Below are 144,179 nucleotides of genomic sequence, written 5' to 3' on the forward strand. Positions count from 1 at the left end.
CAGGCAGAATCGTTGGCTGGCTGGTTTGAAATCTCCCGCCCACACCCCCTTCCCAGGCACAATTTGGCTGCATGAAGGCGTTGTGGGCGGGCACATTGGGAGGAGGTGGGGCACACCTAGCCTACCTCCTCCTCGTATGTACGGAATATACAGCAGCTGTCGGGCAAAAGAATGATCGTGTGCAGCAGCCAATATACTGTACATATTGCCGTGGTTCGGGGAATAAGAAGCTAGCTATAGCTTATGCACACTGCCGCGAGCGCACCGGTGGGGCGGGAAATATTCTGCTAATTTACTTTGTGATGGGGGAGGGAATATTCACACTGCTGTGGGCGCGCTGGGGGGCGAGGAAAGATTATGCTGCTAATATGTACTCAGTGCCGGGGGTGGGCGGGAGGCTGCACACTCGGGACTGGCGATCAGGATACCCTGGCACTTTGGCGCCCCCCCTGGCACCGCCAGAGTGGACAGGCGTGCAGGCTCCTGCTTGGGGGCCCCAGCCCAGCTCAGGGCCCCAAGCAGTTGCTTGTTTTGCCTGTTTTGTTCCGACGGGCCTGCTCGTGTCGGTAACCTGCAGACAGATTCTGTAAGTAACTGCTCTTTTGCAGCAACCCCAGTATTTGCAGAGCGCTGTACTTAAATGGGGGAAGGGGTGGTGTGGGCTCAGTACTGGAATAGGTACAAAAATGTTTTAATATCCACAGTTAAAACAACAAGAGCAGAAGATTTAATAGGTGGAAAGTTGAAAAAATGATTGAAGGTCCGCTTTAAATAGCTGTGCAAAAACTACCCATTTTATTTTCCAAGGTGTCTACTCTCAAAAATGATATAATTGTTTAAATGCTTGCCGACCAGCCGCCGCAGTTTTACGGCGGCAGGTCGGCTCTGCTGGGCGAGATCACGTAGATCTATGTCATCTCTCCCAGCAGCCAATAGGGGCCCGCTCGCTCCTGACTCCCGCGCGCGTGCCCGGCGGTCGCGATCACCACCGGGCACCCGCGATCGCTCGTTACAGAGCAAGAACCGGGAGCTGTGTGTGTAAAGACACAGCTCCCTGTCCTGTCAGGGTGAGAAATGACTGACTGTCTGTTCAAACAATGTATGAACAGCGATCAGTCATTTCCCCTAGAGAGTCCACCCCCCCTACAGTTAGAACACACCCAGGGAACATACTTAACCCCTTCCCCGCCCCCTAGTGCTAACCCCTTCCCTGCCAGTGGCATTTTTATAGTAATCAATGCATTTTTATAGCACTGATCGCTATAAAAATGCCAATGGTCCCAAAAATGTGTCAAAAGTGTCCGAAGTGTCCGCCAAAATGTCGCAGTACCGAAAAAAGTATTGCTGATCACCGCCATTACTAGTAAAAAAAAAATATTAATAAAAATGCCATAAAACTACCCCCTATTTTGTAAACGCTATAACTTTTGCGCTAACCGATCAATAAACGCTTATTGCGATTTTCTTTTACGAAAAGTATGTAGAAGAATACGTATCGGCCTAAAGTGAGGTAAAGAAATCTTTTTTTTATATATTTTTGGGAAATATTTATTATAGCAAAAAGTAAAAAATATATATTTTTTTCAAAATTTGTCGCTCTATTTTTGTTTATAGCACAAAAACTAAAAACCGCAGAGGTGATCAAATACCACCAAAAGAAAGCTCTATTTGTGGGAAAAAAAGGACGCCAATTTTGTTTGGGAGCCACATCGCAGGACCGCGCAACTGTCAGTTAAAGTGACGCAGTGCCGAATCGCAAAAAGTGCTTTGGTCTTTGACCAGCAATATGGTCCGGGGGTTAAGTGGTTAAAGTATTTCTAGCAAAAAATGAAGATTTTAATGTGTGTAAAAAAGTAGCCCAGGTAGACAATTAATTAAAGGAACACTAAAGCCCGAATTTTTTTTTTTTTAATAACAAACATGTTATACTTACCTCCACTGTGCAGCTCGTTTTGCACAGAGTGTCCCCAAATCCCGTCTTCTGGGGTCCCTCGGCGGCTGTCTCGGCTCCTCCTCGCAAAAGCTTTCCACCTTCATGCTTTTGCGAGCGCGCTCACGTGATACAGCGGCGGGCATAGCCGCCGACTGTATCACTCGGCCCCGGCGCACCGCGTCATACGATGTGATTGACAGCAGCGCCAGCCAATGTTTTGTCTAGCTGTATTCACTTGCAACCTGTAACATCCAAGTGAAAGAGATAACACCAGCATGTCAGAAAAAATTTAAGAAATTCAAAAACAGAATCACCAAGTTAGAAAAAGGATCACCCCTTCCCAAAAATGACTTGTAAACTCAATCAGGTGTAGCTAATCACCTTCTCAATGGCACATAAAGCCATTTGACTTTCAACTATAATAACTTTGATTGGCTCAGCATGAAAAGAGCTTTACTGGAGCATTTCAGTCCCTGGTAGTGCAACTGAAGCAAACAATCAACTATGGGTGGCAAGGCACTGTCACCGGGATCTCCAGGATAAAGTTGTGGACAGGCACAAGTCAGGAGATTGATACAAAAACAATTCAAACACTTTATTAATGCCTAGGAGCACAGTGAAGTCTATTATTGTCAAGATCACTTAAATCCTCCTGCCTCCCTATTCCAGAAGTCGGGTGTTGGCTGTTGCATCCTCCCTGTCTGTGTTCACCTGTTGGTGATTGATCTGCTCAGTCATCTGATATAAGCATACCAAACACCCTATCCCTTGCTTGTGATAGAGACAGACTTACCTGCATTGTTCTAGATCAATCCTCCCATTAGTCTGCCTTGCTTGTTGTTGGATCCCTGTACGTTGCTTAGAAAATCCCGCCATGCGGGCGCGCACACACGCTCGCCACGAGCTCCATGACCGTGCCCGTGGGACCCGCAGACTCTATGTCCGCCGGTGACCCGCGATCGGGTCACGGAGCGGCAGAACGGGGAGATGTCTGTGTAAACAAGGCATTTCCCTGTTCTGCCTAGTGACAGGACACTGATCTACTGCTCCCTGTGATCGGGAGCAGTGATCAGTGTAGTGTCACTTGTAGCCCAGCCCCCTCACAGCTAGAATCACTCCCTAGAACACACTTAACCCTTTCCTCTCCCCCTACTGGTTAACCCCATTCACTGCCAGTGTCATTTACACAGTAATCAGTGCATTTTTATAGCACTGATCGCTGTATAAATGACAATGGTCCCAAAATAGTGTCAAAAGGGTTCGATGTGTCCGCCATAATGTCACAGTCACAATAAAAATCGCTGATCGCCGATATTACTAATAAAAAAATAATAATAATAAAAATGTCATAAAACTATCCCCTTTTTTGTAGACGCTATGGCCCAGATTCACAAAGCACTTACGCCGACGTATAACAAGATACGCCGACGTAAGTGCAAATGTGCGCCGTCGTATGTGTGCGCCGGACCCACAAACTAAGATGCGCCTAAAACAGGCTTCATCCCGCCAACGTAACTTGCCTACGCCGGCGTAGGGTGGGCGCACATTCAGGCTGGAAGCATGGTGGCGCTCCCATTGATTAGCCATTCAAATATGCAAATGAGTGAAATACGGCGATTCACGAACATACGTGCGCCTGACGCAGTGCGCATAAGTTGTACGCCCGGCGTAAGGAGGTGTATCCCAGCAGCAGACATGCAAAGGTCTGCACCAGGGAACACAAGCCGGCGTATTTTACGTTGGACGTGTCTGGCTGGGCGTAGGTTACGTTCACGCCGTATACAGTGATCCGGCGTAGTTTAGGCAGTTGTTCCAACGTGGTTGTGAGCATGCGCAGGGGGATGCGTCCACGTCTCGGCGCATGCGCAGTTCGTGATACGTATCTATCTGGCGCTCGGCTCATCATTTGCATGGGGTCACGCCTCATTTGTATGGCTCACGCCCACTTCCACCTACGCTGGCGTACGCCTTCGAAACCCAGCGCAGCGTTGGGAGCACTGGCTTGGTGAATTCCATGCTTGCCTCTCTGCGCTGCGTTGGCGTAGCGTACATTGTTTGCGCTACGGTGGCGTAATGTGCGCCCGCTCTCTGTGAATCTGGGCCTATAACTTTTGCGCAAACCAATCAATATACGCTTATTGCAATTTTTTTTTTACCAAAAATATGTAGAAGAATACGTATCGGCCTAAACTGAGAAAGAAATGTGTTTTTGTCAATTTCCTCTTTAATAGCACCATTTATTTGATGCGTGACTTTGTATAGATCTAACAAAACTGTAAAACATTCTAAGTCCCCCACAAGGAAGAAGACATCACCCGAGACAACAGCTAATGATGGTTGTGTTGTCCCTGGAGGGTGGCATGGCACAGTACAACATGGGGAAGATCCTGAGGGTTTCAATCAAACAGCCAGCAATACAAACCCCAGGGAATCATGGGTAGATAAATAGACCAGAGATAATACTGACATGGTCACCATGAGCTGCACTGACTCTACTCACTCCTATGCTGTGGATTTCAGTATTGATGAAAGAGGTAAATTGTAAGTATGAATGCTGCTCTGTGCACTTTGGTTCTTGCAGGAAACATATTATATTTCTTCTACATGGACATCAAAAGATGTGTCGGCTTTCCCGGTTGTATTGAATTACAATATAATTAACTATTGAGTGTCAGCTCTGCCGTCTTTGTGTGGGAAAAAACTTTTTCTAACCTGCCAACGGTACTGTGAGTATTCTTAAAAAGGGCCTGTCCCTTACAATGAGGGTCGGCGCCAGCATAAGGCTACATGTACACTAGCCTACCCTGATTATGGCCGCGGGAAAATGCAAAACACGGCAAAAATGCAAACCGTGATTTTGCTGCGTTTGCCGGCGGTCAAAGCGTTCCTGTACAGAACGCAATTCTTCCGCGTTCAGGAGTGGGAGGTTTAACCTCACTACTCAAGTTTAGTATTTGCAAGTGTACAAGAAGCCTAAAGCTGCTTAGGTAGCCACCGTAGGGTAATCTGAGCCCTGCGCTATTAAACTAAATAAATGTGCTACTACTTAGAATACAAATAATTAAACTAAAGGTGAAAAACAATGTAGTATTTAGCTACTCAACCACAGTAGTGCAAAGAACAATGAAACGTATTCAAAAGTGTCCATAATAAAAAATAAATAAAATAATGTCAATCATAAATAAATTCAAATATCAAAAAATCTAATGTGAAAGTAGTGCAACTCTTCATAAAGTGGAAAATCTGGGAAATTTTTAACACAGTAGATCCTTCACCAAAGTACACAAGTCCCAATCCACACCCTTGTAGAATGAGGCTCACCAGATTGTAGATTTCAATCACATGTGTGATCCCCTGTGATTAAATTGGAAGTGGCGAAACATGTTAGGGGCGGCAACTGAATCTTGACACTGAGAGTTTTATCTGTGAGTGCGAGCGAGGAGGGGTTGGAGACACAGCATGCAGGCACCCGGCATGTAACTTATATATACCAAAGGCGATTTGTTTTTACTTGTGATGTAAGTGCATTACTTTTTTTATTAAAATTGTTACCCTAGAGGTTTTTACACTATTGGAGGCTTTGTGTTGATTGTATCTCTACATGTGGAGAGAGCTTTCACCTATTTGAATCTGAGGAGATCTGAGTGGAGATTGGGTTGATCATCTGCATATAGCTTAAAAGTGATATAATCACACATGCGATTGAAATCTACAATCTGGTGAGCCTCATTCTATAAGGGTGTGGACTGGGGCGGACTGACAACTCATGGGGCCCCCAGGCAATAGAAGATTATGGGGCCCCTGGGCTTACAGATGGCCACCACGCCAGGAGGCAGTGCAGAGGCAGGGCAGCTAAAATCTCGGGATTTTCACATCAAAAGCATGTCGGTTTCGGACATATCAGGGACAGATGTAAAAAAAACATAGATTTTTACATACTGTCCCTGGTTTTACTGAGCCTGATGGGGCCCCCTAGTGGCATTGGGGCCCTCGGGCAGTACCCGAGTGACTCAACGGTCAGTCCGCCCCTGGGTGTGGATTGGCACTTGTGCACTTTGGTGAAGGATCTACGATGTTCAAAATTTCCAAAATGTTCCACTTTATGAAGAGTTGCATTACTTTCACAATTGATTTTTTGATAGTTGAATTTATTTATGAAGGACAATTTTTTTTTTTTTATGGACACTTTTGAATAAGTTTCATTGTTCTTTGCGCTACTGTGATTGTGTAGATAAACAATACATTATTTTTCACCCTTTTTTTAGAAAAAGAATATAGCAGAATTAGTGATAACGTATAACGTACATTGTTTCCTTCCTAAATAGCTAATTATTTTTTTAACCCAATCTTCCCAAGGGAGCTCCAGACTGCAAGCCAGTACAGCCTTGTTGCAGAAATTCCCTTCTAGAGCTGAGAGCTCTGATCGGGAGTCAGTCGGCAGACCTTTTGCAGTCATAAGCCTTCGACAGAAGCTGGCCGAACGGCTTCCATACACATGGGCTGAAAGCCAGCCACCAATCAGCCCGTGTATACTAGGCTTAAGATTCCCTGCAGATTGGATATGTCAAACTCATTCAAGTGGCCAATAAAACCAGAAATATATACACCTGAGGATATATGGAAATCCCTACTCCAGTTGCCAGGTCTCCTTGTTGATCTTTTAATGTAAGGCCTCATACAGAGGGACGGACTGTCCGCTGAAAACGGTCCGCCGGACCGTTTTCAGCGGACATGTCCGCCCGGAGATTTCTGTCTGATGGTTGTACACACCATCAGACAGAAATCCGCGCGTACACGATACGCTGTGAGGTGGCCGCGCCGTCGCCGCGACGATGACGCGGCGACGTGCGCGGCCCTGGAAGTTCAATGCTTCCACGCATGCGTCGAATCACTTCGCATGCGAGGGATGGCGGCCAATCGGACATGTACGGTGAGTCTGTACAGACGACCACGACGAATCACGACGCATGCGAGGAATGGCGGCCGATCGGACATGTACGGTGAGTCCGTACAGACGACCGAACATGTCCGACGGACAGGCTTCCAGCGGACATGTTTCTTAGCATGCTAAGAAACATTTGTCCGCCGGAAAACGGTCGGCTGGACAAATGTCCGCTGGAAACCTGTCCGGTCGGCCGTACACACGACCGAACATGTCTGCTGAAACTGGTCTGCGGACCAGTTTCAGCAGACATGTTCGGTCGTGTGTACAAGGCCAAATGGATAACCTTACAGATCTATAGGAAAACCAATCGAATTTTGACTACCTTATAACATCTTGTCTGGCTGCTCCTCTTTTGTCAATCCTCAATCCAATCCCATGGCCTCTTCTCTCTCTCCCTCCTCCGCAATCCAGTCTTGCTGCTAGGTTTGAGCAGACTAACTTCAGCAAATCTGACTTTGCTGAAAAGTTACCGTTATGCCGCGTAAACACGATCAGTTTATCCAATGAGAACGGACCGACCGACCGTTGTCATAGGTTAACCGATGAAGCTGACTGATGGTCCGTCGTGCCTACACACCATCGGTTAAAAAAACGATTGTGTCAGAACGCGGTGACGTAAAACACAACGACGTGCTTAAAAAATGAAGTTCAATGCTTCCAAGCATGCGTCGACTTGATTCTGAGCATGCGTGGATTTTTAACCGATGGTTGTGCGTACTAACGATCGGTTTTGACCTATCGGTTAGCAATCCATCGGTTAAAATTTAAGGTTAAATAACCTATGGGGCCTGCACACGATCGGTTTGGACCGATGAAAACGGCCCATCAGACCGTTATCCTCTGGTTAACCGATCATGTGTACGAGGCCTCACACTGCTGCCAAATTTTGCCAGAAGTTGAAAAACATTTTGTGTGTTGAGCTAGCTAGTGCAGCAGTCCTCAGAGAATGGGAGGAGGTCACGCATTCAAGGCTTTCTGTTTGCATGCTTTTGTCACTTTATGCAGGTTGGCAGCAGGCTCCAGGTACTGGAGCATAAAATGCTCTAGCACCCTGCAATGCACTGTAGGGGCTTTTTTTGGGCAGTGATCCCCTGCCCTCCAGTGTTTACAGTTCCAGCCATGACATCATTTTGTCAGTAGAAGGACATTTTGGTCCATAGAGCCTACACAAAGGTAAGCTGGCTAAGTGGTTAGCACTTCCACCTAGCAGTACTAAGGTCATCGGTTGGAATCCCAACCACTACCTGCCTGGAGTTTGCATTTTCTGCCTGTGTGGGTTTCCACCCACACTCCAGAAACATGCTAGTAGGTTAATTGGTTCCTGTCCAAATTGGCCCTAGTATGTGTATGTATGAATGTGAGTAAGGCCTTGTACACACGATAGGTTAACCAGAGGACAACGGTCTGAAGGACCGTTTTCATCGGTCCAAATAGGCCCCATAGGTTATTTAACCTTCGTATAAAAAAATGTCAACTTGCTTTAAAATTTAACCGATGGATTGCTAACCGATAGGTCAAAACCGATCGTTAGTACGCACAACCATCGGTTAAAACTCCACGCATGCTCAGAATCAAGTCGACGCATGCTTGGAAGCATTGAACTTCATTTTTTTCACCACGTCGTTGTGTTTTACGTCACCGCGTTCTGACACGATCGCTTTTTTAACTGATGGTGTGTAGGCACATCAGACCATCAGTCAGCTTCATAGGTTAACCTAAGACAGCGGTCCTTCAGACCATTGTCCTCTGGTTAACCTATCGTGTGTCTACGAGGCTTAAGGGACCTTTGGTTGTAAGCTCTTGAGGGCAGGGACTGATGTGAATATACAATACATATGTAAAGTGCTGCGTAAATTGATGCCACTATATTAGTACCTGGAATAAATAAAATAAATAAGTCCAACTGATCACTACTGCTGGGCAGCTTTCTGGATCCCACTGGCACCAGCGATGAGACAATATTCCTCCCACTGACACCAACGATGGGGTAATGACCTCATTCACTAAAACCAAGAATGTGACACTTTTCCTCCCATTGACACTGACATCAAGGCTGGGACTCACACTCACACTGACAATAAAAAAAAAACGATTCTTGCCACTAACACCAATTATGGAGCACTATTTCTCCAATTGACACCAATGGTTGGGCACTATTCCTCCCACTAACGTCAACACTGGGGCACTATGTTTCTCTCTGACACCAATGATGGGGCATCATTTCTTCCTTTGACACCAATGCTGGAGCACCGTTCCTCCCACTGACATCAACACACAATTTCTGCCATTGACACCAATGATGAGGCAATGAGGTTAATTTGCTAAAGTTGGAGAGTACAAAATCTTACTTCTGCAGAAAAATTAATCAGCTTCTAACATCAGCTGGTTCAATTAAAGGGTTTGTAAAGGATTTTTTTTTTTATCTTAATAGCTTCCTTTACCTTAATGCAGTGCTGTTTTCATGTCCTCATTGTTCGTTTTTGCTCTCAAGTTGCTGTAATTCTTCTCTGATCTCCACACTTCCTGGTTGTCTGTTTCCTGATGATCACAGTACTGGGAGCTTTCTCTCTGTGGTCACTATTAAAGGAGGTGTGATTATTGTGTGTCTAAAACCCCTCAGCACCAATCAGTTTCGTTTTCCAAACCATCACTGCCCTGTATTGGCTCTGTACATCACAGAAGCAGGAAACAACATGCAGAAACGAATTTAGAAACTGCAGGTACATTATATGACTGGTTTTTATCTATTTTTAATCATTCTATTATGTCTCTATACCCTGTAAACAGTCATTTCAGCAACAAAAATTTATAAATTCCTTTACAACTCCTTTAAGCTTTGGCAATAAAACCTAGAAGCTGATTGGTTTCTTTGCAGAAGTGAGACTGAATTTGAACTTTCCAGCTTTAATAAATAAGCCCTTCTTTCTTCCTCTGACACCAATGGTGGGGCACTATTTCTCCCATAGACACCAATGGGGAGGAACTATTCCTCCCACTGACACCAACAGTGGAGCACTTTTACTTCCACTAACATCAACACTGGAGCATTATTCCTACTAATGACACCAACACGGGGGCACTATTTCTTCCATTGACACCAATCATGGGTCACTGTTTCTCCCTCTGACACTATTAGGTAGATTCAGGTACGGCCGTGCAATTTTAAGACGGCGTAGCCTAGCGTGTTTACACTACGCCGCCTTAAGTATGAGAGGCAAGTACATGATTCTCAAGGCACTCACCTCCTTACTTAGGGCGGCATAGTGTAAACGCGGCGGGCGTAAGGGTTCCTAATTCAAATGTGTTGGAGGGGGGCGTGTTGTACGGTAATGAGGCTTGACCTCACGTTTTTGACGTTTTTAGTTACTGCGCATGCGCCGGGCGCCTACATTTCCCAGTGCGCATTGCGGCTAAGTACGCCGTACGGGCCTATTGATTTCGACGTAAACTACGTAACTCCCGATTTGCGGACGACTTATGCAAACGACGTAAAAATTCGAACCTCGCGGCGGGAACGGCGGCCATACTTTAACATTGTTATTCCACCTAATAGGTGGAATAACTTTAGGCCGCCTAAGGCCTTAAGGAAACAACGTAATTCGACTGCGGCGGCCAGGCATACGTTCGTGAATCGGCGTACAAACTAATTTACATAATCTACGCCGGCCGCAATGGAAGCGCCACCTAGCGACCATCCGAAAAATTGCAATCTAAGATAGGACGGCGCAAGCCGTCCTATCTTAGATATGTTTAAGCGTATCTCTGTTTGAGCATACGCTTAAACATACGGCGGTGTAGATTCAGAGTTAGGTCGGCTTATCTACTGATAAGCCGGCCTAACTCTTTCTGAATCTACCTATGTGACATTAAGGCTTCATTTCCACCGGCGTTTCTACAGCCACTTTTGTTAGCCTTTTTTACAGCTTAAAAACGCCTGTCCATGTTTATTTTGTAAAAAAAAAAAAAATATTGTTTTTATTTATTTTTTGTGAGCTGGAGCTCAAAAACGCAGCGGTAGCGTTTTTTAAGCGTTTTGAGCGTTTTTGAGCGTTTGAACATTTTTTAATGTCTGGCGTTTTTACAGCTCTACTCTGGAGCCACAGAACGCCCTGGTCCTGCGTTTTTTTACAGCTCAAAAAACGCCTATGCCATTTGCAGCTCAAAAACGCCTATGTGGGCATGATGCCATAGAATAACATGGACAGGCGTTTTTGAGCTGTAAAAAACGCTCAGAAATGTGGCTGTAAAAACGTCAGTGGAAATTAAGCCTAAAGTGTAAGCTCCTCTGAGGTACACACTGATGTGGAAACGTCTGTGTAATATTTTATTGCTAGGCAAACACTGGAAATAAAATGTATTGATTTTTATTCTTATTATGATTTTTTTTTATTTTTTATTCTTGACAGACTCTTAAATATAACTTCTTCCCTTGGAAATGTTTAACTCTACCCAGCATGCCATCTCCAACGAGAAAAACATGACATTCTATAAAATCATGCGGGGAGTTCTCTTTGTCCCCATTATCTTCCTGTTTGGCATTTTCGTTTACTTTATGAGTATCATACTGAAGGTCTTCTTCACCACTCGTTGCGTTAGAGAGAACTCCCGCTACATCTTGTTCGTTCACATGCTGGTAAATGATTTAATATACATTATTCTTGCCTTTCTCCTTTATTTTGGATCAGCACATTATTTATATTGGCCTCTACCAATCTGTTTCTTGGTCATCAGCATATGCACCTGCTCCTTTAGAGTGACTCCATACAACTTGGCGGTCATGTCCTTGGAACGTTATGCTGCCGTTTGCCACCCATTAAGGTACGCTGAACTATGTAATGTACAAAGGTCAAGAGTGGCTATGGTGGCCATGTGGGTTGTGGGCTTTGTGCCCCAAATGATCAGTTTTATTACATTTTGTTTTGCAGCAGAAAAAGAGGCATTTTCTCTCAAAGTTATCTGCGATTGGCCATCGCTAATCATCACTCAAGGACAAGCCATACAGGGAACAGTAAGCGAGGTTGTCAGCTTTCTACTCGTTTGGGGCACTATTGCCTACACGTACATCAAGGTCGTAATGGTGGCTCATAAGGTTGGTTCGGCAACATCTGCTTTCAAGGCTGGGAAAACTGTCTTGCTCCATGCGGTCCAGCTTCTCCTTTGTATGTTGGCCTTTACCCATGGATTCACAGAAAAGTTCTTCAGGCAATACTTTTATTTGCTTCCCCTGACTAACTTTTTAACATTGATGTTGCTTCCTAGACTGATCAGTCCCTTAATTTATGGCATCAGAGATGAAGTGTTTAGCAAGCACATGAACAAGTTCTTTCGGTCAAAAAAGTCCCCATCATTATAGTGAAAAGCGAACCCAGGTTTATTACAACACAAAACATATAGGCCCGGATTCACATACCTTGGCGCATAGTTATGCCGGCGTAGCGTATCGAATATACGCTACACCGACGTAGCGCAGAGCGGCGAGCACAGTATTCACAAAGCACTTGCTCCCTAATCTACGCTGGGTTCCCTCGGCGTAACTCGTCGTAAGTGGCAGTGGGCGTGAGCCATGCTAATGAGGCGTGACCCCATGTAAATGATGGCCCGAGCGCCATCAAGATACGAATAACGAATGGCGCATGCGCCGTCCCATGGACGCTTCCCAGTGTGCATGCTCAGAATCACGTCTAAACAACTGCCTAAGTTACGTCGAATCACTGCCTACGACTTGAACGTAACCTACGACTAGCCCTATTCACGTACTACGTAAACGACGTAAAAAACTACGGCTGTGTTCCCTGGTGCAGCCATTTGCATTGATGCTGCTGACTTACACCTGCTTTATGAGGCGTAACTTTAGGCTGGACTAACGACTTACGCAAACCGCGTATTTTTAATGTGCCGGGCGCAAGTACGTTCGTGAATCGGCGTATCTCACTCATTTGCATATTCGAATCATAAATCAATGGTAGCGCCCCTTGCGGCCAGCGTAAATATGCGCCCACGATATGACGGCGTATGAAACTTACGTCGGTTGGATGAAGCCTATTTACAGGCGTATCTTGCTTTCAGAGTCAGGCGCATAGATACGACGGCACATATGTGCACTTACGCGGCGTATCTCGAGATACATCGGCGTAAGTGCTACGTGAATCCGGGCCATATTTGTTAAATGTGATATTTACCTCATCATCCCTACATGATGCGAAATGTGCCATGAGTTCTTTGTTTGGAAAGCAAGTGCACACACAAATGTAATACTAGGTGTTGTTGATCACCATTAGTCACCGGCACAGCACATTGTGCACCTAATTTTGACATGCCTTTCCTTTATAAGTTTGGACCCTTCTCTGATCATCGGCTAAGGAGTTAAAACTGGTCACCAGTTATCCCGCAATCTCACTCAAACACCATTGAGTAAGCAGAAAAAAACAAAATATGGAATCAGAACTGAATGGTCCATCAACCCTCTCTTCCAATCCCTCCATTTGCTTCCGCCCACCCAAAGGATAACATTTAGGCCTCGTACACACGATAGGTTAACCAGAGGACAAAGGTCTGATGGACCGTTTTCATCGGTCCAAACCGATCGTGTGTAGGCCCCATAGGTTATTTAACCATAGGTTAAAAAAAAGCCAACTTGCTTTAAATTTAACCTATGGATTTCTAACCGATGGGAAAAAAAACGATCGTTAGTAGGCACAACCATCGGTTAAAAATCCATGCATTCTCAGAATCAAGTTGACGCATGCTTGGAAGCATTAAACTTCGTTTTTTTCAGCACGTCGTTGTGTTTTACGTCACCGCGTTCTGACCCAATCTTTTTTTTAACCGATGGTGTGTAGGCACGACGGACCATCAGTCAGCTTCATCTGTTAACCTATGACAACGGTCCTTCAGACCGTTCTCATCGGATGGACTGATCGTGTGTACGACTCTTTAAAGTACTAATAACAACATACAAAGCCGTCCACACCTCTGTCCTGAACTTTATCAGCAACCTTTTCTCAAAATATCACCCAAAGCGTCACTCCTTCCAAGTCCTCCTGCTCTCTAGCTCTAGCTCATGACCTCCTCCCATGCTCTCCTCGAGGACTTCTGAAGAGCCTCTCCCATCCACTGTAAAGCCCTGTACACACGGGCCAGAATCTCGTCAGGAAAAAAACTTTATTTTTCCTGACGACATTCTTGGCAAGAATCTATTGCCGCCCGAGTGTAAAGACACTACATTTAAAAGAACCGCCGTTCTTTTGAATGGAACAAATGCGGTAACGTCATCGACTACGACGAGCATGCCATCTTGCTACATCCTACCTATGCCTAGGAAGCTACCGTGCATGCATCAAAGTCATTTCGAGCATGTGCGGGTTTCCACGGCGTCAGGTAAGTATACACACTCTCGGATTTCTCGGCATGAAAACACTGCCGAGAATCTCACGACGAGAAAATAAAGAACTATGGGCCAGATCCACATACATTTCGATGTATCAGAGATTCACTACGCCGCCGTACCTTACCTGGCGTATATTCGAATCCTCAGCGAGTTCGCGCCTTAAGTTACGGCGGCGTAGTGTATTTCTGGCGGCGGATTTCAAATTGGGAGGGTTGGGGGCGGGTTTCATTTAAATGAAGCGCGTCCCCGCGCCGAATGAACTGCGCATGCGTCGTCCCGAAATTTCCCGCCGTGCATTGCGCTAAATGACGTCGCTAGGACGTCTTTTTTTTAACTTGGACGTGAGTTACGTCCATTCCCTATTCACGGACGACTTACGCAAAAAAAAATAAAAAAATTTTGACGCGGGAACGACAGCCATACTTAACATGGCAAGTCTATCTATACGCCGCAAAATACCAGCTTTAACTATACGCCGGAAAAAGCCGACTACAGACGACGTTAGAAAATGCGACGGCCGCGCGTACGTTCGTTGATCGTCGTAAATCGCTAATTTGCATACCCGACGCGGAAAACGACGCAAACTCCACCCAGCGGGCGCCGAAGTATTGCATCTAAGATCCGAAGGCGTACGAAGCCGTACGCCTGTCGGATCTTACCCAGATGCCGTCGTATCTTGGTTTGAGGATTCAAACTAAAGATACGACGCGGGAAATTTGAATGTACGCCGGCGTATCAGTAGATACGCCGGCGTACTTCGTCTGTGGATCTGGCCCATTTTCTCTATTTTTCTCGTCTAGATTCTGGGCAGTTTTCTTGTCGAGAAACCTGAAAGCCTCGTACACACGCTCGGTTTACTCGTCAAGAAAGCTCTGACAGCAGTTTTCTTGCTGATTCTTGCCGAGTAAACCGAGCGTGTGTACGAGGCTTAACTCCCAACCCAAATCTGTACAGCTATCTCCTAATCTGTCCGTCTTTAGGTGATCCATGAAAAGTCATCATTTCAGGGAAGCCCAGCCTGTCTCTATCCAATAATCTGAACGTTTACTTTCTCCAATAGCTCATCCCTTGTAGTTGTTACCTTTTGTATCACTTCACCCTCCCTTTTAGATTGTAAGCTCTCATGAGCAGGGTCTTCAGAACTCTCCTGTATTAAACTGTATTGTAAATGTCTCCCTTTACTTTTATATAATAAAAGATCACGCTGAGTTATTATGAATATCAGACTGCTACAAATTACAAATCCTTCAAAAATTACTACTAAATAAATTGCCTACTATAATGTACAAACGCTCTTAAACTGGCAAGTGATTATCCTGAAAAAAAAAAATAGAAAGATGGTGACTATCTACAGGGAGACCTCCCTTTCTCAAACAAGTTGACTGGCCAATAACCGTGGTATGGTGTCATGGATTCAAGCCAAAAACATCAATTGCAGCCTCACTGGGCCCATCAAATGCAGCCATTGTGCCCATCAAATGCAGGCACTGTGCACTCTAAAAGCAGCCACTGTGCCAATCAAACGCAGCCACTGTGCCCATCAAATGCAGCCGCTGTGCACTCTAAAAGCAGCCACTGTGCCATCAAACGCAGCCACTGTGCACTCTAAACGCAGCCACTGTGCACTCTAAATGCAGCCACTCCGCCATCAAATGCAGCCACTGTGCCCATCAAACGCAGCCACTTTGCCCATCAAAAAAAGCCACTGTGCACTCTAAAAGCAGCCACTGTGCCCATCAAACGCAGCCACTGTGCCCATCAAACGCAGCCACCGTGCCCATAAAACGCAGCCACCGTGCCCATAAAACGCAGCCACTGTGCCCATAAAACGCAGCCACTGTGCCCATCAAATGTAGCCACTGTGCCCATCAAGCGCAGCCACTGTGCCCTCTAAAAGCAGCTTTTTTGAGAAATACAGGCAGATACCTTGTCCATCATACCATACCATCAGGGAGGCATGGGATTGGCTCATAATTTTTTCTGCATTTTTTCTGCAGCAGGACAATGACCCTAAACATGCAGCCAATGTCATTAATAACTATATTTAGTGTAAAGAAGAATAAGGAGGCCTGGAAGTGATGGTTTGGCCCCCACAGAGCCCTGATCTCAGCACCATTGCATCTGTCTGGGAATACATGAAGAACAAAAGGATTTGAGGCAGCCTACATCCAGAAAAGACTGGTTCTCCAAGATGAACCTACCTACTGAGTTCCTTCCAAAATTGTGTGCACATGTACCTAGAAGAATTAATGCTGTTTTTCAGGCAAAGGGTGATGACGTGGTCGCACTAAATATTGATTTGATTTGGATTTATTTTCTGTACATTTACTTTCCATATGTTAATAAACAGTAATACTGTATATATATATATATGAAAATGTGAAAATGTTCCAATTGGGAACAAAGTGTCAATATTTTGTGTGACCACCATTATTTTCCAGCACTGCCTTAACCCCCTTGGGCATGGAGTTCACCAGAGCTTCATAGGTTGCCACTCTTCCCCTCCTCAATGATGACATCACAGAGCTGGTGGATTTAGAGGCCTTGCGCTGCTTCACCTTTAATTTGAGGATGCCCCACAGATGCTCAATAGAGTTTAGGTTTGAAGACATGCTTGGTCAGTCCGTCACCTTTTGTTAAGGAAAGGGTGAATTCAGCGCCAAAATATAAATTATAAATATAATTAAATTTGAGTTATAAGCTGCTCCTCTGTGGAGTATTATATACTGAGAATGGTGAAAAATGTGAAATGTGTAATGCGCTCAACTATAGGATATAACTACCACATACCATCCTATGATTGTGATACATATTAAGTGAGGGAATATATAATTTAGCGGGTGTGGAATTTTCCAACCAAGAATTAGAGGTATTACAACAAGGTTTAAAATGTGCCCCCAATAAAGATGTGGATAAGTTTGAAATATTTATCGACATTGAGAAACACATTAGAAAATTAAATATTAAAAAAATATTTTGCGGGACGTACCATTGATACAGCACCAAGTGTAACAGATCCGTATGTGCATAGTGGGTTGAGAAACCAGTCGGTGTTCAATCCTCAAAAGGGTATGAACCACCATACTGAGGTGTTTCGTAACATGGTACAAGATGAGGTTCGGGAGTTGCAATCCACCTCTAATATAAAGTTTAAGCAAGGATTAAAATCAATTTAAAATAATAAACAAATAGGGGCAGATCCACAAAGATATTACGCCGGCGTATCTCTTGATACGCCACATAATTTCAAATTTTGCGCGTCGTATCTTTGTTTTGTATCCTCAAAACAAGATACAACGGCATCTTGGCTAGATCCGACTGGCGTACGTCTTAGTACGCCGTCGGATCTAACTGCAATTTTTTGGCGGCCGCTAGGTGGCGTTTCCGTCGAATTCCGCATCGAGTATGCAAATTAGCTAGTTACGGCGATCCACGAACGTACGTCCGGCCGGCGCATTTTTGTACGTCGTTTGCGTTCGGCTTTTTCCAGCGTATAGTTAAAGCTGCTGTTATGAGGCGTACTCAATGTTAAGTATGGCCGGCGTTCCCGCGTACAATTTTGAATTTTTTACGTCGTTTGCGTAAGTCGTTCACGAATAGGGATTTGCGTAGAATGACGTCACCGTCGTGAGCATTGGCTTGTTCCGGGTTAATTTCCAGCATGCGCACTGGGATACCCCCACGGACGGCGCATGCGCAGTTAAAAAAAACGTTGTTTACGTCAGGTCACGATGTATTAACATAAAACACGCCCCATTACATCCATTTGAATTCCGCGCCATTACGCTGCCAAAGATACACTACGCCGCCGTAACTTACGGCGCAAATTCTTTGAGGATTCGAAAAAAAAAAAAAGTTACGGCGGCGTAGTGTATCTTAGATACGCTGCGCCCGGCGCAAAGGTACGTGAGTCTAAGCCCCATAGTGGTCAGACCAGCTGACAAAGGGGGGGGGGATTAGTTATACTCACAAGAGAATACTATTACAGTGAAATGCAAAAAAAAACTTGAAGACACCTATCAACTTATGAAGGGTGACCCTACCATACGACTTAAAGGTGTATTAAAGAATTGGGTGAATGAAGGTTTGGATAGGAAAATTCTTAATCCCAAGGAGGCAGAATATCTAGTCCTCCATGCACCCAAAGTCCCAGTACTTTACACAGTGCCTAAGATACATAAAAACAGAGAATGTCCATCTGGACGACCCATTATTAGTGGAATTGGATCACTCTTTTCCAGACTGGGGGAATATTTAGATGTTTTTTTTAAACAATTAGTGTCCCAAAGCCCACCCTATTTGAAAGACAGTAGAGACCTTATAGTAGCAATACAAAATCTTAAGGCCACAGAAACTACTATCATGGTCACAGTGGATAAAGAATCACTGTACACCAACATACGTCATAAAGATGCATTAGAGGCACTTCGGTGGGCCTTAACAAAATAATCTAAACTTAAAAAAACGCAAATTGGGTTCCTAATCAAAGGCCTTGAAATGGCCATGGGTAATAACTATTTTGGGCTAATAACCAGTTTTACAATAAAATGGGAGGTGTAGCTATGGGGGCACGTTATGCCCCCAGTGTAGCCAATATAGTTTTGAATAGGTGGGAGACCATTTCTCATAACAAGCATGAATAGCTCATGTTCTACAAACGCTATATCGATGATGTGATTTTGTTTTGGGAGGGGACAGAGACCAATCTTCAAATGTATCTAGCACAAATGCATAACAACAAATATGGTCTGAAGTTTTTGGCAGAGACAAGCACTATGTCTGTCAATTATTTAGATTTGACTATCAGGAAAAATGGGAGGAGGTTTGAAACCCTCACGTTCTTCAAAATAACCGACAGAAATTAGTTTGTGCCCGCGCACAGTTGCCACCATCCACAATGGATAGGGGCAGTACCAAAGGGACAATACATGCGATTGAAACGTAATTGTGCCACGGAACAAGATTTTGTGACACAAGCGAATCATCTTACGAATACATTTCTGGAAAAGTGATATCCAGCGGAGACACTTGGAAAAGTGTGTTCACAGGTTGCCTTAATGGATAGGCAATTGTTACTGGTTGCCAAACCAAAAAGAGTTTCAAGGAGAAATAGCATTTATCTCTGGGTTTCATAGGCAATATAGGCAGATTAAAGCAATATATAAAAAATATTGGCCTATTCTTATGAAAGACAAAGATTTAAAAACCTCAATTTCCAATACCCCCAAGTTTATATATAGGAGGGCCCCAGGCCTAAGAAACCAATTAGCCCGCAATGTACCAGACCCTCCGACGAGACCTTTGACATTCCTTGATGGATCGGGGTTTCATCATTGTACTAGGTGCAAAGCCTGTAGGACCACTAGACAAGCAGGGGATCCTAAAAAAGTTATACAATTTCAATCTAATGTTACTGGGGAAACATTTAAAATCAAGCCTCTAATAACATGCCACTCTGACCACGTCACTTACATCTTGGAGTGTCCATGCTCACTCCAATATGTAGGGAGAACTACCAGCCAACTCAAGACTAGGATTAATCAACATTTGGCTAATATTAAAAAAAGCTTTCTTAATCATAGTGTGTCCCGACACTTTACGAGTCACCATGCCAGTGATCCCAGATTATGCAAGTTTTATGGGATCGACAACATTTCTAGGCATTGGAGAGGAACCCATATGACTAGGAGTGTTTCTCAAAATGAGACCAAGTGGGTGCATAGATTGAGGACAATGCAGCCACTTGGACTCAATATAGAATTGGAACTGAATTGTTTCCTAGCAAACGATTAAAAATAATTATAAGTTGAGAGGAACAAACTCCCTTGATTTATTTATTCCATTGGTAATCGGGTTGAACTGGGAGGGTGGCACAGTGCCAAGTACTGAAAGGGTACGAGATACACACGAAAGCATGGGATCCTATTGGGGCACATCATGCATTATGGGGGTGTATATAGATCCTCTCCCAATTATGAAGGGGGGGAGATAATGTGTGTATAGGATGTAAAATATCTACTACTAACAAGCACGAGAGGGGGGGAGGAAATGTAGTGCCCCGCAGAATATCTCCCACTGATGCTGGAAATAGGAATACTGGCTACATTTATCAGCGTAGCCTACAAGCAAAGGGTTACCCACAGCATTATGGGTCCTATTGAATTTAGTTTCCGTGGGGAGTCTATATATTAACTAGTTAAAATATCTGTGATGCTGGGAACCATTAGAGAAACCTAATTATCATGAGATATAAGATATTGTTATTTTAATAAAATGCCGTCTATGTGATTGCTCAGCTGATCGGTACTGCGGCTGCAATTCAATTGGCTTTCAATTCCCTGTCTGAAGTCTTATGAGACTCCCAGACAGACTACAAATACCGTGATCCTCAGTGACCAGGCATGCCCCCTAAAGACGTAAACTTACGAAACGTACGTCGGCGGCGGTACCTGGTCACGTGTCTGCCTACACCATCTCCGGCACCTGAGGAGCGAGCAGAGCTGTGTGGAATGCACGCCGCAATGGGAGTGAGAGCGAGCAAGACCCAAAAGAACACACTGTTATATCTGCAGCCCCAGTGCCGGGAGGCACATTTTAATGTAAGAGGCCAATTGGCATTCTTTTTTATATTCATTTTAAATAAAACAGTATTACGCTATGGATATCTCTGTTTTTTTCATCTAACCTGAACTCCGGGAGTGAGGCACCAAAATCGTATCCAGTCAATCCAGCATGTCTGCAGGCACAATCCTGTCAACTTTATATTTGACTCTCTTTTTCAATAAAGAAGTCAAATATTTTTGGTAAGCACATCTTAATTCTGATCACTTTGGGTGAAGACAAATTAATATGTTTGGTGAAGGATCACATTTATCACCTTAGGCAAGATTATATATAATATAATAAAGTTGCTAAAGAAGACCTGTCATTGGATTTTTTCACAACTTAACCATTGGGACTTTCTATGAACTAATCACTATTGTACAACTAGCACCAGTGGATAGTGCATCAATGTCACTGTTTCTTGTATAATAATTTATTTATTTTGTTTGGCATGTATTTGGTAATTCAATATGTATCACAATCATAGGATGGTATGTGGTAGTTATATCCTATAGTTGAGCACCCACCACCTTTACATTTTTCACCAGTCCATCACCTTTACCCTCAGCTTCTTTAGAAAGGCAGTGGTCGTCTTGAAGGTATGTTTAGGGTCATTATCATGTTGGAATACTGCCCTGCGGCCCAGTCTCCAAAGGGAGAGGATCATGCTCTGCTTCAGTATGTCACAGTACATGTTGATATTCATGTTTCCCTCAATAAACTGTAGCTCCCCAGTGTCAGAATCATAGGATGGTATGTGGTAGTTATATCCTATAGTTGAGCGCCCTCCACCTTCACATTTTTCACCAGTCCATCACCTTTACCCTCAGCTTCTTTAGAAAGGCAGTGGTCGTCTTGAAGGTATGTTTAGGGTCATTATCATGTTGGAATACTGCCCTGCGGCCCAGTCTCCGAAGGGAGAGGATCATGCTCTGCTTCAGTATGTCACAGTACATGTTGGCATTCATGGTTCCCTCAATGATCTGTAGCTCCCCAGTGTCAGCAGCACTCATGCAGCCCCAGACCATGACACTCCCACCACCATGCTTGACTGTAGGCAAGACACACTTGTTTTTTGTACTCCTCAGCTGGTTGCCGCCACACACGCTTGTCACCATCTGAACCAAATAAGTTTATCTTGGTCTCATCAGACCACAGGACGTGGTTCCAGTAATCCATGTCCTTAGTCTGCTTGTCTTTGGCAAACTGTTTGCAGGCTTTCTTGTGCATCATTTTTAGAAGAGGCTTCCTTCTGGGATGACAGCCATGCAGACCAATCTTATGCAGTATGCAGCGTATGGTCTGAGCACTGACAGGCTGACCCCCCACCTCTTCAACCTCTGCAGCACTGCTGGCAGCACTAATACGTCTATTTCCCAAAGACAACCTCTGATATGACGCTCAAATTCATGGACACTCAAATTCTTTGGTCGACCATGGCGAGGCCTGTTCTGAGTGGAAACCTGTCCTGTGTATGGTCTTGGCCACTGTGCTGCAGCTCAGTTTCAGGGTTTTGGCAATCTTCTTATAGCCTAGGCCATCAAGAGTTCTTTGCCATGAGGTGCCATGAAAAGCCAATGTAACACCAATATTTAAAAAGTGCCCAAAATACATCCCTGGGAATTACAGACCGGTTAGCCTAACATCAAAAGTATGCAAGCTCTTGGAGGGGATGATAAGGGACGATATACAAGATTTTAGTAATGAGAACGGTATCATTAGCAGTAATCAGAATGGATTCATGAAGAATCGTTCTTGCCAAACCAATCTAATAACCTTCTATGAGGAGATGAGTTGTCATCTAGATAAAGGAAGGCCTGTAGATGTGGTGTATCTGGATTTTGCAAAGGCATTTGACACAGTTCCCCATAAACGTTTACTGTACAAAATAAGGTCAGTTGACATGGACCATAGGATGAATACCTGTATTGAACACTGGCTACAAGGGCTAGTTCAGTTCAGAGGGTGGTGATAAATGAGGAATACTCGGAATGGTCAGGGGTGGGTAGTGAGGTCCCACAGGGTTGTGTGTTGGGACCAATCCTGTGTAATTTGTTCATAAACGACCTGGAGGATGGGGTAAACAGTTCAACCTCTGTATTTGAGGACTATACTAAGCTAAGAAGGGCAATTACTTTTCTGCAGGATGTGGTTTAATGTAGAAAAATGTTAAATAATGCATTTAGGTGGCAGAAATATGAATGCAATCTATACATTGGGGGGGGGGGGGGTGAGGAGCTCTAGGGGAATCTAGGATGGAAAAGGACCTGGGGGTCCTAGTAGTTGATAAGCTGCTGCTAACAAAGCAAACAGAATATTGGCATGCATTAAAAAAGGGGATTAACTTCAGAAATAAAATGATAATTCTCCTACAAGACTCTGGTCCGGCCGCACCTGGAGTATGCTGTCAAGTTCTGGGCAGCAGTCCTCATGAAGGATGTACTGGAAATGGAGAGAGTACAAAGAAGGGCAACAAAGCTAATAAAGGGTCTGGAGGATATTAGTTCTGAGGAAAGGTTGCAAGCACTGAACTTATTCTCTCTGGAGAAGAGATGCTTGAGAGGGGATATGATTTACAAATACCGTACTGGTGACCCCACAATAGGGATAAAACTTTTTCGCGGAAGGGAGTTTAACCACTTGCCGCCCGCCCTATTACAAATTGACGGCGGAAAAGTGGTTTCAATATCCTGACTGGACGTCATATGACGTCCTCAGGGTGTCAGTCTGACACCCCGCAACACCGATCTAGGTAAAGAGTATTTGACGGAGACTCTTTACCACGTGATCAGCCGTGTCCGATCACGGCTAATCACGATGTAAACAAGGAGAGCCAGTTATTGGCTTTTCCTCACTCGCGTCTGTCAGATGCGAGTAGAGGAGAGCCAATCGGCTGCTCCTCTGACAGAGGGGGGGGGGGGTTTGTGCTGATCGATTATCAGCACAGCCCCCCGAGGATGCCCCACACTAGACCACCAGGGATGCCACTAGACCACCAGGGATGCCACCAGACCACCAGGGATACCCACCACCAGGTATGCCACCCTAGACCACAATGGATGCCAATCAGTACCCACAATGGATGCCAATCAGTGCCTACAATGGGCATCACTGATTGGCAGGCATTGTTGTTTGGCACTGATTGGCATCCATAAGTAAATAAATTAATATAATACAGTACATCCATGCCACCTATCAGTGCTCATCCATGCCCATCCGTGCCACCTATCAGTGCCCATCCATGCCCATCCGTGCCACCTATCAGTGCCCATCCATGCCGCCTATCTGTGCCCATCCGTGTCGCCTATCCGTGCCCATCCATGCCGCCTATCTGTGCCCATCCGTGCCGCTTATCAGTGCCCATCTGTGCCGCCTATCAGTGCCCATCCGTGCCGCCTATCAGTGCCCCATCAGTGCTGCATATGGACCGTTTGAACCGATGAAGCTGACTAATGGTCCGTCATGTCTACACACCATCGGTTAAAGAACGCGGTGACGTAAAACACACGACGTGCTGAAAAAAAAGTTCAATGCTTCCAAGCATGCGTCGACTTGATTCTGAGCATGCGTGGATTTTTAACCGATGGTTGTGCCCAGAGCTTTTTTCCTCAGAAAATAGGTGCAGGAATTCAACCACGACCCGTTCAGATTTCAAAAACAGTAGGAGGGTCTTAAAGGGGCATTAAATACTAGGATTGCATTACATACAGAGTGCAGAGTTCAGGGGGTTACACACAGAGTGCAGAGCTGTCACTTGTAAACACAAAAACCAGACTTCTGTGTTTACAAGTGATTGTGGTGAGCAGGCACCAAAGGGTCTGAGCCAGAGGAGGAGGAACTGAGTTTCCCCAAGTTCCCCCTCAAAAAAAGCCCAGGTTGTGCCTACTAACGATCGGTTTTTAACTACCGGTTAGGAATCAATTGGTTAAATTTAAAACAAGTTGCCTTTTTTTTAACCGATGGTTAAATAACCGATGGCGCCCACACACGATCGGTTTGGACCGATGAAAACGGTCCATCAGACCATTCTCATCGGTTTAAGCGATCGTGTGTACGCGGCCTAAGATTTTCCCTAAACACAGACAACAACGCGGCTGGTAGTATATATTTTTTTTTCTGAGGGGGGGGGGGGGAATAATAGGGTTCATAAGCCATTTACTATAAAAATGTAAACAATACTAGAAATTAGTTACTCAACTGTGGAGACCCCCTAGGCAGGAAAGAACCATCAAGCCAATAATGTCAACTCATCTCACAATTTCTCAGCTTATGCATTGAGCAAAGAGCCTAATTAAGTGCAATGCATCAAACCATTCGTGCGGAAACCCCTTTGGGAAGATGAACAAGTTTTACGTGAACACATCTGCCATCTCCACCCTTCAGGCCACCAAAGAATTGGTTAAAAATATCAACACGTGGGCAAATAAGGTATAAATTGGGGGTGGTTAGTAACAAGGGAAAGGCAAGCATATATATAAATACAGGGCATGCATGTATATAATAATATATATACAATTATCACCACAGAAGAGTAGCTGTTCTGAAGAGAGGTTGCCTCCTGGAGAAACAACTCTAGAGTGAGTAGACATTACTAAATACAAATATGTCAGCTGTATAGATCTAAATTGTATGTGGTCCAAATAAACAATTTAACCACTTAAGACCAGGACCTTTATGCAGGTAAAGGACCTGGCCAGTTTTTGCAATTCGGCACTGCGTCGCTTTAACTGACAATTGCGCGGTCGTGCGATGTGGCTCCCGAACAAAATTGGCATCCTTTTTTTTCCACAAATAGAGCTTTCTTTTGGTGGTATTTGATCACCTCTGGGTTTTTGTTTTTATAAACAAAAATAGAGCGACAATTTAGAAAAAAAATGCAATATTTTTTACTTTTTGCTATAATAAATATCCCCCAAAAAGATATAAAAAAACGTTTTTTTTCCTCAGTTTAGGCCGATACGTATTCTTCTACATATTTTTGGTAAAAAAAAATTGCAATAAGCGTTTATCGATTGGTTTGTGCAAAATTGATAGCGTTTACAAAATAGGGATAGTTTTATTGCATTTTTATAATTTATTTATTTTTTTTACTACTAATGGCGGCGATCAGCGATGTTTTTCGTGACTACGACATTATGGCGGACACTTCGGACAATTTTGACACATTTTTGGGACCATTGTCATTTTCACAGCAAAAAATGCATTGTTAACTGTGAAAATGACAATGGTAGTTTAGGAGTTAACCACTAGGGGGCGCTGTAGGGGTTATGTGTGACCTCATATGTTTTTCTAACTGTAGGGGGGCGGGGCTGGACGTGTGACATCATTGATCGTGTTTCCCTATATTAGTTAAATTAGTTAAATAGTTTATTTCACGATGAAAAAAAATGGCCATTACAAAGTTCGAACATGCTCACATTTTTCACGACGTTTTTAACGTTGTCGTTTTTAACTTTGTAAAAAATGATCGTGTGTGGGCTTTAACGACGTGAAAAAAACGTGCATGCTCAGAAGCAAGTTATGAGACGGGAGCGCTCGTTCTGGTAAAACTAGCGTTCGTAATGGAGTAAGCACATTCATCACGCTGTAACAGACAGAAAATCGCGAATCGTCTTTTACTAACACGGAATCAGCAAAAGCAGCCCCAAGGGTGGCGTCATCCGCATGGAACTTCCCCTTTATAGTGCCGTTGTACGTGTTGTACGTCACCGCGCTTTGCTAGAGCATTTTTTTTTTCTCGATCGTGTGAAGGCAAGGCCGTTTTAACGATCGGGTTGAAAAAAACGTCGTTTTTTCTAGACCATTAAAAACATCATTTTTTTACAACCCGAAAAACGGTCGTGTGTACGCGGCATTAGTATTTCTGGAGTTTAAGCATTAATACCATTGGGCAATAATTGAGGTATAAACAATAAAGGGTAACAAAATTTGGAATTTCCAGAGGAACAGCTAAACCTTGCCAAGGGATGCAACATTACCCATCAGTCACGTGCAATTACCAACAGAGGGGCTAGATTCAGCAAGAATTAACGTCGGCGTATCTAAGCTCACAGCATCTTTTAATGGGTTTACAGGCTCTCCTTTGACTTCCTTACCAACTTCAGCTCCGGAAGGTTTACCCCCGGCCATTTTTTGTGATACGGCACTACGTTAGTTTAACCACTTAAGGACCGGACCAATATGCTGCTAAATGACCCAAGGGGTTTTTACAATTCGGCACTGCATCGCTTTAACAGACAATTGCGCGGTCGTGCGATGTGGCTTCCAAACAAAATTTGTGTCCTTTTCTTCCCACAAATAGAGCTTTCTTTTGGTGGTATTTGATCGCCTCTGCGATTTCTATTTTTTTCGCTATATACAAAAATAGAGTGACATTTTTGAAAAAAAAAACAATATTTTTTACTTTTTGTTATAAATAAAATCAAATAAACTAAATTTTAGTCAAACATTTAGGCCAAAATGTATTCAGCCACATGTCTTTAGTAAAAAAAAATCGCAATAAAAAAAAATTAGCTACCTAGCGGCAACAGTGACACTAATACAGCGATCAGAAAAATTATCGCTTAGTGGTTCCTGAGTTTGAGGAGGAAGTGACACACGGGGGAGTGCTCGCATTGGCTGTGAGCGATCCGGAGGGGGCGGACAAAAACGTACAGCCGCCCCCTCATCCCGAATCGCTCCTGAAGCCACGGGAACCGCCGCATGTACCGGGGGGGGTCCCGATCGGACCCCCGACCCACGTCTAGGCAGGGACATACAGGTACGCCAATGTGCCTGTTTGTGCCATTCTGACGACGTAAATGTACATGCGGCGGTCCGGAAGTGGTTAACTGACAATTGCACGGTCGCGTTACACTATACCCAAATAAAATGTATGCTTTAGCATTCAAATTTTTGCCACCTAAATACATTATTTTAAATTTTTCTACATTAAACTTAATTTGCCATGTAGTTGCCCACCCCATTAATTTGTTCAGATCTTCTTGCAAGGTTTCCAGGAATTGTATAAATCTCAGAATTCTGTATTTTATCTGAATCTCATGACCGGTTGACTTTGAAATGATCTCATCAACATGTGTATCGAAACAAATGATTATAATTTATGTAGGGTTAAGCATTACAAGCTATCATTTCACATTAATCCTTTTATTCTTTTTAAGCTTGAAGGACAGAAGAAGATCTACAACCACAGAGACATGGTCAACCTCTCAACCGTTTACAGTAATGTAACTCAAGGACTTATTCTCGATAATACAACAGAAATTATAAGGGTGACCGTCTTGATCCTGATTGTGCTATCTTTCACGGTTTTCTACCACTGGTTGGCCATGATACTCCATGTCTACCTCACCTCACCAAACCTACAAGAAATGGCCCGCTATGTGCTTTTTATCCATATGCTCGTCAATGATACATTGTACCTGCTTATTTCATTTTTTATGTTTGTATCTTCTGTTTACCTTTTATACATGCCAGTGCCAGTCTGCTATGCCTTAAGTACCTTTACGACTTCCTCCTTTCGGATCACACCTTACAACCTGGCCATTATGTCCGTAGAGCGTTACATAGCCATATGTTACCCGTTAAGACATGGTGAAACTTGCAATGTCCGCTGGTGTAACTATATGATTGTTCTAATGTGGGCTTTAGGGTTAGTCCCCATTGCTGTTGACTTTATCGCTATGAATTTCTCTGTTAGCCGAGACTTTTACTCTCTCTATATGATATGCAACTGGCTCTCTTTTTCAAAGAATGAAGTACAAAGCACCATAAGATCTCTGGTCCTTATCCTCAGCTTCTCCATGGTGGGACTCATAATCGGGTACACCTACATTAAGGTCATGATGGTTGCCCTCAAAATAAGCTCCAGCAAGTCTTCTGCCTTCAAGGCTGGGAAAACAGTCTTGCTCCACGCATTTCAGCTTTTCTTGTGCATTACGTCCTTCTCCTCCACTTTCACAGACATGTACCTGAGAAAAAACTACGCATTTGTTCCATCAGTCAACTTCTTCTTCTTTATGTGTCTTCCAAGGTTCATCAGTCCTCTCATTTACGGGATAAGAGATAATGTTTTCCGTAAATACACTCAAAACATTTTCACCCCTATTTGTTTAAAGGGACCTTGATAAAATTTTGTTAGGGAAAATTAGGGCCCAGATTCTCAAAGGACTTACGACAGCGCAGCGCCATGTACGCCGTCGTAAGTCCTAATCTGACCCGTCGTATCTATGCGACTGATTCTTAGAATCAGTTACGCATAGATATCCATTAGATCCGACAGGCGTAAGTCTCTTATGCCGTCGGATCGAAACTGCTTTTTTTTTTTTGACCGCTAGGTGGCGCTTCCGTCTAAATCCACGTTGAGTTAGCAAATTAGCTGGATACGCGAATTCCCGAACGTACGCGCGGCCGACACAGTAAAGTTACATTTGGCTTTTCCCGGCGTAATGTTGCCCCTGCTATATGGTGGCATAAGTGCGGCGCAACAATGTTAAGTATGGCCGTCGTTCCCGCGTCGAAATTTTAAAAAGTTACGTTGTTTGCGTAAGTCGTCCGTGAATGGGGCTGGACGTCATTTACGTTTACGTCGAAACCAATGACGTCCTTGCGGCGTACTTTGGAGCAATGCACACTGGGAAATTCCACGGACGGCGCATACGCCGTTCCGAAAAACGTCAGTCACGTCGGGTCACAGTAGTTTAGCATAAAACACGCCCCCCTGATCCAAATTTGAATTACGCGGGCTTACGCCGGCCGAATAAGGCTACACCGCCGCAACTGACGGAGCAAGTGCTTTGAGAATACAATACTTGCCAGTCTAAGTTGCGGAGGCGTAACGTAAATCGGATACGTTACGCCGCCGCAAGGATACGTCGTTCTACAAGAATCTGGCCCTAGATGCTTATTTTATAATCATTTAGGAATGCTGGCAAAAGATTGCTTAGAAGTAATATGATTTCATAAATATGAAGAAAGTCTCCATTTTTAACCACTTCAGCCCGGACCATATTGCTGGTCAATGACCGGGCCACTTTTTGCGATTCGGCACTGCGTCGCTTTAACTGACAATTGCGCGGTCGTGCGACGTGGCTCCCAAACAAAATTGGCGTCCTTTTTTTCCCACAAATAGAGCTTTCTTTTGGTGGTATTTGATCACCTCTGCGTTTTTTTTTTTTTTGCGCTATAAACAAAAATACAGTGACAATTTTGAAAAAAAATATTATTTTTTACTTTTTGCTGTAATAAATATCCCCCAAAAATATATATATAAAAAAAAAAAATTCCCCAGTTTAGGCCGATACGTATTCTTCTACATATTTTTCGTTTGCGCAAAAGTTATAGCGTCTACAAAATAGGGGGTATTTTTATGGCATTTTTATTAATATTTTTTTTTTACTAGTAATGACGTAAAATGACGGCGGCAGGTCGGCAAGTAGTTAATGGATGTGTGGCAGAGACATAGATTGCCAAGGCTAGTTGATGTATGTGGGGAGGGATGGTATGTAGTTTGATCCAATAGAAGAGCTACTGTAGCTCATATTTCTGAAAAAGTTAATGATGGCTCCAATAGAAAGGTGTCAGAACACACAAAGCAAAGTTTTTTGTGCATGGGGATGGGGAGCCATAGACTGGTCAAGGTGCCCAAGCTGACCCGTGTCCACAGCCAAAAGTGCCTACAATGGGCATGTGAGCATCAGAACTGGATCACAGAGTAATGGGAGAAGGTGGCCTGGTCTGATGAATTCAGAAATGGTTGGAGGAACGACACAACAAGTTTGAGGTGTTGACTTGCTCTTAAAATTCTCCAAATCTTAATCCAAACGAGGATCTGTGGGATGTGCTGGAAAAACAAGTGCGTTTCATGGAGGCCCCACCGCACAGCTTACAGGACTTAAAGGAACTGCTGCTGATGGTTTGGTGCCAGATACCACAGCATACCCTCAGAGGTCTAGTGGAGTCCATGCCTTGATGGACTATGGTGGTTAGTCATAATGTTTTGGCTGATCAGTGTATATATTTATAAGACACAGTTTTTAAACATGTCCTGTGTCCAGCCATCCAACATATTTAATCAGTGTAGTAGAAGTCAGTCGGTGGGAAGATATGGTCCTCTGGGGGTCATACATATGAATGTACAGTAGAACCTTGGATTACAAGCTAGTCCGTTCCATGAGAATGTTCGTAATCCAAAGTACTCGCATATCAAAGCGAGTTTCCCCATTGCAGTCAATGGAAACGAAAATTATTTTTTTCCGCATTGACTTCAATGGGATGCAATACCGCATATGGCCAGAGGCGAGGGGGGCGACGGAGAGCTTTGGAAACGGCCGAAAAGGCCCGAGGACACTCCGGCTGACCTTGGCAAACCTCGGAAAGACTTCCTACCGAGATTTGCCGAAGTCAGCCGTGCTGTCCTCTGGCCTTTCCGCGCATTTCCGATGTTCGGCTCTGCTCGGCTCCGGCGCCCTCCACCTCAGGCCAAAAGCCATATGTTGGTTCTGTTTTTATGCTGGAGTTCCCACTGATGCTGATGTTATCTCTCACATGCTGGTGATAACTCGGGGCAGCAGGCACATGCTGGGTAAATTGGAAGGCCATCAAAACATTTTACTGAAGGCTTGGTTTCCCCGATGCACCTGTGTTGTAGCGCTGGAGTACTGTGGAACGTGATGTACTGTTGCTACTCTCATTCTTGCGCTACAGATGGAGGAGAAGATGTTGTAGGGGGCGTGGCTATAATTGTCATTGCTGATTCATAACCCTGTAGCTTGTCAATCAGCACCTGACCACACCTAGTCATGTCCACTGCTATCATGATTGATAACGCTGCCTCTGCTTCTAAAACCCTCCAATTGCAAGCTGCAGTGTCTGGGAGGGGGAGCGTGTGAGACACAAATAAAGGAGGGTTTGGTTCAGTCAAGGAAGGTTTTTGTTCACTTTATGAGGCTCATGTATCACATAGTAGCTGGATTTGGTCCTGCAGGAGCCTTTAGTTGCACTTTAAGTTGAATGGTCCCTGTGACCTGTGATACAATGATTGCCATATTTCTGACAAGCAGAGACAGGACAGGTCCACTTCATAGCTGCTCAGTCAGATAAAGGATTCTAATGGGTAGAACAAAATCGAACCCAAAAACAATCCAACAAGATGCATTCATTTCGTAGACAGACAGCTTGCGAATAAAATATTTACTTGTGTTGTGTCTACACATGGTTCAATAAAATGAAAAAATACATTTATCTTACATAATGATCTTTCCATAAAGAAGAAATTGACAAAGTTTGGGATTAGCAAACTGTGTGGGTTTCCTCCGGGTACTCTGATTTCCTCCCACCCTCCAAAGACATGCAGGTAGGTTAATTGGCTCCTGTCTAAACTGGCCCCAGTATGGCCCAGATTCACAAAGCACTTACGCCGACGTATAACAAGTTACGCCGACGTAAGTGCAAATGTGCGCCGTCGTATCTGTGCGCAAGACCCACAAACAGAGATGCGCCTAAAAACAGGCTACACCCCGCCGACGTATCTTGCTTAGAGTGGGCGCACATTTAGGCTGGGCGCATAGTGCCGCTCCCATTGATTAGTCATTCAAACATGCAAATGAGGGAAATACGGCGATTCACGAACCTGCGTGCGCCCGACGCAGGCTAAGAGAGGTGCGCGTAAGTTGTACGTCCGGCGTAAAGTTAAGCCCCATAAAGGAGGTGTAACCCAGCAGCAGACATGCAAAGGTCTGCACCAGGGAACACAAACCGGCCAAGCCGGCGTATTTTACATTGGACGTGTCTGGCTGGGCGTAGGTTACGTTCATGGCGTACGCAGTGATCCGGCCTATCTTAGGCAGTTGTTCCGACGTGGTTGTAAACATGCGCAGGGGGATGCGTCCACGTCACGGCGCATTCGCAGTTTGTTAAACGTACTTATCTGGCGCTCGGACCATCATTTGCATGGGGTCACGCCTCATTTGCATGGGTTTGCATGGGTCAAGCCCACTTCCACCTACGCCGGCCTGCGCCTTCGAAACCTACGCCACGCCGACGCAGCGTTGGGAGCACTGGCTTCCTGAATTCCATGCTTGCCTCTCTGCGCTGCGTCAGCGTGGCGTACGGCGTTTGTGTTACGGCGGCGTAATGTGCGCCCAACTCTCTGTGAATCTGGGCCTATGTGTATATGTGAATGTGAGTTAAGGAAATTCGAAAAATCGGAAGTCCGGAAATAATAAATTCGGAAATTCGAAAATTCAGAAATTCGAAAAATCTGAACTTTAGAAATGAGAAAATCTAAAAATTCTAAAATTTGGAAATTCAGAAATTAAATTTGCCTGTTAGTGAACGTAAAGAATACGAATCTACCCAAAGTTACGAATTATCCAAAATAACAAATGCCGCATTTAAACTAATGGAACGTAACGATTTAATAATAATAAATAATATTGATAAAAAGTTTTATTAATTACGTTACATTCGTTTAGATGCGGCAGTCGTTATTTTGGATAATTCATAACTTTGGATAATTGTGGATTCATTACGTTAACTAACAGCCAAATTTGAAAGGAAATTCCAATACCTTAAATTTAATAATTAGTAATAGTTATTATTAGTTGCCGGTAGTTAAAGTGGAGTTCCACCCATAAATATAACATTACATCAGTAGTTTTAAAAAAATGTCATTAGTCCTTTACGAAATTTTTTTTTTTTTTTAGATGCCTTTAAAGTGTTGTTGCTAGGCAGAATAGTTGATCTTCCCACTTCCTGCACCTAGGTGCTTAATGCTTCCTAACCTACACCGCACAGACTCCTGGGAATGTAGTGGGTGTAACTTTCCAGGAGTCTGTGCACTCCCCAGTCTCAAAGAATCATGTGACTTGGACAGCACAGGTGCTGAAACCTGATCTGACACTGCTTGTGCAGCACTGAGCATGTGCGAGATCTGCAAGGCTGAAATCCAGGAAGTCATACAGTCTGGCTTCATGATGCCCACACTTAAGATGGCCCCAGTCAATTTCTATTTTATAAAGTGTCTAAATGCTGTAACAACCTAACAAAACGGACCTTAGTTTACAGACTAACTTTACTAGAATACATTAAGCTTGTGTATTACAGGGGTATTTATATATAAAAAGTGAAATTGTGGCCGGAACTCCGCTTTAATTATTTCAGATTTTTGAATTTTCAGCTTTTCCAATTTTTGGATTTTCGTCTTTATTTTCGAGATTTTCGTTCTTTAGAATTTTCGGATTTTTTTTACATTATTTTCGGATTTTCTAATTTTCTAATTTTCGGATTCCTGAATTTCCGAATTTCCAAACTCGTCACCTGTGTGGGTTTCCTCTAGGACCTTAGATTGTAAGCTCCTCAAAGGGGCTCATGTGATTGTACAAAATGTAAAGTGCTGCGTAAGTTCTAGCTGTATGCAAGTAACTGTAATAAATAAATAAATGTATAGAACAACATATCAGACATGTCGGTGATGTATAGTTGTGTCATTCTTCACAAGGAGGAGCCCCCTGGCAGTGAGACGGAGAAGTGCATTGAGACTGGAATGTGATCCGACAGTCCGGCCAGTTGTGTGATGAACTGGAACTTGTTCACAGCCTTAAAAAATAATAATAAACATCAGATATAACCACATGTAGAACTTGGGTTTACAACATTAGGGTTGGAGAATGACATATACACTATATTGTCAAAAGTATTGGGACACCTGCATTACACACACATGAACTTTAATGGCATCCCAGTCTTAGTCCGTAGGGTTCAATATTGAGTTGGCCCACCCTTTGCAGCTATAACAGCTTCAACTCTTCTGGGAAGGCCGTCCACAAGGTTTAGGAGTGTGTCTATGGGAATGTTTGACCATCATTCCAGAAGAGCATTTGTGAGGTCAGGCACTGATGTGGACGAGAAGGCCTGGCTCTCAGTCTGCATTCTAATTCATCTCAAAGGTGTTCTATCGGGTTGAGGTCAGGACTCTGTGCAGGCCAGTCAAGTTCCTCCACCCCAAATTCGCTCATCCAAGTCTATATGGACCTTGCTTTGTGCACTAGTCCCCTTAGTTCCAATGAAGGGAACCCTTAAGGCATCAGCATACCAAGAAATTTTGGACAATTTCATGCTCCCAACTTTGTCTTGGTATGCTGACGCCTTAAGAGTTCCCTTCACTGGAACTTAAAGGTCCTGACTTCAAGCCGATAGAACACCTTTGGGATGAATTAGAGCGGAGACTGTAAGCCAGGCCTTCTCGTCCAACATCAGTGCCTGACCTCACAAATGTGCTTCTGGAAGAATGGTCAAACATTCCCATAGACACTCCTAAACCTTGTGGACGGCCTTCCCAGAAGATATATGAAGAGCTACTTGATAAGAAATAGATAATGTACCTTTGTCCTATAACTGAATAAAAAATTTGAAAATTGTGGAGGCAATATAGACTTTCATGGTACAGAATCGGGTTACAAAAATATAAATGTATTATACAAAAACATACATCATTAAAACCATGCATAAGTAGATAATAGACACCGGATACTACTAAATATACAGGGTGTGCCATTTATATGGATACACCTTAATAAAATGGGAATGGTTGGTGATATTAACTTCCTGTTTGTGGCACATTAGTATATGTAAGGGGAGAAACTTTTCAAGATGGGTGGTGACCATGGTGGCCATTTTGAAGTCGGCCATTTTGAATCCAATTTTTGTTTTTGGTGTATCCATATAAATGGCCCACCCTGTAGAGCAGTGGTCATCAACCCTGTCCTCAGGGCCCACTAACAGGCCAGGTTTTATGTATTACCTTGGGGAGATGCAAACTAGAATACTGCAATCACTGAGCAGCAAATTATAGCACTTGTGATGTATTTCAGTTATCTTGCAAACCTGGCCTGTTAGTGGGCCCTGAGGACAGGAGTTGATGACCACTGCTGTAGAGCACCCACTTCTCTGACCCAATCTGGGAGAAATAAGTATCACCCAAGTTCCATGATAGTGATGATCACAGAGACAATTCTAAGAGCCGGTTCACACTAGGGCGACACGACTTCCAGCGCGACTTTCAGAGGCGACTCCGACACGACTTGAACATGAACCACAGGGCGATCTGGGGAGATTTACAACACGACTTGAAGTCGTCTCCAGGACAGGAGACTTTCCAGTGGCCAATAAAACAACAATCAGCTCTAGGAGAGGGAGGGGGAGGGAGGGGGGCAGGAGAGATTTGCCTGGGAAATGTATGTTATCTTCCTGGAAAGTAGCTTCAGATAAGACAGTGATCCGACTTCTGAGGCGACTTCCATTGAAATCAATGGGTACAAATCGCCTACAAGTCGGATTGAAGTAGTACAGGAACCTTTTCTGAAGTCGGATCGCCTTGAGTCGTGTGTATTAACACCTCTCCCATTCACTTCCATTGTTTTTCTCTACAGCACGACTTGGGACGACTTGAGGCGACATGAAGTCGGATAGCAAGTCGCCCCAGTGTGAACCGGCTCTTACAGTTGCAAACTCTACATGTTTCGCGGTTACCCGCTTTCTCAGGAGTATACTTTGTGAGAGAATTATCTACAAAAGAAACACAAATAAGCCAAAATAAACAATAATTGTAATCAGATAAAGCCTTCTCAGAAGAGTTGACGCTGTTATAGCTGCAAAGGGTGGGCCAAGTCAATACTGAACCCTACAGACATGGGCGTCCGCTGAAATTTTTTCAGGGAGGGGCGCTTCGGCAGCGGCGATACACAGTCGCATTTAACCCTTTCTTCAAACGCTAGCGGGGGTTAAACGTGCCCCACTAGCGGCCGAATAGCGCAGCTAAAACTATGGTAAAGCGACACTTTTTAGCAGCGCTTTACCGATAGCGCGGCCAGCTGGCAGTGTGAAATAGCTTGAGATAATTCATCTTCACTCCATGCACATATAAATATAGCCTAGAGAATGTACAGACCCCCCCCTTCAGCACAGATGGACCCTCCTCCCCCACCCCATTCAGTACCTCAGATCAGCCATCAGTGCGGCACAGGCACAACAGGTTCCCTCCCCCTGTGTACACATAAACACTGGTGGGGGAGGTGGCTTCACTCTGCTCACTGTGCCTGTGTGACATCTGGCCCGGGACCGCTCAGACAGCCGGCAGCCACAAAACTCTTCAATACCTTCTCAATTTTCCGGGGGGGGGGGTCAATTGCCCCCCCTTGCCCTATGGAGCGGACGCCCATGCCTACAGACCAAGACTGGGATGCCATTAAAGTTCATGTACGTGTAAAGGCAGGTGTCCCAATACTTTTGACAATATAGTGTATATACTGAAAAAAAAGATCCTTATTCTTGTGATAAAGCTCTGTGAATTGAGCCCTGTACGTACTACTTTGATATCTTAGTTATAACAAAATGACCACAATCTCCAAATAATAGAACAGCCCTTTACAATCTCTATAAGAAAAAAATAGTCCTGTACAACCTCCATAGGATAGGGAAGCCCTATACAATCTCCATATGTTATTACAGCCCTATACAATCTCTATAGGATAGTCCTAAACAATCTCCTAAGACAGAACAGACCTCTTATTCCCCATAAGATAGGATAGACCTATACAATCCAGATAGGGCAGCCCTATACATTCTGCATAGCTGCACCTTTACGATTTCCATAAGATATGTTTATACCAGGGCTCGACAAATCCTGGGCGCCAGGTCGCCATGGCGACTAGAAATAGGGTCCTGGCGACTTGGCTTGGGAGGGGCGCCATCTGGTGGTGAGCCGTTGGTATTACAAGTTATTACCACCAGATGTGTAAGCTGGCACCATCTGGTGGTGGCCGTTGGTATTACAAGTTAAGCATTACAAGTTAAACAGCAATTCTAATTTAATTTTTCACTATTTTCACTACCATCTTCCCTCTAATTAGAACCCCCAAACATTATATATATTTTTTATCCTAACACCCTAGAGAATAAAATGGCGATCGTTGCAATACTTTCTGTCATGCCGTATTTGCACAGCGGTCTTACAAGCGCACTTTTTAGGGAAAAAATTACACTTTTTTTAATAAAAAAATAAGACAACAGTAAAGTTATTGCAATTTTTTTAAATATTATAAAAGATAATGTTACGCCGAGTAAATTGATACCCAACATGTCACCCTTCAAAATTGCGTCCGCTCGTGGAATGCCGACAAACTTTTACCCTTTAAAATCCTCATAGGCGACGTTTAAAAAAATCTACAGGTTGCATGTTTTGAGTTACAGAGGAGGACTAGGGCTAGAATTATTGCTCTCGCTCTACCAATCGCGGCGATACCTCACATGTGTGGTTTGAACACCGTTTACATATGCGGGCGCTGCTCACGTATGTGTTCACTTCTGCGCGCAAGCTCGTCGGGACGGGGCGCGTTTTCTGGCTCCTAACTTTTTTAGCTGGCTCCTAGATTCCAAGCAAATTTGTCAAACCCTGGTTTATACCATCTCCATAGGACAGGACAGACCTGTACAATCACCATAGGAAAGGATTATCCCATACATTTTCCTTAGGTTAGGTTAGGCTCATACAAGCTCCATAGGATAGATAAGCATATACCTTCTCTATAGAACAGGATACACCTATAAATTCTCAATAGGATAGTATAAAGCTTCTTACACACGATCGGACTTCCATCTGACTTTTCCGTGGATTTCTGTCCAAAGGGCGTTGTCCGTGAACTTGGTATGCAAGGCAGGACTTTTTCAGCCAACTTCCACCAAATCATGTGGTTTTTCAGATCTTTACCGCCACCCTTTGGCAACTTCTGCCATTGTTCGCGGTTCTTTAGCATTGGTTCTGAGCATGTGTGTTTGTACTTTGGACTTAACCACTTTACATCCGGCCAATTGACAAAAGACGGCCACAAGGTGGCTCTCAATTGCCGGGAGGACGTCTATGGTCGTCCTCCGCCCACTGGGGGGCGCGCGAGCATCACTTAGGCCTCGTACACACGAGGGGACATGTCCGATGAAAACGGTCCGCGGAACGTTTTCATCGGACATGTCCGCTCGGAGATTTCGGTTTGATGGTTGTACACACCATCAAACCGAAATCCGCGCCGGACAGGATACGCGGTGACGTGGCCGCGACGATGATGCGGCGACGTGCGCGACCCTGGAAGGTCAATGCTTCCACGCATGCGTCGAATCACTTTGAGGCATGCAAGGGCTTTCGGCCGAGCGGACATGTCCGGTGAGTCGTACAGACGACCGAACATGTCCGACGGACAGGCTTCCAGCGGACATGTTTCTTAGCATGCTAAGAAACATTCGTCCGCTGGAAACCTGTCCGATCCACCGGAAAATTGTCCGGTCGGCCGTACACACGACCGAACATGGTTTCAGCAGACATGTTCGGTCGTGTGTACGAGGCCTAAAGTTGCCGATGCGCGTGTCTGGCGGCCGCGATGTCCGCCAGGTGCCCATGATCGGCGGATACACAGACAAGGAAGTGGATCTCTGGGTGTAAACACACAGATCCATGTCCTGTCAGGGAGAGGAGACCGATGCTGTGTCCCTTGGGACACAGGTCGGTCACCTCCCCCAGTCAGTCCTCTCCCCCCACAGTTAGAAACACTATGCAGGGCACACATTTAACACCTTCCTCGCCCCCTAGTGTTAACCCCTTCCCTGCTAGTCACATTTATACAGTAATTAGTGCATATTTATAGCACTGGTCGCTGTATAAATGTGAATGGTCCCAAAAATTTGTCAAAAGTGTCCGATGTGTCCGCCGTAATGTCGCATTCCCAATAAAAATCGCAGATCGCAGCCATTACTAGTAAAAAATGAAATACAAAAAAAATCATAATTCTGTCCCCTATTTTGTAGGCGCTATAACTTTTGCGCAAACCAGTCGCTTATTGCGTTTTTTTTTTTTTAACAAAAATAGGTAGAAGAATACATATCGGCCTAAACTGAGAAAAAAATATATATTTTTTATTTATTATAGCAAAAAGTAAAAAATATTGTGTTTTTTTTCAAAATAGGACGTTCTTTTTTTGTTTATAGCGCAAAAAATAAAAACCGCAGAGGTGATCAAATACCACCAAAAGAAAGCTCTATTTGTGGGGAATAAAGGACGCCAATTTTGTTTGGGAGCCACGTAGCAAGACCACGCAAATGTCAGTTAAAGTGACGGAGTGCCGAAAGCTGAAATTTTGCCTGGGCAGGAAGGGGGTATATGTGCCCAGTAAGCAAGTGGTTAAGTCCGATGGACTTGTGTACACACGATCGGATTATCCTCCATCGGACATTTGTTGTCGGAAAGTTTGTCTGTTTTCAAAGCGAACATTTTTCAGATGAAAGAATGAAAACATTTGTCCGATGGAGCGTACACACGGTCGGATTGTCCGATCAAACAGGTCCGTCATTTTCAAAAAGTCTGATCGTGTGTACTATGGGCCTTAAGCCTATAAATTCGCCATAGGATAGGATAAACCTATACCATCTCCCTAGAATAGAAAACACCTATGCAATCTCCATAGTATAACCCCATAACATCTTTTTAGCATAGGACACAATCTCAGAACATGTCATATACGCCTCTCACCAAAGAAAGTAATGAATCTGATTCTCTGTACAGAATATAATCTATTCTGCGCCCGGTCCAGTGCGCACCACTCCCATTGGTCCCTTCAGGAAGAGGTGGAGCCACGTACAATTTTCGGTCAGCCTCTGAATCTAGAGTCCTACAACAGAACACAAAGTGAGATTCCAGGAAGAACATGACATGTAGGACATTCCACCGATTCCCAATAAGCCCCATCTCACCTCTTTAGATTGGCCGGAGTGTTGACAGCCTTGTGGTAGAGACAGTCCCATCTGAGGAGGGTTCCTGGGACAAACAAGAAGCCATTGTTATAGGTCTGCCTCCAGAGGACCCAATGTAAACTTCCAAACATCAACCGGCATGACTGCAATTCACCCGTCTGCCACCATAAAACTCCAAATTCAGCCATTCTCGACGTATTCACAGTTCTCTTATTTAAAATAAAATGGCCTTTTATCATCGAGAGGAAGTCAGGAACCCTTTCTAAATGAGAATATGCTAACTGAGAAGATGGCAGGCACATAACGTCCTCCTGTACCTGATCCAGATACTGTCCCATTCCCCTCCTCCCCCTATATAGTCCTTACAGAGCTAATAGCCAATACATTCTCTATCAGAGGCCCCCCATTACATCAAAGGCCCGGCCCCCCATCACATCAGAGGCCACCCATCACATCAGAGGCCCCCCATCGCATCAGAGGCCCCCCATCACATCAGAGCCCCCCCCATCACATAAGAGGCCCCCCATCACATCAGAGGCACCCCATCACATAAGAGGCCCCCCATCACATCAGAGGCCCCCCATCACATCAGAGGCCACCCATCACATCAGAGGCTCCCCATCACATCAGAGGCACCACATGGCATCAGAGGCCCCCCATCGCATCAGAGGCCCCCCATCGCATCAGAGGCCCCCCATCGCATCAGAGGCCACCCCATCACATCAGAGGCCCCCCTCATTACATCAGAGGCCACTCATCACATCAGAGGCCCCCCATCACATCAGAGGCCCCTCATCACATCAGAGGCCACCCATCACATCAGAGGCCCCCCATCACATCAGAGGCCCCCCTTCACATCAGAGGCCCCCCCATCGCATCAGAGGCCCCCCCATCGCATCAGAGGCCCCCCATCACATCAGAGGCCACCCATCACATCAGAGGCCACCCATCACATCAAAGGGCCACCCATCACATCAGAGGCCCCCCATCACATCAGAGGCCACCCATCACATCAAAGGGCCCCCCATCACATCAGAGGCCCCCCATCACATCAGAGGCCCCCCATCACATCAGAGGCCCCCATCACATCAGAGGCCACCCATCACATCAGAGACCACCCATCGCATCAGAGGCCCCTCGTTGCATCAGAGGCCCCCCATCACATCAGAGGCCCCCCATCACATCAGAGGCCCCCCATCGCATCAGAGGCCCCCCATCGCATCAGAGGCCACCCATCACATCAGAGGCCACCCATCACATCAGAGGCCCCCCCATCGCATCAGAGGCCCCCCATCACATCCGAGGCCCCCCATTACATCAGAGGCCCCCTATCACATCAGAGGCCACCCATCACATCAGAGGTTCCCCACATCGCATCAGAGGCCCCCCATCGTATCAGAGGCCCCCCATCGCATCAGAGGCCCCCCCATCACATCAGAGGCCCCCCTCATTACATCAGAGGCCACTCATCACATCAGAGGCCCCCCATCACATCAGAGGCCCCCCATCACATCAGAGGCCCCCCATCACATCAGAGGCCACCCATCACATCAGAGGCCCCCTTCACATCAGAGGTTCCCCACATCACATCAGAGTCCCCCCATCACATCAAAGGGGCCCCCCATTACATCAGAGGCCACCCATCACATCAGAGGCCCCCTATCACATCAGAGGCCACCCATCACATCAGAGGTTCCCCACATCAAATCAGAGTCCCTCTTTCATGACCCCTCTTTCCCCTATGCATGAAAGCCCCCATCATATCAAAGTACCCCCATGACAGAGTCCCCCATCACACAGTCCACTGCCCCATCACAGACAATGTATCATTCTCATGGGGTGCCTTGAGCCTTTGCATACTTTTAATACGTACCGTGATGGAGAAAATGTTGAGAGATGTTGGTTAAGACCATCTGGCATGTCTCTTTACTTACCCACTGCACCCCGTCTGTCCTGGCCAGGACAGTCTCTACATGGATCCTTATATTCAGAGAACAGCTGGTGTTTCTGCTCCATACAGTGGTCTGAAATAAGAGACAAATGGGCTGTAAACTCACACATGATCTGGGTGTCAATATTTAAATTATAAAAAAAGTTGCCAATATAAATGACCATTATTAGGTCACTATACTGTATAATCAGAGCAGATGTAACAGCATCAGTATGTGCAAGTTAACTTGATAATAAACTCTACAATAATTAAAAATTGTAAAAAAAAAAAAAAAAATTAAAATAACAAACATATACTTACTTACCTCCACTGTGCAGTTTGTTTTGCACAGAGTGGCCCCGATCCTCCTCTTCTGGGGTCCCTCTGCAGCTATCTCGGCTCCTTCCCGCAAGAGCTAACCCCCTTCATGGGAAGCGCTCTCCCAAGGGGGTTAGCTTCAGGGCCAGCCTTTGGGTTGTGCGAGCTGTGCAGCCGCACAGGGCGCCATGGGCAACAGGGGCGCCGTGCGGCCATCACAGCTCGCAGAATGTGAGTCGCAGTCAGTTACTCACATGATCATCACAGGAGTCAGACTCCTATGAGTCACAGTAGCAGGTGCTGCCTGGTCTCCCTGCACGCTGCCAGGTCCCCCTGCCCTGGGACTGGTTGAAGAGTAATGCATCGGTTGCAGCACCTGAAAAAAATGGCTGCTGCCGGCCCCGACAGGCACACTACGCATGCGCCGCCGCTGCACGGGAAAGCCAGAAAACGCTCGGCTATTCTCGGGCAGACGGCGCATGCGCAGTGGCGTCTAAGTGCCAGGCGGCGCCATTTTTAAATGCAAGGGCCCCCCGTCCACCGAAATGTAAGTCAGTTTAGGTGACCAGGGGGCGAGGGGTGAAGATGGGGGGCGCCACAGGATTAGCTCGCACAGGGCGCCTGAACACCTAAGGCCGGCCCTGGTTAGCTTGCATAGGATGCATTAAGGTGAAAAAACACAAACCTTTACAATCCCTTTATCCTGTTCCTTACCGAGTCACTGTAAAATTACGTTGGCAGGAACCTTTCATCCCTCCTGGTGGACGTCCTGGGCTTCCCGGGCGGCTAGGGGGCATGCGTGCTGCATCGCTTGGGACCGGGTGTGCGTGCCCGGCCACCGCGATGTCCGCTGGGCACCCGTGATTGCCCGTTTTAACGGCAGAACCTTGGACCTGTGCGTGTTAACACACAGATCTACGTCCTGTCAGAGGAGAGGATACCGATGTGTGTTCCCAGTACAGAGGAACACAGATCGGTCTCCTCCCCTTGTGAGTCCCCTCCCCCTACAGTTAGAATCACTACCTAGGGAACATATTTAACCCCTTTGATCGCCCACTAGTGTTAACCCCTTCCCTGCAGGTCACATTTACACAGTAATCAGTGCAGTTTTATAGCACTAATCGCTGTATAAATGTGAATGGTCCCAAAAACGTGTCAAAAGTGTCTGATATGTCTGTCGTAATGTCACGTTTACAATAAAAAAAACGCAGATCGCCGCCGTTACTAGTAAAAAAATTCAAATAAATAAAAATGCCATAAAACTATCCCGTATTTTGTAGACGTTATAACTTTCACACAAACCAATCAAAATACACTTATTATGATTTTTTTTAACCAAAAATATGTAGAATTCCATTCGGCCTAAACTGAGGAAAAAAAATGGGCTAGATTCAGAGAGAGTTACACTGCCGTATTAGTAGATACGCCGTCGTAACTCTGAATCTACGCCGTCGTAAATTTAAGCGTATTCTGGAAACCAGATACGCTTAAATTAGGCTAAGATATGAGCGGCATAAGTCTCCTACGCCGTCGTATCTTAGGGTGTATATTTACGCTGGTCGCTAGGTGGCGCTTCCGTTGTTTTCCGCGTTGAATATGCAAATGAGCTAGATACGCCGATTCTCGAACGTATGTGCGCCCGTCGCAATTAGTTACACCGTTTACGTAAGAGATACGCCGGCGTAAAGATAAAGCTGCTCCCTAGGTGGCGCAGCCCATGCAAGGTATGGACGTCGGAACAAGCCTATCTTTTTACGCCGTTTGCGTAAGTCGTACGCGAATAGGGCTGTGCGTAAGTTACATTCACATCATAGGCAGTGTTCGACGTATCTTAGGCATTCTATCCGACGCATGCGCACTGGGATACGTCCACGGACAGTGCATGCGCCGTTCGTTGATAACGTCATTTACGTGGGGTCATGCTTAATTTCCCTAAAACACGCCCACCTCTTCCTCATTTGAATTAGGTGCGCTTACGCTGGCACATTTATGCTACGCCGCCGTAACTTAGGGAGCAAGTGCTTTGTGAATACAGCACTTGCCTCTCTAACTTGCGGCGGCTTAGTGTAAATACCATATGCTACGCCCGTACAAAGTTACGCTGCCCTACCTGAATCTGGCCCATAGTGTTTTTTTTTTAAATTGCGATGGTTATCAAATCAAAAAGTAAAAAATATTGTGTTTTTTAAAATTGACGCTCTTCTTTTGTTTATAGCGCAAAAAATAAAAACCGCAGAGGTGATCAAATAACACCAAATGGAAGCTCTATTTGTGGGGAAAAAAACATAAAGATTTCATTCGGGTACAGTGTTGCATGAGCGCGCAATTGTCATCCAAAGTGCGACAGCGCTGAAAACTAAAAATTGGTCTGGGCAGGAAGGGGGTGAAAATGCCCTGTAATGAAGTGGTTAAGGACAAAATACGTTTTTTGGGGGGTACATAAATGTTTTCATTTTCTTTTTTATTATTTTTATTATTACTTATGTAGCACCCTGATACTAGGCAGGGTTGCTAACAAATTTAGTTATGCTAGGTGGTAACTAGCCTGGATAATTGGTAGTTGTATCCACTACTGGCCCGGATTCAGATACATTGGTGTATCTTTTGGCGGGCGTAACGTATCTGAGATAAGCCGGAAAATAGGGCGCAAGTTCCGTATGCAGAAAGAACTTACGCCCTAAGTTACAGCGGCGTAACGTCTGTGATCCGGCGTAAGCCCGCCTAATTCAAATGGGGATGATGTGGGCGTGTTTTATTTAAATGAATGGTGACCCCGCGCATTTTACATTTTTTACGAACGGCGCATGCGCCGTTCGTGAAAGAATCCCAGTGCGCATGCTCGAAATTACGCGGCAAATCGTCATTGCTTTAGACGTGAACGTAACTTAAGTACAGCCCTATTCGCGAACGACTTACGCAAACAACGTAAAATTTTCAAAACTCGACGCGGGAACAACGTCCATACTTAACATAGGATACCCCTCATATAGCAGGGGTAACTTTAAGCCGGAAAAAGCCTAACGTAAACGACGTAAAAAAATGCGCCGGGCGGACATACGTTTCTGAATCGGCGTATCTACCTAATTAGCATATTAATCGAGTAAATATACGGAAGCGCCACCTAGCGGCCAGCGTAAATATGCAGCCTAAGATACGACGTGTAAGACACTTACGCCGGTCGGATCTTAGGGAAATCAAATGGTACCAGCGATTGCAGCCTTGTGCGTTCAGGGGTGACACTGCACCTGTCCTTCAAAGGGCACGCTAATACGCCAGGAAGGACACACTGCTGCTTAATGGCCCTGTATGCAAAGGGACTAAATTAGAAGTCCTAATTTACCTATGGAACAATTGTCAAAGTTCAAGTCTCCACAAAGGACATCAAACGCAACCAGATCTCCATCTTCACCGTATTGTGACTGGAAGTCCACAACCCACTGCAGGATCAAAGACATCTGATCACAGCGGATGACCACATCACCTGAATACAAAGAGAGGTTTGACTGATTATCTTTATACATAGTGACGCCCGATTACAACATAGCCCTTAAATCTGAAGTTTATTCTGCAAATACCTGCTGACTCCATGCCTGCCTTCCTCCCCCACCTGCTGCTCCAGTGAGTTCTGAGGATTACAGGATTGCAGTTAGTTCTGAAATCCTGTGACCCGTTTTCAGCAGACAGCAGGTTAAAGCCCGCTGTCAGCTGACGTTACAGAGCCGGTGTATTGTCACAGTTTGCTGCCTATCCTAGAATGCCCTGGAAGTCACGTGGCGGCCAACTGCGCATTCGCGATGCGTTCCAAATGCAAATGCGATGCGTTCCAATTGATTCACGACAGTGCACACCAGTGAAACCTCGGTCGGCATCCAGGCTCTTTCCTTAACATCCCCGTGGATTGGAGGATGTTAAAAAAAGAGCCAGGAGGCCGAGCGAGCGGAGCCACGTGACTTCCGCAGCATTCTAGGATAGGCAGCAAACTGTGACACTACACCGGTCCAGGCTCTGAAAAGATCCCGAACCATATGGTCACGATCTGCTCGAAAGCCTGAACATGCAGCTGAAAGTCACCAGCTCTCTGCAGGCTGAGGTCTGAGAGCTGAGCGATCAGCATTGTTTGATCACTCAGTTATCGGTCTTAGAGGTGGCAGGGCAGGGCCAAATTAAGAACATCATGAGCCTGGTGCTGAGGATTTTGATGGGGCCTTTTATAAATAATAAATAAATGCGTGGGAATGACATGAACACAGCCCGGCCAAGGCAAGTGACCAATGGCACAGAACCCAGAAGGAAGACCGGGTGAAGATGGAAGTGCCCGGGCCCCGCCTGATTCATCACAGCGCAGCACTGGAGGGCTCAGTCTGAAAATTTAAGTGTACCCTAATGTGCTAATATGCTGTGCATACTTGTACGTTGTGGCATAACCTACCCCAGGGCCTCTAAAAAGTAGTAAAGTCAGGAAAGTTTACTACCGCTTTATTATCACAGGATCCCAGGAGCCTCTCATGGGGCCCCCTACTGACCCAGTGGTCCTTGGGCAGTGCCTAAGTGCATAGTTGCCAACATTTAAAAAATATTTTCAGGGACACTTTTTTATATAAGTGCTATATTTAGAGTAGCTGAGATCCCCCAATGTTCATCTATACATCATAGTAGTAATCACAAAATTAAAGGAGTACTAATAATGGGGCAGAACAAATATGAGAACTGATATTTCCTTTAGTTGAACTAACAAAAGTGTTTCCATTCTAGAGCTGGTAACATTGAGGATATTCAGTATAATTTTAAAGAACTGTTTTTGTGGGTAAGCGACATAGGGGAGGAGTATGGATGGTATATAAGTGGGAAGTATGTGCAGGTAAGGGAGAGGAATGTGGAGGGTCTAACAGTAGGCACTATGTACAGGAGAGGAGTGCAAAGGGTACGGCAAAAGGCACTATGTACAGGAGAGGAGTGTGAAGGGTATGACAATGGGCAGTATGTACAGGAAGAGTGTGGGGGTATGACAGAGGGTAGTACGTACCAGAGAGAAGTGTGGAGGGTATGATGGGGCAGTATGTACAGGAGAGGAGTTTGGAGGGTATGACAGTGGGCAGTATGTACAGGAGAGGAATGTAGACGGTATGATAGTGGGCACTATGTATAGGAGAGGAGTGTGGAGGGTATGACAGTGAACACTATGTATAGGAGAGGAGTGTGGAGGGTATGACAGTGGGCACTATGTATAGGAGAGGAGTGTGGAGGGTATGACAGTGAGCAGTATGCACAGGAGAGGAGTGTGGAGGGTGCGACAGTGCGCACTATGTACAGAAGAGAAGTGTATGACAGCAGGCACTATGTACAGGAGAGGAGTGTGAAGGGTATGACAATTGGCGCTCTGTATAGGAGAGGAGTGTGGAGGGTATGACAGTGGGCACTATGTACAGGAGAGGAGTGTGAAGGGTATGACAGTGGGCGCTATGTATAGGAGAGGAGTGTGGAGGGTATGACAGTGGGCACTATGTACAGGAAAGGAGTGTGTAGGGTATGACAGTGGGCACTATGTATAGGAGAGAAGTGTGGAGAGTATGACAGTGGGCACTATGTACAGGAGAGGAGTGTGGAGAGTATGACAGTGGGCACTATGTACAGGAGAGAAGTGTGAAGAGTATGACAGTGGGCACTATGTACAGGAGAGGAGTGTGGAGAGTATGACAGTGGGCACTATGTACAGGAGAGAAGTGTGAAGAGTATGAAAGTGGGCACTATGTACAGGAGAGGAGTGTGGAGAGTATGACAGTCAGCACTATGTACAGGAGTGGAAGGATATTTAGGGACTGCGTAGTGGTTAAGCGGGTCATACATGGATTGAAATTACGCCAGTTATGCAGAGACCAGCCATAGTCAATCTATGTATGGGCTAGCTGGTTTTACACAAGTCAATCTATTAATCGACTTGAGTACAACCAGCCTGTTAAGTTTTTCCCAAAACAATCAGTGCTGCCAGCTATAGTTAGCAACACTGATCATTGTACGCACTGGCAGAACACAATAACACTGCAGGAGTGATTCCCCCATCCACAGGTCAGCAGGTGAGAGGGTGTGTGGGGACAGGCTGGGGAGAGATACTAGTCAGTGGCTGGGTAGGCACTGGTAGTATCAGAGCCAGATACACACAGGTTACATACGCCACGATCGTTAGAGCGAGAACAATAATTCTAGTACTAGACCTCCTCTGTAACTCTAAACATGTAACCTAAAAAAAATTTAAAGCATCGCTTAGGATACCAAAAAACATTGTGCTTACTTAACTAACTAGTGTTTTTTTTAATGAATAAAAAAAAAGTTTTTAAAAAAAAAACGTTTGAAAAATTGCTGCGCAAATACCGTGCTAGAGCTGCACAATTAATCGTTAAAAAAATTGTGATCTCGATTCAACCCCCCTGACGATCTCCAATGCAGAGTTTGCTGATTCTTTCATATAACAAGTGGAAAGACTTTCAGCTATCAAAAGAAAATATCCGGGCAGTCTGCCAAGTTTTTAACAGGAGACATTGTAACTAACGCTTCCTTCTCAGATCAAAGGGATAAACTTCTGTGTGTAAAGAAAAAATCTGGGCAGTCTGCGAAGTTTGTAAACAAAATTAAACATTGTAACTAACTAACATTGGGCCAGATCCTCAAAAGGGATACGACAGCGTATCTACTGATACGCCGTCGTATCCCTGTTTCTATCCATGGAACTGATCCACAGAATCAGTTTCTCATAGATAGACAGAAGATCCGACATGTGTAAGGGACTTACACTGCCGGATCTTAGGATGCAGTACCGCATCCGCCGCTGGGGGCATTTTGCGTCGAAATGCCGCCTCGAGTATGCAAATTAGCACTTACGGAGATCCACGAAGCTTTTGAGCTTCGTTTTTTCTCTGTAAGTCTTAGTTTGCATGTGTAAAATTAGGGCTGCTTTTACAAAGTGTAAACTGTTTACACCTTGTAAAAACAGACCTTTCTGTCCAGCGACGCGTTTTTTTTTTTGTTTTACATTTTTTTTTTCTGCCGTATCTTTTTTTTTTACCGACGCAACTTTATTGACCCGTCGCGATCCACAAAGCTCGACGTAACGGAATTTCGTGCTATGCACGTGGGGGAAATGACGTCACGAGCATGCGCAGTACGGCCGGCGCGGGAGCGCGCCTAATTTAAATGGGAATCGCCCCCATTTGAAGAGGAACGCCTTGCGCCGGCAGAATTTAAGTTAAACAGCCGAAAATTTCTAGGTAAGTGCTTTGTGGATCGGGCACTTAGGTAGAAATTTTAAGGCAGTGTAACTTAAATGGGAATTTTTACGTTACGCCGGCTCTTTGTGGATCTGGCCCATTGTAACTAAATGTAACCACTTAAAGTCCAACACTTGTTTCTTAAATTAAAAAGCAATATTATTTGCTAGAAAATTACTTGGAACCGCCAAACATAAAGGGCCAGATTCACGTAGCGCAGCGGATCTATAGATCCGCTCGTTCTACGTGAATTAAGATCCGCTCCCGCAAGTTTAGGAGGCAAGTGGCTAATTCACAAACAACTTACCTCCAAACTTGCGACGGCGGACCCTAAATCCCCCGGCGGAATTCAAATTCCGCGGCTAGGGGAGTGTACTATTTAAATCAGGCGCGTTCCCGCGCCGATTTAAATGCGCAGGCGCCGTCCGGGGAATTTCCGGCGTGCATTGCTCCCACTGACGTCGCCTGGACGTCAGTGGTTGCGACGCTTACGTAAACGACGTCCGTCCGTATTCGAGAACGACTTACGCAAACGACGTTAAAAAATTTAAATTTGACGCGGGAACGTACGGAAACGACGTAAGTACACTGCGACGGGTCCGCGTACGTTCGTGAATTTGCGTATCTCGCTGATTTACATATTATTTATCGTAAATCAGCGGGAACGCCCCCGGCGCCATTTTTAAATTGAAAAAAAGATCCGACAGTGTAACACATTGTAACACTGTCGGATCTAGCCCTATCTATGCGTATCTGATTCTATGAATCAGGCGCATAGATAGGACCAGTTTACGTCAGAGATACGATGGTGTATCTGTAGATACACCGTCGTATCTCTTTGTGAATCTGGCCCTATATATATTTTAGCAGACTCTAGGGAATACAATGGCAATGGCTGCAATATTTTATGTCCCAGTGCATTTGCCCACTTCAATGAATAATAAAAACCATAAAAACAAAACAGTGAAGTTAGCCCATTTTTTTTTTTTGTTTGTTTGTTTTTTTGTTTTAATGTGAAAGATGATGTTACCCTGCAAGAATCGTGATCTATCTTCTAAGCAAAAGAATTGCAATTCTCATTTTAGCCAGAATCGTGCAGCTCTACACCGTGCAACATAAAAAGTGCAAAGACCACCATAGAGTCATTTTCTAGCAAAAAACAAATGATGATTTTTACATGTAGTAGAGAAGTGTCAGAATTAGCCTGGGTGGCAAGGGGTTAATTACCATGAGATATATACAAATAATTATTATAAGCACTGTGATCCTATCAGTTTGCTGTAGTGTGTCAGCTTGTATTTATATTGGCCGCTCTGAATGTAGCTTCTGACAGGCTGTGCAAGCAGGCCCGTATCTCCGGAACCATAAATGATTGCCGTCCCATATTTTGACCAGTTGTGGGGTAGGTCTTCCCATGCCTACCCCCCAAATGTGGGGTTTCTGTGACCTCTGGTCTGTGACCTCTGGAGGGTTACCATCTGGGGCCCTGGGGACCTCTTGGCCTTTTAATAAAATATATATATATATATATATATATATATATATATATATATATATATATATATATATATAAAAAAAAATAAACATTTATAAAAATAAAAACAAGGGGGGTTGCCACATGGGGCCCTGTGGACCTCTGAGCCCTTTAATAAAAAAATATATAAAAAAACTATATATATATATAGATATAAAAATAATTATTTTTTTATAAAAAAGGGGGGGGGGTTGCCATCCGGGGGCCTTGAAGACCTCTGGGCCCTTTAATAATAATAATAATAATAATAAAATGTTTATATATATATATATATATATATATATATATATATATATATATATATATATGTATGTATATATAATTATTTGTTTTATATATAAAAAAAAGGGGGGGCATTGCCATCTGGGGCCCTGGGGACCTCCGGACCCCTAAAAAAATAAAAGGGGGTTGTCATCAGGGCCCCTGGGGACCTCTAGGCCCCTTACAGGTGTACTGCCTGTACCCCCCTGATGGCGGCCCTGCCTCTGGGACCTCCAATGTCATTGGCAGCCTAGTTTCCAGCCCCCGCTGTGTCACATCGGCTGCCCAGCCCTACACAGCTTGAGCGACAGCGCCTTTGGGCCCTGCAACCTCGTCAGTAGCATATTGTTGAGTCTCTGCTGCTGACATGCCCCTGTGATTGGTGTGCGCAGCCTATTGCATTAGGGTGTGCACCCCAGAGCACAAACACACTTGTTTATATCAGCAGAGCAGTAGATGGTGTCAGTAGGGCAGTGGAGGGTGTCAGTAGTTTTTGTTGTGTTTATTAATATTATTATAATTTTTTTCACAATTTAGCTTTTTAATTTTTTTTTACAATATTATTTTTAATTATTTGTTTACATTTTATTTTTTAGGAGCCCCGTTGGGGGCTTTGGTGAAATATCAAGGGTCCCTAGTCCCTTTCTCTTCAGCCTCAGCTGCACTGGACAGTAATGGAGTGGGAAGTGCTCCGTTAAGAATGAACACAGGATCGACCGGTACAGATCACTCACTGTGTTCATTTAGAAAGTGAAGCATTTACCGGCCCCTTTGCCTGAACTCAATCGTGAAGTTACCACAACAGCAGCCAGAGGGAGAGGAGGTAAGCTGGCAGCACTGCAGGGAAGAGACAGGGGGCACCAGAAAGGAGAGGTAATCAGTGATGGTGATTAGGGTGTGCCCAGACACACCTGGCACATGCCTATGTCCCTTTCTCAGCCCTCTCTAGCATCCCTTGATTTTTTTTATGTATTAGTAACCATCTAGAATTGACTTACTCTCTGCTGCATGTAAATGCGTGCAATTTATATATCCCACAATTCTTTGCTTTTCTTTCGTCATTCCAATGTAAACCTGTATGGAAAAAGGATTCAAAAACTGGAGATTAGAGATAACCATCCCCTGTATCTCACAGAGAAGATATAACACGGGACGGACTCGCTGAGAATTATCTGAATTCTGTGTGTTGTAGCAGACTGGAATTGGCCTATGTAAAGGTATGGCCTGTGGGACCCAGAAGGATGTGGAGTACTCCTGTTTCAGCTTCACCAATGACTCTTGTGTCTAGGGTCATCCTATGTCCACTGGGGGCATAGGATGACTGAGAAATGATATCTTGAATTACATGAGATGGGACAGTAATGATAATTCACAATGTATTGCAGGATATCTTGAAATATTACAGGTGGTTAATTATGAACCCAACAGGTCAATAGGACAGTGATTCATTCATGTGGGAACATAGTCTGTCAAGGGGGTAATTAAGTCTGCTACTGTCATGTAAACTAGCCTTAGCCTGGCTTCTAAAGACCTTTTCATTGTGTGATGCTAATTAACACTGTTTTGTGTGAATTTCTATTGATGATAATGTGTGTTGTGAGTTAGCACAATCTAAAAGGTCAGATGTCTGACTTATGTTTACTAAAGGAATGTGTATTGTATTGAGGTGAAAAGAGCTTATCTCGGAGTCACCTCGTCTGGGTAAATGGTTAGTAATTAGCTCATATCCGTGCCAGAAAGTCTGACTAAAAATATGTATTGAGTTCCTTGTGTCATGTTGTGGGTGGAGTTAAGCCATTGTTATTTTATTACCGACTGTATATAAGAAGCCTGAGTTTCCCCATTAAAGAGTTATTCGTTTGGAACCAGAGAACAGAGCTGTTTGTCTCGTTTTCTGGGGGAGATCCAATGGGTCTTGTCTGCTGGATTGTGGAGTGCCGGAAGCTGTCGTGGGTTGGTGGAATGGAATATCGTAACAGTGTTAACCCCTGACTGTTACAGCCTAATTTTTCAATACCAAATATATAAACCCACACCTTTGTGTATTATGAGTTATAGGTGATTTAGAGATTCAGAACACGCTCACAACATTTCTAGATCTTCCTTTATCCAATATTCATTTATTGCTTTCACTTGGAAAAACAGATCCTCCGAGATCAGCCTTTCTCAATCTCGGAGGAACCCCTAAAGTCATTTTCAGGTCACAGGGATCCCCTTACTTTGCCCTCATGCAAGTTATACAAAAAAATTTGTTTTAATAAAAATTGGCAAATAAAAGGAGGAGAATGGCCAGGGCAGGTGCAACCACTAGGCAAACTCGGCATAGGGCGCACTGCTGCCTAGGGCGCCCAGCCACTGGTGTTTCTACTCCCCTCTCTTTGTAGCAAACAATAGTCTCAGCATCAGTAGGCAGCTGCCGCTCCATTCGCACATTGTGTGGCGCAGCGACAGAGGAGAACTGTGTCCCAACTCCCGAATGAATGGAAGTAAGCAAACATTCATTGTTGGGCACTGGTAGGCTGCATTTGATGGGCGCTGGAGAGGCTGCATTGAGGGGGGCTGGTGAGGCTGCATTGATGGGCGCCGGTGAGGCTGCATTTGATGGGCGCTGGTGAGGCTACATTGAGGGAGGCTGGTGAGGCTACATTGATTGGCACTTCATTAAAAAGGTGGGATATACATGGGCAGGGAAAAATTAGGTTTCGCCTAGGATGTCATAAATCATTGCACCAGCCCTGAGAATGGCTATACTGCTCCTTAGATGACTGGAGTGATGTTCATTCTACACTCCTGTGACCAGTTTTCAGCTGACAGTGGGCTTCAGCTTATGAAAGATGCCGGCCATGTGGTTCGGGATCCACCCAAAAGCCTTGTGCAGCACCTGGCTCAGCCTCTGAAGCGCTGGTGGGAAGAGCAGAGAGCCGGTGACTGACAGTCACAGACCTCTGCTCAGAGCGGAGAGGGAGAACTGAGCGATCAGCTGTGTTTGATCGCTCGATTCTCACTGCAGAGCTGGTAGAGGACAGATGCAGCATCTGATTGATGATGCATCCACCTAGGTGAGTATAAATGGGCTGGATTCAGGTAGATTTGCGCTTTTTTTTACGGAGGCGCAGGGCAACATTTTTGCCCTGCGCCCCCGCAAATTTACTGCGCTGCCCTTGATTCACGGAGCAGTAGCTCCGTAAATTGCGTGGGCACGCCGGAAAAATGCCCGGCGTAAGCGCGCGCAATTTAAATGATCCCGTAGGGGGCGGTAATCATTTAAATTAGGCGCGTACCCGCGCCGATCGTAGAGCGCATGCTCCGTCGGGAAACTTTCCCGACGTGCATTGCGGCAAATGACGTCGCAAGGACGTCATTTGCTTCAAAGTGAACGTGAATGGCGTCCAGCGCCATTCACGAATCACTTACGCAAAGTACGTAAATTTGACGCGGGAACGACGGGTATACGTAACATTGGCTGCCCCTGCTAATAGCAGGGGCAGCCTTACGCGAAAACCGCCGTACGCAAACGACGTAAACTGCGTACGCAGGGCTCGCGTAACGTTGTGAATCGGCGTTAGTATGCAATTTCCATACTATACGCTGAGCACAACGGGAACGCCACCTAGCGGCCATCGCAAGAATGCAGCCTAAGATATGCGGGCATAAGAGCCTTATGCCGCGCATATCTTAGGCTGCAGTCGGCGTAACGAGGTTCCTGAATCAGGAGCATTCGTTACGCCGGGGCAAGTAAGCAATTGCGCTGTGTAACTATGGTTACACAGGCGCAATTGCTTCTTGAATCCAGCCCAATGTTTATTTTATTTTTTTAATCCTGAACTTCTCTTTTAAATTAATAATAATAATAACAATTGTCAGAAAAGGAACACAGTAGAAATTATAGTGTCTCCTTACAATGTTGGTAAGTGTATTATCAATTTACATTGGCGGTCAGTGTAGTGTCTCCTTACATTGGTGGTCAGTGTAGTATCTCCTTACATTGGTGGTCAGTGTAGTATCTCCTTACATTGGTGGTCAGTGTAGTATCTCCTTACATTGGTGGTCAGTGTAGTGTCTCCTTACATTGGTGGTCAGTGTAGTATCTCCTTACATTGGTGGTCAGTGTAGTGTCTCCTTACATTGGTGGTCAGTGTAGTATCTCCTTACATTGGTGGTCAGTGTAATGTCTCCTTACATTGATGGCCAGTTTGATGTTTCCTTACATTGGTGGTCAGTTTGGTGTCCCCTTACATTCCCAGACAGTGTAGTGCTCCCTTACATTGGTGGTCAGCGTAGCTTTTCACTTCTTTGGTGGTCAGTGTATTCCCCCCTTACATTGGTCAGCGTGATGTCCCTTACACTGGGGGTCGTTCATTGTAGTGATCCCTTACATTGATGATTGGTCAGTGTAGTGACCACTTACACTGGTGGTTGGTCAGGGTGGTGGTCAGTGTATTGCTTGCTTACATTAGTGGGCAGTGTAGTGTCTCATTACATTGGTGGTCGATGTAGTGCTCCTTACATTGGAGGTCACAGTAGCACATCCCCATACCAAGGTCAGTGCAACACCACCAAGGTCAGTGCAGCATCTCCTTAAATTGGTGGTGAGTATGATGTCCCTTTACACTGGTGGTCAGTGTATTGTCTCCTTAAATTGGTGGTCAGTTTGATCCCCTTACATTGTTGGTCAGTGTAGTGCCTCTTAACATCGGTGATTGGTCACTGTAGTGACCCCTTACACTGTTGGTGGGTCAGAGTAGTGACCACTTACATCGGTGGTTCGTTAGTGTAGTGACCCCTTACACCAGGGGTCTTCAAACTTTTCAAACAAAGGGCCACGTTATTGTCCTTCAGACTTTAGGAGGGCCGTATTGTGGCCAGCAGGGGCAGAAAATGTCACGGGGCCCAGCATCAGTGAGAATAAATGTGACCTCAGGGTTGGTGGTCAATAGGAGGAGGAGTATTCCCCCTATTAGTAGGAGGAATAGTATCCCATCATTGGTATTCGTGGAAGATATATTGTCCCATTGTTGGTGTCAGTGGGAGAAATGGTGCCTCATATCAGTGGAAGGAATTGTGTCCCAAGGGCCGGATTAAGGCTAGCAAAGGGCCACATCTGGCCCTCGGGCCACAGTTTGGAGACCCCTGCCTTACACTGTTGGTTGGTCAGTGTAGAGACCCCTTACATTGTTGGTTGGTCAGTGTAGCGACCCCTTACACTGGTGGTTGGTCAGTGTGGTGGCCCCTTACATTGTTGGTTGGTCAGTGTAGTGACCCCTTACATTGGTGGTTGGTCAGTGTAGTGACCCCTTACATTGGTGGTTGGTCAGTGTAGTGGCCCCTTACAGTGTTGGTTGGTCAGTGTAGTGACCCCTTACATTGGTGGTTGGTCAGTGTAGTGGCCCCTTACAGTGTTGGTTGTTCAGTGTAGTGACCCCTTACATTGGTGGTTGGTCAGTGTAGTGGCCCCTTACAGTGTTGGTTGGTCAGTGTAGTGACCCCTTACATTGGTGGTTGGTCAGTGTAGTGACCCCTTACATTGGTGGTTGGTCTGTGTAGTGACCCCTTACATTGGGTGTTGGTCAGTGTAGTGACCCCTTACACTGGTGGTTGGTCAGTGTAGTGACCCCTTACATTGGTGATTGGTCAGTGTAGTGACCCCTTACACTGGTGGTTGGTCAGTGTAGTGACCCCTTACATTGGTGGTTGGTCAGTGTAGTGGCCCCTTACAGTGTTGGTTGGTCAGTGTAGTGACCCCTTACATTGGTGGTTGGTCAGTGTAGTGGCCCCTTACATTAATGGTTGGTCAGTGTAGTGACCCCTTACACTGGTGGTTGGTCAGTGTAGTGACCCCTTACATTGGTGATTGGTCAGTGTAGTGACCCCTTACACTGGTGGTTGGTCAGTGTAGTGACCCCTTACATTGGTGGTTGGTCTGTGTAGTGACCCCTTACACTGGTGGTTGGTCTGTGTAGTGACACCTTACATTGGTGGTTGGTCAGTGTAGCGGCCCCTTACATTGGTGATTGGTCAGTGTAGTGACCCCTTACACTGGTGGTTGGTCAGTGTAGTGACCCCTTACATTGGTGGTTGGTCAGTGTAGTGGCCCCTTACATTGGTGATTGGTCAGTGTAGTGACCCCTTACACTGGTGGTTGGTCAGTGTAGTGACCCCTTACATTGGTGGTTGGTCTGTGTAGTGACCCCTTACACTGGTGGTTGGTCTGTGTAGTGGTCCCTTACATTGGTGGTTGGTCAGTGTAGTGACTCCTTACGCTACTACTAAAAGTTTCTAAAAAATAATTTGGGAAATGTGTACAGACTACAAAGAAAATATTCCAAAGTTAAACAGTAAGAAAAACAATAATTTATCTCTGACTTTAGAGCTACTCTACCTGGTCTATAAAAGGCCTCATGACTCTGAAGCCTCGTACACACGACCGAGAAACTCGACGGGCGAAACACATCGTTTTGCTCGTCGAGTTCCTTGTTAGGCTGTCGAGGATCTCGGCGAGCCAAATTTCTCCATTCCCGTCGAGGAAAAAGAAGACATGCTCTCTTTTTGGCTCGACGAGATCCTCGACAGTTTCCTCGTCGAAAAATGTACACACGACCGGTTTCCTTGGCAAAAAATAACCCAGCAAGTTTCTTGCTGGTTTTTGCAGAGAAACTCGGTCATGTGTACGAGGCCTAAGGAACACTTTACTTGACTTTTAATTCCATTTTAGGTTCTACTATGTGAGTTCACCTTGACACAGAGGAGACCTTTGGAAGACAAGGCATCCTCCCCACGCCCATTCGGGTAGAAGTAATATTTGGCCGCCATGATTGGGTGCCGACTGGCCAGGAATAATCCACTATTGAAGAACCAAAATCCACAACCATGAGGTCCTGAGAGTCCAACATCATACAAAATGTGAGGAAAGGTTGACCCAAGGCAACGGCGTAGGCTGCGTGAAGCTCGTCCATCAAACACTTCCTGCAGGCACACAAAGTCGGCATTTTGGGGGAAAATGATGGACACTTCAAATGGCTCATCTCCTTCTGCGCTGGAATCATTCTCTGTCTTATAAGGTATCTCCATCATCGGCAGGGCATTCCCTGTGCTACACATTGGCACCATGTCTTCACAGTTATTCTTGGCAGGCTCTGAAGAGGAACACAGGAGGCGGGAAATGGCAGCACTGCGCCGCTGCGTGCGGTTCAGGTTATTGAAACGTGCCAAGCCATTGGGCAGAAGGCAGAGGTTGGCACTGATTAAGATGAAGGAGCAGTCACCGCTAAGTATATTGTCTGGAAGAGTGCGAGTCTTTGCGGAATTCTGATAGGAGAAGGGACGGCGAAGCCTCTGCAGAGGAGCCCAAAACAGGAAACCCAGAAAACCTAGCGGGAGAGAGAGAAGGAAGAGAAGCAAGAACAAAGGGACCCCAAGGAGTAAGCAGAAGATTCTCAGGCCTGGGCGGCGGGAGCGCTCTACACTGGTGAAAACCGCACAGGACAAAAGGTGATCGATACACCAGTAAGAAGGGAAAACCAGAGCTGAACTCAGAGATGAAAGGAAATTAAGACAAGAGCAACTGAACGGGGACTCGGGCAGAAACATCGAGACTGGACACGGCTTTTCTGGAACAGGAAGTGGGGGAAGAAAAAGAAACACACAGGAAACCATTAACATCATTTCAGCAACAATAAAACTGTTTTTTTTTTTTTTCATTTTGAATAGAATAAAGGGGTTGTAAAGGTTTGTTTTTTATTTCCTAAATAGGTTCCTCTAAGCTACTGCATTGTTGGTTCACTTACCTTTTCCATCAATTTCTAAATGTTTTTTTTCTTTGTTTTCTTTGTCTGAATTTCTCACTTCCTGTTCCTCCCCAGCAAGCTGTTCAGTAAGCTGTTCTAAATGACTTTCCACCACTCGGATGATGGGGGCAAGCTTACTGAGGAGGAAGGAACAGGAGGTGAGAAATTCAAACAAAGAAAAAAAACATTTAGAAGGGAAATGGAAGGAAAAGGTAAGTGAACCAACAATGCACAAGCTTAAAGGAACCTATTTAGAAAATAAAAGACAAACCTTTACAACCCCTTTAAGCCAGGGTCCCCTTTTCCCCATTTATTTATCCCGGAGAGCATCCTGTAGTGTAGTAATGTCACCTCCCGAGCGACCTTACACACACACACAGCCCTGGTATTATGCCATCCTCCGGCATATGATGCCACCTACTGACCCCCTGCCATAATCCTTCTCCTCATCATCCCTTGTTCCTGGCATACCACCACCCTACTTCCTGTCATCATACTTCCCACTGTCAGCTTCCTTCCAACTTACCCCCTGTCATCATCTCTATCCTCATCATAAACCCCGGTGCCTAGTATCCTACTACCCCACCCCCTGTCATCTTCATCCCCCCCTGCACCGCCAGCTCCTTCCACCCACCCCCTGTCATCTTCATCCCCCCGCACCGCCAGCTCCTTCCACCCACTCCCTGTCATCTTCATCCCCCCTGCACCACCAGCTCCTTCCACCCACCCCCTGTCATCTTCATCCCCCCGCACCGCCAGCTCCTTCCACCCACTCCCTGTCATCTTCATCCCCCTGCACCAACAGCTCCTTCCACCCACTCCCTGTCATCTTCATCCCCCCTCACCGCCAGCTCCTTCCACCCACCCCCCGTCATCTTCACCCCCCCCTGCACCGCTAGCTCCTTCCACCCACCCCCTGTTATCTTCATCCCCCGCACTGCCAGCTCCTTCCACCCACCCCCTGTCATCTTCATCCCCCGCACTGCCAGCTCCATCCGCCCACCCCCTGTTATCTTCATCCTCCGCACAGCCAGCTCCTTCCACCTACCCCCTGTCATCTTTATCCCCCGCACTGCCAGCTCCTTCCACCCACCCCCTGCCATCTTCATCCCCCCCTGCACCACCAGCTCCTTCCACCCACCCCCTCTCATCTTCATCCCCCCCTGCACCGCCAGCTCCTTCCACCCACCCTCTGTTATCTTCATCCCCCTGCACTGCCAGCTCCTTCCTCCCACCCCCTGTCATCTTCATCCCCCCCTGCACCGCCAGCTCCTTTCACCCACCCCCTGTTATCTTCATCCCCCGCACTGCCAGCTCCTTCCACCCACCCTCTGTCATCTTCATCCCCCGCACTGCCAGCTCCATCCACCCACCCCCTGTCATCTTCATCCCCCCTGCACTGCAAGCTCCTTTCACCCACCCCCTATCATCTTCATCCCCCCTGCACCGCCAGCTCCTTCCACCCACCCCCTGTCATCTTCATCCCCCCGCACCGCCAGCTCCTTCCACCCACTCCCTGTCATCTTCATCCCCCCTGCACCACCAGCTCCTTCCACCCACTCCCTGTCATCTTCATCCCCCCTCACCGCCAGCTCCTTCCACCCACCCCCTGTCATCTTCATCCCCCCGCACCGCCAGCTCCTTCCACCCACTCCCTGTCATCTTCATCCCCCCTGCACCACCAGCTCCTTCCACCCACCCCCTGTTATCTTCATCCCCCGCACTGCCAGCTCCTTCCACCCACCCCCCGTCATCTTCATACCCCCCTGCACCGCTAGCTCCTTCCACCCACCCCCTGTTATCTTCATCCCCCGCACTGCCAGCTCCTTCCACCCACCCCCTGTCATCTTCATCCCCCGCACTGCCAGCTCCATCCGCCCACCCCCTGTTATCTTCATCCCCCCCTGCACCGCCAGCTCCTTTCACCCACCCCCTGTTATCTTCATCCCCCGCACTGCCAGCTCCTTCCTCCCACCCTCTGTCATCTTCATCCCCCGCACTGCCAGCTCCATCCACCCACCCCCTGTCATCTTCATCCCCCCTGCACCGCAAGCTCCTTCCACCCACCCCCTATCATCTTCATCCCCCCTGCACCGCCAGCTCCTTTCACCCACCCCCTGTTATCTTCATCCCCCACACTGCCAGCTCCTTCCACCCACCCCCTGTCATCTTCATCCCCCGCACCGCCAGCTCCTTCCACCCACTCCTTGTCATCTTCATCCCCCCTGCACCACCAGCTCCTTTCACCCACCCCCTGTCATCTTCACCCCCCCGCACCGCCAGCTCCTTCCACCCACCCCCTGTTATCTTCATCCCCCGCACTGCCAGCTCCTTCCACCCACCCCCTGTCATCTTCATCCCCCGCACCGCCAGCTCCTTCCACCCACTCCTTGTCATCTTCATCCCCCCTGCACCACCAGCTCCTTTCACCCACCCCCTGTCATCTTCACCCCCCCGCACCGCCAGCTCCTTCCACCCACCCCCTGTTATCTTCATCCCCCGCACCACCAGCTCCTTCCACCCACCCCCTGTTATCTTCATCCCCCGCACTGCCAGCTCCTTCCACCCACCCCCTGTTACCGGACCAAGTTATTAAATGGGTAAGTATACAGTCCCCTTAACCACTTAAGGACCCATTCACGCCAATATACGTTGTCAGAATGGCACGGCTGGACACAATCACGTACCTGTACGTGTCTCTTTAAGCCCAGCTGTGGGGTCGCAAGCACGCCGCCGGCGGCATGCTCGCGACCTGGTCCAAAGCTCTGTGACCGCGCCTGCGGACCCGATTCCACGATCGGTCACCGGAGCTGAAGAACGGGGAGAGGTGAGTGTAAACACACCTTCCCCGTTCTTCACTGTGGCAATGTCAGTGATCGTCTGTTCCCTGATATAGGGAAAGACGATCACTGATGTCACACGTCCAGCCCCGCCCCCTACAGTTAGAAACACAAATGAGGTCACACATAACCCCTTCGGCGCCCCTAGTGGTTAACTCCTAAACTGCAATTGTCATTTTCATAGTAATCAGTGCATTTTTATAGCACTTTTCGCTGTGAAAATGACAATGGTCCCAAAAATGTGTCTAAATTGTCCGATGTGTCCGCCATAATGTCGCAGTCACGAAAAAAACCGCTGATTGCCACCATTAGTAGTAAAAAAAAAATCTTAATAAAAATGCAATAAAACTATCCCCTATTTTGTAAACGCTATAAATTTTGTGCAAACCAATCGATAAACGCTTATTGCGATTTTTTTTACCAAAAATAGGTAGAAGAATACGTATCGGCCTAAACTGAGAAAAAAATAATGTTCTTTTATATCCTTTTTTGGGGATATTTATTATAGCATTATTTATTATTGGTTTATAGCGCAAAAACTAAAAACCGCAGAGGTGATCATATACCACCAAAAGAAAGCTCTATTTGTGGGAAAAAAAGGACGTAAATTTTGTTTGGGAGCCACATCGCACGACCGCGCAATTGTCAAAAACTGACCAGGTCCTTTACCTGCATAATGGTCCGGGTCTTAAGGGCCAGATTCACAACCAGCGGCGCAAATTAAGTTAGTCAAAACTTATGTAATTTAAGTTACGGCGCTAATTTTTTCTCGTAAGTGCCGTATCCACAGCGCATTTGCGGCCCAATTTGCGCAAGCGTAACTTAAATCCCGAGGCGTAAGGCGGGGTTATTGCAAGTGGGAAGGAAGTGGGCGTGCTCCATTGTAATGAAGGGCCGGTCGTACTGCGCATGTGCGCACGAATCTGCACCTCACTGGGCATGCTCAGAACTTGGCTCGGCGCAATCAGTGAGATAGGTAAAAGGCCAAGCGTACTTAGTTTGAGAATCGCCCTGTGTATAAATAGCCCCAGACAAACACACTTCCCTTGCAAAAGTACATTCCTGTGTTCCCCTTTCCTAGAGCAAGTTGCTTCTGCTCTGTCGTTTGTTGGTGTGTGTTGGTGAGTTGAGTGTTAGAGTAAAGTTGTGTAGGAGTAGTAGAGTATATTAGCTGTGTTTTTTCTGTTTGTTTTTTCTGATTGTTTTTTTTCTGAGTGTATTTTCTGTTTGTTTTTCCCGTGTTTGTTTTTGAATTTGTAGTAGCTGTCTGCTTGTGTGGTTTGCTTTTTGTGTTTGTTTGTTGTGTGAGTATTTTTGTTTGTTTGTTGTGTGAGTATTTTTGTTTGTTTGTTGTGTGAGTATTTTTGTTTGTTTGTTGTGTGAGTATTTTTGTTGTTGCTGAGTGGTGGGTAGTATGGCTCCTAAGCGCAGGAAGCTGAACTTTTCTACTATAGAGAAGCAGATTCTTGCTTGGTGCATCACCCAAATATGGGCGTAATTTACATGGCCCTGAGAGCCGGAACACCCCCCCGGCCAGGAGGAAGGCGATAATACAGAAAATAACGGATCAGATCAATGTGGGGGGGGGGGGGGGGAGACGAGGACCCCCGGTGGGATACAAAAGAAGATAAATGATCTTAAGAGCCTGGTGCGTGAGAAGATGGCAAAGATCAATACCCATGCCAGGGGCACTGGAGGAGGCGCACCCTGCCCCATCAGGCTGAGTGAGGAGGAATGGGCAGTGGCCCGGTGTTTCCACCCACAGCAGGTGGTGGGCCTGCCTGGCTATCAATCTGATTCTCCTGTGAGGACAGGTAAGTTTTGGGCTTTTCCATCTGGTGATTAGCATGTGTGGGAAGGGAATATGTGCCAAGTGTGTGGATCCTCCAACCTGTGAATGTTTTGTGTCCTCCACAGATGGCCAGGAGGTTGCTGGGCCATCTGGCCAGGCTGCTGCACCATCCCCAGGACAAGAGGCTGCTGAGGAGTCCCAAGAAGGGCAGGAGTCCCCAGGGGAGGGAAGTGGCCAGACCTCCCCTCATGAGGAGGTTGAGGGGAGGAGGATCAGGGGGTGGAGGATGAAGATATGGACATTGCCAGGCATGTCCTTTTGGCATCGGATTTGTTTACCCCTGAGGCTACCCCTGAGGCTGGCAGCAGTCAGGCCACCATCAGGGGTAGCCCCTCCCACTCCTCTCCCAACAGGCCTCAACCCACAAGGGTCTCTCTCTCCCCTCCTCCCAGGCCACAAGACACGGCTGCAGGCAGGATGGCGACCCATGAGACCAGGGGGGTGGCCGAGCGTCTGTCGGCCAGTCTGCAGAGGGACAATGCCCGGCAGACGCGCCAGCTGGGTCAGATCAAGCAGACTCTGACCCAGATGCAGGACAGCCTGGGTGCAATTAAGAAATCACTCTCTGATGTGGCCACAAACTCCTTGGCGGTCATCACATGCTTGTGTGACCTGCAGACCGCCACAACAGGCGTGGCCCAGGAGGTGAGTGACCTGACCCAGGCTGTGCAGGCCAATACCCGGGCTGGCCAGGCCAATACGGCTGCCCTCACAATGTGTCTCACCAGGATAGCAGTGGCCTTGGAGGGCAGGCCATCAAGAGGACAGTCATCAGGGGAGGCTCCTCCTACCCCTGCTGACCCCCCCCCATGAGTCTCCTCCTACCCCTGCTGACCCCCCCCCCCATGAGTCTCCTCCTACCCCTGCTCACCCCCCCCAGGAGGATCCTCCTTCCCCTGCTCACCCCCCCCCCCAGGAGGCTCCTCTGGTTGGTCGTGCCCGTGGGCGGCCCAGGCGTAGCTTACGCCGCCGCAGATAATTTATGGGGGTACTTTTTATTTTTTATTTTTATAATTTTTTTGGTATACTGTACTTATGATTTGTTTTATGTGTGTGAATGATGTATGAATGTGGGGGTGGCATTCCTGATTAAATAAGGGTGTCACCCTCAGTTTTGGTGGAGGGTCCCCAGGACCAGGGAGAAGTAATCCCAGGTCCGTGTGAAAGGTGTATGAATGCACAGTGACATAATTGGAGCCGTGGCGGGGCGTTACTGCTCCCAAGTACCATTGGGGGGGTACTTGGATCTAATCCAATTAGATGTGCATGTGATGTGTCTGTGCTAGGGACCACAGTGGGTGTGCATTCATGCATTCTCATTGTGACATAATTAATGTGTGTGTTTACTGTGCAAAGATGCATTCTGCGAGGCGTCTCCTGACTGCTGTTCCCTCAGAAGAGGGGGTACCCTCGGTCACTAAAGTCACTAGTCTAGCTATGCGCATGGATGCCCCTGGCATGTTGGCATACAGATTGTTGTCCTGCAAGTGTGTGTGCTCAGCTCTTCCTTAATGGTGTTGCTTTAGCTGACATTTACACGGCAGGTGTAAAGTTAGGGCTGCTTTTATAAAGTGTAATTTTACACCATGAAACTAACAGAAGCGCACAGGGCGTAATCTACGCCGCACACACTTAATTTTGTGGATCGCCTTATCTCCCTCATTTGCATCTTTGCCTATCGAAACAGCAGTGTGTCTAGCGTATTTTGCGCTCGAAGAAGCGCCGGTGTAATTTTTTTAGGTAGGACGGAAAAAAATGGATTTCAGGCGTAACTCGTTTTGAGAATGAGGCGCAAAAATACGCGCGGCGCATCTTTCAATTACGCCATGTATCTCGAGTTAAGTCGGCGCAAGTGCTTTGTGAATCTGGCCCTAAGTGGTTAAGTCAGTAAAGTGAACAAAGTCCTTCTCTACAGCCTAGAACACACAGTACAGTCTGGGTGCAAAATACAGACTTAGCTGCATCCGTCTCGCTGTTTACTTTTCCCAGAGCCGGCTCTTCTATAGGCATGCTGGAAATACATAGCAGATCGTATAATGAGCTCAGATTCTGGGTGGAGCAGATCCTCAGATCAGTTATAGATGTTCATACTTTGGCAGTGCTGTATCATCTGTTCATCTTGTTTAACCACATTCCGGCCACCCAGCAATCTCCCATCACAGCCTGACCAATCATGACCAAGAAGACAGCCAATGACTACAATACTCCAACTGCCATTTTCCATCATCCATGTTTTAGCAAATAATCTTCACAATCATTAACCACTTGCCCTCCGGAAGGTTTTACCCCCTTGATGAGCAGTCCATTTTTTTTTTGCTATTCAGCACTGCACTACTTTAACTGGTAATTGCGCGGTCATGCAATGCTTTACCCAAATTTAATTGATGTTCTTTTTTTTCGGCACAAATAGAGCTTTGTTTTGGTGGTATTTAATCACCACTCAGATTTATTTTTATTTATTTTTTACTATGAACACAAAAAAGACCAACATTTTGAAAAAAAATAAATATATATATTTTCTACTTTCTGTTATAAACATATCCAATGAAATCTAATTTCTTCATGAATATAGGCCAAATGTATTTTGCTACATGTCTTTAGTAAAGAAAAATTGAGTTGGCTTTACTTGAACCTATGGGCCAGATTCATAAAGAGATACGACGGTGTATCTACAGATACACCATCGTATCTCTGACTTACACTGATCCTATCTATGCGCCTGATTCATAGAATCAGTTACGCATAGATAGGGCTAGATCCGACAGTGTTACAATGTGTTACACTGTCGGATCTTTTTTTCCATTTAAAAATGGCGCCGGGGGCGTTCCCGCTGATTTACGATAAATATGTAAATCAGCGAGATACGCAAATTCACGAACGTACGCGGACCCGACGCAGTCTTCTTACGACGTTTCCGTAGCGGCTTTCCCGGCGTATACTTACCCCTTCTTTCATCAGGCGCAGCCAATGTTAAGTATAGCCGGCGTTCCCGCGTCGAATTTGAATTTTTTAACGTCGTTTGCGTAAGTCGTTCTCGAATACGGACGGACGTCGTTTACGTAAGCATCGAAACCACTGACGTCCTAGCGACGTCAGTGGGAGCAATGCACGCCGGGAAATTTCGCGGACGGCGCATGCGCATTTAAATCGGTGCGGGAACGCGCCTGATTTAAATAGTACACTCCCCCTAGCCGCGGAATTTGAATTCCGCCGGGGGATTTAGGATCCGCCGCCGCAAGTTTGGAGGTAAGTGGTTTGTGAATTAGCCACTTTCCTCTCAAACTTACGGGAGCGGATCTTAAATCACGTAGATCGAGCGGATCTATAGATCCGCTGATCTACGTGAATCTGGCCCATGGTCTATAAACTGCAAAAATTTAGTTAGCTTTACTTGAACCTATGGGGCCAGATTCAGATAGGAGATACGACGGCGTATCTCCTGATACGCCGTCGTATCTCTAAGGCCGGTCGGTCGTATCTATGCGACTGATTCATAGAATCAGGTTACGCATAGATCTCCCTAAGATCCAACAGGTGTAAGTGACTTACACCGTCGGATCTTAGGCTGCAATTCCAGGCCGCGGCCGCTAGGTGGCGCTTCCGTGTCTTTTACATGTCGAATATCCAAATGAGCATTTACGCCGATTCAGAAACGAACGACCGCCCGACGCTTTTTTTTTACGTCGTTTGCGTTCGGCTTTTTCCGGCGGAAAGTTACCCCTGCTATGTATCCTATGTTAAGTATGGCCGTCGTTCCCGCGCCGACTTTTGAATTTTTTACGTCGTTTGCGTAAGTCGTTCGCGAATACGGCCGGACGTAATTTACGTTAACGTCGAAAACAATGACGTCCTTGCGACGTCATTTGGAGCATGCGCACTGGGAAATTTAGCCGGCGGCGCATGCATAGTTAAATCGGCGCGGGGACGCGCCTGATTTAAATAGTACACTCCCCCTAGCTGCGGAATTTGAATTCCGCCGGGGGATTTACGATACGCCGCCGCAAGTTTTGAGGTAAGTGCTTTCTGAATTAGGCACTCGCCTCAAAAACTTGCGGCGGCGGATCGTAAATCAGATAGGTTACGCTGTTCTAAAGATCCGCTAACCTATCTGAATCTGGCCCTGTGTCTATAAACTGGAAAACTGGAGTTGGCTTTACTTAACCCTATGGTCTATAAACTGGAAACATTTATAGCCAGATTCTTAAAGACTTACGACGGCGGATCAGTAGATACGCCGTCGTAAGTCCGAATCCGCGCCATCGTATCTTTAAGCGCATTCTCAAACTGAGATACGCTTCTCTGTTGCTAAGATACGACCGGCGTTAGTCTCCTACGCTGTCATATCTTAGCTGCATATTTACGCTGGCCGCTAGGGGTGTGTACGTTGATTTACGCCTAGAATATGTAAATGAGAAAGATACGCCTATTCGCAAACGTACTTGCGCCCAATACGCTGTTTACGTAAGGCGTTTTTCAGGCGTAAAGATAGACCACCAAAAAGATGGCGCAGCCCATGCAAGGTATGGACGTCGGAACAGCCGTCGAATTGTACGTCGTTTACGTAAGCGGACGTGAATGGGGCTGGGCGTAGGTTACGTTCACGTCGAAAGCAAGGAGTATTTGCGACGTGATTCTGAGCATGCGCGCGCATGCGCCATACCAACGGCTCTCATTTACATGGGGTCACGGGTAATTTAAATGGATCATGCCCCCTACCTGCCTATTTTGAATTAGGCGGGGTTACGCCGGGCCATTTGCGCTACGCCGACGTAACTTAGGAGGCAAGTGCTTTGTGAATACAGTACTTCCCTCACTATGTTACGTCTGCGTAGTGCAAATGGGATGCGCTACGCCGGCCTACAGATACACCACAATACGTGAATCTGGCTAATAGTTGCAGACAAGTTAAGGTATGTATTCTTAACTTAAAAAAATTGAGTTGGCTTTACTTAAAACAACAAAGTTAAAAACATGAAGGGCCAGATTCACAGACCTGCGCTCCGGCGTAACGTAACTCATTTACGTTACACCGCCGCAAATTTTCAGCGCAAGTGCTTGATTCACAAAGCACTTGCCTGTAAACTTGCGGCGCCGTAACGTAAATCCGTCCGGCACAAGCCCGCCTAATTCAAATGGGGCGTGTACCATTTAAATTAGGCGCGTTCCCACGCCGAACGTTCTGCGCATGCTCCGTTAGGAAATTTACCGCCGTGCTTTGCGCGAAATTACGGCGCCCCAACGTGTTTTTTGAACGGCGACGTGCGTTACGTCCTTTCGTATTCCCGGACGTCTTACGGCAAAAAAAAAAAAAATGTAATTTGACGTGGGAACGACGGCCATACTTTAACATGGGACGTCTAAAGATAGGCCAACAAATAGCAGCTTTAACTTTACGCCGGAAAAAGCCGACTAGCGACGACGTAAGCGAAAGCGACGAACGCCTTTGTGGATCGCTGTAAACAGCTAATTAGCATACCCGACGCGGAAAACGACGAGGACTCCACCCAGCGGGCGCCGAAGAATTACACCTACGATCCGAAGGCGTACAAAGTCGTACTCCTGTCGGATCGAAGCCTAAAGCCGTCGTAACTTGTTTTGAGGATTTAAAACAACGCTACGACGCGGCAAATTTGAAAATACGCCGGAGTATCTGTAGATACGCCGGCGTATTTCGACTGTGAATCTGGCCCGAAAAGTTAATTGAGTCAGACAAAAATAAGTTTAGTTGACAATACTTAAAAAGCTGATGCAAATAATTGCCTCCATTTTTTTGAGTAGACACAGCACAATATTTTTTACAGTGTACACACACAATACTCTCTATACTCCATGGAATATAGAATATACCCACACAATACAATCTATAATATTATATATCATATCTATACATACACACACAGGTGTCAGCTCACCTCACTTTCCAGCTCAGCAATGCAGGAATTTCTACTTTGAAAGTCACATAAATGGCTGGGCGGGGCCACGACAACTCATAAATTTTCCTTTTTTAGACTCTTCTGTCATTATAGCTGTTGATTTTATTCCTCCCTGTCCCAGATAACAGAATTATTCTTGTATTAATATGCTGGAACGCCTCCCTGGCTGGAACATTTCCAGAATGAAGCAATGTTTTATAAGCTGAAGGGAACTCCGAATAATACACAAGATCGGAGGAAACAAACCAGGCATTGCAAACAGTGTAACCCCATTCATCTTCACATCCCCCACAACAACACAGTACATTTAAATAACTCTGACATATACTGCAGTGCTGTACAGAGAACACTGAGCCAGTCACATCAGTCTCTGCACCAGAGGAGCTTACACTCTAACTCCCCCCACAGACACACACTAGTATAAATTTATATAGATCTGTGCCATGCCATCAATTGTCCCCACTGTGCCCACATCAATTGTCCCCACTGTGCCCACATCAATTGTCCCCACTGTGCCCACATCAATTGTCCCCACTGTGCCCACATCAATTGTCGCCACTGTGCCCACATCAATTGTCACCACTGTGCCCACATCAATTGTCCCCCACTGTGCCCACATCAATTGTCCCCACATAAATTGTCCCCACTGTGCCCACATCAATTGTCCCCACATCAATTGTCCCCACATCAATTGTCCCCACATCAATTGTCCCCACTGTGCCCTGTAAAATGCTGCCAGTCAGATTGCCTAATATAGTCCTCTTTTTTTCTCCCCCTGTTTGTATCTGTGTCTCACTTCCATTTATGTTTTTTTATATAGGTAGTAAATGCTGCCTCTGAACCAGTGAACCGGTAACTTTGCTTCACGTGGCTGTTTAATATCTCACACTCACTAGTAAACGCTTTGTGCGTTCTCATCTTACGGGACTACCAGTCCTGGGACCCCTACTTTATTACCTTGATACACTCTTTTGGGTAACCAGGTAACAGCTGATTACTTAATTTCACCATCCTATCACTCTAAACCCCTCCCTTCACATCCCCCCTCCTTATGCTTTGCATTTTTCACCCCGGGTCACTTTCTTTCTTTTTGGTTGCACCTATCAGGCTACATAATCTGCCTTACCCATCCTGTCTCTCAATCACAACTTTCCACCCCCTCTCCCCCCTTTTTTTCCCTCTCCTTTCTCGTCCCTTTTTCTCTTCCTCCCCATTTTCCCCTTTTCTTTTCTTCTCCTTTTCCCCCCCTCCCCTTCCCCCCCCTCTTTTTCAGTTTTTCCATACCCCTCGCCCCCCCCCCCTCTTATCCCTAATATCCCTTTTTTTCTTTTTTCCCCCTTTCCTTCTTTCCCTCAGTCCCTCTTCATTATATACTCCCTTTTACCACACTTTTCCTTTTTCGTTTATTTGTTTGAGAGTACCCTTCCTCTCTTCTTTCCTTCACTCAAACCCCTTTCCTTTTCCCTCCTTCCTCTCCCCATCTTTCCTTCTGTCCCCCTACCCTTTCTCCCTCTGCACAATCCTGCCCATATCTCAGGCACTGCATGTTTGTTCTCAACTCACATCCATCACCTGCAAGCCCAGTTAACCCTCCTTTGACATATACCTCTATCAATAGGTCTTTTCTAGGATTTTCCTTTTGTGAACCCCCAATTGTTGGTCGCTCTAGGACTTTGCTGGGAGACCCGGACGCTGTGCCCATAAGTAGGCGACATGATCCTTAATCCCCTTGCTTACTATGTTTTGGCCTACAGAGATGGTTCACCCGACAAATCTCCACTGGCCATAGTTATAATTATATGTGTTTCTTGTTAATGATCTTTTTTCTCTGTACTCCATCTTGTAGATCGTCTCCTGATGATGCGATTAATAAATCGCGAAACTAGTCGAGACCCGAGATTGTTTGTCTCATGGCGCTTCTGGTTCACCCGTACCCCCTCCTCATTTCTGAAGGGATTGCACATCTGGTGACCTAATCGCTGTATATGTATTGTATTTTAAATGTATTGTCTGTTCTTTTTAAAATATATTTTTTATGTATATTTTGTGAATAAATCTTTTTAAAAATTACTCTTTTGTATCACTCTGGTTGAGTATAAACACTTTACCCCGTACCGGTATAGTCCTCCCCGCCCACTCATTGTCTGTCAGCTTTCAGGGTTTCTGGGGATTCCCTGAACCCGTCAACTTCATCCTTGTTTTACTACTGTGACTAAGAAGCCATCACAGCCATGCCTACTAATGGCATGGCTGCGATTGGCCAGTGCAGCATGTGACCCAGCATGTGACCCAGACTCTATATAAGCTAGAGGGACAGATCACAGCTCGTCACTCTGCATTAGATAGGGTAGGGAAAGGCTGCTGCTGATCTGATCTGAGGGAGAGATTTAGATAGGAGTCAGACTGTCCTGCTACAGAAATCATATTACACCAGTGGTGCATAGGTTCCTGTGAGATACTCTGCATTAGATAGTTTAGGGAAAGGTTCCAGATTGTTCTTATAGGGAGAGAAATATATAGGAGTCAGTCCTGCTTCACAAATCAAATTGCAGCAGCATTGCATATTTTCCTGTGAGATACTGTGCATATTACACCAGCACTGCATAGGTCCCTGTGAGATACTCTGCATATTACACCAGCACTGCATAGGTTCCTGTGAGATACTCTGCATATTGCACCAGCACTGCATATGTTCCTGTGAGATACTCTGCATATTGCACCATCACTGCATATATCTGTGAGATACTCTGCATTAGATAGTTTAGGGAAAGGTTCCAGATTGTTCTTATAGGGAGAGAAATATATAGGAGTCAGTCCTGCTTCACAAATCAAATTGCAGCAGCATTGCATATGTTCCTGTGAGATACTCTGCATATTACACCAGCACTGCATAGGTTCCTGTGAGATACTCTGCATATTACACCAGCACTGCATAGGTTCCTGTGAGTTACTCTGCATATTGCACCAGCACTGCATATGTTCCTCTGAGATACTCTGCATATTGCACCAGCACTGCATATGTTCCTCTGAGATACTCTGCATATTACACCAGCACTGCATATGTTACTGTGAGATACACCATTTATATACTTTTCTTCTATTGTGCTATTCAAAAAACATCCATTTAGGGGGAAAACATTTTTGCAGGGTTTCCTCTAGTTTATGCAGTCTTGCCTACATATCTGTACGTGTGAGATACACACTTTACATACAGTTTTCTATTGTTCTATTCAAGAAATACCCATTTAGGGCAAAAAATAATATTTTACAGCCACATCCACCGCCACCTCAACCTCCTACTCCATATGGACCTTGTCCTCCTAGGTCAAGATTATTTTTTTGTTTTGTTTTCTTATGTTATTTTAAGTTATTTCCACATCCACATTTATTTTCAGAGTACTTGACATGCTCTTACCGACATTTTGCTGCCATTTGCAGCCCTCTAGCCCTTTCCCTTAGTGTTTTAGAGACATTTTTGTACTGAAAAGTTCGGGTCCCCATTGACTTCAATGGGGTTCGGGTCCGGGGTCAAGTTCGGGTCCCGAACCCGGACTTTTTTCCGAAGTTCGGCCGAACCCGTCGAACCCGAACATCCAGGTGTCCGCTCAACTCTAATTATGACCTCCAAGATCTTTGGCACTCCGACCTGAGCTAGCTTGTCTTTGAGAGCTTCAGAGAGGCCTAGGCGAAACTGATGTTGCAGAGCTGCATCATTCCACTTTGTATCTGTGCTCCAGGGTCTAAATTCTGTAACATAGTCCTTGGCCACTCTGCGGCCTTGCTGGAGCGCATGGAGAGCAGCTTCTGCTGTGATAGTTCTTTACAGATCGTCATATAACTGGGCCATAGCACCAAAGAAGGCGCTATAAGGTTGAAGACCGCGCTGAACTGACTTGCTCGGTTGGGGGGTCTATGGGTGATGATCGGGGTGAGTTGGGTGAGAATGCTCCTGCTAAATGTGGCCCAACTTAACAAAAGTGTGGCAGAGGGGCTTGGGCTGCTACCTCTGGGTAAAGCCTTAAGGTTGTTTCCACAGGTACTTTTGAGGATAGGTCAAAGGAGCACCCATCCACTGCTCGAGGAGAACGATGCATGGATTCATGCTATGTCATCTTTCTTTGATCCTATTCAAGATAGGTCAAAGGAGCGCCCGATATCCCGTAGGAAGCGAAATGACGGTGAATAAGTGGTTGTTGTATTGACTTTCAATAAAAAACACTTATTCACTGTCATTTTGCTTACTGTCGTGGAAATTCCACTATACGCTGCACGTAATCCATGTCCCCTGCGCTAATTTGCGCCCTTTCAGCCTATTGGTATAATGCATCTTAATTTACCCCTGTCTCCCGCATTTCCCCATGTAAAACAGACATAGTCACTGTCCTCACATTCTTAGCTCCATCGCTCGACTCCCCCCTCCCAAGCACAGCCATTTGGGGCCAGATTCTCGTAGGAGTGCTCATCTTTGTGCGGGCGTAACGTATCCTATTTACGTTACGCCTCCGCAACTTAGACGGGCAAGTGCAGTATTCTCAAAGCACTTGCTCCGTAAGTTGCGGCGGCGTAGCAAAAATAGGCCGGCGTAAGCCCGCCTAATTCAAATGTGGAAGATGTGGGCGTATCTGTACTGCGTCAGCCGGGCGTACGTTCGTGAATTTGCGTATCTAGCTGGTTTACATATTTCTAGGCGGAAATCAGCGTACACGCCCCTAGCGGCCAGCGTAAATATGCAGTTAAGATCCCACGGCGTAAGAGACTTACGCCGGTCGGATCTAATAGAAATCTATGCGTAACTGATTCTAAGAATCAGGCGCATAGATACGACGGCTCAGACTCAGAGATACGCCGTCGTATCTCCTTTGAGAATCTGGGCCAGAGTTTTTATTTATGGACAACAAAAGGAATGTCAAACAGGAAGTCATGGCCCCAACAGCCAATCTATGGGAAATGACATCACAGGAAATGACAACACAGGAAATGACAACAGCATGGAGCCCACTCAATACTGCTCAGAGTAACCAGTATCTAGTAAGATCTTTCTACGTGTTCTTACAGGCTCGAGAACATCTGCATTGACATTGCTACTGCTGTTGTCAATATACTATACGAGTATACCAACAAGGCAGATATCAATGTTTTTTTGTTTTTGTATGTGGACTTTGCTTCTCTAATGTGCATAGCCATTTGAAGGCAAGAAGCCCAGCGCATTGTGCTTGATACTTACACACCGTCAAACGCCCACACACACAGAGAACATGTCTCCAAGCCCATGAGAAGGTTTTCATACTGACAGTTTTACCGCTGGTCCCGATTCAACCCAAGTACGCTCTGCTAGAGCGCTCCTCGATTAACCACTTAAGGACCGCCTCCTGCACATTACCGTCCTGTGCTAGTACCCAGCCGTGGGTCGCGCGCGCGCCCGCGACCCGGTCCGAAGCTCCATGACTGGGACCGTGGGACCCGCGGACCCGATTGCCGCTGGAGTCCCGCGATCGGTCCCCGGAGCTGAAGTACGAGGAGAGCTGTGTGTAAACACAGCTTCCCCGTTCTTCACTGTGGCGGCGTCATCGATCGTGTGATCCCTTTTATAGGGATACACAATCGATGACGTCACACCTACAGCCACACCCCCCTACAGTTAGAATTACATATTAGGTCATACATAACTCCTTCAGCGCCCCCTTGTGGTTAACTCCTAAACTGCAATTGTAATTTTCTCAATAAACGCTGCATTTTAAATGCATTAATTGCTGTGAAAATGACAATGGTCCCAAAAATGTGTCAAAATTGTACGAAGTGTCCGCCATAATGTCGCAGTCACGAAAAAATCGCTCATCGCCGCCATTAGTAGTAAAAAAAAATAAAAAAAATGCAATAAAACTATCCCCTATTTTGTAAACGCTATACATTTTGCGCAAACCAACCGATAAACGCTTATTGCGATTCGACGGAGCAGCTAAACTGTACAATGCCGCAATCGTACATTTCCAGGTCGAATGTTCCGCCTACAAGCTAAAGAAGAATTCTAATGTTGTATGACACTACTAATAATTATATTCATAAATTATTATTACTAGTCAACCAACGAATTTGAATTCTGTGTCAATTCGAATTCTGGGGGCGAGCATTTGACCGGATATGTATGATTGCGGCGTCGTACTGTTTAGCTGCTCGTCTAATCTTCTTAGAACTTTCAACAGACACCATAAGCCTTCAATGACAGATTCAACGTTTATATGTTTTTCGCTGCTTCGTCAAATCTTTGTTGTTCATGTCGAATGGTCTACCCCAACACTGTGGCCTCGTACACACGACAGAGAAACTCGACGTGCCAAGCCCGTCGAGTTCCTTGTCGAGTTCCTTGTTGAACTTGTCGAGAAGCTCGGCAGGCTTGCTTTGCGTACACACGTAACATACCAAAATCTGGTCGTTCTCCGGCGCGATGACGCTCACGACGTATGACACGACTATAAAGGGGAGGTTTGATTTTGTTGGCGCCACCCTTGGGGCTCCTTTTGCTGATTCCGTGTTTACGCGTGGTAGTAAAAGTTTGGTGAGTGACGATTCGTGCTTTTCAGTCTTTGTGCTTTCAGATTGATCTCTGCCGTTCAGTTTGTACTTGTGGGGGTCGTATCTAGGCAATCGAGACGTGCGGTCAGGTAGTATTGTTTTACATTGCGGTCCTGTCCCCGCGTTTTTCATTGTCAGGGTCGTTCTTCATAGGTCTTGCTGTTCTTCACTGCGGTCTGTTTAGTGCAATTCTGATTTGTCGTTCGTAACTAGCCTTGTAGCCATGTTGCAGGCACCTAGTCGTCGCCGACTTCGTGCTAAGCATCTTCTGTGTATAGGTCTGTTTGTTTATGACCTAGACGATGAGGAGTTCATGAACAGGAGGAGGACGCGTTCATGGACCAAGAATTGGTTGCTCCGTAGGAACCAATTCTCTCACATGCCTTTGCTGCGGGAGCTTCAGGAAAATAATCCTGTTGATTACAGGAATTTCCTGAGGATGTCTGATCCCGTCTTTCAGCACCTGTTGGCTTTGGTGTCCCCCTATATTACCAGGTAGGACACCGTTATGCGGGAAGCCATCAGTGCTGAGCAGAGGCTAGTTGCCACCCTCCGTTATCTGGCAACTGGGAGAAGCCTTCAGGACTTAAAGTTCTCGACGGGCATCTCCCCCCAGGCTCTGGGCCTCATCATTCCTGACACCTGCTCTGCCATCATCCAGGTTCTGCAGGAGGAATATATGAGGGTAAGTTTTCTCCTTTAATATCACATTTTATGTCTATAATGTATGCTAATGTCTTGTAGTTATCTCCTCCTTCCCTAATTACCATGTCTGGAATATGCTGTGAATGTCCCCTTTGCCCCCATGCATGCTGTAAACTTTGATGCCCCTTTTTTGGCCTACATGCATATTTCCCATCACTTACCTCCCCAGCATGCTATCCTGGGCCCCAACCTACCTAGTCTAGTCACTTCCCAATGTATTGTGTTATATCCATTGTAATGTCCCCCCCCTCCCCTCCAAAATGTGTTGTAAAGTCTATGTTCACCAATAATCCAAATTATATTTTTTTAGTACTCCCAAACTCATCTAGCCCTCCCCTCCAAAATGTGTTGTAAAGTCTATGTTCACCAATAATCATAATTTTTATTTTTTTGTACTCCCAAACTCATCTAGCCCTCCCCTCCAAAATGTGTTGTAAAGTCTATGTTCACCAATAATCATAATTTTTTATTTTGTGTACTCCCAAACTCATCTAGCCCTCCCCCAAACTTGGGCACTGGCCCATCAGAGGGGGTGTTTAATGTGTTAATTGTCTAAATATATTTAGATATAATATGCTAGTTCCCAGAAATGTTAGAATGCTTATAATGTCTTTGTATAATCTGCTTGCAAGGTTATGTGGCTAATTTTTGCATTTTTTCTTCCCCAGCTTCCGTCCACACCACAGGAGTGGCAGTCTGTGGCTTTGGACTTCCAGACCCGATGGAACTTCCCCAACTGCGGGGGAGCCATCGACGGGAAGCACGTCCGCATCGTGCCTCCACCCCGTTCAGGATCCCAGTTCTTTAATTATAAGGGGTTCAACAGTATTGTGCTGATGGCGGTGGTGTCAGCACAGTATGAATTCCTTTTTGTGGATGTCGGGATGAATGGACGGGTATCGGATGGGGGAGCCTTCAGGCAGACGGAGTTTGCGCTTCGCCTTCAGGATGATGATCTGTCATTGCCACCGGATGACCAGAATGTAGAAGGCCTGCCATTTGTTTTCCTGGCTGATGAAGCGTTTGCCCTGGGACCCCATCTTATGAGGCCATACCCTCAGCGCACCCTCACCCCAGAGAGGAGTGTCTTTAATTTCCGGCTGGGCCGAGCACGTAGAGTGGTTGAGAACGCTTTCGGCATCATGGCCAGCCGGTTCCGCCTTTTCCTCACCTCTCTCCACATGGCGGAATATAAGTGGAATACTATTATTTTTGCATGCTGCATTCTCCATAATTTTTTGCGGAGACAATCTCCAAATTATATGGCCCTGGTTGGGCCTGAGGCACAACTTTTGGCTCCATCAGAAACTTTGGCGGGCCTTGAAGCTGGCCACACAGGACTGCCCCCCCAGAGTGCCCGTGAAGTCCGGGACAAATACATGGACTATTTCATGGGTAGGGGGGCAATACCATCTCAAGCAAATTTGCCATAATTTTAGCTTTCACCAAAATAAATCATAATCTTTTTTATAAACTTGTTATGTCTTGCTTGTGTTGCTTGGAGTTCTTTACTAAGTGTAACTAAGTGTATTTTCATTATCAACTAGCAAACATTTCCCAGGTGACCCCCAAACCAAACACATAGAAAATTTAACGTATTTTAGGAAAAACACCACACACTTTTTTGATGTTCAAAAGCTCTTTATTTTACTAATTTTTTTTTTGTTTTTTTTTCCAAAATACCCTACAAAAATATTTTTTATATTTTTCTCATACAATATACAATCATTTTTGTATTTTTTCTGGTCATTTTTCTCATACAATATACAATCATTTTTTTTATTTTTTTGGTCATTTTTCTCATACAATATACAATCATTTTTGTATTTTTTTGGTCATTTTTCTCATACAATATACAATCATTTTTGTATTTTTTTTGGTCATTTTTCTCATACAATATACAATCATTTCTGTATTTTTTTTGGTCATTTTTCTCATACAATATACAATCATTTTTGTATTTTTTTTGGTCATTTTTCTCATACAATATACAATCATTTTTGTATTTTTTTTGGTCATTTTTCTCATACAATATACAATCATTTTTGTATTTTTTTTGGTCATTTTTCTCATACAATATACAATCATTTTTGTATTTTTTTTGGTCATTTTTCTCATACAATATACAATCATTTTTGTATTTTTTTTGGTCTTTTTTATCTTAATAAACATTAAAATCTGGTTATTTTATTTTTTTTTTTTTTTTTTTTATTAAAGAAACTGTCAAATTTGGTTATATTATTTTTTTGTTTTTTTTTTATTAAATAAAGTCTAAAATTTGGTTATATTATTTTTTTTTTTTTTTTTTATTAAAGAAACTGTCAAATCTGGTTATATTATTATTATTTTTTTTTTTTTATTAAATAAAGTCTAAAATCTGGTTATATTATTTTTTTGTTTTTTTTTTATTAAAGAAACTGTCAAATCTGGTTATATTATTTTTTTGGTATTTTTTTAATTACATAAACAGCAAAATCTGGTATTTTAAATTTTTTTTTTTTTTTTTCTGATTCAGACTCTCCCCAAAACATCTAGTAAATTTTTTAATTTATTTTCCACCCTCCTTGTTCTTTCGTTTATTTTTCTGTTGGCCAGATGTATCTCCTCCACCTCTTCTCTGCAGGCCCATATTTCGGAGATCAGCATCTGTTTAGTATGCCTGTCCAAGCCACCACCTGATCCTGAAATGTGGGACAAAACAATTTATTTAAATTAGGCAGGCCTACATCTACATTACCTGAAGCTGGGTTAGTTATATGTTACTTTACCTGATGTGGTGGCAGGCTGCGCATCATCACCATCCCTCGGGGGTGTGGCTTGCTGGACTTCTTGCTCCCGTGTTGAAGCTTCATGACGCCCTACGAGAATGAAGAAAATGGAAACAGGATTTTTATAGCTTATAGGCCTGAAAGAGGAATATGATTCACTTTATACAATTTCTGGGACTATTGATGTTTTGAAAAACCCCTCAGGGCAAAACACAGGATTGAAGGCATTCACAAAGATCATGACAAATCTTTGAGCTTTGGTCTACTTTTAAACATGTAAGCCAACCAAGTATACACTGGATCACCTCACCTCTGTGTGAACCCCAAAATGGGTTATTAAAGGGGACAACAATTATGCAAATGAGTCCACATGTGTCACCGACTGCTGAGCAGACTCTCCTTTTACTGTATATTTAAATATTTAAAAAAGTTTTATGGTTTTAATAGCACATCTACATAAATTTCACGATTGATCTCACCACAATTTTAGAAAAATGTCATAATTTCTAGGATTTTAAACACAATATTTTCTCGTTCCGAATGGACGTCCAGTTTGACGATAAATTCTTGTGCATAAAAAAATAATACAGTACAACCTGAAATAAAAAACACATGGCGCGGAACAAATCTTACAAAATATATAACAAACTTACTTCTTCTAATGACTCTCCTGATCCTCTTCATTTGTTCCGGCTCACGTTTTTTAAGGTCACACCACCTTTTCCGGATCTGCTCCTTGGACCTTTTCACCCCAAATTTCTGATGGAGACTCCTCCTCACCTTCTCCATTATTTGGGCCTTGACCTTGTTCGGGTACTTATATGGCCCATGCCTCCCATCGTAGTCCTCTGCTTTGAGGATGATGACCATCTCCACCATTTCCTCAAAGGTCATGTTGGAGGCCTTAAAACGGAATCACCGTGCTGCCATATTCTCCATGTGCTTCCAACAAAAAAAAGATGGAAAAGGGGCGGGGAAAATACGACACCATGAACGTCAGGGGCGGGGAGACGTGCGTAAAGTCCCACATGCGCGTGTATAAAGGGCTACCACGTGAGTAAAAGGGGCGTTCACAGTTTGTGGAAGACGGCGGAGATAACGATCGGGTCAAAGACCGGTATGTAACTACATTTTACATGTTATTCTTGATTGAATGATTTTGTGGCCTACATCTTAGGTTCATAAATTAAAACATAGCTAGTTTGAAATTTTAAGGTAATGGTCCGCTATAGTGCCGTCGTACGTAAACATCGCTTTGATTATGCATTTTGATCCAACTACTGTTGTGTGGGCAATCTCGGTTCTCATCAGGATGTCTTCTAAAAACAAGTCGGTTTAAACATGATGCAAATGGTCGCTTTTATGTCTTGACCAAACTATATCGGAGTGCTTTTCTCTAACTAACGTTTCATACACAAATGAGGATGAGATCTGGCTTATTAATTCGACACAACTGGTCATCTGTTTCCTAGGAACTGACCCAACATGATCTGCTGCCAATTCCTCCTTGTCGTTTTTGCGACGGAAGATAAGGGGCGGGGGGGAAACATCATTTTTTTGTAAGCATGGGCGGATGTCGTGTGCGGAGTGTATATAAGGCTCGAACACATGTAGCGTCCATACGACCGGGTTGCGTAAGAAAGACGTTTGAACGACAAGCGTGTAGGTATGCTTCGAACTTGGGACAGCAGTGGCATATTCAGGAAAGACAGACATTTAAAGGAGCAATAAGCCAAAATTGTTTGGGGCAGAAATAACTAACTTTACATTATATCAGTCTTGATTTCATGTCCTCATTGTCCCTTTTTGCTTTTAAGCAGCTGTAATCCTTTGCATAAATCATCACTTCCTGGTTCTCTGGCTCCCTCTCAAATTTATCAGGGGAGCTTGTCACTGTGGTCTAAGCTGTGTGTCTAAAAATCCACCAAAACAATGCTAATAATTTTAGAACTAAAAATATGCCCTGGTTTTTTGTTTTTTGGTTCTGTGTGTCTCTTTACTTCACAGAAACATTAAATAAATTTAAAACCAAAAGTGAAACTAGAGGCACATTATATGTATGCACTTGTATGTCTCTAGACACTGTAAACAGTCATTTCCTCCAAAAATATAGTTATCCATTAGTGACCCTTTAAGGGCTAGCTTGTGAGAAAGAGTAATTGACTTTATAGACTGTGTATTGACCTTATTTTTTTATCCTTGGTTTTGGACAGGAAAAGATGAATCTCTTTAACAGACCAGAATTCTTGGAGATATTCATTGATCGGTGGCAAGAACTTCCTGTTCTGTGGGCCACCAAAGACCCCATATCTAGAAATAGAGAGTTGCGCAAAACTGCACTGGAGAGCCTGCTCCCACTTGTGCGGAGACAGGTGGGGTTTGATGTGACAACTGACCAGTTGGAGGTCAAAATTGGGACCTTGAGAGGCACCTACAGGAAGGCACGCAACAAGGTCTTGGCTTCGATGAGGTCTGGAGCTGGAGCAGGGCGGGTATTTAAACCCAAGTTGTGGTACTACAGCAAACTGAGCTTCCTGGATGAACACCTGGAGGTAAGGGAGTCACTTTCTAGCCTTCCCCCCAGAAGGCACAGAAGGTCCAGCCTTCCCTCCAGCCAACCTGCTGCTCCCTCTGCAGATGAACCCTCTCAGCAGCCTTCCATCCTGGATGAAGATCCGGATTTGCCCAGCTGGAGCCAGGTATATAGTACTTTCAATGTGCAAATGTGTGGTGTTTAAATGTTGTTAAAGAGATGTAAATTAAGATGTTAAAGGTAAAAAAAAATTAGATCTAAAAGTGTTATACAGAAAATTTGTCAGTATTGGCCATGAATTTTTGTGGTGTGATTGACCATAAAACATGGGTCTCAATGATTGGCTTAGCTAAGTCGTGACTAAAAAAAATGCAACAGTCAGGAGCTTAAAAAAAAAAAAATTAAAATTTTTGAAATAGTAAAACTGTACTTTTTTTCCAAACACAGGACGAGACCAGGCAGCAGGAGGATCAGGAAAATGCCAGGCAGGAGGAGGACAGGGTGAGTGGCTTGGAGGAGGCTGCAGGCCCAAGTATCTATAACGTGGTGGCAGGCCCAAGTGGAGCGGATGAGGTGGCAGGCCCAAGTGGAGCGGATGAGGTGGCAGGCCCAAGTGGGTTGCACGAGGTTGCTGGGCCAAGCACAAGATGTCAGGTGTCTCCTCTTCGCCTGCGTCCGAGAAGGCAGGTGAGGGATACAAGGGTGCGTGACGCCTCACTAGCCCTCATTCGGGACGCCCATGCAACCCTTCAACAGCCTCCCACTGCTCAGGAGGGATTTGTAACAGTGGTTTTGGCCAAAATGTCAGAAATGACATTAGACCAACGCCTCCTCTTTGAGGGACTCCTCATCACCCTCGCAAATCAGGGGGTGAGGGGTCTTCTCACGGAGGACACTGTGATTTGCCGCCATCCCCATCCTCACACACCACATAACTCCCAAGCTCCCCCACCTTCTTCTTCTTCTTCTCATGCTCCTTCTCAAGCTCCCCCACCTTCTTCTTCTTCTTCTCATGCTCCTTCTCAAGCTCCCCCACCTTCTTCTTCTTCTTCTTCTCATGCTCCTTCTCAAGCTCCCCCACCTTCTTCTTCTTCTTCTCATGCTCCTTCTCAAGCTCCCCCACCTTCTTCTTCTTCTCATGCTCCATCTGAACATTCTTCTTCCTCTTCTTCTCCTGCTCCTTCTGAACATTCTTCTTCCTCTTCTTCTCCTGCTCCTTCTGAACATTCTTCTTCCTCTTCTTCTTCTACTACTCCTCCTCCTTCTACTCCTCCTCCTTCTACTCCTCCTCCTTCTACTGCTCCTCCTCCTTCTAGTGCTCCTTCTACTGCTCCTCCTCCTTCTACTCCTCCTCCTTCTACTGCTCCTCCTCCTTCTAGTGCTCCTTCTACTGCTCCTCCTCCTTCTACTCCTCCTCCTTCTACTGCTCCTCCTCCTTCTAGTGCTCCTTCTACTGCTCCTCCTCCTTCTACTCCTCCTCCTTCTACTCCTCCTCCTTCTACTGCTCCTCCTCCTTCTAGTGCTCCTTCTACTGCTCCTCCTCCTTCTACTCCTCCTCCTTCTACTCCTCATCCTTCTACTACTCCTCCTCCTTCTACTACTCCTCCTCCTTCTACTGCTCCTCCTCCTCCACCTCCTCCTCCACCACCGTCGGCTACTCATCCTCCACCACCTTCGTCTACTCCTCCTCCTGGCATGAGTACTACCCCTGTGGCACCACCTCCAGCCAGGCAGAAGAGGAAGGCTGCTGAGAAGGCTGCAGAGAAGGTGAAAGAGCAGGCTGCAGGGAAGCCACCAAGGAAGGCCTTGAAGAAATCCAGAAAGTGACTCCCTTACTTCCATGTGGTGTACCAGAGTTCAGGCTGCTAACCACAACCTGGTGACATCTGCCTGCCCTGCTCCAGTTTCTGACCTCGGGGAGTCCAAGACCTTGATGCGTGACTTCCTGAATGAACCTCTCAAGTCCCCATTTTGGCCTCCAACTGCTCACCAGTCACATCAGGCCACACCTGGCTGTGCACAAATGGCAGCAAGCTCTCCAGTGCTGACTTTTGCATAGTTAATTTATTTTTATAACCAAAATAAATGGTAATTTTTTTTTTTACAGTTCATACTTGTCCTTGTATTTTTTTACATTTCAATTTTGCAAGTGAGAAGGCAGGTTATTATTTTTAAAAAATTGGATATAAGGTGTAATTTGAAAGGGACACATGAGATAAGACAAAGCAATAAGGTTTCTATGGGGGGAACTTGACATTACAAAAAAAAAAAGGATTTGCATTTTTTTGAAATTTAAAATTAAGGTGAATATTAAAAGCAGGATTTAAAACACACGACCAAAATAAGGTGACAATAAGAAAAATAACAAATATTGAGACCAGTAAGAAAAAGGTTCCACCTAATTTTAAGGAACTCTGTGTGAATATGTTAAAAAAAAAAATATATATTGCTGTTTTGTGCCCTTACAAAAAATTGTGTAAAGCGCTGCAAATAAACGATTAAATAATGTTGGAAGCGACACGAATGTGCTATCTCCATTCCAAACGCTAGTTTTACCTATGTTGGTCTCCAGTGTCTAAGTTTTTGACAGGTTTCTTAGCATACACACGACCGAGTTTCTCGTTTAAAAAACAGCCCGATGAAGAACTCGTCGAGCCAAAATCCACTGCCATCGAGAAAATAGAGAACCTGCTCTCTATTTGCTCGACGAGTTCCTCGGCGGCTCCATCGAGCCGAAAATGTACACACGACAGAGTTTCTCGACAGAATCCGGCTCTTCACCGAGATTCTCTACGAATTCTGCCGAGAAACTCTGTCGTGTGTACGAGGCCTGTCTCTATAATGTTGAATCTTTCCTCTCTATGTAGAATAATCTTGGACTAATAGAGTTAAGGTTAGGCACATTCGACCACAGGTTCGATAGACACAGATTGCTATTGTCAGCGTCATGTCGAATCTCCTATCTCCAGGGTGGGCCATTTATATGGATACACCTTAATAAAATGGGAGTGGTTGGTGATATTAACTTCCTGTTTGTGGCACATTAGTATATGTGAGGGGGGGAACTTTTCAAGATGGGTGGTGACCATGGCGGCCATTTTGAAGTCGGCCATTTTGAATCCAACTTTTGTTTTTTCAATAGGAAGAGGGTCATGTGACACATCAAACTTATTGGGAATTTCACAAGAAAAACAATGGTGTGCTTGGTTTTAACGTAACTTTATTCTTTCATGAGTTATTCACAAGTTTCTGACCACTTATAAAATGTGTTCAATGTGCTCTCCAGTGACATGAGGCGAGTGCTACGCTGTGGGCTCTTGCTGAATGAAGCTAGGACCCCTTTCACACTGGATACGCCTATAGCGGAGCGGAAAAATAGCGGTAAAATCGCAGTAAAATAGCTGTGTTTTACCGCGATTTTAACGTTCCGCTATAGGCATATCCAGTGTGAAAGGGGTATAATGAAGAAACATCAGTGGCTGTCCAAGCTTCATTCAGCAAGAGCCCACAGCGTAGCACTCACCGCATGTCACTGGAGAGCACATCGAACACATTTTATAAGTGATTGATTGATTTATTAGATTTATAATGCGCCAAATACTGACCCGTCAGGGCAGTGTCTAAGCGCAGAAAACATAACTGGAAATAGGTAAATCAAGTCAGGAAGGGAAAGAAATAGAAGGAAGAGAAAAAAGGAGAGCAAGAAAAACTAAGAAACAGATTACCAGGGAACAACAGGGAGAACTAACATGACTCTGCCTGCTTTTTCTCAAAAAAACACGTTTTTAGCCTTTTACGAAAGGCCATAATAGAGGGGAGAGACCGAATGGAAGCAGGGAGACTATTCCATAGAGCTGGTGCTCTCACAGAAAAGCGTCTGTCCCCAAAGGTAAGCAAACGGGCAGATGGGCAAGTGACAAGACCAGCTGTTAGTGATCTGAGTGCTCGTGCAGGGGCATATTGCGTTATCAAGGAATTCAGATATTGCGGGCCCGTCCCATGATAAGCACGATAGGCGAGACAAAGAGCCTTAAACTCAACGCGATCTACCACAGTGAGCCAGTGCAGTGATCGCAGGGTAGGGGTAATATGCTCCCGCCTATTTAGGCCGGAGATTAGTCTAGCAGGCCTGGTTCTGGACGAGCTGGATTTTCCTCAGCGACTTTAGAGGCATACCTAAATACACAATGTTGTTAAAGTGGTCAGAAACTTGTAAATAGCTCATGAAAGAATAAAGTTACGTTAAAACCAAGCACACCATTGTTTTTCTTGTGAAATTCCCAATAAGTTTGATGTGTCACATGACCCTCTTCCTATTAAAAAAACAAAAGTTGGATTCAAAATGGCCAACTTCAAAATGGCCGCCATGGTCACCACCCATCTTGAAAAGTTTCCCCCCTCACATATACTAATGTGCCACAAACAGGAAGTTAATATCACCAACCACTCCCATTTTATTAAGGCGTATCCATATAAATGGCCCACCCTGTATATCGAACTGTTGTAGCAATGAAAACGAAAATAAAGCAGTTTTATACGTCGGATCTTTCGGATTTCTGATTCTGCGCGTTTGTTTTCATTTTTTAAAACGATAACGAAAATAGCCTAAATTCGGACAAAAATGCATTCGGACGAAAAACAAAAAGAACATGTCTAGTGGATGGGCCCAGGTCTAAGGTTCACCTTGGAGCAGTGAAATAATGAACCCCACTTTAGTGGCGTCTGAAGAAATGCATTAAATCTCAAGTGTGAATCCAGCCTTACTTGGTTAATAATTTATTTGTATGTATTTTTAAAGGAAATCTGCAAACAAGTGTGATGAAATCCTTGCAATTTACTGTATGTCGTTTATCAGGAGAAGATTGTTTATTTCTTGACAAAACTAGAATTTTTCTCTAATGACTACAGATTCTTTTGAACATCAAATTGTACTCCGGAGACTCATTATTACATAACATAACTGGTGCAAACACATGAAATCCAGATGGTAAACCTCTTGGGATCTGCTTAGTGCCCTCTCATGACAATGTCAACACAGTTTTTAATTGTTTAAATATTTTTAAATAGAATGTACTGCTTCCACTACAGTAAATGTATTATAAAAAAGGACAATAACATAAAATCTTTAGGGAACCAGGGAGGAAATAAATACCTCCTTACAGAGACTGTGTTCTTATATGTGCCAATATGCAAACCTAAATGCTAACGCTGCTTTTGTAAGTATTTATTTAGTTTTATTTTGAAAATGCAATCACACAGATATATAGAAAATAAAATCACCAGAAAATTATACAAAATCATTTTTATTTGAAATATACGGTTCACTTTTTTCACAGTAGATAAAAAAAGTTACATAGTAACATATAAAAGTGACGTCAGAAAAAGACTTAGTAGTCTGCCCATTTTTTTATTTATTTTTTTTTTATGTTTTTTGCTTTTTGGGTTTTTTCTTTGCTCTTTTTTTTTTTGGTTAACGTTATTGTTTGAGTATAGATCTATGTTTGTCCATGTTTTAAGCCATTTACTGTTGACTGTCTCACTACCTCTACCTACTGTTGGTTGTTTATTCCAATCATCAACTACCCTTTCAGTAAAATAATACTAGTTTTGACCTTTCCTCCAGCTAGTTTGTCCCCATGTTCGTGATTTTGGTTTCATATTGAAAAAACTGCCCTGCTGAACCTTATTCACCCCCTTGATGTATTTATAGGTTTCAATCATGTCTCCCCTTTCCACCTCTTTCCTCCAGACTGTACACATTATGGGCCAGATTCACAAAAGAGATACGACGGCGTATCTCCTGGTACGCTGTCGGATCTCTGTGTTAGGGCCGTCCAAACTATGTGACTGATTCATAGAATCAGTTACGCATAGCTAGCCCTAAGATCCGACAGGTGTAATTGAATTACACTGTCGGATCTTAAGGATGCAATTCTAGGCCGGCCGCTAGGTGGCGAGGCCATTGCGGTCAGCGTAGAATATGCAAATGACTAGTTACGGCGATCCCCGAACGTCCGCGCTGCCCGTCGTTCTAACTTTATGTCGTTTCCGTCGAGTTACACCGCGTACAATTAGGGCTAAGCCATTAAAGCGGGGGTTCTCCCTAAACATTTTTTTTTTCTAGCATCTCATTCAGCATAGTAGCGTGAGCTACAGTATGCCTTTATATATTTTTGTTGGCGCCGTACTCACTGTGTAATCGCCTATGAAAGTTTCCGGGGAATGGGCGTTCCTATTCAGAGGGCTCGTGATTGACGGCCGGCTATGGCGCGTCACGCTTCACGGAAATAGCCGAAATAGGTGTTTGCTCTTCACGGCGCCTGCGCAGTCAGCTCCGATGTCTGTGCGCAGGCGCCGTATAGCGCCTGGAAGAGCCGAGACCTACTCCGACTATTTTCGTGAAGCGTGATGCGCCATAGCCGGCCGTCAATCACGAGCCCTCTGAATAGGAACGCCCATTCCCCGCGGGGAGTCTGGAATTTTACTACGCGATATAACAGTGAGTACCGCGCCAAAAAAAAATATGAATGAATGAATGAATGAATGAATGAATGAATATAAAGGCATACTGTAGCTCGCGCTACTATGCTGAATGAGATGCTAGAAAGTTGTTTTTAGGGTGAAACACCGCTTTAAGTATGGCCGTCGTTCCCGCGTCGAAATTTTAAAAACAACGTCGTTTGCGTAAGTCGTCCGTGAATGGCGCTGGACGCCATTTACGTTAACGTCAAAACAAATGATGTCCGTGCGACGTCATTTAGCGCAATGCACGTCGGGTAATTTACCCGACGGAGCATGCGCAGTACGTTCGGCGCGGGAACGCGCCTAATTTAAATGGTGCCCGCCCCATTTGAATAGGGCGGGCTTGTGCCGAGCACATTTACGTTACACCACCGCAAGTTTACAGGTAAGAGTTCTGAGAATCAGGCACTTACGCTGTAAACCTGCGGCGGTGTAACGTAAATCACATACGTTACGCTGCCCAGGAGCAACATAATTCTATGTGAATCTGGCCCATAGTTCCTGAAGTCACTCTCAATATGTTTTATTCCCCAAACCTTTCACCATTTTTGTTCCTATAAGGAAACTATGGGTCGGGTTGGAATAATTTGATTTATTTTTTAAGTTGAAGATAAAAATGTTTTATACTTTCTTATACCTTTTTATTTTTGCTATTTACTGTATTTATTGGCGTATAACACTCCCTTTTTTACCTGAAAATAGAGGGTAAACTGTGCCTGCGTGTTATACGCAGGGGGCTGTGGAAAGTTTTTTTTCCTGAAACTTCCCTCTTAAAGTTAGGGTGCGTTTTATACCCCTGTTTGTGTTATACGCCGATAAATACGGTATATAAAATATGTGTTTAAAAAATATATGAATTTAACATTGGGTGCAGAGTTACATAGTTACACAGTTAGCCAGGTTGAAAAAAAGACACAAGTCCATCCAGTTCAACCATAAAAATAAATAAAATAAAAAACATTGTACAATCCCATATACCCAATTCTATACCCACAGTTGATCCAGAGGAAGGCAAAAACCCCAGCAGAGCATGATCCAATTTGCTACAGCAGGGGAAAAAATCGTATTTTCCCTGGATCAACTTTACCTATAAATGTCAGTACTCAGTTATATTCTGTACATTTAGGAAAGTATTCAGACCTTTCTTAAAGCAATCTACTGAGCTGGCCAGAACCACCTCTGGAGGGAGTCTGTTCCACATTTTCACAGCTCTTACTGTGAAGAAACCTTTCTGTATTTGGAGATAAAATCTTTTTTCCTCTAGATGTAAAGAGTGCCCCCTTGTCCTCAGTGTTGACCGTAAAGTGAATAACTCAACACCAAGTTCACTATATGGACCCCTTATATATTTGTACATGTTGATCATATCCCCCCTTATTCTCCTCTTCTCAAGAGTGAATAAATTCAGTTCCTCTAATCTTTCCTCATAGCTGAGCTCCTCCATACCTCTTATCAGTTTGGTTGCCCTTCTCTGCACTTTCTCCAGTTCCCAGATATCCTTTTTGAGAACTGGGGCCCAAAACGGCATATTCCAGATGAGGTCTTACTAATGATTTGTACAGGGGGGCAAAATGATATCTCTCTCTCTGTAGTCCATACCTCTCCTAATACAAAAAAGGACTTTGCTCGCTTTGGAAACCGTAGTTTGACATTGCATGTTATTATTGAGCAAAGAGTTTTCTAATGGAAAAAGCACAACAGAAACTGATCGCTTTTAGACTGTCTCTAATTGCCCGCTAGTATAAAGTAGTACGAGGATGAGTCATTTTTTCAATATATTTTAGCTGTGTGTGTAACTTGAGGTTCAGCTAGAAAGCTTGGTAGACAACAGGTTTTTATTTGTAGCAAAATAGTCAGTTGGTCTGATAAACGTAAAAATTAGCCCATAGATCTTTCTGGCAGCAAATATGATTCATATTTATCTTACTAGGGGATAAATACTATTTTATAAATTGTATGTTTTTAGCAGTATTTATTTTATTTTTTACAAATTTCTGACTATTTTCATTGGTTGTTGACAGTTGTGTTGAGAATTTTTTGACACAACTTATTATAGCAGGGAAACTCAAAATTACTTTTCTCTTTCTTTTTCTTTTTTTGCCCCAGTCTGTATTTTTTCCCCCCTTCTGTCTAGTGTTCATCATTTTTATACTCGACAACTTAAAAGGAAACCACAAAGGCCTAGTCATACCCATTGGTTGCAGTATGTTAATGCTCTACTGTGCATTCTGGGGTTCGGCACCGGAAAACATTACACTTGCCTATTTTTTTGGTTCTACTTGGTGCATAATGGAATGGGCTGTCTTATTGTAATGCACATTAACACCCAACATAACATACAGGAACATCAGAATGAGAGAGTAAGAGAGAGAGAGAGAGAGTTTGTGTTCATAAAAAGTCATTTAGGGCCAGATCCACAAAAGGGATACGCCGTCGTATCTCTGTTTCTATCTATGCGACTGATTCACAGAATCAGTTACGCATAGATATTCCTAAGATCCGGCAGGTGTAATAGTTTTACACTGTCGGATCTTAGGATGCAGTACCTCGGCCGCCGCTGGGGCCATTTCTCGTTGAAATTCCGTGCCGGGTATGCAAATTAGTACTTACGGAGATCCACGAAGCGGTTTCCCTTCGTGAAGTCTCCGTAAGTTGTTAGTTTGCAAACGCAAAATTAGGGCTACTTTTACAAAGTGGAAAGTTAGTACACCATGCAAAAGTAGACCCTTCTTTCCCACGACGCTGTCAATTTTTTTTTTTACATTTTATTTTTTTCCCGCCGCATCTCTTTTTTTTCCCGACGCAACTTTTTTTACCCGGCGCGATTCACAAAACTCGGCGTAACGTAATTTCGCGCAAAGCACGTCGGGAAAATCGCGTCGGGAGCATGCACAGTACGTCCGGCGCGGGAGCGCACCTAATTTAAATGGGACTCGCCCCATTAGATTGGGCACGCCTTGCGCCGGACAGATTTAAGTTACACAGCCGAAAATTTCTAGGTAAGTGCTTTGTGGATCGGGCACTTAGGTAGAAATTTTGCGGCGGTGTAACTTAAATAGCAACATTTAAGTTAAGCCCGTTGGCTGTGGATCTGGCCCTTAATGAATGATACATGATTCCCATAGCACTGCAGGTTAGCTAAAGAGCAGTCATCATTTCCTGGTGGACGCTGGAACCTTTAGAATATCTCATAAGGGATTTATTGCAACAACATATAATTCAACCTGTAATGTTCCCTTTGTGCTATTGATCTCTGTGAAAAACAGCACCTGTTAGCTGTATAAAATTCTACATAACATGCACATGCAATATTTCAGATGAACCTGACTATATGAAGTATATTTTTAATTTAAAATAAACCAATTCCCTACAGTTCACCTTTAAAGGAGGTAAGAGAGCTGCCGCTCCAGGTGAGCTCACTAGGGTAATTGATGTCCACTCAGAAGCAGATGGGTGCTGGCAATGCACAGGATGTGCAAAAACAATAAGGATATGGACAGCCGCACTCCAGTAACTTGAAAAAGACGTGCCCTTTATTGGGTACAGGAAAAAATGCACTACAGATATCAGCACACAGTGGGATAAACAGCTGACGCGTTTCGCATTGAGTGTCAATGCTTGAATTAACCTAATTCAAATGGGGCGTGTACCATTTAAATTAGGCGCACTCCCGCGCCGAACGTTCTGCGCATGCTCCGTTAGTAAATTTTCCGACGTGCTTTGCGCGAAATTACGGCGTCCCGGCATGTTTGTGAATGGCGACGTGCGTAACGTACTTACGCCGAAAAAAAAAATTAAAATTCGACGCGGGAACGACGGCCATACTTTAACATGGCTGGTGTAAAGTTAAGCCATAAAAAAGCAGGCTTAACTTTGCGACGGGAAAAAACGACTTGCGACGACGTAACGCACGCGAGTAGCTTCGTGGATCGCCGTAAAAGCTAATTTGCATACCCGACGCTGGAAAACGACGCAAACTCCACCCAGCGGCGGCCGAAGTATTGCAGCCTAAGATCCGAAGGCGTACGAAGCCTGTCGGATCTTAGCCAAATGCCGTTGTATCTTTGTTTGTGAATCACAAATTAAGATACGACGCGGCAAATTTGAAAATACGCCGGAGTATCAGTAGATACTCCGGCGTATTTCTTCTGTGAATCCGGCACACGGTAATCACACCTCCTTGATTAGTGACCACAGAGAGAAAGCTCCCATGACTTTTTTCATCAGGAAACAGACAACCAGGAAGTGTTCAGAACAGAGAAGGATTACAGCAACATCAGAGCAAAAACGAACAATGAGGACATGAAACCAGGACTGCAGTAAGGTAAAGGAAGCTATTTAGCTAAAAAAAAATCCTTTAGTGACCCTTTAGGGGGCATTAAACCCCAAAACCAAAAATGGATTATATTGCATCTTACGAATCGGTAGATATGGTGGTTGCATCAGTTTTATTCTTTGGCTTTTTCCCCTCTCTGTTTTCACATGGTGATCTGGCCAGTAACACACCTTCTGTACTGGGGTATTATTTGGACTAGAAAATTTAAATACACTAACAAGTTGAAGCCAAACTCCAGCTAACATTCTATAAGCATTTACAGCAACCTTTTTTTTTCTGTTTGAGATAAAGGTTTTATATGAATACATAAAAGCTGATCACTTTAAGCACCCTTGCCAGTGTTAAATGGTTTGTTCACTGATACATTCTGCTGGCGAGCTTGTGCTTTTTAGAAAACAGCAGACTTGCTGGCTGGATCGCCAGATGAAAATAAAAGAAGAAAGAAAACGTAAAAAAAGACTATGAATGCAGCCATCACATCTAAGGTAAGCTATAATATAATAAATGTTTGCTTTTGGGTTTAAAGTTTAAAAACAGTACACATCAAGCATATATAGCCTATAGGAAACAGCAATGGTTTTCCCTGAAAATAAGCCCGGGTCTTATATTAATTTTGGCAACAAAAGACACAGTAGGGCTTATTTTCGGGGTAGGTCTTACCATGTGCGGTCTTCTCTCCCTTCCTGCCTGTCAGGAATCCCCAGTGTGAACTGAGTTAAAATGCTTGTAAAATCCTATAATCCACTCTATTACAGTATTATATAATGTACAATGTGTGCGTTTCTGTAATATAATTGTGCCAAATACATTTTGTTATAGAGCCGCTCTGTGCTTCTGTTACCCGCCGGAGCTCTCTTCCCCGCAATTATATTACAGAAACACACACATTGTACATTATACACTACTGTAATAGAGTGGATTATAGTATTTTACAAACATTTTTAACTAGGGCTTATTTTCGGGGTAGGGCTTATATTGCAGCCCTCCTGAAAAATAATGCTAGGTCTTATTTTCAGGGTAGGCCTTATTTTTGGGGAAACAGGGTAGCTGCACAATACCTATAGTTAGGTGGTTGTAATACAGAAAGCAGGTTTGCAATAGCTAAGGGTAAGTTTATAATTAAGCAGGGGATGGTCCACAGTTAGATGTGTAGGCCCGGATTCAGAGAGATCGGCGCATCTTTAGATAGGCGTAGCGCATCTCATATAACATTGAGAGGCAAGCTGAGTATTCACAAAGCACTTGCTCCCATATGTACGCTGGTGTAAAGTAAATGGGCCGGCGTAAGCCCGCGTAATTCAAAGTAGCAAGGCAGTGGGCGTGTAGTATTATAATGAAGCGTGACCCCATGTGAATGCATGGCCGAACGAACGGCGCATGTGCGCGCATGCTCAGAATCACGTTGCAAATACTCCCTAAGATACGACGGCTCAATGCGTACGACGTGAACCTAACTTACGCCCAGCCCCATTCACGTACGACTTACGTAAACAACGTAAAATCCGACGGCACTTCCGACGTCCATACCCTAAACGACTTAGACCAGCTTTTTGGTTTTTTAACTTTACGCCGGAAAAACGCCTTACGTAAACGACGTAGATTACAGCGACGGGTGCAAGTACGTTCGTGAATCGGCGTATATAGCTCATTTACATATTCAATGCGTAAATCAACAGAAGTGCCCCTTGCGGCCAGCGTAAATATGAACCCAAGATACGACGGCGTAGGAGACTTACGCCGGTCGTATCATGGCAAAATTCAGGCGTACAGTATCTCATTTAAAGAATCCGCGCATAGATACGACGGCGCAGATTTGAACTTACGACGGCGTATCTGTAGATACGTCGGCGTAAGTCTTTCTGAATATGGCTAGTAGTATCTAAGCTACAAATACAAAACCATTTATTTGGTTAGATATAAGCACATTCCTACAACCTGATAAAACTGGTGGCACTGAACTCAGGAAGTGAAGGCTTACTATTTTATAGGATGATTGTAGCCGTATTACAAATTGACTACTGTCCATGATTTTTTTTCTTTTTCAATTCGCACGAACCATAACATTTTCAGGTCAAGCTTTAAGGCCCCGTACACACGTCCGAGAAACTCGACGAGCAAAACACATCGTTTTGCTCGTCCAGTTCCTTGTGAAGCCGCCGAGGATCTCGGCGAGCCAAGTTTTCCCATTGACTAACGAGGAAATAGAGAACATGTTCTCTATTTGGCCCGACGAGATCCTCGTCGGTTTCCTCGGTGAAAAGTGTACACACGACCGGGTTTCTCGGCAGAATACGGCTCCGATCGAGTTTCTGGCTGAATTCTGCCGAGAAACTCGGTCTTGTGTACGGGGCCTCAGAGTGTACTCCCTTTATTCTAAGGTCCAAGCAGTACTGGTACGCGAAGTCTTAGCTACTTAAAGCGGGGGTTCACCCTATCAACGAAAAAAAAATGTTTTTTTTTCCTTTTACCATAAAATCAGGCATTGTAGCGCGAGCTACAGTATGCCTGTCCCGATTTTTTTACCCCCGTACTCACCTTGTAATCGTACATCGAAGATACCGGGGAATGGGCGTGCCTATGGAGACGGAGGATGATTGACGGCCGGCTCTGGCGCGTCACGCTTCTCCGGAAATAGCCGAAATAGGCTTGGCTCTTCACGGCGCCTGCGCATAGCCTGTGCGCAGGCGCCGTGAAGAGCCGAGACCTACTCCGGCTGTCTTCGGGGAGAGTGACGTGCCAGGGCCGGCCGTCAATCATCCTCCCTCTCCATAGGCACGCCCATTCCCCGCGGGAGCCGAAATCTACAATGTACGATTACAAGGTGAGTCCGGGGTTAAAAAAATCGGGACAGGCATACTGTAGCTCGCGCTACAATGCCTGTCTCGATGATAAAATCAAGTCAGTGAGGGTGAACTACCGCTTTAACATTCTGCTAAAACTTATTTTGAGTAATGCACACTGAAATATTTTGTTTCAGAATCTCGTTTTCGTCCGAAAAATAAATGTATTTAGTTACTCCCGAAATTTGTTTTTTATTTATTTTGTTTTCGTAAAAAAAATGCATTCGTCCGAAAATCTGAATTAAGGTTGAATCTGCAAATTGAAGGCTTATGGCAGGGGTCTTCAAACTATGGCCCTCCAGTTGTTCAGGAACTACAATTCCCATCATGCCTAGTCATGTCTGAATGTCCGAGTTTTCCAATGCCTCGTGGGACACATACCGTATTTATCGCGGTATAACGCGCTCCCGCGTATACCGTGCACCCCTAAAGTGGCCCCCAATCCTGTGGAAAAAAAAAAAAATTTTGTTTTTTTTGTACTTACAGTTTTGGTGTCTTGCGCGGCGTCCATCGGCGGCCTCGTCGGGTCCGGCGTCCTTCTGCGGCTTCGGGTGTCCTCTTCGGCGGGTCCGGCGTCCGTCTTCGGCGGGTCGGGTGTCCTCTTCGGTGGGTCGGTGTCCTCTTCGGTGGGTCGGGTGTCCTCTTCGGCGGGTCCGGCGTCCTTCTGCGGCGTCCTCGCGTCCTCCCCGCTCATTTCCCGCGCCGAGTTTAAATACTGCGCCGACATATACAGAGCGCAGTACACTCGTGTATTGTCGGCAATGCTCGGCTACCCGCGCTGACGTCCTGTACGTCCAGGACGTGAGTGCGGAAGGAGCCGAGACTGCCCGACTATACCCGAGTGTACTGCGCTCGGTATATGTCGGCGCAGTATTCAAAACTCGGCGCGGGAAAGCGGGTATCGGCGTATACCGTGCACCCACGATTTTGCCCTGATTTTCAGGGCAAAAAAGTGTGCGGTATACGCCGATAAATACGGTAGTTTTGCAACAGCTGGAGGGCCGTAGTTTGAAAATCCCTGTTTTATGGCGTCTGTCAAATGTTCTAAGAAGATTTGACGAAGCAGCTAAATTGTACAACGCCGCAACTGTACATTTCTGGTCGGATGTTCCGCCCACAAGCTCATAGCTCCCAACTGTCCCTGATTTCGAGGGACTGTCCCTGATTTGGAGCAATGTCCCTCTGTCCCTCGTTCCTCCTCACTTGTCCCTCATTTTGGTCTGATCTCTATAGAGTTGTATATAAAATTCACTTTTTATCTATCAAAAAGTGTTTTCCCAGTGCTAAACCTTTCATCTGATATCTAAATTGCTGCATTTATAAAATCCAAAAGCCAATATAAAGGAATAGTAGTGGTAAAAAAAAAGCACTTGTGGGTTTAACCAATCTTGTTTTTTTTTGTTGTACAATTTTCAATTAAGGGGGCGTGGTAAGGGGTGTGTCCTATGCCTGCTTACTTTTGCTAATAGGTGTCCCTCATTCCCATCTTAAAAAGTTGGGATATATACACAAGCTATAGTAGAATTCTAAAGTTGTATGACTAGTAATAATTATATTTATTAATTATTATTACTAGTCAACCAACATTAGAATTCTACTATAGCCTATGGGTGGAACATTTGACCATAAATGTTCGCGGTGACCGCTTCGTCGAATCTTCTCTCTCTATGTCGAAAAATCTTGGACTAATAGATTTAGGTTAGGCACATTCAACCGCAGGCTCGATAGACACAGATCACTATTGTCACCGTCATGTAGAATTTTCTATCTATATTGAACTGTTGTGCGCATACATTATCTGATGGGAACTATTTTTCGATAGAACACCATCTAACAGGCGCTGCCATGATGGATCTGAAATGACAGGTGCTCTTTAAATGTAAAGACTCAGGCCCCGTACACACGACCGAGTTTCTCGGCAGAATTCAGCCAGAAACTCGGTCGGGAGCTGAATTCCGCCGAGAAACCCGGCCGTGTGTACACTTTCGGCCGAGGAAGCCGACGAGGACCTCGGCGAGGAAATAGAGAACATGTTCTCTATTTCCTCGTTGTTCTATGGGAGAACTCGGCCCGCCGAGGTCCTCGGCGGCTCCAGGACTGAACACGCCAAGGAACTCAATGTGTTTGGCACGTCGAGTTCCTCGGCCGTGTGTACGGGGCCTCATTCTTGCTGGTAGGTAGAATCTTTAATATTTGCAAACAAAATGAAGGTTTCCTATTTAGAATAATAAGCTGTCAGGTTAGTAAAACAGTGATATCACATCCGATTTTAGGTTAATAGGTTAATCACACATAGTTGGAGAACTACTCAAATTCTGTTATTGAAATAAAACAATAACATTATCAGTGCATGTTATCTCAGGGGAGAGGAGAGAGACCGTGTGTTCCAACTAAGAAGGAACAACAATCTCTCTCCTCCTCTAGTCATCCACATTCCCCCCACAGTTAGAAACAGACATAGGGAACAAATTTAACCCCTTGATCACCCCTAGTGTTAACCCCTTTCCTTGCCAGTGACATTTATACAGTAATCAGTGGCTATTTTTAGCTCTGATCGCTGTATAAATGTCACTGGTCCCAAAAAAGTGTCAAAAGTGTCCGATGTGTCCATCACAATGTTGCAGTCCTGATAAAAATTGGAGATCACCAATAAAAAAATAGTAAAAAAATAATAATAATAAAAATGCCATAAATCTATCCTCTATTTTGAAGACACTATGGGGTAGATTCAGGTAGAATGGCGCTTCTTTGTGCGGGCGTAACGTATCCTATTTACGTTACGCAGCCGCAACTTTTACAGGCAAGTGCCGTATTCTTAAAAGAAAGTTGCGGCGGCGTAGCGTAAATAGCCCGGCGTAAGCCCGCCTAATTCAAATTCTGAAGAGGTGGGCGTGTGTTATTTAAATCAGGCTTGACCTGACGTGATTGACATTTTTCCCGAGCGGTGCATGCGCCGTCCGTGGAATTTCCCAGTGTGCATTGCTCCGCAAGGACGTCATTGGATTCGACGTGAACGTAAATGACGTCCAGCCCCATTCACGGACGACTTACGCAAACGACGTAACTTTTTAAAATTCGACGCGGGAACGACGGCCATACTTAAAGCGGGAGTTCACCCGAAAAACAATTTTTAACATTAGATTGAGGCTCGTTTTGTCAAGGGGAATCGGGTGTTTTTTTTTAAATCGATCTTCTCCGCCACTTCCGGGTACGGTCTTCGGGAGGTGGGAGAATGGATGGACAGCCGCACTCCAAAAATTCTTGTTGAAAAAAGACGTGCTCTTTATTGTAAAAAGGAAAAAATGCACAGCACACAACAGCATACAGTGGGATAGACAGCTGACGCGTTTCGCATTAACAACTAATGCTTAGTCACTTGGCGTTCCTATTTGATTGACAGGCTTCTGACAGGCTTCCGACGGTCGAATACATCGCGTCACGAGTAGCCGAAAGGCTCTATACGGCACCTGCGCACCGACGTTCGGGTACTATTTGAAAAATCGTGACGCGCTGTATGCGACCGTCGGAAGCCTGTCAATCAAATAGGAAAACTCAGTCCCGCAGCCCATACCCAGAAGCGGCGGAGAACCTCGCTCTCTAAAACGGTAAGTACGGCTTCGATTTAAAAAAAAAACACCCGATTCCCCTTCACAAAACGAGCCTCAACCTAATGTTAAAAATTGTGTTTTTGGGTGAACCTCCACTTTAACATAGGATACGCCTCATATAGCAGGGGTAACTATACGCCGGGAAAAGCCTTACGGAAACGTCGTAAATGTACTGCGTCAGCCGGGCGTACGTTTGTGAATTCGCGTATCTAGCTGATTTAAATTTTCTAGGCGTAAATCAGCGTACACGCCCCAAGAGGCCAGCGTAAATATGCAGTTAAGATCCGATGGCGTAAGAGACTTACGTCGGTCGGATCTTAGTCAAATCTAGGCGTATTTGATTCTATGAATCAGGCGCATAGATACGACTGGCCGGACTCAAAGATACGACGGCGTATCAGTAGATACGCCGTCGTATCTTCTCTCTGAATCTACCCCTATAACTTTTGTGCAAACCAGTCAATATACGCTTATTTTTTACCCAAATTATGTAGAAGAATACATATCGGCCTAAACTGATGAAGAAATTTGTTTTTTAATCTTGGGGTTATTTATTAAAGCAAAAACTACAAAATATTGGGGGTTATTTACTAAAGGAAAATCCACTTTGCACTACAATTGCAAACTAGGGCCCGGATTCAGAAAGACCGTTCGTTCGGCCCATCTTTTGCATGGGGTCAAGCTTCATTTAAATGGATCACGCCCACTTCCTTCCTACTTTTAATTAGGCGGGCTTACGCCGCACAATTTACGTTACGCCGGCGCAACGTTGGGAGCGAGTGCTTTGTGAATACTGTTCTTGCCTCTCAATGTTACGTTGGCGTATCGCATATGAGATGCGCTACACCCGCACAAATGTACGCCGTTCTACGTGAATCCGGGCCTACATGTGCAAAGTGCACTTGAAATTGCTCTGAAAGTGCAACTGGAAGTGCAGTCACTGTAAATCTGAGGGGTAAATCTGAAATGAGGGGAAGCTCTGCTGATTTTATCATCCAATCACATGCAAGCTAAAATGCTGTTCTTTATTTTCCTTGCATGTCCCCCTCCGATCTACAGCGACTGCACTTTCAAGTGCACTTTTAGTACAATTTCAAGTGCACTTTGCACTTGTAGGGGCAGATCCACAGAGCGAGTACGCCGGCGTATCTACTGATACGCCGGCGTACTTTCAAATTACCCGCATCGTATCTTTGGTTTGAATCCTCAAACCAAGATACGACGGCTTCTGGGTTAGATCCGACAGGTATACATCCTCGTACGCCTTCGGGATCTAAGATGCAATACTTCGGCATCCGCTGGATGGCGTTCACGTCGTTTTCCGCGTCGGGTATGCAAATTAGCTATTTCCGTCGATCCACGAACGTACGAGAGGCCGGCGCATTTTTTTACGGTGTCTCTAGCCGGCTTTTTCCGGCGTATAGTTAAAGCTGGTATTTCGCCGCGTATAGTTAGACCTGCCATGTTAAGTATGGCCGTCGTTCCCGCGTTTATTTTGAATTTTTTTTTTTTTTTGCGTAAGTCGTTCGTGAATCGGGATGGACGTAATTCACGTCTAAGTTAAAAAAAATGACGTTGTTGCAACGTCATTTAGCGCAATGCACGGCGGGAAATTTAGAAACAGAGCATGCGCAGTTCATTTGGCGCGGGGACGCGCTTCATTTAAATGAAACACGCCTCCTAATTTTTTTTTGTTTGAAAAAATCATTGATTTTTATCCACCCTTGGTAGCGGCATTCATAATTGACTGAAGAAGATATAGGCCCGGATTCAGATACAATAGTGTATCTATCTATCTCAGATACGTTACGCCGCCATAAATTAGGGCGCAAGTTTCGTATTCAGAAAGAACTTGCGCCCTAAGTTACGGCGGCGTAACGTATGTGGTCCGGCATAAGCCCGCCTAATTCAAATGTGGATGATGTGGGCGTGTTTTATTTAAATTAATTGTGACCCCGCGCCGTCCGTGAACGTTTCCAAGTGCGCATGCTCCAAATTACGACGCAAACTGTCAATTCTTTCGACGTGAACGTAATTTATGTACGGCCGTATTCGCGAATGACTTACGTAAACAACGTAAAATACGATGCTGTTCGGTCGTTTCCGACGTCCATACTTAACATGACATACCCCTGCTTTATGAGGGGCAACTTTACGCCGGAAAAAGCGTTACGCAAACGACGTAAAAAAATGCGCCGGGCGGACGTACGTTTCTGAATCGGCGTATCTACTTAATTTGCATATTCGACGCGGAAGTCTAGAGAAGCGCCCCTAGCGGTCAGCGTAAATATTGCACCCTAAGATACGACGGCGTAGGAGACTTACGCCGTTCGTATCTAGGCAACATTGAGGCGTATCTGATTCTATGAATCAGACGCCGAGATGCGACGGCCCGCACTCAGAGTTACGATGGCGTATCTGGAGATACGCCGTCGTAACTGCTTTCTGAATCCGGGCCATAGCCTATGGAGAGGTAGGCTTATGAGAAGGGAGTTGCAATAGTCAAGGCGAGAGATAACAAGGGAGTGAATGAGGAGCTTGGTGGTTTCATTGATTAACTACTTGCTTACTGGGCACATATACCCCCCTCCTGCCCAGGTGAAATTTCAGCTTCCGGCACTGCGTCGCTTTAACTGACAATTGCGCTGTCGTGCGACATGGCTCCCAAACAAAATTGGCGTCCTTTTTTCCCCACAAATAGAGCTTTCTTTTGGTGGTATTTGATCGCCTGTGCGGATTTTATTTTTTGCGCTATAAACAAAAAAGAGCGACAATTTTGAAAAAAAATACAATATTTTTTACTTGTTGCTATAATAAATATCCCAGTTTTTAAAAAAAAAACACATTTTTTTTCTCAGTTTAGGGCGATACGTATTCTTCTACATATTTTTGGTAAAAAAAAAAAAAAAATCGCAATAAGCGACTGGTTTGCGCAAAAGTTATAGCGCCTACAATATAGGGGACAGAATTATTATTTTTTTATTTTATTTTTTTTACTAGAAATGGCGGTCAATCTGCGATTTTTATTGCGACTGCGACGTTATGGCGGACACATCGGACACTTTTGAAACATTTTTGGTGCCATTCACATTTATACAGCGACCAGTGCTATAAATATGCACTAATTACTGTATAAATGTGACTGGCAGGGAAGGGGTTAACACTAGGGGGTGAGGAAGGGGTTAAATGTGTATACTGCTTAGTGTTCTAACTGTGGGGGAGGGGGGGTGACTGGGGGGGGTGACCGATCTGTGTCCCTATGTACAAGAGACACAGATCGGTCTCCTCTCCAGAGACAGCACCGCTGTCTCTGTGTGAGCCGGCAATGAGAAATGATCTCATATGTTTACATATGAGATCATCTCTCATTGGCCGCACAGATCGCATCGCAAACAGCCACTCTGATTGGCCGTTCGCGGCGATCTGTGATTGGCTGTGTCCAAGTGACACGGCCAACACAGACTTTCCCCGCAGCGCGCTCTGGAGCGCGTGCGGGGAACGCCCAAAGGGGCGGCCGTCAATTGACGGCCTGTTGGATATTCAGATCCGCGCTGAAGCCGTCATTCGGCTATAGCGCGGGTCTGAAGTGGTTAAAAAGGAGCGAATTTTAGAGATGTTACAGAGGTGATCTCTACAAGCTTTTGACAACAATTGGATTTGGAGCTGAAAGGACAGGTCAAAGTCTAGGATTACACCTAGAACCCTGGCATGATAGGAGGGGTTGATGGTTGCATTATTGATTTTGATGGAAAAGTCATGGAGGGGGTCACGGACAAGGGGAAATATTATCAGCTCAAACATGAATATCAAATATGATGTATCATTCTAGGAACTGATTCATGTCTTTTCAATTTTGTCGCTTGTATCAGTTACCATCACTTCTCCACAGATCAGTCAAATTGTTTTGTTTATGTTCGATCTTCTTTAACCACTTGCCATCCGGCCGCCGACTATTTACGGTCACAAGGTGGCTCTAATATGCCGGGAGGCATAGGTGCCGATGCGCGTGCCTGGCGGCCGCGATGTCCGCCAGGCACCCGCGATTGGCAGTCACAGAGCCAGGGACGTTGATCTCTGTGTGTCCTGTTAGGGAGAGGAGACCAATGGTGTGTCCCTTGTACATAGGGACAATCATCGGTCACCTCCCCCAGTTAATCCCCTCCCCCCACAGTAAGAATCACCTAGCAGGGAACATATCTAACCCCTTGATCGCCCCCTAGTGTTAACCCGTTCCCTGCCAGTCACATTTATACAGTAATCAGTGTATTTTTATAGCACTGTTCGCTGTATAAATGTAAATGGTCCCAAAAATGTGTCAAAGTGTCCGATGTGTCCGCCGTAATGTCGCAGTCCTAATAAAAATCGCAGATCGCCGCTATTACTGGTAAAAAAAAAAATTATAAAAAAAAGTAATAATTCTATCCCCTATTTTGTAGGCGTTATAACGTTTGCGCAAACCAATCACTATACGCTTATTGCTCATTGCGTAAAAAAATGGGATATTTATTATAGCAAAAAGTAAAAAATATTGTGTTTTTTTTCAAAATTTACGCTTTATTTTTGTTTATAGCGCAAAAAATAAAATCCGCACAGGTGGATCAAATACCACCAAAAGAAAGCTCTATTTGTGGGAAAAAAAGGACGTCAATTTTGTTTGGGAGCCACGTCACACGACTGCGCAATTGTCATTCAAAGCGTGACAGTGCCGAAAGCTGAAATTTCGCCTGGGCAGGAAGGGAGTATATGTGCCCAGTAAGCAAGTGGTCAGAATTTGAGAATTTATAGGAACTTTGATCACAGAGATGAAGCTGACAATTGTTCAGTGGAATGTGACACAAATGTTACCCCAGTCGGAGGAGTATGATGTGATATCCCGTACGATTCTCATGATTGTGTCTCTTTTTTGCTTCTTCCTCTTCATTTTCTTCGTTGGAGCTCTTCTCAGCGTTTTCTTCACCACTCCTTACATCCAGGAGAACGCTCGCTACATTCTCTTCGCTCATATGCTCATCAATGACACGTTATATCTTACCTTGGGATTTTTATTCCTGTTTACCAATCTAAGCAATGTATACTTCCCCACGCCCCTTTGCTGCTTTACTCTTGCCGTTATTGCAGCTGCCTTTAGAGTTACGCCGTATAACTTGGCTGTCATGTCTCTGGAACGATACATTGCCATATGTTTCCCATTGAGACACTTGGAATTCTGTACGCCGAGAAGAGTTAAATCAGCGATAGCAGTAATTTGGATCATAGGATTTTCCCCAAGCATTGCAGACTTTGTAACCATCGTGTACTCGGTGGAAGGAAGTTTCTTTTCCATTGCTGTGATCTGCGGCCCTCCAATGTTAACCATCAGCCCCTTACAAAAAGAGATACGTTCATTTGCCCATTTTTTTAGTTTCAGCCTTGTGGCCTTAATCATTTTATTTACCTATGTGAAAGTCATGCTGGTAGCCAGGAGATTGGGTTCACGGCAATCATCTGCCCTCAAGGCTGCAAGGACAGTCTTGCTTCATGTGTTCCAGCTAATGCTTTGCATGGTATCCTTCATCTCTACTGTTCTAGAAACAACCATTCCTGGTTATAATTCTGACCTACGCATTGCTGGTTTTCTAATATTTACTTGTTTGCCCAGATTCCTTAGTCCCTTGATTTATGGAATAAGAGATGAAGTGTTTCGTAAATACATAGGAAAGTTGTACCATACTGTAGTTTCTCCCTTCCTCGCTTAATTTATGAAATAAAACATGCAGTGTTATATAAATGCATAAGAAAACAATACCATACTTTGAATTAGAAAATTTTGTTCAGTCTTGATCACCATAATTGTTCCCTTTTGACAGGTAAAATATTCACAGTTCTGTTCAGTTGTACACTATATTGTCAAAAGTTTCAGGCGCCTGTCTTTACACACACTTGAACTTTATTGGCATGCCAGTCCTAGTCCGTAGGGTTGAATATTGAGTTGGCCCACCATTTGCAGCTATAACAGCTTCAACTCTTCTGGGAAGGCTGTCCACAAGGTTTAGGCGTGTGTCTATGGTGTGGAGAGGCGACTAGGGATAAGCCGAACACCCTCCCGTTCGGTTCGCACCAGAACCTTCGAACGGACCGACCGTTCGCACGAACATTTAGAACCCCATTGACGTCTATAGGACTCGAACGTTCAAATTCAAAAGTGCTAATTTTAAAGCCTAATATGCAAGTTATTGTCGTAAAAGGTCTTTGAGAACCTGGGTCTTGCCCCAGGGAACATGTATCAATGGAAAAAAAGTTTTAAAAACTGACGTTTTCTTTGGAGCAGTGATTTTAATGATGCTTAAATGAAAAAAAAAATGAAAAATTCCTTTAAATATTGTACCTGCTGGGTGTCTATAGTATGCCTGTGAAGTGGCACCTGTTTAGAACTGTCCCTGCACAAAATGAGATTACTATAAGAAAAAAGTAATTTAAAATTGCTTGCGGCTTCAATGTAATGTCTGGTCCCTGCAATATGGATGAAAATCATTGAGAAAAATAGCACAGACACAGACAATACACACACCATGTAGCTTTAGGTGCACACTGCAGAGGACACGAGCAGTACACACTACGTAGCTTTAGGTGCAATCTGCAGAGGACACGGGCAGTACACACCAAGTAGCTTTAGGTGCAAACTACAGAGGACAAAGGCAGTACACACACCACGTAGCTTTATGGTGCACACTGCAGAGGACACAGGCAATACACCACGTGAGACTACTGCAGCTAGCACAATCACCTGCCTGCCAGTAAATTAGAAAGAGCTGATCTAGCTAAACTATACAGTGTATAAATATATATACAACACCTGGGATGCATATATATCCTCTACACACTGTAATTTTAACTGACTAGCCTGCCTGCCTGCCTGCTCTATCTACCTACTAAAAATGACACTCTCTCTCTCTGTCTTCTCTCTTTTAACCACCGCAACACATTACACAAGGCCGACCTGCAGGCGGCTTTTTATAGTGTGGGGAGTGTACTAAACCCCCTGAGCCATAATTGGCCAATGCCACCCTGGCTTTGGCCAATTATGGCTCTCCATTTTTGGGGGGTTGTGATTGGCCAAGCATGCGGGTCATAGTGCATGCTTGGCCAATCATCAGCCAGCAATGCTGCAGTGAATTATGGGCCGTGACGCGCCACTCGAATTTGGCGCGAACGGCCCGTAACGTTCGTATTTCGACGAACGGTCGAACATACGATGTTCGAGTCGAACATGGGTTTGACTCGAACACAAAGCTCATCCCTAGTGGGGACCATCTTAATCTCATGCCCCGTACACACGGTCTGGATTTCCAATGGGAAAAAGTCCATCGGGAATCCAGACGGGAGAAAAGAGAGCTAGTTCTCTTTTTTTTGCCAGCGGTTTTTGGCAGTTTTCCCATCGGAAAAACTGCGAGGGAGCATACACACGGCCGGGATTTCCAGCCAAAAGCTCTCATCGCAGTTTTCCTGTTGGAAATCCTGACCGTGTGTACGAGGCATCACTCGACTTCCTGACCATCGCTCCAGAGGATCGGATCAGTGGGAGTGCCCCCTCCCACTTCCGCTGCTTGCTGGTCGTTTCCACGCTTACCGGAGCCGTCGGTAAAGGGGGAAACAATGCGATCCTCTGGAGTGATGGACAGGAAGTCGAGCCCATGGGCAGGAAGTTGGCACCTCCCCCACTGCCTATAAAAGTGATCCTCTGGAAAATCTCCAGAAAAACTTTACAGTATATCATTATAAAGATAACTGTTATCGCATGGAAAAAACATCACTATGAAAATGTCATGTAATAGGTCTATTTATCTGTGCCCAAATCCTTTGTATTTGGTCTATAAAATGGTGACTGGACTGGTTCATCATGTATGCCCACAATAGTCGTGTCTTTACTTGTTTAACCTGTAGAAAAAAATGACTTTTGCTCACTTGTACTCCTTTGGGAAACCATTACTGCTTACCAGTGACCTTGTTATTTTAACGAGAGGATTATCTAATGTGCCGTGACATTTTCCGAGGCCTATTGAGGCCATTAGAGACTATAAGAAGGAATCTGCAACTTCACCCTAAACACAGTGTTAAAGATGGCAAAGTCTGCACCAGAACTTCCACCCAACATCTAGAAAGAGAACTTCAAATCCCATCAACCTGTTTGCTGGACTGTGGAATTTACAACAACATCCCTGTAAGTACAAAATATGATAGAACCTCATTCATACACATAGTTGTAGTAAAGCCCAACTGAGCTTGTACTTTAATTCAGCTAAATACATTCCAGGTGCCTCAAAACAAAAGGAGAGTAACATCTTAAGCCTCGTACACACGGCCGAGGAACTCGACGTGCCAAACACATCGAGTTCCTCGGCCAGTTCAGCACTGAAGCCGCCGAGGAGCTCGGCGGGGCGAGAGCTCCCATAGAACAACGAGGAAATAGAGAACATGTTCTCTATTTCCTCGCCGAGCTCCTCGTCGGCTTCCTCGGCCGAAAGTGTACACACGGCCGGGTTTCTCGGCAGAATTCAGACAGAAACTCGGTCGGAAGCTGAATTCTGCCGAGGAAACTGGTCGTGTGTACGGGCCTTTACAGTTAATTTTCTTTAGAAAGCAGCCACAGAGTAGATAAGCCTGTCCCCTGCCTGGAGCTTCAGAGAAGGACCCATGCTCTCTGTCTTTAAGCAATGGCTTCTCTGCAGGGGTCTGGCGTGCCCCCTGCTAAGTTAAAGCTGGAGCTCTACAACCAACAGAGCTTATGCTTCTTGCACACCTTTTGTTTTAAAGCATTTGGAATGTATTTAACTTATTTAAACTCAAAGATCAGTTGGACTTTTTGACAAACTTTGGGTCTGATTAAGCTTATGCTGTTTCCAGGTTTTATTGTAAAAGGTTAAATAGTTAAAGGAACACTCATTTTTTATTTGATCAATTGATTGCTGTAAGCTAGAGAATTTAAATATCACTTACCTCATTTTTCCGTTAGACCTCCAAAATACAGTAATCCAGGTTTGAAAATGCCATTTCCTGTCTCTCCTCTTCTTGCTTTCCACCAGCATCTGAGCCGTTTTGCATGGTGGAAAGCAGAATGTGCTCACCCCCTCCCTATGACTACAGCCCTGCGTGAAGATGCTCTCTTATCCCTCACAGGCATGGAGGCTAAGCCTAATGGGAACTGTAGTTCCCATTAGGCCGTGATGTAGCAAGAATGAATGCGCACCGCAAACCAGGAAGTCAGTGAGAATAACGATTCAGGAGTGACGGAGGTGAATAAAACAGCTCGATTTCAACAGGTATCAAACTAGTTATAATGCAAAACATTACTTTTTACTTTATCAGCTACTGTCAGACTTTAATTTAAGAGGAAAATATTTTTGTCTTTACAACCCTTTTAAGAACCCCCTATAGTAGATTTACTGCTACAAGGCTGCCCCCTGTGCAGAATCATGTAAATACAGTGAGGAAAACAATTCTTTGATCCCCTGCAGATCTTGTAAGTTTGCCCACTTACAAAGAAATTAAGGGTCTATAATTTGTTATCATAGGTGTAGTATAAATGATAGAGTGTTAGGTCCTGACTCTGGAGTGTTAGGTCCTGTAGTGACTCTGCTTGCTGAGCCACCTGGACTGCTGGACATTTCTTCGGATAGTTCCTTGAATGATCTTGTCTTGAATCTTGTTTGCCTTGAACCTTGAACCCTTTGCTCCTCCCATGAACTTCCTATAAAAGCCATGTCCCTGCACTTCCTGGTTTCCAGAATATTGTGCCTTCACCAGCCAATATCTTGTTCCTGTCTCCCTTGCTGCCGACCGATCTTTGCTACCATTCGCTACCTACTTTTGGCTCGTCCCCCGACTACGCTTCTGCTGAATCCCAACCTGCAACTACAGGTGGTTCTCAAAAAATTAGCATATTGTGATAAAGTTCATTATTTTCTGTAATGTACTGATAAACATTAGACTTTCATATATTTTAGATTCATTACACACAACTGAAGTAGTTCAAGCATTTTTATTGTTTTAATATTGATGATTTTGGCATACAGCTCATGAAAACCCAAAATTCCTATCTCAAAAAAATTGCATATTTCATCTGACCAATAAAAGAAAAGTGTTTTTAATAAAAAAAAGTCAACCTTCAAATAATTCTGTTCAGTTATGCACTCAATACTTGGTCAGGAATCCTTTTGCAGAAATGACTGCTTCAATGCGGCGTGGCATGGAGGCAATCAGCCTGTGGCACTGCTGAAGTGTTATGGAGGCCCAGGATGCTTCGGTAACGGCCTTAAGCTCATCCAGAGTGTTGGGTCTTGCGTCTCTCAACTTTATCTTCCCAATATCCCACAGATTCTCTATGGGGTTCAGGTCAGGAGAGTTGGCAGGCCAATTGAGCACAGTAATACCATGGTCAGTAAACCATTTACCAGTGGTTTTGGCACTGTGAGCAGGTGCCAGGTCGTGCTGAAAAATGAAATCTTCATGCCGAGGAGGCGGGGTCTAGCTGCACAGTCATGCTGCACTAGAGCTCCGCTCTGTGGGGAAAGAAAACCGCAAATAATTGATTTTAATAGAGCTGCAAACGAACAGAAAACGACGGGTCGAGTTCCCAGGAGGTGAGGAGAACCATTTTATTGAAATATGGTGCTGGGGGGTGCCAGAAATAAGGGTAAATCCAACCCTAATATCACGGCCCAGCAGATGAAGGGCTCTGTAAAAAAGGCGGCATTCTCCTCAGCCACCTCAGCTACCTCAGAGTCTAATACTGAGGGGAAAGGCAAGCAATGCTTGTTAAAGGGAATGAAATCCGCAGATTCTCTGAGGAACATGGACACGGACAGTGAGGAGGAGGACTTGTCTAATACCCCACAAATAGCTACATTAAGTAAGACAGTCCCCTCAGAGCTCCTAAGTCAATTCAAGAAAATGCTGAATAAAGCGCTAAAGCGCACCTCAGAGCAAATCACTACTAGTCTAACTAAGGAAATAAGAGACTTGGGCTGCCGCACAGAGACTTTAGAGGCAAAAATGGACGAAATTGAAATTTATACTCAAGATTGCCAATCAGAACTAGATGCGCTTAAAGAGGAGAACTTGGTACTTCAAACTAGAAGATTTTGAGAACCGCGCCAGGAGATCGAATTTGAGATTCAGGGGAATTCCTGAGACGGTCCTGGACCTTTCAGGTACCATTCTAGCACTGTGTCAGGAGCTAGTGCCGGGACTGCCTGTAGAACGCCTGGAATTTGATAGAATACATAGGGCATTAGCCCCCAAAAAATCTGAGGGACCCCCCAGGGATATCATTGCAAAATTCCACTACTACAGAACAAAAGAGCAGGTTCTGGAAGCAGCCAGAGAGAAGAGCAGTTTAACATTCCAGGGAAACAATTTCCAGATATTCGCCGATCTATCGCAACTGACAATTACCAAACGGCGTGCAATGAAACCCCTTTTAGTGGAATTACAACAGCGAAACATAAAGTACCAATGGGGATTTCCCTTCTCCCTCAGATTTACATTCCAGGGCTCAAAGATAGTGTGCAGATCACCTGATCAATTACACCAAGCTTTAATTGATCTGAAGCTCATTGATCACAGTATCACACACAACTCCTCCCGCAGAAGATCAGCATCAACATCTTCCCGCAATGGCATCATTCAACCTGAAAAGAACAATGGAACTCATCACACAAACAAGCGAGGAAGATTTGTGTCTCAACCCCAAGACCAAGAGGATACCATGGACTGACCACCTTCCAGAGGACCTCATGAATTTCTTCTTCCCCTGGTCACAAGAACACTTCACAAGAAAAGATGTACAGATTGCATGGATTGAGAACTTGATGTTTTTTATTTTTATTTTTATTTTTTTTACTCTTATTTTTTATTTCTACTTTTAAATTTTTCTCTTTTGACCCAATTTTATTCTCATTTTCACCGCTTATTGCGATTCTTATTTTTCATTTTTTACCTTGCACTCCTACCTTTATCACATTCTTACTTCTTTCCATTTTTTTTCCACTTTCCCCCCCACTTTTTATTTCCTCACCTCCTCCTCACCTTAGGGTGGGGAGGAGGGGGGGGGGGAAACGACAAGGCCTGCCCCTTCATTCGCAGGGTCCCTCAGACTTATGACATCCCACACCATTTAATTACACCCCGGGGACCTAAGAGACACCTCTAAAACCCATTCTCTTATCCTCCTCTAGTTATAATATCCAAAGTTGCTTCACCACATTACACCACCTCGTGCACTAGTAGCCCAGTCAGCGTCCAGGCGCAAGGCGAGTTTTGGTGTGTAGAATCTGCATTGTTTTAATGGTCAATAGGTAGATACCCAATCTGACATATATCTGATCAATAGAAGCCTAATCTTACCCAAACTATTGGACCTACTTGAGGAATTTTTTCCTAAAATTCCAATGGAACACATGATCCAATTAAAACATCTTTGGTATAGGCTAATGAATTCTACAATCTCTTTATTTAATTAATTAAGGATAGTTAACCCCCTCTCATATCTCTCGCCTAAACAACAGAAGGCGAGTAGTTAGTGTTATCCTGTTCGAAATGTTATTAACAGCTTAGTTGAGAAAAAACACCTCAGACGGTGTTTACTTAAACATATTTACAGCGGTTTTCCACCGCACGGAACCAACCTGTGCTCCACCATGATCTCCTCAGTTCCCCGCAAGATTAAGCGGGGGATTGATGGGATCCCCTTTTCCCCTGGCGGGGGTAGTCCATCCCCGCCATGGGTAAACCTAACAAACTTTATTGGTTTATTGTTGACTGTTTATTTACAATTTTTTTCTGTGTTTACCTTCCTTTTCAAGGTTGAATACCCCATAGACCCCTTTTCCTTTTCTTTCCCCAAGTCTGCAGGGATTGGGCTGGCCAGATGTCCTCCGGTTTATCATGGTAAGATGGACAGAGAAGTAAAGCTACCATGGCACCATTGAATATATTGTCGTTAAATGTACAGGGATTGAATGTGCCACAGAAAAGAACCAAGGCCTTCAGAACATTTCAGGCCAAAAAAGCCCATATTGTTTGCCTACAGGAAACTCACTTTACTACGAACACGACTCCTAGATTTTTTAACCCCTCCTATCCACAAGTCTATTCAGCCTCTGCTTCAGTCAAAAAAAGGGGAACCCTTATCGCTTTTCATCGCACCACACCATTCACTCTAAAAACGGAAATCAAAGATCCAGAGGGCAGATACATACTATTAACAGGCCAAGTGTTAGATACGGAGATCACGATAGTATCTTATTATGCTCCTAATCTAAACCCGTTACCCTTCTTATCGCATCTTTTCCAAATAATTAATTCACATAAAATAGGGACTCTCCTCATCTGCGGAGACTCCAACCAAGTCCTTCTTCCATTCTTAGATAAAACCCCCTATGTCACACCTAAACACCAAGCTAAATGGACCCTTCCCAACTTATTAGCCAAATACAATTTAGTAGACACGTGGAGAGAACACAATCCCACAAAACGTAACTACACATACTTTTCAAACCCACACCAATCCTTCAGCCGAATTGATCATATTTTTGTGACAATCGGTATGGTCCCTGAAATACTATATTCAAATATAATACCCATCCCTTGGTCAGATCACAATGCGGTGTACACCACAATGGCATCAACCATTCCGAAAAACCATGATCCCACTTGGTATCTTCCTGAAATTATACTCAAACACCCTGCCCATTGCCAATTGATTGAACAAGCTCTAAAAGACTATCTAGAACTCAATGCAAGCCCTGAAATATCCCCACTTACATTATGGGAAGCACATAAGCCAGTCCTCAGAGGAGCATTCCAGCGGCAAATAGGGATCTTAAAAAAGGAGCGAGCACTGATGGCAAGAAAATTGGAAACAGAATTCAACTTAGCATTTCTGGCCCTACAAAACTGCCAAACTCAAACTAATAGAACTCGGCTGGACAAAGCACGTCTGGAATACGACTTGTTCTTAACCGATTCGGCAAATAGAACACTTAATAGATCTAGACATGCTTTCTACAAGCAAGCTAATAAACCAGGGACATATTTAGCTAGAGCGCTAAACACACTCAATAAGACTTTTAAACCCATAAAGTTAAAAATTGCCAACAGGGTTCTCTCCAGCAACCCACTTAAAATAGTTCAAAAGTTTAGCTCACATCTAAAACAACTCTACTCAGAAACTACTGTATTTGACGAATCTAAAGCTGACTCCTTTTTTGCACAAATTAATCTTCCACAAATAAGTCAATCACAGAAAGAACAGTTGGAAGAACCAATTACGCAAGAGGATGTAGCTTTAGCCATTCGGGAACTCAAAATTAACAAAAGACCGGGACCTGACGGGTTCTCGGCAAACTACCTCAAAACTTTTACTGAGTTACTTTCACCCAGACTGGCAGAGGCATTTAACAACTTACTAGAGCAAAAAACCTTCAGACCTGAAACGTTGCTAGCAACGGTTTGTATGATTCCCAAACCACATTCGGATGACACACTTTGTAGCAATTATCGTCCCATATCTATGCTTAACATAGATATAAAACTATTAGGTAAAATACTAGCTACCCGCCTTAACAATTTTATCGGTACTCTAATCAATCGAGATCAAGTAGGTTTCATGCCATCCAGACAAGCGGGCGATAATATATGCAGGGCATGCCTCTTGGCCAACATAGCAAAGAAAAGGGGTATACCGGCGTGTTTTCTCTCTCTGGACATCAAACAAGCTTTTGATTCTGTTTCCTGGGCGTATTTAAAATATACTCTACAGAAATGGGGCTTTGGCCCTAATTTCACTAATTGGATTATGGAACTTTATAATAACCCTAAAGCTTATGTTAAATACGCAGGATATAAGTCTGACACATTTGATATCAGAAGAGGAACACGTCAGGGCTGCCCGTTATCCCCGTTATTATTTGCCCTCCTTATCGAACCGCTTGCTCAGAAAATCAGATCAGACCCCACTATCCTAGGTATAGAATTAGGAGGTCATAAACATAAATTATGCCTATTTGCGGATGACATTCTTTTATTTCTTTCTTCCCCGCAAGTAACTGGCCCTAATCTCATCCCAATACTTGATAGATTCGCGACGTTCTCAGGTCTAGCCATTAATCCCAAGAAATGTGTAGCACTAAACATATCCCTCTCAAGACTAGAATTAAGTGCAGCCACAGTAGGTCTTCCATTTACATGGTCGGATAAGAGCATCCCGTACTTAGGAACACACGTAACGGCTGATACATCTGATTTATTCTCTTATAATTATCCCCCTCTTCTTAAACAGATAACAAACTTACTCAAATCCTGGTCCCAGCTCCCATTATCCTGGTTAGGTAGGATCAACGCAGTTAAGATGACAATATTACCAAAATTGTTGTATCTTTTTAGAGTGCTCCCGAGTCCAATACCGGCTTACTTTCTGAGGATAATACAAAACAGAATGACGACCTTTATATGGGGCACATCTAGGCCCAGAATAAAGGCGAAAATCTTGCATCTCCCCAAAACTCAAGGAGGGTTAGGATATCCGAATTTTACAAACTACTATAGGGCAGCGCAAATTTCAACCTTGGCCAAATATCATGCAAAAAAGGAAACACCTCTCTGGGTAGCGATTGAGGCAACCGAGTGTGATCCCATCCCTCCAGCTAACTTACTATGGATTCTTCCCAAGCTACGCGGGAAAATCTGCAATCCAATTATTAAACATTCTCTCTCACTATGGGATAGCTATAAATCCAAGTATTCACTGGTGTCCCCTCTCAACCCACTGCTTTCATTTTATAAAAACCCAACATTTTATCCGGCATGGATCTTCCCTAACACATTCAAGGAATGGGTAAGGAAAGACTGTATATATGTCTATAAATTTTTGGATTCATCGGGTGTCATGCCCTTCCCGACAGTATGTAAAAAATACGGTATACCTCAATCAGAATTGTTTCGATACCTCCAAATAAAAAATTTTGTGGAAACACATCTGACCTCTTCGGCTCTGAAAAACCAGATGTCACCTTTTGAAAGTATATGTAAAGATAATCCACATGTAAGAGGTACAATTTCGGTTCTGTATTTGCAGTCACTATCCCACAATAACACAACAAAGCTTCCTTATGTTCAGAAATGGGAGAGTGACCTGGGTATAGAACTTAATACCTCGGATTGGAATCAAATATGGCGAAACACTAAATCGGCTTCCTCGAATATAATAGCATTGGAAGCGGGCTATAAGGTATTAATGAGATGGTACCTGGTGCCAAGCAGAATAGCTAAATATGCACCAAACTGCACCGGACATTGCTATAGGGGTTGCATCACCGAAGGTACATATTTTCATACTTGGTGGACGTGTCCAATAGTACAGAAATTCTGGGATAAGATTTTCAAGATGGTAAATGCGGTGACTAAATTGAGAATACTTCCAGACCCTAAATTGGCACTACTGAATTTAAAGCCCATCAATCTAACACACACGCACTTCAAGCTACTAACACAACTCTTTAGGGCAGCCAAACAAACCATAGCAAAAGCTTGGAAAACTCCAATTTTATCAACGACGGAAACAAAAAATAGAATGAATATTGCTATGACGCACGCCAAAATGGAAGCTTTAGAAACGGACACGATCGCCAACTTTGAAAAAATATGGAACCCTTGGATACAATATGCTATACCAGAAAATTTTAATAAAGGTGTAATGATGCCATGGTAGCTTTCCTATACAAAAATAACCGTTGTACATTTCATGCTTTGACGACGGATCCTAGCCCATCCCTGCAGACTTCCTTACCTGACCCCCCCCCCCCCATTTTCCTTCCTTTTCTTCCCTTCTTCCTTTTCCTGATCTGATACTGCATAAGGTAGTACCCTCGTGTATCTACCGTTAACTTTGAAAAGGTAGCACATTTTAGAAATTTTAAGTTGATAGGTAGTAAGGTTACATTAAATAAGGACGTATTATCTTTGATATATTATCCACTAGCCACTAGGACAAGTTGTAAGGATTACATATTTGGCTATGTTAACTACTTAAACTCTTCCTGCGATAGTACACAGAACATGGCTAAAATATTCCCGTTTATTGTTGTTTAAGAAAGATGATACTGTTAGTCAATCTTATGTTATAATAACCACCTGATTACTGTAACGAATGTATGCTTCATGTACAATTTATTCTTGCATTTAATAAAGATATTCTTGACAAGGAAAAATGAAATCTTCATCTCCATAAAGCTTTTCAGCAGATAGAAGCATGAAGTGCTCCAAAATCTCCTGATAGCTAGCTGCATTGACCCTGCCCTTGATAAAACACAGTGGACCAACACCAGCAGCTGACATGGCACCCCAGACCATCACTGACTGTGGGTACTTGACACTGGACTTCAGGCATTTTGGCATTTCCCTCTCCCCAGTCTTCCTCCAGACTCTGACACCTTGATTACCGAATGACATGCAAAATTAGCTTTCATCCGAAAAAAGTACTTTGGACCACTGAGCAACAGTCCAGTGTTGCTTCTCTGTAGCCCGGGTCAGGCGCTTCTGCCGCTGTTTCTGGTTCAAAAGTGGCTTGACCTGGGGAATGCGGCACCTGTAGCCCATTTCCTGCACACGCCTGTACACGGTGGCTCTGGATGTTTCTACTCCAGACTCAGTCCACTGCTTCCGCAGGTCCCCCAAGGTCTGGAATCGGTCCTTCTCCACAATCTTCCTCAGGTTCCGGTCACCTCTTCTCGTTGTGCAGCGTTTTCTGCCACACTTTTTCCTTCCCACAGACTTCCCACTGAGGTGCCTTGATACAGCACTCTGGGAACAGCCTATTCGTTCAGAAATTCCTTTCTGTGTCTTACCCTCTTGCTTGAGGGTGTCAATGATGGCCTTCTGGACAGCAGTCAGGTCGAGTAATGAACCAGGCTGGGAGTTTTTAAAAGCCTCAGGAATCTTTTGCAGGTGTTTAGAGTTAATTAGTTGATTCAGATGATTAGGTTAAGAGCTCGTTTAGAGAAACTTTTCATGATATGCTAATTTTTTGAGATAGGAATTTTGGGTTTTCATGAGCTGTATGCCAAAATCATCAATATTAAAACAATAAAAAGGCTTGAACTACTTCAGTTGTGTGTAATGAATCTAAAATATATGAAAGTCTAATGTTTATCAGTACATTACAGAAAATAATGAACTTTATCACAATATGCTAATTTTTTGAGAACCACCTGTATTTGTTACCGACTTTTGGCTCGTTCCCCGACTACGTTTCTGCTGAATCCCAACCTGCAACTATTTGTTACCGACTTTTGGCTCGTTCCCCGACTAAGCTTCTGCTGAATCCCAACCTGCAACTATTTGTTACTAGTGTTGCTCACGAATATTCGCATTGCGAATATTCGTTACGAATATGGCATATTCGAATATTCGCGAATAACTCGAATTTCGCGGCCAAAATTCCGAATATTCGTATTTTTTCAAATTTATTTTTGAAACAGATCACATCCTATCGACGTCTAAAAGCATTGCTGGTATGATTAGAGACCCTGGGCCGAGTAGCTAAGCTGAGGCGATCCTTTTATGTTGCCGAATATTCGCAATCGCGAATATTCGATTTCCGAATATTCGCGAATACTTTCTCCGCCCTTCTTTTGCATCAGAGCCAATCAGAGTTCTCCTACCACAGTTGTCAAAATTTCGCAATCAATTTCGCATTCGCATTAGCGAAATTTCGATAAAATATCACGAATATTCGCAAATACTTTCTCCGCCCTTCTTTTGCATCAGAGCCAATCAGAGTTCTCCTACCACAGTTGTCAAAATTTCGCAATGAATTTCGCATTCGCATTAGCGAAATTTCGCAAAAAAAATTTTTTGATAAAATATCACGAATATTCGATTTTACCGAATATTTCACGAATATTCATCTATATATTTGTGATATATCGCGAAATCGAATATGGCGTATTCCGCTCAACACTATTTGTTACCGACTTTTGGCTCGTTCCCCGACTATGCTTCTGCTGAATCCCAACCTGCAACTATTTGTTACCGACTTTTGGCTCATTCCCCGACTACGCTTCTGCTTGATCCCTACCTGTTATATCTGCTTCCGGACCCCGGCTTGCTCACCTCCTGGTGGGGCCGCGACCTGGCACTAACATGCAGCAAAGCCAATCTCCACCATCAGGAGCTCTGGTGAATACCGGTTAGTGCTTAGACCCTGCACCCCAGGTGAACCCATGTCATCAGCCAGGGTGACCTGTGTGAATATCCGCTCTGCTGCTATAGCTACTGGCCTCTGAGCCCGGTGCCTGATCGTGACATAGAGACAGAATATCAACCAAACATCCAGATAAAAACACACGATACAAATGTTCTAAATGGAGTTGCAGTTCAGTGAGTAAAATAGGTATTTGATCCCCAAGCAAAACCTGACTTAGTACGTGTTGGAGAAACCCTTGTTGACAAGCACAGAGTTCAGACGTTTCTTGTAGTTGGTTTCCAGGTTTGCACACATCTCAGGAGGGGTTTTGGTCCACTCTTCTTTACAGATCTTCTCTAAATCCTTAAGGCCTCGTACACACGACCGAACATGTCTGTACGTCCGACCGGACAATTTTCTGGCGAATCGGACAGGTTTCCAGCGGACAAATGTTTCTTAGCATGCTAAGGAACATGTCCGCTGGAAGCCTGTCCGTCGGACATGTTCGGTCGTCTGTGCGACTCACCGGACTTGTCCGCTCGGCCGAAAGCCCTCGCATGCGTCGAAGTGATTCGACGCATGCGTGGAAGCATTAACCTTCCAGGGTCGCGCACGTCGCCGCGTCATCGTGGCGGCGACGGCGCGGCCACGTCACCGCGTATCCTGTCCACAGGGATTTTGGTTTGATGGTGTGTACAACCATCAGACCAAAATCCGGCAGCGGACATGTCCGATGAAAACGGTCCGGCGGACCGTTTTCATCGGACAGTCCGTCTGTGTGTACGAGGCCTCAGGCTTCTTGGCTGTCACTTGGCAACTCAAAGTTTTTTTTCCCACAAATAGAGCTTTCTTTTGGTGGTATTTGATCACCTCTGCGGTTTTTATTTTTTGCGCTACAAACAAAAATAGAGCGACAATTTTTAAAAAAATGCAATATTTTTTACTTTTTGCTATAATAAATATCCCCCAAAAATATATAAAAAAACTTTTTTTTTCCTCAGTTTAGGCCGATACGTATTCTTCTACCTATTTCTGGTAAAAAAAATGCAATAAGCGTTTATCGATTGGTTTGCGCAAAATTTATAGCGTTTACAAAATAGGGGATAGTTTTCTTGCATTTTTATTAATTTTTTTTTTTTTACTACTTATGGCGGCGATCAGCGATTTTTTTCGTGACTGCGACATTATGGTGGAGGAACTGCAGTCTGCTCACATAATTTGTAATAAAAACATCTTTGCCTTTCTGAAGCTTCCCTCCAACCACTTTGCATATTTTATATATACTGTGATTCTGTATTTGCCAAATATGCTGCAGAAATCTCCATCCACTAAGTCTGGCTGCATCCATTTTAACTGTGGGCAGCTGAAGCTGCTGCCTGTTCACTTCCTGGATTTATACAGACAACACAGAGGCACACCTCAAGCTCTGCAGCCCTGCAGATCTGATTGGCTCTCTTATGACTCAACCCTACTCCCTTCCTGGCAAACTCTCACAAGAGTGAGAGAGAAAGCCGTGTATGATGTCATAAGCCTAGGCTTTTTACTAGATAAGAAACATGAAGTAGGCTGTATAAGGTATTTACTGCAGAAAAAAAGTTTTACTATCCAAAGTTAAAGCAACAAGGGCAGAAGATTTAATAAATGGAAAGTGGAAAAAATTACTGAAGGTCCGCTTTAATGTGCTTCTTCTTGAGCCACTCCTTTTTTGCCTTGGTGGTATGTCTTGGGTCATTGTCACGCTGAAAGTCCCAATCATGGCCAATCTTCAGTGTTCTGGCTGAGGGAAAAAGGTTCTCATTTTACAATACATGGCCCTGTCCATTGGCCCCTTAATGCGGCAAAGTCAGCCTGTACCTTTAGCAGAGAAACAGTCCCAAAGCATAATGGCCCAGATTCAAGTAGCAATTGCGCCTGTGTAACCATAGGTTACACAGCGCAATTGCTTACTTGCCCCGGCGTTACAAATGCTCCTGATTCAGGAACATCGTAACGCCGACTGCAGCCTAAAATCTGCGTGGCATAAGGCTCTTATGCCACGCATATCTAGGCTGCATTCTTGCGATGACCGCTAGGGGGCGCTCCCATTGTGGTCAGCGTATAGTATGCAAATTGCATACTAACACCGATTCACAATGTTGCGCGAGCCCTGCGTACGCAATTTATGTCGTTTCCATACGGCGTGTTTAGCGTAAGGCTGCCCCTTCTAATAGCAGGGGCAGCCAATGCTAAAGTATACCCGTCGTTCCCGTGTCGCGATGTTCGAATTTTACGTAATTTGCGTAAGTGATTCGTGAATGACGCTGGACGCCATTCACGTTCACTTTGAAGCAAATGACGTCCTTGCAACGTCATTTGCCGCAATGCACGTCGGGAAAGTTTCCCGACGGAGCATGCGCTCTACGCTCGGCGCGGGAGCGCGCCTAATTTAAATGATTCCCGCCCCCTACGGGATCATTTACATTAGGCGCCCTTACGCAGGGCAAGTTTACACAGCGCACACGCAATTTACGGAGCTACTGCTCCGTGAATCGCGGGTAGCGCAGTAAATTTGCGGGGGCGCAGGGCAAAAACGCTGCCCTGCGCCTCCGTAATTAAGGGGCAAATCTACCTGAATCCGGGCTAATGTTTCCACCTCCGTGCTTGACTATAGGGGTGGTGTTCCTAGGGTCATCATAGTCATAATTTTTCTCCCTTCAAACACGGTGAGTTAAGAACACCATCCAGTGATGCCCGGAGGTGAAAACATGATGCTTGGGGCTATTTCTCTGCTAAAGGTACAGGCTGACTTTGCCGCATTGAAGGGCCAATGGACGGGGCCATGTATTATAAAATCTTGTATGAGAACCTTCCTCCCTCAGCCAGAACACTGAAGATGGGTAGTGGATGGGTCTTCCAGCTTTACAATGACCCAAAACACACCGCCAAGGCAACAAAGAAGTGGCTCAAGAAGCAGCACATTAACCACTTAAGCCCCGGACCAATATGCTGCCTAAAGACCCAAGGGGTTTTTACAGTTCGGGACTGCGTCGCTTTAACAGACAATTGCGCGGTCGTGTGACGTGGCTTCCAAACAAAATTGGCGTCCTTTTTTCCCCACAAATAGAGCTTTCTTTTGGTGGTATTTGATGACCTCTGCGGTTTTTATTTTTTGTGCTATAAACAAAAATAGAGCGACAATTTTGAAAAAAATGCAATATTTTTTACTTTTTGCTATAATAAATATCCCCCAAAAACATATATAAAATTTTTTTCCCCTCAGTTTAGGCCGATACGTATTCTTCTACCTATTTTTGGTAAAAAAAAATCGCAATAATCGTTTATCGGTTGGTTTGCGCAAAATTTATAGCGTTTACAAAATAGGGGATAGTTTTATTGCATTTTTATTTTATTTTTATTTTTTACTACTAATGGCGGCGATCAGCGATTTTTTTCGTGACTGCGACATTATTGCAGACACTTCGGACAATTTTGACACATTTTTGGGACCATTGTCATTTTCACAGCAAAAAATGCATTTAAATTGCATTGTTTATTGTGAAAATGACAGTTGCAGTTTGGGAGTTAACCACAGGGGGCGCTGTAACATTTAGTGTTCACTTAGTGTGTGTTTACTACTGTAGGGGGGTGTGGCTGTAGGACTGACATCATTGATCGAGTCTCCCCTATAAAAGGGATCACTCGATCGATGCAGCCGCCACAGTGAAGCACGGCTCTCCCCGTTCTTCAGCTCCGGGGAGCGATCGCGACGGGGCGGCTATAAACGAATAGCCGCGCCGTCGTCCCGGATCGCTCCCCGAGGCTTCCCGATCGGACCCCCCACCCACGTCAAGCAGAGCACGTACAGGTACGTTGATGTGCCTGTCCGTGCCATTCTGCTGACGTATATCTACATGAGGAGGTCAGCAAGTGGTTAAGGTCATGGAGTGTCCTAGCCAGTCTCCAGACCTTAATCCTATAGAAAATGTATGGAAGAAGCTGATATGTCAAGTTACCCAAGGACAGCCAAGAAACCTTAAGGATTTAGAGAAGATCTGTAAAGAAGAGTGGAACAAAATCCCTCCTGAGATGTGTGCAGACCTGATCACCAACTACAAGAAATGTCTGACCTCTGTGCTTTCCAACAAGAGTTTCTCCACCAAGTACTAAGTCATGTTTTGCTTGGGGATCAAATACTTATTTTATCCACTGTTTTAGCATTCATTGTATGTGTTTTTTCAGAGTTTTTGGTTGATATTCTGTCTCTATCATTTAAAATACACCTATGAAAAAAATGATAGGCCCATCATTTCTTTGCAAGTGGGCAAACTTACAAAATCTGTAGGGGATCAAATAATCATTTTTCCCACAGCTCTCTTCACTCTACAGCTCACAGCTACAGTCCCGCTGACGTTAGCTGGGGAGGAAAGGAGAGAGAGAAACAGAGAGTCACGCATCATCTGAGCACACAGGGTGGAGCTTATATAGGTACAGATCGGAAGATTTTTTACATTACACAGGCATAGGAACACTTGTTATTATGGTACAAAGGGGATAAGATGATTTAACTGCAGTTATGAGAGCAGCAGAAGCGGAGGGTGGGGGGGGGGGCAGGTGCTGGTAACGGCACACAGGCTGGAACGGGAGGGGAGGGGGGAGGAGGACAGAGGAGACACAGGAGAGCAGATAGCAGGCTACATGCTCTGAGGGAACAGGATTTTTTTTTTGGTTAACAAACGCTTTAAGCTTTTGATCTACCAAAACCACCAGATCCTTCTCCCCATTGATCCCCCCAGTTGTACTCCCCCTAGTATGTATGATGCATATTCTTAGCCCCCAAGTGCATAACTTTACATTTATCAACATTAAACCTCATCTGCCACATAGTCGCCCAATTAGACAGAGCATTGAGGTCGGCTTGTAAATTGGAGACATCCTGTAAGGACGTTATTCCACTGCATAGCTTAGTGTCATCAGCAAAGACAGAAATAAACCAAAATCATTTATACATACTGTATATTCAACTAGCAAAAGAGCAGGGGTCAAGTCCTGGGGAAAAAAGTGTGGGAACTCCCACCAAAGATCCACTCCCCCACCAAAAAAAAAATGATACATAATTACTAAACCGCAAGTTCTTTCTAAATCCTGCGATAACTTGCGGCAGATCTCCGCAATGTCTCCTGGGAACAATGACAAAAGCTCCCAGGAGACATTGCGGCATCGAGGAAGTGATGGAATACCCGCACACTACCCAATGAATCCATATACAGGAAGCGGCCAGTAACATAAAGGATTACTAAGGTTCGCCTGCCCCTGACAGTGACTCGAGCTGGGCATCGCCGCTTAGTGAAGGATCGGCTCGGGCGGCTCGGTTGCTCTCGGCTGCTCTAGTCCTGCAAAGGGAACTGAGTTCCTGCTGTGAAAAAAGTGCAGGAACTCCGTTCCCAGGCGTTCCCGCAGGACTTGAGCCCTGCAAAAGAGGTTAACTAGCTTCTGTTTAAATTGGCCCTAGTGTATGTACACTATATAATCAAAACGATTGGGATGCCTGCTTTTACACACACATGAACTTTAATGGCATCACAGCCTTAGTCCGCAGGGTTCAATATTGAGTTGGCCCACCCTTTGCAGCTATAACAGCTTCAACTCTTCTGGGAAGGCCGTCCTCAAGGTTTAGGAGTGTGTCTATGGGAATGTTTGACCACTCTTCCAGAAGCGCATTTGTGAGGTCAGGCACTGATGTGGATGAGAAGGCCTGTCTCGCAGTCTCCACTTTAATTCTAATTCATCCAAAGGTTTTCTGTAATAGAAATCTGCTTCCATAGGGGTCTCTGCATCACTGTGTTGGTGGGATGAATATCTTTTCTAATCATACACACACCCGGTGTGGCACAACACTCACTTATATAGGACTGCGGCAGGAATCCAGAGGTGTGTAACATAACATTTGAGTTCTCAGAAGGAGAATCCTCCCTTTATAAAAATGGATCTTTTTTAAATGGTAGCATTGACTTTATTGTAGAACATCCCACACTATGTTTATCAAAGGCTCTAGTGTATTGGTAGCCAACAGGTTAGGTGCTATAGTCTGTTCAGGGAGGGTCATTTCACATACCCCCTCCAGAATAGTACTATATTCACAAATAGTTGAAGAAGAGGGGGAATGAAAATTGGGACTTTGTGTGAGGCAATGAGGGGTAGACTCATGTGCCTCCATCCCTGGCATATTAGGTTAGAGGGGGGATTTTGGGACTTTAAATGAAGCACACTGCTAAATGAAAATAAAATTGCATTTATGTTGATTGATTCCTGGTACATGGTGATATAATGGTAATACCTGTAGTGACAGTAACAGTAGATAACAGGTTAATGGTTCTTATAAGTACACATATATTCCAACATCGTTGGGAATGGTGAACAAATACATATGACCATGAATAGCCGTAAACATTATAAACAGTAGAATCTTTGAACATAATTCTGCAAAGGAGTAGCATGTAACGATCGTTGAGTAGCTCTACGCGTTTCATGGGTATTCCCAATCATCAGGAGTGATTAAAAACAAGTTATCTATAATAAAACAAAAATGATGGGGGTAAGTGCAAAATAATTCCATGGGCAAGGCAGGGGGGAATAGTTAGGAAGAGGGGGAATGAAAACATTTCCCAAACACTCTTACCTGGGGTATTATATGATACATATGGTTGTGTTGAAGGCTGGAGGAACCACAATTGTAACATCCCCCCGGAGCTGAGGCAACATAGTCCAAGGCTGTGCTGGCCGACCAAAAACATATTGTGACCGTATAACAGTGGGTATGAAACCCATGGAGCAGGATACATAGTATAGGTAAATACTGTATAGGGTTTCCAGAAAGTTTATGTGGAGAAGACAAGGTACATATGAATAGTACGGCCTGCTACATGGGCGGGGGAAAGAAAGATGAGCCAGAAGGCAAGGAAAGGTGACGCCACACATACGATGTGAAGCACATAACGTTGATGCCTGGCGGGTTCATTTAGCAGTGCTTCATTTAAAGTCCCAAAATCCCCCCTCTAACCCAATATTCACAAATAGAGCAAGTAGACCTCACATACATAAAACTGTAGAGTCCTTGGTACTCGCTATGTACTTGTTGAGGTAGGGCCCTCACAGGGCTTCTTCATTTATTACACGTTCCTTACACATGGCACAGTGGTGTAGAGAGTAGCACTCTCGCCTAGCAGTAAAAAGGGTTGTTGGTTCGTATCCCGACCACGACACTACCTACCTGGAGTTTGCATGTTCTCCCTGTGCCTGCGTGGGTTTCCTCCGGGTGCTCCGGTTTCCTCCTACACTCCAAAGACATCCTGATAGTTTAATTGGCTTCTGTCTAAAATTGGCCCTAATATATGAATGTGAGTTAGGGACCTTAGGTTGTAAGCTCCTTGAGGGTAGGGACCGATGTGAATGTATATGTAAAGCTCTGTGTAAATTAACAGCGCTATATAAGTACCTAAATAATAATAATAATATACATATATCATTAACAATCATATCAAGAATTTCAAAGTATAGTCAGAAGTCCTTTTTGTTTGCACTGGGTATTGAAGCAAGAGGGTTATCATGATAACTGCTCAACAAGCATTGGTATATTCCATATGTATTGTATGTATTTCATATTTATGTATGCAAAGTATTCCTTTAAAGTCAGACTTATGCCTCGTACACGCGATCGGAATTTCCGATGGAAAAAGTCAGACAGACTTTTTCCATCTCTAATTCCGACCGTGTGTATGCCCCCATCGGAGTAATTCCATTGGAAATTCCGATGAATTCCATCAGAGATTACATAGAGAACATGTTCTCTTTTCCTTCGATGGAATTCCGTCAGAAATTCCGATGTGAATTTGGCGGACAAAGGTCCGATCGTGTGTACAGGGCATTATATTTCCATAAGAAGAAAATCTTCGTTGTTGCTTGCAAAAAAAGTTCCATGTAATTTAGACTTTGTGGCATGCTATATTAACTCCACCACACTTCTCTTAACTTTTTCAGCCAACCCTGTGCCTTCCCACCCCGCTAAAAGTCTAATATAATGCTTGTGTCTTCCGATAAATTCCTCATCCCACCGATTCCACATGTTTAATAAATTGAGCAGTTTCAAAGTGCATAAACAAAATGTTGTACTTTTGTGTCTAAGCCCCCATTCTCACCGGTGTGACAAGTTGCACCCCATTGCTGGCAATGGAACCATTTATATTGCAGCCAGTGACCCATGACACAGCGATTAGGAAAAAGGTTCATGCACTACTTTTTACTGATTTAATTGCAACTTGCGTAGACTTCTGTTAAATGTAGTCGTCATCATGTCCCTTAGACTCAAGTGTTTAAATGGTGGTTCCCATAGGCCTTAGGCCTTGTACACACGATCAGTCTAAACCGATGAAAACAGACTGAAGGACCGTTTCATCGGTCCAAACCGACCGTGTGTGGGCCCCATCGGTCAGTTATCCTTCGGTCCAAAAAAATAGAACTTGCTTTAAAATTGAACCGATGGACGCCTAACCGATAGGTTAGTATGTAAAAGCATTGGATAAAAACCCGCGCATGCTCAGAATCAAGTCGACGCATGCTTGGAAGCATTGAACTTAATTTTTCTCAGCACGTCGTTGTGTTTTACGTCACCGCGTTGGACTCGATCGTTTTTTTAACTGATGGTGTGTAGGCACATCAGACCATCAGTCAGCTTCATCGGTTAACCGATGAAACGGTCCTTCAGTCCGTTCTCATCGGATGGACTGATCGTGTGTACAGGGCTTTACAGATATAAGCTGCAGTGCTTTTATTTCTCCCGTTCATGACCTTCAGTACATCAGATGTGTATTGCAGTTTAATGATTTTATGAGAACTAGCGACATGTCAAAAATCACCCATTCATTTCAGTGGGAGCAAGCCAACGCTCATGGTTCAAATATGGTATTTACAGTAATACAAAATTACCCTTGGGGAAATCAATCTGCAGTGACTGCTCTTCAAAGGGCGGTAGACACTGCCGGCAGTTTGAAAGTACCCTAAGGGTTGGTTAAATAATAAGGTATTAAAGTCAACCTAAAGAATTGATTAAGATTAGGTGTCAAGTTCTATCATTTATTTTTTCACTTTTTTTAGTGATTCTCCATAAACTAATGTAACATTTCTGTTTACTAGTTTTGTTTTGATTTTATTAATATTACATTTATTTATTTTATTTTATAGTGTTAGAAATTACACACTGTCCTGCAATGATGAATGTAACCATATTCAATACTTTCATTAACGAGACCTCCATAAGCAGCAACAGCATTCAACTGTCCGAAAATGCAAAAATTGTTTTCATTGGTGTCATCATCTTCTGCTTCTGTTTCTTCATCTACTTCATCCTAGTACTTCTGATGATTTACTTCACCACTCCTCACGTCCGGGAGAATGCACGATACATCCTTTTTGCTCATATGCTCATCAATGACACTGTGCACCTCAGCCTTGGGCTCTTCCTGTGTTTGGGCTTCGGATTCCTCCTTTATATTCCTGTACCCATCTGTTACATTCTGGTGACCTGTGCCACAGTTACATTTAAAATCACTCCGTACAACTTGGCCATCATGGCCTTGGAACGATACGTGGCTATTTGCTTCCCTCTTAGACACATCATGTTATGTACAGCCCAGAGGTCATATTTTGCTATTGCAGCAATGTGGTTTGTTGGGTGCCTTCCCAATTTTGCTGATTTTATAGTCCTCATTTCCAGTGTTGAGGTGAAATATTTCTCCCAAAATTTACTGTGCAAGCGGCAGTCAGTACTTCTCCTACCAGCCCAAAACACTATACAATTATCCACCCTAACTGTAAGTTTTATTCTAGTGTCTCTGGTCATTCTCTTCACCTACATCAAGGTTATGCTGATAGCTCAAAAAACTGGATCCGGGAAGTCTTCGGCCTCCAAGGCTGGTAGAACCTTGATCCTTCATGCATTTCAGCTCTTTCTATCTTTGCTCTCTCTAATTTCTTCATTTTCAGAAACGTATCGTGGAGATTATTCCTTCATTGTTGTTATGCTCAATTTTTTGTTGTTTACTTGTGTGCCAAGACTTCTCAGCCCTCTTATTTATGGCATTAGAGATGAAGTATTTAGTAAAAGTATTAGTAAAATGTACTCTACCATCAAATAAGCTCTGTGTAAACCTTCATTCTTTGAAGGTACCAGTTATTGTAAAATGTATTTTAGATTTGCTCTACTGAACATAATGCTGTGTACAGGCCAACTTTTGAACTTCTTGGACCAACAAGAAAGTGGAACTCACCTTTCCCCTGCTGGATCATGCTTTAGAGAGGTTTTTGCCTTCCTCAGGACCAACTGTGGGTATATGATTCTGCATATGAAAGATTTTTTGTTTTCTTTGGTCCCTATTGGTTGAACTGGATGGACAATACGTTCATAGCTATGAATATTGATAATATGCCTATCATGTTAAAAGTCATAAGTAAATGTACAGTATAAATGGTAATAAAGTTAATATAAAGTGAATATAAGCAATACATATTGTATTGCTATTTTACCATAGATAAATGTAAAATTGTTGGTGTGAGATAAATTAAAGAGATAAAAGTCCTTGATGATTCCATTGCTTCTGTTGTCCGAGAGGCCTCATCTTCTGCTTCTTTTGAAAGCAGTAATTAAGACTTGGCAATTGGCCTATGCTAAAAAAACGCTCTTCAACCTCTGATTTTTGCATGACTCCATCTTGACCTATCCTCTCCGAAGTCTAATAAGTAAACTGAGGGTACAATTGTGTCCATTACTACATAAGGGCCCTTCCACGTTGCCCTAGGAAATCCAGAAAATCCTGTAACATTACTCTATCCCCAGTTTGATATTCACTAGTGTTTCCCAATGCATTAAACCACTACTGTAAGCTTTTATGGGTACATTCATCAGCGGCACACATGATCCTTTAAGATCTCTACCCATGAGTCAGATAATGACACAGTTTCTATTACTGCTGGGACCGTGTTTATTAGATGTTCCCTCGTCACAGGCTGGTTTGTGAACCTATCACATGCTGGTGTGTGAACCTCACAGATTGTTGGTGTGAGATAAATTAAAGAGATACAAGTCTTGGATGATTCCATTGCTTCTGTTGTCCTAGAGGCATCATGTTCTAGTTCTTTTGAAAGCAGTAATTAAGACCTGGCAATATGCTAAAAAAAACGCTCTTCAACCTCTGATTTTTGGTCTCCGCATACTTCCCTGTGGTACAACCCAAGGCTCCCTGAATGCCAGACAATACCCAATCCTGCCATTTGGGCTCCAAAGGTATAAAATATCTTGATAAAACCTTTGAAAGAGGTTCACTGGTTACTTCTAAATTGAAACAGCAATATGATCTACAGAATTCTCTGTGCTTCCACTTTTTGCAACTTTGCCATGCCTTTTATTCCATGCCTTTTATTCTCAATTCGGTGCATGCACCCATTACCTGCTTCCAGATGATCTGGAATCATTGCTGCATGAGATATTGTTAGCCAAACCTTTATCAGCGATCTATAAGGCTCTTTTGCTCTCGATTTATGTTTGCTTTGACCTTCTGGAATCGAAATGACAGGCTGCGGTGCCAGAACTGGATGGAGAAGATTGGGATGATATCTGCGATTAAACGATCGTGCAGTTGGTTGCCAGGAGGGATAGGCTTATCCAGTTCAAAATATTACATATGGTCTATCTCACGCAGCAATGCTTAGATAGATTTTACCCAACGGTCATGCTAAATTGTTGGTGTTGTGCAGGAATTCTGGACGATTTGTCTTATGTGTTTTGGCCATGCTCCCATGTTCGAGAATTCTGGTCTGTAGTCACCCATTTTATTCCCTCTCTAACCACTATCTCCATTCCTCAGAGGGTGAGGCCTCGTACACACGACCGAGTTTCTCGGCAAAAACCAGCAAGAAATTTGGTGGGAGATATTTTTTTGCAGAGGGCCAAAAAGAGAGCATGTTCTCTATTTCCTCAACGGTAATGGAGAAAATTGGCTTGTCGAGTTCCTCGACAGCCTAACAAGGAACTCAACGAGGAAAACAATGTGTTTCGCCCGTCGAGTTCCTCGGTCGTGTGTACGAGGCCTCACAGTTTGCCTCCTGGGTCTGGTGAACCCCTTAGCATTTACAAGAGCAATAAGGACCTTACCTGGTCTGTTATTCTTCTATGCCAGGAAAAAAGCTATTGGAAGTCGGATAGACCCCCATCCCTTCAGTGTTGGAAATCTTTACAGAATGACTTGCCTCTCCCGTGGGTGCCCTAAAAAGTTTCATAAAGTATGGGATATTTGGCTGAACTCACCCTCAACGACGGTTGCCAGATCTGGCCCCGCTGGTGGTCACATATCCTGATTGTGGCTCATTATCTCTAGACTGTCCAACGCTGTGTCTGTGATACTCACATTGAGGTTCCTTCTTGCTGCTCCATTGCTATTTATCTGTTGGTTCTGTTATTGCAATTGATTCGTCATGTCTTTTTACCCCTATACCTCGACCTAGGAGCCTATGTTTGATTGCGTTTTGTGGGATACTGTACATGTTCATGTATACATGTATATACACACATAACATATACTACATCTATGGGGGTGTATGTCTTCACTTTGGTGTAGTCTTCAGACATTTGTTTTACTCCAGGAAACATGAAAGACAATCTCAGGAAGAAAGTTAAACAATGCTCTCTTCTATAAAATCCATTTTTCCTTTAAATGGTTTGATCTGACATGCATGACTCCATCTTGACCTATACTCTCCCAAGTCTAATAAGTAAACCGAGGGTCCAATTTTGTCCATTACTACATAAGAGCCCTTCCACGTTGCTCTAGGAAATCCAGAAAATCCTGTAACATTACTCTATCCCCAGTTTAATATTCACTAGTGTTTCCCAATGCATTAAACCACTGCTGTAAGCTTTTATGGGTACATTCATCAGCGGCACACATGATCCTTTAAGATCTCTACCCAAAATTCAGATAATGACACAGTTTCTATTACTGCTGGGACCGTATTTATTAGATGTTCCCTCGTCACAGGCTGGTGTGTGAACCTATCACAGGCTGGTGTGTGAACCTCACAGATGGTCGCAGAGGAAGACATTCGAGCCAATATCCAGATAAATTAAGAATCTATGGACATCGAGCAAACAGACACTTTGATATCTCCTTTATTCAAGAAAATATCACCACAGTTGAATTGGATACATTATTTAAGAGGCATAGTAGGAAAATTATAGAATTACAAGAACTGGTTTCAGGATCCTTGGTGGAGCATACCCAATAACACTTTTACTCACCCACTATTGAGAACTCCTTTCCATGATTTTTGCGATTATTCAATTTATATTAATATGTTTTTTTGTTTGATTTATATTGTTGTGGCAGAAGACAACTAAGAACAATACAGAAAAATAAGAAAAGTCTTGGCATCAATCTTAAGAGCCAGGGATGTCTGAGCAGTTTGGTTATGAATCCAAACGATCCAAGAGGGGATATATGTATATAACATATCTATATAAGGGGGTACTTGAGGACTGAGCTTGAGATCCACTGACCTAGATCGTCCTGCCAATTTGCCATATATGAATATGGATAGGGGTTTGTCCTTTCAATATAGTTGCATAGATAGGTGAGTTATAGGTGAATAAATAGGTTATTTATACATATTTTATCAAAGGGAGTCAGATTATGAAGAGAAGATAATGAACCCATAATTTGAGTAACAGGGTTTTTAATTTGAAAATGTTTAGGGATTTCCTGATAAGGTAGGTTGTGCAAATATCTAACAGAGAAGAGGCTTAAAAGATTCGTTGAGGATATTAGGTTATAGATTTTGTAGATATTATGAGTAGGGATGAGCTTCGAGTTCGCCTGTTCGGCGAACAACGAACAATTAGGGGAGTTCGCAGCAAATTCGAAAAGCCGCGGAACACCCTGGTAAAGTCTATAGGAGAAATCTAAAGTGCTAATTTTAAAGGCTAATATGTAATTTATTGTCCTAAAAAGTGTTTGGGGACCTGGGTTCTGCCCCAGGGGACATGTATCAATGCAAAAAAAAGTTTTAAAAACTGCATTACGGGAAACATGCGATATTTCACATGCTAACTTTACACCCCCCCTAGGTACGTAATTTAAAGTAATATTTCACTTTTATTGTTTCACTTTTAGCATTATTAAATTCACTGCTCCCGAAAAACCTTTTTTTTTGCATTGATACATGTCCCCTGGGACAGGACCCGGGTCCCCAAACACTTTTTAGGACAATAACTTGCATTTTAGCCTTTAAAATTAGCACTTTAGATTTCAAATGTTCGAGTCCCATAGACTTTAATAGGGTTCTAAAGTTCACACAAACATTTGGTGTGTTCGCAAGTTCTGGTGCGAACCGAACAGGGGGGTGTTCGGCTCATCCCTAATTATGAGAGACCCACCATTTAAATTTGGTTAGTTCAAGAAAGTATGGAGTGAACATAGGGTTATGTATAATTGAATAAAAGGGGGCATAAAAAGGACATAAATTGTCCAGAATATTTAGTTATCCCAAATTTAAACAGAATGTTTATTTTTATCAATTAACAAAATGAACAGAAAAGAAATACAAATCAAATCAATATTTGATGTGAGCAGCCTTTGCCTTGAAACCAGCATATATTCTTCTAGGTACATCCAGTGCTTTTTCATACAGTTTTTGAAGGAACCCAGCAGATAGGTTGTTCCAAACATCTTGGAGCACTAAGCACAGAGCTTCTGTGGCTGTAGGCCACCTCCAAGCCTTCTGTTTCCAGATGTAATTCCAGACAAACTCCACAATGTTGAGATCAGGGCTATGTGAGGGCCTAAACATCACCCATTGTAGTTACTTCATACCCCTTTGTGATTTACAGACCCAGGTTCTTTAGATACACCAGTACCAACATGCACCCCTTTGAATTACTTCACACCAGACTCAGAACAGTTAATGTAACTCTACTTCACAGCTTGCAGCATTATGCCGCGTGCGTACACATGGTCGGAATTTCCGACAACAAATGTTTGAGAGCTGGTTCTCAATATTTGACGTTCGGAATTTCCGACATTTGTGCGACCGTGTGTATGCAAGACAAGTTTGAGCCAACATCCGTCGGAAAAAAATCCACGGTTTTGTTGTCGGAATGTCCGATCGTCTGTATGCGGCATTACTTTGTAACTCTTTTCTTCCAACTAATCTTTCAAAACCTTTTCACCATGAGCAGAGGATATTTTCTTTATCACTCATATTTTCTACTCATTACTGTGTAGAATACAGAACTGGAATTGAGAAATTGAAGAGAAATTTGCCAAATTTTTCTAAGGATTATGGAAAGTAATGAAGGAAGGCATATCGATGTAGAAGTCATAGATTCTTCCACCCTGGGTACCACCATCAGCTTAAAATAGCTGTAACTGTGCCCAGTGTGGCTGAAAAGCATTAGCATGTCTGTTCTGTTCCACTGGCCACAGTCCATTGCCCCTATAGTCTAAAAGACAGAAAGATGTCCCTTTGTTTAGAAAGTTTGGAGACCCCTGTTCCAGATTTAAATTCTGTACCTACTGTCAGAAGCGTAGACCTTTCAATTATTTTTACTCAAAGAATAGACCATCAATCAGTACCTCAATTGTAACATAAGATACGTGATGTTTTCGGATTTTATGCATCACTTGTCTTCTATTGCCAGGGGGCCCCATGAGTTGTCAGTCCGCCCCTGGTTGGTCGTCATGTGGTTAATTTGCTATTGTCACAAACTGGGTGGGCTCAGTGCGCAGTGCTCTGATTCCCAATCCCACCTTGCGCCGTCCTATCTTAGATTGCAATGTTTTGGCTTACCGCTAGGTGGCGCTCACATTGTGGCCGGCCTAGATTATTTAAATGAGGGGATACGCCGATTCACGACGATTCACGAGCGTACGCCAGGCCTACACCGTCGCATTACGTAGTTTCCGTACGCGATAGGCCACCTAAAGTTATTCCACCTATTAGGTGGAATAACAATGTTAAGTATGGCCGCCGTTCCCGCCGCGTGATTCGAATGTTTTACGTCGTTTGCGCAAGTCGTCCGCGAATCGGGATTTACGTTGTTTACGTACGCGCCAAAATCAATAGGCCCGTACGGCCTACTTAGCCGCAATGCGCACTGGGAAATGGAGTCGCCCGGCGCATGCGCAGTGTAAAAAACGTCAAAAACGTGAGGTCAAGCCTCATTTCAATACTACACGCCCCCCTCCCAGTCATTTGGATTAGGCGCGCTTACGCCCGCTCGTTTTAGGCTACGCCGCCGAAAATTTGAAGGTAAGTGGTTTGAGAATCACTACTAACCTAAATAATTTACGGCGGTATAGCCTAAACAGAGTAGGCTAGGCCGTCCTAATTTTAGGCGCATCTACGTGAATCTACCTATATGTGTCCGGCACACTGCATGTAGATTAGGGGCTGGGCGTATGGATTAGGGCGGCGGCGTCCCTGTGCCCCTTATGGATAGCCAGCCACTGATCCCTGGTATACATAAATGTACTGTTCAACTACTAAGGTTTTTTTAATGTATACATTTTATTCGTCCTTTATTTTATTACATTGATTATTTGTAAATGCCAGTATAAAAAAACGAATGTTGACAAAAGCCCAATGGGTGACTCTTGTTGCGTTGATTCATCAGGGTTTGTGTGATCAGGCGCTGTGGCAGCCATGTGTCCATAACATAAATATTCTGTGTTAAAAGTTGTCCTTCTTTCCCATCTAAGATCATTGGGAGGTTTACGTAATTGTCCTGGTCTGGCTCCCTGAAAGTAACAATAGTGGGCCATACTTTTTTTTTTTGTATCAGATTATTTTTATTTTTATATGCAGACAACATTAAAACAATACAAACAAGTTATTCAGACAAAATCACACTACATAATAAGAAAAAGAAAAAGAGAGGAAAGAAGAGAAATAAGCTCCCAGTGCTGTCAATCAAAACCAGTGACGAGGAAGTGGGGGGGGGGGTGGGGCCAAGTCCTGCTGTCTGTGTCAATGGACACAGCAGCAGGGCTCAGGAGTAGAGTGTACCCCATTACCATTTCACACAGGGGGGGGCAGGATCTGGGAGTCCCCTTTGTTAAAGGGGTCTTCCGGATTCTGATAAGCCCCCTGCCCGCATACCCCCACAACCACCGGGCAAGGGTTGTGGGGATGAGACCCTTGTCCCCATCAACATGGGGACAAGGTGCTTTGGGGCACCCCAAAGCACCCTGCCAATGTTGAGAGCATGTGGCCTGGTGCGGTTCAGGAGAGGGGGGGCCGCACTCTGTCCCCCCCTCTTTTCTGCGGCCGGCCAGGTCAACGTGCTCGGATAAGGGGTCTGTTGTGGATTTTAGGGGGAACTCCACGCCATTTTTTTTTTTAAATTGATGACGGGGTTCCCCTTAATATCCATACCAGACATAAAGGGTCTGGTTATTGAATTTGGGGGAACCTCGCGCATTTTTTTTTTTTTTTTACTAAAAGTCTGTGTCCCATTGGAGAAGAGAAGGGATCACCGCTCCAGGTGGGTCACTATGTAGAGATGGACTGACTCAGGATACCGTGGGTGCTGGCAATGCACTGACCATGCATAAGATACGAAGAAAGAGGATGGATAGCCGCACTCCAATGACCAAACGGTTGTCTTTTATTCAAAAAAACACAGCAAGTACATCACTTCACAGGTGCAACAAAGGAACAGGTAGATAGCCGACGCGTTTCGCACTGAGCTAGTGCTTAATCATGGCTAGTGTCCGTGTCCGTGTCCCATTGACTTCAATGGGGTTCGGAGTTCGGGTTCCCGAACCCGAACTTTTTTTTTTAAAGTTCGCGTTCGGGTCCGAACCCGAACATCCAGGTGTCCGCTCAACTCTACTCGAACATCAGAAAGCAGCTTCCTGTGGGGGCACTGGACAGAGAGGGGGATCCACTCCCCCCAGCAACAGTAGATCACCCACTAGCAACAATAGAACTCCCCCCAAGGACAATAGATTCCCCCTCAGCCAGCATCAATAGAACCTCCAACACACCTCGCCCTCCCAACACACCCCAGTGCTTCTTGCCATCACATACATTCAACACTGCAGGCGTCAGAACTGAGTTCCCCCACATTCCCGCTGAAAAAAAGCCCTGGTTATATCTGTTGAAAAAGTGCAAAAGATACCTGAAATCCGGTCACCTCATACCTTCCCATTTGTTATGCAGATGAGGAGAGGGGGAGGTGTTCTGTAGTAGGGGGTTGACAATGCTGCACCTTCACAGATTGCAGTGAGTGAGTGAGGTCACCCAAGGATGGAAGTGCAGTACTGGTAGGATCACCAGGTGAAAACAAAAGGTAAAAAGCCTGAAAAAAATAAAATGAATGCATACACCACATCTAAAGACCAGTAAACTAAAATATATAACATTTTTGTTCTTGGGTCGAGATACACTTTAATTGGAAGAGATTGTTATAATACCAGTTTGGTAAAAAAATGAAATTCATCTGGAGATCTATTCAAGGGGTTAGTAAAGGAAAAAAAAAATGTCCTTTAAAATAACAAACATGTTATACTTACCTCCACTGTGCAGTTTGTTTTGCACAGAGTGGCCCCGATCCACGTCTTCTGGGGTCCCTCGGCGGCTGTCTCTGGTGCTCCCCGCAAGTACTGACCACAGTCATGAGAGAGAGCTCGCATGGTGGTGAGTAATTGCGGGCGCGCTCCTGTGATACAGCGAGCGGCCATAGCCGCTCACTGTATCACTCTGCCCCGTCCCTCCGCACGCCGCATCACTGGATGAGATTGACAGCAGCGCCAGCCAATGGCTGCACTGCTCTCAATCCATCCGCTCTAGCCAATCAGCGGCCAGGCTGAGCGGCGAAGAGGATCTCGGGACCGAGCGCGGGACTTTCGAGGGGTCAGGTAAGTATAACGGGGGCTCGGGGGGGCCGGCAGCATCAGATGTTTTTTCACCTTAATGCATAGATTGCATTAAGGTGAAAAAAATGTTTACTTTACAACTCCTTTAACTACTTCAGACCCGGGCGATAGTAAAAAGACGGCCTCAAAGTGGCTCTATAAATCCGGGAGGCCATCTTTTTACGGCCTCGGGTCCTCCCGCCACCGCGATGCCAATGAGCGTGCCTGGCGGCCGCGATGTCCACCAGGTTCCCGCGATCGGCAGTTTTAGAGCAGGGACGTGGAGCTCTGTGTGTAAACACAGAGCTCCACGTCCTGTCAGGGAGAGGAGACTGATGCTGTGTCCCTTGTACATAGGGACACAGCATCGGTCACCTCCCCCAGTCAGTCCCCTCCCCCCACAGTAAGAATCACTCCCAGGATCCACATTTAACCCCTTCCTCGCCCCCTAGTGTTAACCCCTTCCCTGCCAGTCACATTTATACAGTATCAGTGCGTTTTTATAGCGCTGTTCGCTGTACTAATGTGAATGGTCCCAAAAATGTGTCAAAAGTGTCCGATGTGTCCGCCGTAATATCACATTCCTGACAAAATTCGCAGATCGCCGTATTACTAGTAAAAAATAAATAAATAAATAAAAATTCAGAATTCTATCCCCTATTTTGTAGCCACTATAACTTTTGCGCAAACCAATCACTATACGCTTATTGCGATTTTTTTATTTTTTTTTATTTTTTTACCAAAAATATGTAGAATACATATCGGCCTAAACTGAGAAAAAAAAATATTTTTAAAAAATAATGGGATATTTATTATAGCAAAAAGTAAAAAATATTGTGTTTTTTTTCAAAATTGACGCTATTTTTTTGTTTATAGCGCAAAAAATAGAAACCGCAGAGGTGATCAAATACCACCAAAAGAAAGCTCTATTTGTGGGGAAAAAAGGATTTTGTTTGGGAGGCACGTCGCACGACCGCGCAATTTTAATTTAAAGCGACGCAGTGCTGAAAGCTGAAATTTCGCCTGGGGAGGAAGGGGGTATATGTGCCCAGGAAGCAAGTGGTTAAAGCAAGTGGTCATAATCTGCTAAGGAAAAGCAATGTTTATGAAAGTCAATAGTTTCATTTGGGAGGAGACTTGGTGTCCTTGTTGACCGATTTTTTTGGTAGTTTTGTAGATTTTTCTTCTGCCTTGTCCACACGATCGGAATTTCCGTCAGGATAAACTCTGATGGATTTTTCAGACGGAATTCTGTTCAAGCTGTCTTGCATACACACTGTCACCCCAAATTCCGACCGTCAAGAACGCGGTGACGTACAACACTACATCAAGCCGAGAAAAATTAAGTTCAATGCTTCCGAGCAGGGCCGCCATCAGGAATTATGGGGCCCTTTACACAGCTTCAGGCATGGGCCCCCTGGAGCACCGCAGAGAACCAGGGGGGGGGGGGGGTGCTGCTGCGAATTGAGAACCGGGGGGGGGGGGGGGGAATTTAAAAAAAAAAAAAAAAAAAAAAATTATATATAAAAAAGGGGGGTAGCCATCCGGGGGCCCTGGGGACCTCTGGGCCCTTTAATAAAATATATGTATATATATATATATATATATATATATATATATATATATATTGATATATATATATACAATTTTTTTTTCTTTTATAAAAACAAATTACAAAAAAGGGGGGTTGCCATCCGGGGCCTCTGGGCCCTTTAATAATAAAAAAAAGAAATCTCTGGCCCTTTAATAAAAAAAAAATTAAAAAAATATATAAAAAAATAAACATTTATAAAAAAAAAAAAAAAGGGGGAGTTTCCATCCAGGGCCCTGAGGGCCTCTGGACCCTTTAATAAAAAAAATATATAAACAAAAATAAAAAAGTAGCCCTTTACTACTACTAATAATATATATATAAATAAAAGAAATAAAGAAATATATAAAAAAAAAAAAAAAATTTTATAAAAAAAATGGGGGTTGTCATCCAGGGCCCTGGGGATCTCCGGGCCCCTGGGGACCTCCGGACGCCTAAAAAAAATTGGCCCTTTAATAAAACACAAAATAAAAATATATTAAAAAATATATATATATTTTTAAAAAAATAAATAAAAAAAATGGGGGGGTTGCTATCCGGGGTCCTGGGGACCTCCGGACCTCTAAAAAAAAAAAAAATTGGCCCTTTAATAAAAAATAAAATAAAAATATATAAAAAATATATATATATATTTTTTTTGTACTGCCTGTACCCCCCCCCCCCTGATGGCGGCCCTGCTTCCGAGCATGCGTCTACTCCATCGGAGTTCCATATAGACAAACGGAATTTCCGATAGAATTTATTTCCGTCTGAAAAAAAGAGAACATGTTCGCTTTCTAAGTCCATCGGAATTTCAGAAGGAAAAACTCAGAGGGGGCACACACATGGTCGGAATATCCGATAAAAAAAATTTGTCTGACTTTTTTGACCGGAAAATTCCGATCGTGTGTACAAGGCATTAAAGCGGAAGTAAACCCATCTATTTGATAGTTTCAAAAAACAGTTAACATTCCCGGCATACCGGAAATGCTAGCTGTCACATTTGCTTGCGCTCTCAACCAAACTGTCAAACCATCCAATGGCTGGTTTCATAACTGATCACATGTGCAGCATCATGGCAGTTGTAGATTAAACAGAGGCCAAGATGGCCGCTTCTTTGGCTGAAAACGATAGGAGGGTTTACTTCCACTTTAGGGTTAGTAAGAGATCAGCTCTTTTATGGTCAGCCTTAAGAATGGCACCTGCTTAGAATTTCTTATTAAACCGGCCAATTCCTAAAGTCCTTTGTATACATTTGCGAAGCGTTTCATCTCTTAACCCATAAAGTAAGGGTCCAAGAAATCTTGGAAAACAGATAAACAGCAGGAATTCTAAAAACTCTGCACCGGACATCATTTTGCTCAATGGTTCTTTAGCTAGTGGAGAAAGAAAAGATGTGATGTATAGAAGGAGCTGAAACGCGTGGAGCAGAACCGTTTTAGATGCCTTCAAGCCGGAGGACTTCCCAGAGCCAATCTTTAATGCCACCACTAAAATGCTGATATATGTATAAATTATGATAAGTCCTACCAATGCTAAGCTGAACATAGCCCTGATAAATGCCAACAATTCTTGAAGTGGGTTCACACTTAGTAATTTCCTTTGACACATCACATATTGAACAAAAAAATCACTCTTCGCATATTTAGCTAAAAAAGGGAAATCTATAGCTTTAAGGGTCAGTGCCACCACCCATAGCACTGCCACTGTTGCGTTGGACCTTTTTGTGGTACATAATTCTGCATGTCTTAAAGGAAAACACACTGATATATAGCGCTCCATGGACATTGCTGCCAAGATGAATGGAGTTATCATGTAGGTAAGTTCTCCAATCATCACTAAGACATAGCAGATGGAGATAAGCATGGTTAGAGAAAACTCAGTGGCCATCAGCAACAGGAATCCCAACAGGAGGAACAAGGTATCATATATGAGCATGTGGAAGAAGAGAATGTAACGAGGGGTCTGACGGACGTGATGCATGTTCCAGTAGACTCGGATTATGGTTGTGGTGAAGTAGAGGAAAGCACACAAGAGGATGACAGATGGCAAAACAAGTAGCAGCCTTACTGAAAGGGATATTTTCTGTATATATGTTGAATTAGACATGGCTTAGACAATGGCAAGTAAAGTTCTTCAGCTATAAAGAAACATAAAAAAAAATATTAGTGGTTAAAGTGGAGTTCCACCCATAAATATAACATTACATCAGTAGTTTTAAAAAAATGTCATTAGTCCTTTACGAAAAAACATTTTTTTTTTAGATGCCTTCAAAGTGTTGTTGCTAGGCAGAATAGTTAATCTTCCCACTTCCTGCACCTAGGTGCTTAATGCTTCCTAACCTACACCGCACAGACTCCTGGGAATGTAGTGGGTGTAACTTTCCAGGAGTCTGTGCACTCCCCAGTCTCAAAGAATCATGTGACTTGGACAGCACAGGTGCTGAAACCTGATCTGACACTGCTTGTGCAGCACTGAGCATGTGCGAGATTTGCAAGGCTGAAATCCAGGAAGTCATACAGTCTGGCTTCATGATGCACACACTTAAGATGGCCCCAGTCAATTTCTATTTTATAAAGTGTCTAAATGCTGTAACAACCTAACAGAACGGACCTTAGTTTACAGACTAACTTTACTAGAATACATTAAGCTTTGTGTATTACAGGGGTATTTATATTTAAAAAGTGAAATTGTGGCCGGAACTCCGCTTTAACTAGTTAGCCTCTTACTTGTGAGATTGCATTAGATCCTACTTCGGTATCTACACTTTACCCAGTATCATTGTGCGGCTCTTGTAACCCACTGGTCGCATACCTGTCACTTGGCAATTGGGTCCTAGGGCCCCTTCCTTTTTATCTTCACCCTGAATTTTACACAGGTATACATCAATACTATAGCACTTTTAACTTCCTTCTTTCCTTCCCTCACCCCCCCCCCTTCTCTTTCTCCCCCCCCTTTTTCCTTTCTTCCTTCAACTGTGCCTTTCCCCCCCCTTTTCCACCCCCCCTTTACTTTCTGTTCCCTCTCTTTCTCTCTTTTCTGCTTCTTTCCCAATCTCTGTCCTCCCTTCCCCTTTCTTCCCTCCCCTCCTCCCCTTGCCATTTTCTCAGTTTCTTCCCCCGCCCCCCCTCCCCTTCTCTCCTCCCCCCCCTCTCCACTTACCCTTAACCCCCCCCCCCAACCCCTCCTCCCCCACTCTTCTTCCCACTCTTTCCTTTGCATTAAAGGTTTCTTCACACATTTCCATTCAAATATACCTTTGCATAACCCTCACGATGACACGTCCTCACCTTCACTTTGTCACACAAAAATGCAGTCTCCACTCACAATGTACCTATGTACTGTAAACAGTTAACCTCCCTGGCGGTATGATTCTTTCAGAAAAAAAGGTGCTGAAAGCGGTACAATTATTTGCAAGGAAATTTGGCGTTTTATACTGTAGGCCTGTAATTCTTAGGAATAACTCACTTAAATCTGACCAAACAAGAGTCTAATAGGCATCCCGGGTATGACATTTTTTTAAAAACAAAATTATAAATTATAATATAATAAATAATTATAACAAATAATAATATAATTCTAATAACAATTATTCAATAATGTAATCAACTCAAAATCCCTGAAATTTGCTCAGTTGCAGAATTGTCGCTGTCATTTTTTTTTTTTTTTTTTTGACGAATTCCCCCACAAATCGCTATCGCTCAATTCTGCAAGTGATTATAATTTATTATCGCTGTTTTCTAGCTGATCTAAAACCATTTTTGACATAAAGGGACACTTTTGGTTGCTATGGACAATCTACAGTTTGCAGGGAGAAAGAACCGTTTTTATTATATAAAAGAACATGTAGGGCACTGGGCAGACCACTAGGGACAAGGGGTGCAAGGCCAACACCGGGGAGGAAGTATTGCAGCTGTTCCTAATGGAACATTTCTTCCAAGACCTGGCCGCAGACATACAAGACTGGGTACGAGATCGCCGTCCCGCTAACTTGAACGAGGCGGCTCGGCTAGCAGATGAGTACGCAGAAACAAGGAAAGTAAGCCAGGATACTACACGGCTGGCTCATAAGGTAGAACCGCATACTCCAACCGTCACCCCAAGCCCAGAGTTTCGGGCTCCAGTCCCACCAGGACCACCACGCCCTCAGGGGCCTAACAACTACCCTCGGGATTCGTCGAGGGTGACGTGCCATCACTG

General features: G+C 44.3%; 6 protein-coding genes across 6 annotated transcripts; 4 read left to right on the forward strand and 2 right to left on the reverse strand.

Moving 5' to 3' along the window:
- The first annotated feature begins 11,342 nt into the window (after window positions 1–11,342).
- Window positions 11,343–12,262, forward strand: LOC120928506 (odorant receptor 131-2-like). The gene has a single exon (XM_040339600.1). The coding sequence runs from the start codon at window positions 11,356–11,358 to the stop codon at window positions 12,229–12,231; it is 876 nt and encodes a 291-aa protein (XP_040195534.1). The 5' UTR covers window positions 11,343–11,355; the 3' UTR covers window positions 12,232–12,262.
- A 15,772-nt stretch (window positions 12,263–28,034) lies between these two features.
- LOC120928507 (odorant receptor 131-2-like) lies at window positions 28,035–29,017 on the forward strand. Its single transcript, XM_040339601.1, has one exon. The coding sequence runs from the start codon at window positions 28,065–28,067 to the stop codon at window positions 28,992–28,994; it is 930 nt and encodes a 309-aa protein (XP_040195535.1). The 5' UTR covers window positions 28,035–28,064; the 3' UTR covers window positions 28,995–29,017.
- A 5,109-nt stretch (window positions 29,018–34,126) lies between these two features.
- LOC120928888 (sphingomyelin phosphodiesterase 3-like) lies at window positions 34,127–70,406 on the reverse strand. The gene is made up of 8 exons (XM_040339950.1): window positions 70,350–70,406; window positions 58,694–59,568; window positions 52,960–53,035; window positions 46,248–46,388; window positions 42,594–42,683; window positions 40,660–40,723; window positions 40,439–40,577; window positions 34,127–34,464 (listed from the first exon to the last, which is right to left on the reverse strand). Exons 2-8 carry the CDS (start codon window positions 59,546–59,548, stop codon window positions 34,360–34,362), a joined length of 1,470 nt encoding a protein of 489 aa, XP_040195884.1. The 5' UTR covers window positions 59,549–59,568; window positions 70,350–70,406; the 3' UTR covers window positions 34,127–34,359.
- Window positions 70,407–104,971: 34,565 nt separating this feature from the next.
- Window positions 104,972–106,034, forward strand: LOC120928508 (odorant receptor 131-2-like). The gene has a single exon (XM_040339603.1). It carries the CDS (start codon window positions 105,055–105,057, stop codon window positions 105,985–105,987), a length of 933 nt encoding a protein of 310 aa, XP_040195537.1. The 5' UTR covers window positions 104,972–105,054; the 3' UTR covers window positions 105,988–106,034.
- Window positions 106,035–128,690: 22,656 nt separating this feature from the next.
- On the forward strand, window positions 128,691–129,845 carry LOC120928509 (odorant receptor 131-2-like). The gene has a single exon (XM_040339604.1). It carries the CDS (start codon window positions 128,711–128,713, stop codon window positions 129,635–129,637), a length of 927 nt encoding a protein of 308 aa, XP_040195538.1. The 5' UTR covers window positions 128,691–128,710; the 3' UTR covers window positions 129,638–129,845.
- An 11,340-nt stretch (window positions 129,846–141,185) lies between these two features.
- Window positions 141,186–142,111, reverse strand: LOC120928193 (odorant receptor 131-2-like). The gene has a single exon (XM_040339302.1). The coding sequence runs from the start codon at window positions 142,086–142,088 to the stop codon at window positions 141,186–141,188; it is 903 nt and encodes a 300-aa protein (XP_040195236.1). The 5' UTR covers window positions 142,089–142,111.
- Between the last annotated feature and the right edge of the window lie 2,068 nt (window positions 142,112–144,179).

The sequence above is a fragment of the Rana temporaria genome, chromosome 2 (assembly GCF_905171775.1).
Source record: "Rana temporaria chromosome 2, aRanTem1.1, whole genome shotgun sequence".
NCBI lineage: Eukaryota > Metazoa > Chordata > Amphibia > Anura > Ranidae > Rana > Rana temporaria.

Excerpts from the sequence above, each read along its gene's own strand:
- LOC120928506 (XM_040339600.1), top strand. The coding sequence starts at position 11,356 with ATGACATTCTATAAAATCATGCGGGGAGTTCTCTTTGTCCCCATTATC.
- LOC120928507 (XM_040339601.1), top strand. The coding sequence starts at position 28,065 with ATGGTCAACCTCTCAACCGTTTACAGTAATGTAACTCAAGGACTTATT.
- LOC120928888 (XM_040339950.1), bottom strand. The coding sequence starts at position 59,548 with ATGTTTCTGCCCGAGTCCCCGTTCAGTTGCTCTTGTCTTAATTTCCTT. Across the intron at positions 53,036-58,693 it reads AAGGTCTCCTCTGTGTCAAG|GTTTACATTGGAATGACGAA; the intron begins GTGAACTCACAT and ends TTTTCCATACAG. Across the intron at positions 42,684-46,247 it reads CTTTGACAATTGTTCCATAG|ACCACTGTATGGAGCAGAAA; the intron begins GTAAATTAGGAC and ends CTCTTATTTCAG.
- LOC120928508 (XM_040339603.1), top strand. The coding sequence starts at position 105,055 with ATGAAGCTGACAATTGTTCAGTGGAATGTGACACAAATGTTACCCCAG.
- LOC120928509 (XM_040339604.1), top strand. The coding sequence starts at position 128,711 with ATGATGAATGTAACCATATTCAATACTTTCATTAACGAGACCTCCATA.
- LOC120928193 (XM_040339302.1), bottom strand. The coding sequence starts at position 142,088 with ATGTCTAATTCAACATATATACAGAAAATATCCCTTTCAGTAAGGCTG.